General features: G+C 47.2%; 13 protein-coding genes, 2 long non-coding RNA genes and 6 other non-coding genes across 30 annotated transcripts; 6 read left to right on the forward strand and 15 right to left on the reverse strand.

Annotated features, from left to right (window-relative positions):
- The first annotated feature begins 19,627 nt into the window (after positions 1 to 19,627).
- Positions 19,628 to 21,125, forward strand: LOC100831781. Its single transcript, XM_003578052.3, has one exon. It carries the CDS (start codon positions 19,987 to 19,989, stop codon positions 20,815 to 20,817), a length of 831 nt encoding a protein of 276 aa, XP_003578100.1. The 5' UTR covers positions 19,628 to 19,986; the 3' UTR covers positions 20,818 to 21,125.
- Positions 21,126 to 29,996: 8,871 nt separating this feature from the next.
- Positions 29,997 to 32,762, reverse strand: LOC100832083 (transcription factor bHLH30). Its single transcript, XM_003578053.4, has 2 exons — positions 32,352 to 32,762; positions 29,997 to 30,969 (listed from the first exon to the last, which is right to left on the reverse strand). The coding sequence occupies exons 1-2, from the start codon at positions 32,760 to 32,762 to the stop codon at positions 30,391 to 30,393; spliced, it is 990 nt and encodes a 329-aa protein (XP_003578101.1). The 3' UTR covers positions 29,997 to 30,390.
- Positions 32,763 to 39,830: 7,068 nt separating this feature from the next.
- On the reverse strand, positions 39,831 to 41,865 carry LOC100832381 (NAD(P)H-quinone oxidoreductase subunit L, chloroplastic). The gene is made up of 5 exons (XM_003578054.4): positions 41,657 to 41,865; positions 41,465 to 41,539; positions 41,230 to 41,340; positions 41,017 to 41,111; positions 39,831 to 40,143 (listed from the first exon to the last, which is right to left on the reverse strand). Exons 1-5 carry the CDS (start codon positions 41,801 to 41,803, stop codon positions 39,996 to 39,998), a joined length of 576 nt encoding a protein of 191 aa, XP_003578102.1. The 5' UTR covers positions 41,804 to 41,865; the 3' UTR covers positions 39,831 to 39,995.
- A 2,916-nt stretch (positions 41,866 to 44,781) lies between these two features.
- LOC100832699 lies at positions 44,782 to 46,896 on the forward strand. Of its 3 annotated transcripts, none has more exons than XM_024463238.1 (7): positions 44,782 to 45,154; positions 45,286 to 45,554; positions 45,634 to 45,689; positions 45,765 to 45,861; positions 45,943 to 46,081; positions 46,165 to 46,278; positions 46,412 to 46,896. In XM_024463238.1, the coding sequence occupies exons 2-7, from the start codon at positions 45,364 to 45,366 to the stop codon at positions 46,601 to 46,603; spliced, it is 789 nt and encodes a 262-aa protein (XP_024319006.1). In that variant the 5' UTR covers positions 44,782 to 45,154; positions 45,286 to 45,363; the 3' UTR covers positions 46,604 to 46,896. The 3 variants fall into 3 exon arrangements, with proteins under 3 accessions (XP_024319006.1, XP_014758326.1, XP_014758327.1); XM_014902840.2 differs by having other exon boundaries at positions 45,780 to 45,861; XM_014902841.2 differs by having other exon boundaries at positions 44,783 to 45,154; positions 45,783 to 45,861; positions 46,412 to 46,861.
- On the reverse strand, positions 46,326 to 48,443 carry LOC100822471 (pentatricopeptide repeat-containing protein At5g56310). Of its 4 annotated transcripts, none has more exons than XM_003576470.4 (2): positions 47,269 to 48,443; positions 46,326 to 46,685 (listed from the first exon to the last, which is right to left on the reverse strand). In XM_003576470.4, the coding sequence occupies exon 1, from the start codon at positions 48,418 to 48,420 to the stop codon at positions 47,377 to 47,379; it is 1,044 nt and encodes a 347-aa protein (XP_003576518.2). In that variant the 5' UTR covers positions 48,421 to 48,443; the 3' UTR covers positions 46,326 to 46,685; positions 47,269 to 47,376. The 4 variants fall into 4 exon arrangements, with proteins under 4 accessions (XP_003576518.2, XP_024319005.1, XP_014758323.2 ...); XM_024463237.1 differs by having other exon boundaries at positions 46,550 to 46,688; XM_014902837.2 differs by having other exon boundaries at positions 46,550 to 46,685; positions 47,189 to 48,443.
- A 490-nt stretch (positions 48,444 to 48,933) lies between these two features.
- Positions 48,934 to 51,678, forward strand: LOC100822783 (pentatricopeptide repeat-containing protein At5g61400). The gene has a single exon (XM_003576471.4). The coding sequence runs from the start codon at positions 49,180 to 49,182 to the stop codon at positions 51,115 to 51,117; it is 1,938 nt and encodes a 645-aa protein (XP_003576519.2). The 5' UTR covers positions 48,934 to 49,179; the 3' UTR covers positions 51,118 to 51,678.
- Positions 51,679 to 51,833: 155 nt separating this feature from the next.
- LOC100823096 (fructose-bisphosphate aldolase-lysine N-methyltransferase, chloroplastic) lies at positions 51,834 to 54,282 on the reverse strand. The gene is made up of 6 exons (XM_003576472.4): positions 53,692 to 54,282; positions 53,488 to 53,516; positions 53,155 to 53,366; positions 52,807 to 52,929; positions 52,263 to 52,667; positions 51,834 to 52,173 (listed from the first exon to the last, which is right to left on the reverse strand). The coding sequence occupies exons 1-6, from the start codon at positions 54,186 to 54,188 to the stop codon at positions 51,961 to 51,963; spliced, it is 1,479 nt and encodes a 492-aa protein (XP_003576520.1). The 5' UTR covers positions 54,189 to 54,282; the 3' UTR covers positions 51,834 to 51,960.
- Positions 54,283 to 55,661: 1,379 nt separating this feature from the next.
- On the reverse strand, positions 55,662 to 58,359 carry LOC100833005 (peptidyl-prolyl cis-trans isomerase NIMA-interacting 4). Its single transcript, XM_003578056.4, has 4 exons — positions 58,025 to 58,359; positions 57,666 to 57,775; positions 56,224 to 56,366; positions 55,662 to 55,967 (listed from the first exon to the last, which is right to left on the reverse strand). Exons 1-4 carry the CDS (start codon positions 58,173 to 58,175, stop codon positions 55,925 to 55,927), a joined length of 447 nt encoding a protein of 148 aa, XP_003578104.1. The 5' UTR covers positions 58,176 to 58,359; the 3' UTR covers positions 55,662 to 55,924.
- A 79-nt stretch (positions 58,360 to 58,438) lies between these two features.
- On the reverse strand, positions 58,439 to 58,512 carry TRNAI-AAU. Its single transcript has one exon. It is a non-coding gene; the product is annotated as a tRNA-Ile (tRNA).
- Positions 58,513 to 58,875: 363 nt separating this feature from the next.
- Positions 58,876 to 58,967, reverse strand: MIR169L (microRNA MIR169l). The gene has a single exon (NR_127110.1). It is a non-coding gene; the product is annotated as a microRNA MIR169l (primary transcript).
- Positions 58,968 to 62,906: 3,939 nt separating this feature from the next.
- LOC112269064 lies at positions 62,907 to 62,980 on the reverse strand. The gene has a single exon (XR_002960651.1). It is a non-coding gene; the product is annotated as a small nucleolar RNA Z267 (small nucleolar RNA).
- Positions 62,981 to 63,078: 98 nt separating this feature from the next.
- On the reverse strand, positions 63,079 to 63,158 carry LOC112269077. The gene has a single exon (XR_002960664.1). It is a non-coding gene; the product is annotated as a small nucleolar RNA snoR122 (small nucleolar RNA).
- Positions 63,159 to 63,274: 116 nt separating this feature from the next.
- On the reverse strand, positions 63,275 to 63,364 carry LOC112269067. Its single transcript, XR_002960654.1, has one exon. It is a non-coding gene; the product is annotated as a small nucleolar RNA R44/J54/Z268 family (small nucleolar RNA).
- A 151-nt stretch (positions 63,365 to 63,515) lies between these two features.
- LOC112269068 lies at positions 63,516 to 63,604 on the reverse strand. Its single transcript, XR_002960655.1, has one exon. It is a non-coding gene; the product is annotated as a small nucleolar RNA R44/J54/Z268 family (small nucleolar RNA).
- A 2,228-nt stretch (positions 63,605 to 65,832) lies between these two features.
- On the forward strand, positions 65,833 to 67,142 carry LOC100833322 (chlorophyll a-b binding protein 1B-20, chloroplastic). The gene is made up of 3 exons (XM_003578057.4): positions 65,833 to 66,108; positions 66,203 to 66,618; positions 66,708 to 67,142. The coding sequence occupies exons 1-3, from the start codon at positions 65,918 to 65,920 to the stop codon at positions 66,839 to 66,841; spliced, it is 741 nt and encodes a 246-aa protein (XP_003578105.1). The 5' UTR covers positions 65,833 to 65,917; the 3' UTR covers positions 66,842 to 67,142.
- A 72-nt stretch (positions 67,143 to 67,214) lies between these two features.
- LOC100833628 (O-fucosyltransferase 31) lies at positions 67,215 to 70,958 on the reverse strand. The gene is made up of 10 exons (XM_003578058.4): positions 70,767 to 70,958; positions 69,813 to 69,875; positions 69,627 to 69,708; positions 69,465 to 69,535; positions 69,289 to 69,377; positions 68,995 to 69,198; positions 68,463 to 68,721; positions 68,138 to 68,365; positions 67,862 to 68,059; positions 67,215 to 67,779 (listed from the first exon to the last, which is right to left on the reverse strand). The coding sequence occupies exons 1-10, from the start codon at positions 70,899 to 70,901 to the stop codon at positions 67,570 to 67,572; spliced, it is 1,539 nt and encodes a 512-aa protein (XP_003578106.1). The 5' UTR covers positions 70,902 to 70,958; the 3' UTR covers positions 67,215 to 67,569.
- Positions 70,959 to 74,796: 3,838 nt separating this feature from the next.
- Positions 74,797 to 77,371, forward strand: LOC106866588. Of its 2 annotated transcripts, XR_002960298.1 has the most exons (4): positions 74,797 to 75,195; positions 75,312 to 75,850; positions 76,121 to 76,462; positions 76,574 to 77,371. It is a non-coding gene; the product is annotated as an uncharacterized LOC106866588 (long non-coding RNA). The 2 variants fall into 2 exon arrangements; XR_001407397.2 differs by having other exon boundaries at positions 74,802 to 75,850.
- A 489-nt stretch (positions 77,372 to 77,860) lies between these two features.
- Positions 77,861 to 92,101, reverse strand: LOC100823405 (MADS-box transcription factor 51-like). Of its 3 annotated transcripts, none has more exons than XR_002960297.1 (5): positions 83,851 to 84,805; positions 79,796 to 79,877; positions 79,382 to 79,431; positions 79,203 to 79,299; positions 77,861 to 78,226 (listed from the first exon to the last, which is right to left on the reverse strand). XR_002960297.1 is itself a non-coding variant. In XM_024454946.1 (5 exons), exons 1-5 carry the CDS (start codon positions 86,004 to 86,006, stop codon positions 78,146 to 78,148), a joined length of 450 nt encoding a protein of 149 aa, XP_024310714.1. In that variant the 5' UTR covers positions 86,007 to 86,890; the 3' UTR covers positions 77,861 to 78,145. The 3 variants fall into 3 exon arrangements, 2 of the variants coding, with proteins under 2 accessions (XP_024310714.1, XP_024310715.1); XM_024454946.1 differs by lacking the exon at positions 83,851 to 84,805 and adding an exon at positions 85,867 to 86,890; XM_024454947.1 differs by lacking the exons at positions 77,861 to 78,226; positions 83,851 to 84,805 and adding exons at positions 85,867 to 87,637; positions 91,874 to 92,101 and having other exon boundaries at positions 79,043 to 79,299.
- Positions 92,102 to 100,651: 8,550 nt separating this feature from the next.
- Positions 100,652 to 103,232, reverse strand: LOC100823705. Of its 2 annotated transcripts, none has more exons than XR_732561.3 (3): positions 102,453 to 103,232; positions 102,316 to 102,362; positions 100,652 to 102,235 (listed from the first exon to the last, which is right to left on the reverse strand). It is a non-coding gene; the product is annotated as an uncharacterized LOC100823705 (long non-coding RNA). The 2 variants fall into 2 exon arrangements; XR_732559.3 differs by having other exon boundaries at positions 102,793 to 103,215.
- Positions 103,233 to 103,986: 754 nt separating this feature from the next.
- LOC100824015 (probable calcium-binding protein CML45) lies at positions 103,987 to 104,889 on the reverse strand. The gene has a single exon (XM_003576474.4). It carries the CDS (start codon positions 104,751 to 104,753, stop codon positions 104,199 to 104,201), a length of 555 nt encoding a protein of 184 aa, XP_003576522.3. The 5' UTR covers positions 104,754 to 104,889; the 3' UTR covers positions 103,987 to 104,198.
- Positions 104,890 to 108,373: 3,484 nt separating this feature from the next.
- Positions 108,374 to 110,205, forward strand: LOC100823658 (vacuolar-processing enzyme). The gene is made up of 2 exons (XM_014903292.2): positions 108,374 to 108,665; positions 108,772 to 110,205. Exons 1-2 carry the CDS (start codon positions 108,507 to 108,509, stop codon positions 110,014 to 110,016), a joined length of 1,404 nt encoding a protein of 467 aa, XP_014758778.1. The 5' UTR covers positions 108,374 to 108,506; the 3' UTR covers positions 110,017 to 110,205.
- The last annotated feature ends 5,638 nt before the right edge of the window (positions 110,206 to 115,843 follow it).

Below are 115,843 nucleotides of genomic sequence, written 5' to 3' on the forward strand. Positions count from 1 at the left end.
TATACCGTTGTTTTGGTACGCACTCTTACGGTATTGAATCTTGGTGTAGTACGTATACCCAATCATTGCGTACGACTGGTATGTCACGACATTGCGGTCGGGAAGCCGTGACAACTTCTGGACAATCTTCTCATCTTCATTTGCCACAGCCCTCGGATATCAAAGATCCTTGAGCCACATGGCGAATGCAGAATTGTGTTTTTGCTGCATCCAATCATCATTCCTGTTAGGGTTGAGGTTTCAAAGTTCTTTGATGTGCATGTCGATGAACGGCTCGACCTCTGGCGTGAGTTGCAGCACCATTGTGTGTGCTCTTATAAAGTCGTCCATTCTTTGGCGGGCATGCACATCAAGATCCTTCCGGCCAAGCCCACCTTCACCTTCTAGCTTCCCCTTATGTCGTGATTTGGGGACCCCTATGGGTTTGCGGTCCGCCAACCAACCAATGCAGAACTCAACGCACTCTTCTGCATGATAGCCTTCCACGATGCTTCCTTCGGGATGCCCTCTGTTATGAACATATCGCTTCAGCACCCCGTTGTATCGTTCGGGCCCAAATATGTTGTGCAGGAACGATGGCCATAACAACAAGATCTCATCGGCGACGTGGACCATCAGATGGACCATAATGTCGAAGAACGTTGGGGGAAAGAACATCTCACATTTGCACAATATCTGTATCATTGCGTCCCTTAGTTGCAGGCAACAGTCCACCGTGATGGACTTCTGGCCGATCGTGTCGAAGAAGTCACAAAGCTTCATGATCGTCTCTCTCACCCATGACTCCATGCAGCCTCTTATTGCAACCGGAAGTAGCTGCGTGAGAATCACGTGGCAGTCATTAGACTTCATGCCAACCAGCTTGTGGCTCTTCAAGTCAACGAGTTTCTTGATGCCATGGAGACACTCGCGCATTCTATGTAGCTCGGCTTTGCTCAGACCGTAACACGCAGGATTGCATCGCGTATATATCGTGCGTTCACCATTTGTCAAAACACGGGTCTCCGGCACCGGGGATGCCGAACACCCCCTTTTTGGTTCGGTGGAGGGCGAGGCGATTGCTCCAGCGATCGCCGGCGTGACGAAAGACACGAAGTGTCGACGCGTGAATTTACCCAGGTTCGGGCCACCCGGAGGTGTAACACCCTACGTCCTGCTTGGAGTTGTATTCACGAATATGTGTGCGTTTTACAGGGTGCCCCAGGGGGTTCCCGGGGAGCTACTTGCTCTCCTTAGAGAGTTTGCTGCCTACCGGAGTGATACTCCTCGCTAATACGGGCTATGATTCTTACTAGGACTAGAACAGAACCGAACCCTTTGACAGGTGGCATTGGTCCTCCTTTTATAGACAAGGGGATACCACAGGTGCCGATGCACGCAGCACGATACGTCTCCCATACGCGTGTCATCGCCACAGGAAGTACACTACGGTTGATCCACGCTGGGCGCCATGCAGCGCCCAGGCCACTATACACGGTAGAAAAAATGTAATGTAGGGTAGACGCCCTAGCCTTGCTGAGCAAGACTAGCCCTGCCGATGTGACTCCTGTCGGTGCATTAAATGCACAGCGTCCGCTGTCTCGTCCTGTCTTCACTGTTCTGCGGGCCCCGCCTGCATGCCCGAGCGCGGGTTGCTGGAGAGCCCCTTCCTGGCTAGCGCACCCGGCCAGTTGTCGGGGAGGCGTTCCTTCCACTTCCCGGGACCAAAGTTCCCGGGCGCTTCTTCTGTTTCGGCCCTTGGCTTTGTCTTCACCAAGGACCGTCTCCTTAGGGCAGGCTTCCCGGGCCTATCGTTCCCGGGAGGCCAACTTGGCGGGGCTTTGTCACTGGCGACCCACCCGTCCCGTATAAGTGGGACCCCGTGGGCCACTGGTACGACAGTAGCTCTCGGTAGCCTTGAGGCCCTCGGTAAGTGCTATCCTTGGTCGGTTGACGGGCTACTCCCTATCCGATGCGTGGGTCCCGAGGGGAGTCCCCTGGCACCCGGCCTTGTGGGCCGCATTACAGTTCCACCCTTCCGAGCGAAACGATCGGGCGCACGATTTTGTGCCTTATCCCCCATAATCAGCAGAGGGTTAATGCCACATCGCGCACCCCCATCTTAATTCCCGATTCTTTAGGCCACTTTATTGCCGATCGTGGGTGTGTCCATTGCAGCCCGCCAACCTCGATAAATACCCGAGGCTGGCAGCGGGCACTCCCCATTGCTTCCTACTTCCGCCATTGCCCCAATAGCTCTCCACGCCCCAACTCCAGCCAAATCACTCCCCAACTCCCGCCGATGTCTTCCAAGGGCCAAAACAGACCCAAGGGGAGCACCAGCAAAGGAGAGAAGCGCGAGAAGGCCAGCAAAAAGGAGTTGTCGGATCGAGCTCGGAAGGATGAAGAAATGCGGGCGAAGTTCGCCTTCTCCCCTGCAGCAGCGTTCGCATCCGGCATGGATGTACACTGGGCCGGGCGACCGAACCCGGCTGCAGCGCACAGAGTCTTGCGGGAAGAGGTGCAGCGCACAGAGTCTAGGTGAAGGGCATCACCGGCGAGGACGAAGCCTTCCGGTTGCCGCTGCTCGGAGCGCACCCGCTCCACGCCGGGATCCGAACCCGGGAGCCCGGGATCTCCCACTCTGCGATGATTGGGGGATCGTGGAGGACCCCTCGACACCGCCCTCCCCCTCGCAGCCAAGGACCCACCAGGGCCAGGAGCTGGCTGCCGATTCAGGGAAGGGGGCCAGGACCAGGGCTCCACCAGGCCGGAGGACTCGGACTCCGACGACTCCTCGCTGGGCGTCGGAGGAGACTACGACGACGATGACGGCGGCGGCGCTCCCCCGGAAGCCAGCGGGGTCGCGTCGGAGGAGGATGACGACGAAGACGACGTCGCTCTGGTGAGGCGGTCTGCGGCGGAGCGGGCGAGCAGGAAGGAAGCCAGCCCGCAGCCTCAGGAGCCTCACGCCGATGCGGGGACTAGGGGCTCCGATGCAGCGGTGCGGCTGTAGTAGCCGCCCCGGCTACCCCGGCGGCTCCACCAGTTCCCCGCGTACGAAGCGGCCCCCTGACAAGGAGCATCCTGGCAGACAGGGTGCTCAAGCTCAACCCGCCGGGGTGAGTTTGACGTTGCTCTAAACACTCTGGATTTTACGAATTTCACATATTTTGTTAGCTTACTTTTACCTTTCCTAGGTCTTCGAGGAAGAGGGGACAGGCCAGCACGTCGCCGGCAGCCCCGACCAAGAAGCCCCGCCTGGCATCGAGCGGCAGTGACCAAGACGCCGCTGATGCGGCTGTTGTTGCGGCGGCAGCTGCTGCTGGGGACACAAGGGTCCCCGATTCGAGCTCGCAGGGCACCGGCCCTGCGGCAGGTACGTGCAAGCTTCAATATTTCTTTTACTTACCCGCGCCATCTCCTCGACTGACGCAAGTGCTCTTCATGCAGTTGCTAGGGACGCTCCGGCTGCGCCAGCGCCCACCAAGGTGCGGGTAATCGACCTTACAGGCAACGTCGACAATGATGCTCCGGAGGAGGTTGCCTCCGCCGGAGTCCTTCAACAATATGCCCCGGCGCCTGCCGGGGACGCGACTGCTGCAGTAGGCGGCGCCACGCAGACGGCACCACCTGCGGCAAGCGACATGGGGCAGCCTCCGCCAGCCGAAGCAAGCAGCGGCGCCCTAGACAAGCCCCCGAGCCCCCAGCTCGCCCTCTGCATGGGCAAGCAACAGCGAGGCTCGGCCAAGTCGGAGGCGTTTCGTCGAACCCCGACGCGGCCTCGGGATCGCAAACGGTTGCGGCGGGGACCTCCTCCTCCGCCGGAGCCGCCTTCAGCCTAGGAGCAGGGGAGCTCGCCGGGCAATCATGGGGTCAGATCACTTTCAACCCCAGCGTGTTCCAACAGGGGCACCAAGTGATCAACAACATCCATCGGCAACAGCGGATGTTCGTCGATTTCTTCAACGACGCGCAGCAGCACCATGCCCGCGTGGTGGCGGAATTGGGCGCTGCGTGACGAGAGGCGGAAGGGTAGCGCACCGAGCAGCAACGGCTGCGGGGGGGACTTCAGCAGGCGCAGCAGGCTAGGACGGCGCCCGCCGTGCAAGGGGTGCCGGAGGCTGAGGTCCTCTGGCAACTGTGAGACCTCCAGCAAGAGCACCAGCGGGAGCTCGAGCTGGTGAAGGCCACGCACGCCAAGAGCGAGGAGGAGCACCAGGCGGCTCTGGACTCGTTCCAGGGGCGTCTCCGGGAGAAGACGGACTTAAATGTCCAACTGCTCCTTGGAGATCCAATGCCTTCGCCGCGAGGTCGGAGAGCTGGAGACGGCGGCTGCAACAGCAGCCGAAGCCTCGGCGCGTCGGGAGAAGGAGCTGCAGGACCATGCTCGCTCCCGGGAGCGTGAGCTTGCGGGGCAGCTCAATGCCGCCCAGGATGCCAGCTTGTCCCTTCAGGGCGAGCTTGACATGGCGCGGCAGGAACTCTGGCTCGTCGACGAGGACAACACCAAGAAGGCCTCCGAGATCTGCAGGCTGAAGTCTGAGTGCCGCGAGCACAAGCTGCAGGCCCAGGAGGCTCGCAGCGCGTGCACCGAGCGGGCCCGCAGGACGGGGAAGGTAGCTAGGCTTAAGAAGCTGGCGAACTCGGCAGTGAAGGCACTGCAGGGATTCGACATCCCGGTGACCTCCTTCGACGGGGCGAACATGGGCAGCTTCACCTCCTTCTTCGCAGACTTTGTTGGCCGGCTGAATGGCCTGCAGAACTGCGTCACGGCCTTCTGGGACCGGCAGGTCGGCCTTGCAGCCGAGTAGGTCGCCAGGCAAATCCTTACCCGGGTCCACTCTGCCCACCCCGACTTCCCGTTCGAGTTGGTCTTCGACGCCTGGTCGGACGAGGAAGAGGCCAAGACCCACCTGGAGGCGGTGCAGGGCGTGGTCGATGAGGTGGTGGCGCGGATGCAGGGCAAGCTCGATGAAGCCGAAGCTGTTGGTGAGGAGGCCGCCAGAGAAGCCCCCGGCGTCGAGGAAGCACCTGACGCCAGCGTAGCCGCCCCGGGAGCACCTCCTGCATGATTATCTGTTCGTTTTTTTGTTTTTATTTTCCTACAAGTGGCGCAAGGCGCCTTAGAACTTTTTTGTGTTAGCCTTTTCTTGTCATTCCGAATGCTATTTGTGAACTCGTTTTCTCAAGCTTTATTATATCAATGCTATTTTACTTGCTTTTTCGCCTAAGACTAGCTTGCCGGGGAGAGGTTCTATCCTTCCCGTGTTTTAACCTTGCGTATCCGGGGACTCGCCAACTACATGCTTGGCCAGACTAGGGACCCGGGACGGACCCGCGGTGCCAACCTAGGACCAAACAGCAGCGGCTAGTCACTCCGCCTGTGGGTTAACTACCCCAGCGCGCACGCCTCCGGGACGGACCGTCGAGCCACGTGTGGGGGGCTTCCTCCCCCCGCAAGCGTCCTTCCTACACTCCGGCTACACGGGGACTGAGCTTACCTTGGCAAACCAGTGTTATTGAAGGAAGAACCAAGGACTTAAAACAAAGTACTTAGCTTTCCGTTCTCTTTGTTCTTGGAACACCTCGTTGAGAGCCGTGGCAAGGACGCGGTGGCAGTGCACCCTCCAGCGACACACGCGGAGCCGCGGAGGCATGCACCACCACCGCGTCTTCGCAATGCCTCTCACTCCTTGCATCACCATTTCTGGTGTCCTTCCATAAGAGATGTCGCAGGGCCGCGATGGTGAGAACACCCTCAGTGACAAGCGCAGAGGGATGCACCACCATCGCCTCTCTGCGACATCTCTTGCTTTCTTGCCCGTTGATAGTGTTGCACTTGCCCCAGTCTTTAAATAGCCGAAGAGCTGCCCTTGCCTCCACACGCGCGGGACCACCAGTTGATGCGTGGAGGCACTAGCCTGTCTCAGTTTACTGCACCAAGCCTCGAAGTAATTGCCATATGTGTACAACTTACTCGCAAGACGACGACACCCGTGACCGCCCCACGAGCGTCACAGTGTGCCTTCGTGCCATCTTTACCCTGCATGTTAGATTCTTGCAGTGCCCAAGGTGTATAGCAAAAAAATTCGAAATACACGAAAAACTGCACAAACTGGATAACCTCCTGCCTCCCAGCCCCCGGGCACAGAAGAGTAGACCTCAGACTTGGGTCTGAGCATTCTCATACTTCCATGGTGCCTTACCGACACGTAGCACATTGCGGACGGGTCCGGCAACTGCTAGGCCTCGTTCCGGGGGTTTCCGGCAACGAGCTTGGTTTTCGGGGTTCCGGCAGCCCTCTGCTCATAGCCAAGGATGAGGAGGCAACTCTGTACACCTAGAGAAGGAGACAGAAGCACACTTTAACAGAAAAACACAATATTCATTGAAACAACACTTGTCTTTATTCAACTTTGTGCTAGCGGATTACAATCAAGCCTTGCCCGACTACACTAGCTTAAAGAGGCTCACTGCCGCAGCGTCACCCGTGGGTAAGGCGCCATCGTTTCACGGGTAGAACTTGCGCAGGTGCTCAATGTTCCAGCTATTGTGCACCGGCAAGCCTTCTTCGGTTTCCAGCCAGACAGCCCCCGGTCTAGTCACCTGCACTACCCAGAAAGGCCTTCCCAGATTGGAGTCAACATGTTCCCGGGCTTCGTTCCTTGTATCCGGCGCATGTTCCCGGCCTTCGTTCCTTGTATCCGGCGCAGGACGAGGTCTCCAACTTTGAGCCCCCGGGGATGGACTCTCCTGTCGTGATAACGACAGAGTCCCTGCTGGTAGCCTGCGGTTCGCACGGCAGCCCGGCATCGAATCTCCTCGATGAAGGTAAGGTCATCAATCCTCTGTGCGTGTTGGCTCTTGTAGCCGTACGCACGTACCCGAGGTGAGCCATGCTTGAGCTCGAGGGGCGGCACAGCTTCTGCCCCGTAGACGAGGGCAAACGGAGTTTGGCCCGTCGCCCGACTTGGTGTGGTCCGCAGCGACCATAGCACAGGCTGGAGTTCTTCAAACCAGTGTTTCCCGTGGCCCTTGAGCTTGTCAAAGGTTCTCATCTTGAGCCCCCGCAGCACCTCTGCGTTGGCTCGCTCCACTTGCCCGTTGTTCCTCAGATGAGCAACAGAGGCAAAGTGAATCTTAGTGCCCATGTCCTCGCAGTAAGCTTGGAACACCGCACTAGTGAACTGTGTGCCATTATCGGTGATGATGCCGTTAGGCACACCAAACCGGCACACAATGCCTTTGAAAAATTTGATGGCCGCCTGCGCCGTGACGGCTCGGACAGATTCCACCTCGATCCACTTCGAGAACTTGTCGATGGCCACGAGCAAGTACTCGTAACCGCCAACTGCTCTCGGCAACTTGCCGATGATGTCCAGCCCCCAGACCGCGAACGGCCACGACGACGGGATGACTTGCAGGGCTTGCGCTGGCTCGTTGCACTTCTTGGCATGAAACTGACTTGCTTCACAGGTCTTGACTAATTGCTCGGCGTCGGCTAATGCTGTTGACCAGTAGAAGCCGTGCCGGAATGCTTTTCCAGCTAGCGCCCTAGAGGCCACATGGTGCGAGCATGTGCCTCGATGTATATCCTCTAGCAACGTGTGTCCTTCTTCCTGGGGCACGCAGAGGAGCATAACTCCGTTAGGACGCCTCCGGTAGAGTTCACCGTCCACCAAGGCGTACTTTTTGGCTTGCCGAGCTACTCGCTCCGCAGCATCGTCTTTCTCCGGGAGGGTCCCGTCCCTGAGGTAGCGAATAATATCCGGCCCCCAGGGTGGCGGTTCGCGACCCGTGCATGCCACAAGCTTGGTGGCGTGGTGCCCCACAGCTGCGGGGTCTCCTTGAGTTGCCGGAGGGGCTTCCCCGGCAACCGTCTTGGGATGGACTGAGGGCTTTGACTGCCTTTGTACGAACACCCCAGGAGGCACCTTGTTGTGTTCCGCTGCCCACTTGGACAGTTCATCCGCAACAAAATTGTCCTTGCGCTTCACGTGCTCAAACCGAAGTCCCTTGAACTTGGACTCCAGTTTTCGCACTTCCTCCATGTACGCTGCCATTTGGGTGCAGTCGTAGTCCTTGTTTACCTGGTTGATCACGAGTTGGGAGTCCCCGCGAACAACCAGGAGTTTAATGTCGAGGGCGATCGCCGCGCGCAGCCTGGCCAGCAATCCCTCGTACTCTGCTGTGTTGTTGGTGGAGTTGGCGAAGTCGAGCTGTATTACGAACTTGAGCTAATCTCCAGTGGGCGACTCGATCACCACTCCAGCACCGGCGCCGTCGAAGTACATGACCCAGTACCCTTCGTCCAATCTGCCGGGATGTCCACTCCGCGACAAAGTCGGCGAGAGCGGCGCTCTTGATGATTTTGGTGTTTGCGAAATGCAGCCTGAACTCCGCTAGCTCCATTCTCCACTCGGCCACCCTTCCGGTGGCTTCACGGTTGACGAGGGCCCGCTCTAAGCAGAACCCCGACACCACCGTGATACTGTGCGCCTGAAAGTAATGGCGCAACTTCCTTGAGGCGAGCAGGATCTCAACCAGAAGCTTCTGGACCTGCGAGTATTGTACCTGGGCATCGTGCAACACCGTGCTGACGAAGTACACGGGATGCTGCACTAGCCGCTTGCGGGGGGCAACCTGTGTGGGATGTCCCTCGGGCCCAGGGGCAGAGGTGGTAGCCGGGGGTTCCTCCGGCTCGCCAGGAGCCCCCGGCCCTTCTGTCACTGCCCCCGGACCTTGTTCTTCCCTCTCGGCAACGAGCACAGAGCTCACTACCTGGTCCGTTGCTGCCAATTATAGCAGCAACGGCTTGCCCGGCCTGGGGGCAACAACTACTGGCGGCGATATTAGGTACTGCTTCAAGTCCTGGAACGCCGCTTCCGCCTCAGGGGTCCAATTGATTGGCCCCTTCTTCTTCATCACCTTGAAGAGAGGCAGGGCTCACTCGTCCAGCCTTGAGATGAAACGCCCAAGCGCCGCAATGCATCCGTTGAGTCGCTGGACGTCTCTAACCTTGCGTGGTGCCTCCATCTTCTCGATCGCCTCGATCTTCTGTGGGTTGGCTTCGATTCCCCGGTGAGACACCAGGAAGCCCAGCAAGTGCCCCGAGTCCACGCCGAACGTGCACTTCTCAGGGTTAAGCTTGAGCTTGATCCTGCGGAGGTTGTTGAACTTCTCCTACAGGTCGCCGACGAGTGAGTCCCTACGCCGTGACTTGACGACGATATGGTCCATGTAGGCCTCGATATTCCGGCCTAGCTGGGCCCCAGACACTCGCGCAAGGCGCGCTGAAATGTCGAGCCCGCGTTCTTCAGCCCGAAAGGCATGCACGTATAACAGTAGCAGCCAACCAGGGTGATAAACGTTGTTTTCTCCTCATCTTCGACCGCCATCTTAATCTGATGGTAGCCGGAGAAGGCATCCAGAAAGCACAAGGACTCACAACCTGGTGTAGAATCTACTATTTGATCGATTCGGGGTACAGGGAAGGAGTCCTTAGGACATGCACGATTGAGATCAGTGAAATCTACACACATGCGCAATTTATTTCTAGCTTTAGGGACTACAACAGGATTTGCTAAGAAAGTAGGGTACAACACTTCCCTGATTGCCCCGGCGTTCTTGAGCTTCTCCACTTCCTGCTGGATGAAGTCCTTGTGTTCCTGTGCTTGCCGGCGAACCTTCTGCTTGACGGGCCGCGCGTCTGGCCGCACCGCCAGCCGATGCTCGATCACCACCCTGGGGACTCCGGGAAAATCTGACGGCTCCTAAGCGAACACGTCAGAGTTCTCTCGGAGGAAGACGACGAGGGCGTGGAGGAAGACGGCGCATTCCTATTTGTCGCCGAGGCTCGGACCGATGGAGACGGTGCGTGCTCGTTGCCGTTACGCAGGGGCACCTTCTTGACTTTGGTGCCCTCCTCCTTCAGCTTCACGCCCTTGCTAACACGCGGGCTGGAGCTGGAGCTGCCCCCGGTGTCCTGTTCGGGAGCGGCTCGTGCCTTCTTCTGTGCGGGTTGTTCACCCGCAAGTGGATCCTCGTTCCCGGCAACGTCGTAGACGTCGGGATCCGCCACTGCGGAGGCCTTCACGACCTTGCCCACGCACCAAGCAGCGTCCTTCAGGTCGCACTTCATGGAGAGTACGCCGTATGTTCACGGCATCGCCATCACGCCGTAGGTGCAATGGGTTGCCACCATGAACTTGATCAGCGCCGGCCGACCAATAATCCCGTTGTACGGCAACGGGGCGTGAGCTACATCGAAAACGATGTGCTCAGTCCAAAATGCCTCCCGGGACCCGAAGGTCACCGGGAGCGTAATTCGCCCCATGGGCTGCATCACTCCGGGGTTGATTCCCCGGAACGGGTCGGTGGGCTTCATCTGCTCCAGGGGCAGCTGAAGCTTCTCCACCAGCTTGGCTGACAGGAGGTTGAGACTCGCCCCGTTGTCCACCAGTACCTTGGTCACCGTCACGTTGTTTATGATTGGCGACACCACGACGGGGAGTACCCCTGATCCCAAGGGAAGAATCGGGTGATAGTCTGAGTTGAAGGTGATCGGCATATGCGACCACCTCAACGGTTGCTGCGCCTCCATGCTAGGGAGGAGGGCGCAGACCTCACGCGTAAGCCGCTTCACAGCAGCATGAGACGTGAGAGCGTACGCTCTCTCGTGGATGCAGGCGACGTCGCGGGGCTCCTGGAAGCCGGGCTCGTCGGCAGCGTCGCTGCAGTCATCCTTGCGCTGCTCGGCGTGAGGCTTGTCGCGTCCCCGAGGAGGCCGGTCCTTGCCGCCACGGGCTTGACCGCAACCCCTTGCGGGTTCTCCCTTGTCATCGCCGGCTGTGCCTCAGCCCGCTCCGTTGCGGGGGTTGTTCGGGCAGTCTCGGGAGAGGTACCCGATGTCCCCGCAGTTGAAGGAAGCCCCGGCAACGCGGTGTTCCTCGTGGCGCTGCTCGTGCTTCTCCTTGATGGTCTGGAGAGTGCGGCAGTCCTGCGTGTCGTGGGAGGCGTTGGTGTGGATGGGGCAGCGTGCGGCCACCGCCGGCTTGCTACCCGATGCTCCCGCCGACGCCGCCTTCTTGGTGGGCCTCTGGGGAGCCCCTGGTTCCGGCAAGCACTTGCCTCCCGCCGCGTTTCCGGGAGCCCTTCTTCCCAGAGCCCTCAGGTGGGTTTGCCGCCGCCATGGCGGCAAGCTCAGGCGCTAAGCGCCCTTCCTCGGCCATCGCGCACTTGTGCGCAAGAGTGTAGAGATCCCTTGTGGTCCGGATCCGGTGCGTGTTTAGCTTCTCACGCATCTTCGGGTCACGGATGTTAATGGCGTACGTGTTGATGATGGCGGCCGCTTCCGCCTCTGGGATGGAGTAGGAGAGGTTGGAGAACCTGTTGGTGAAGTCCCGCAACGTCTCCACCGGTTTCTGCAGTACCGTGTGCAGTTCCGCCATGGTTCCCGGGCGCTTGTAGCCGTCCTGGAACGCGTTCACAAACTGCTCGCGTAGGTCAGCCCAGGAGGCAATGGACCCGGCGGGCAGGTTGAGCAACCAAGTCCTCGCTGATCCTTTGAGGACTATCGGGAACCAGTTGGCCCTGACCTTATCGTCGGCACTGATAGCGTGCATGCCCAATGTGTAGGTCAGGAGGAAGTCCTTGGGATTCACGATCCCGTCGTATGTCCCGAGCGTTGGCACTCGGAATTTGCGGGGCCATGTCACCCGGCGCAGCACGCGAGTGAACGCGGCGCAGCCGTCATCGGCGCCCATGGGAGCGTCTTCCTGCTCCTCTGGATGCTGGCGCTCTGCCTCGCGCCAACGCCAGCGCTGCAAGCGCTGGCGGAGATCTTCCTGCTAACGGGCATTCAGGACGCCTCACGCGTCACCTGGCGTGACGGTCGGTGACGAGTCCGAGTATCCCTCGGGATCCTCGTCTCCTTGTCCTCCCGATGGGGAAGGGTTCTCTCCATGCCCCGAGACGCGGGGCGTGTCTCCGTGTCCGGGGTTCTGTCCCCGGCTGAACCGGCCGGGCCGGCCTGACCTTGCGGCTGTTGGGTAGCGAGCGCGAGGTGCGCGTCCAACTCCGCACTCCACACTTCATGCGCTGGCGTGCCTTGCGGTGGCTTGTAGCGCACCATGACACTCGCAGCAATGATGGCTTCCGCCGGGGTTTGGGCAGGAGGCTGCCGGTTCTCTGACCGACTGCCCTCGCCCAGTCGCCCGGTGCCCTCGGATGTGAGGGCCGAGACTCCGTTGGCGTTCCACGCGACGCGTTGTGGTCGTGGCGCAGCTGTCGCTGCGCGTCCTCAGCCCGCGAGTGGGCTCGTTGGCTGGCGCGTGCGACGCTGAGGTCGCTCGCACGGCTGGCTCTGGCGCTAGGCGCCGCAGGCCCCCTCGGTCGGTTGTCCGTCAACGGCCGAGGAGGTGGGGGTGGCAGCTGCGGTTGCTGCTGCTGCCATGGAGGGGACCCCTGGTCCCCTTGAACTTGCAACGCATGTGCGGCGTCGTGGGATCGAGTGCGCGTGGCGAGGGTGTCGCGCAAGTCGACCCGGGGCTCGTCTGCCTTCTTAGGCGGCATGGCGAGCTAGCCGTGGAAGATGTCGCTGATGAAGAAGCCGACGGTGAAGACGATGACACCGGCGGTCAGCTGAAGCTCTCTGCACGCCCCCCCTACCTGGCGTGCCAGATGTCGGAGCACGGGTCTCCGGCACTGGGGATGCGGAATACCCCTTTTTGGTTCAGTGGAGGGCGAGGCGATTGCTCCGGCGATCGCCGGCGTGACGAAAGACACGAAGTGTCGACGCGTGAATTTACCCAGGTTCGGGCCATCCGGAGGTGTAACAGCCAACGTCCTGCTTGGAGTTGTATTCACGAATATGTGTGCATTTTACAAGGTGCCCCGGGGGGTTCCCGGGGAGCTACTTGCTCTCCTTAGAGAGTTTGCTGCCTACCGGAGTGATACTCCTCGCTACTACCGGCTATGACTCTTACTGGGACTAGAACAGAACCGACCCTTTGACCGGTGGCATTGGTCCTCCTTTTATAGACAAGGGGATACCACAGGTGCCGATGCATGCAGCGCAACACGTCTCCCATACGCGTGTCATCGCCACAGGAAGTACACTACAGTTGATCCACGCTGGGCGCCATGCAACGCCCAGGCCACTGTACACGGTAGAAAAAATGTAATGTAGGGTAGACGCCCTAGCCGTGCTGAGCAAGACTAGCCCTGCCGATGTGACTCCTGTCGGTGCATTAAATGCACTGCGTCCGCTGTCTCGTCCTGTCTTCACTGTTCTGCAGGCCCGCCTGCATGCCCGAGCGCGGGTTGCTGGGGAGCCCCTTCCTAGCTAGCGCACCCGGCCAGTTGCCGGGGAGGCGTTCCTTCCACTTCTCGGGACCAAAGTTCCCGGGCGCTTCTTCCGTTTCGGCCCTTGGCTTTGTCTTCACCTAGGACCGTCTCCTTAGGGCAGGCTTCCCGGGCCTATCGCTCCCGGGAGGCCAACTTGGCGGGGCTTTGTCACTGGCGACCCACGCGTCCCGTATCAGTGGGATCCCGTGGGCCCCTGGTACGACACCATTCTTGTTTTCCTGCGGTGCCTCTTCCTCTATCGGCCACAGCTTCTCCCTTATCCCCATCCACTGCAGGTCCTTCCGTGCCTTTGGTCCATCTTTTGACTTGTCCGCGTGGTGCATCATCAAGCCCAATAGGCTGTCGCACACGTTCTTCTCGACATGCATAACGTCTATGGTGTGATGGCTCTGTAAGAACCTCCAGTAAGGCAGGTCCCAGAACACGGACCTCCTCTTGTACGTAAGGCCGCCATCTGGACCAGTAGTCGGCTGTGCATTCCCAACCACGACTTTGAGGTCCCTGACAATTTCGTATACTTCGTGTCCAGTCAGTTCCCTCGGTTTGTGCGGCCTCTCTGCCCTCCCGTTGAAGTTTTTCTTATCATCCCTCCATAGGTCCTTCATCTCCAGCCACTTACGGTGTCCCAAGTACACAATCTTTTTTGATTCTGGCAGGAAAAACCCTTCTGTCTTGTCCCTGCACTTTGTACACGCTTTGTACCCATGTGTTGACTGGCACGATGAGTTCCCGTTCGCCGGGTAGTCATGCACACATGTCAGGAGAGCTGCTCGAAGGGTGAACTCCTCCTTCTTATGAGCGTCCCAAACCTTTCGACCCTTCTCCCAAAGCTCCTTGAGTTCATCCTTCAGCAGCTCCAGATACACGTTCAGATCAGCTCCAGGCTGCTTAGGGCCATGTATGAGCATTGATAGGTGGATGTACTTCCTCTTCATGACAAGCCACAGGGGGGGGGGGGGGTTGTATATGAACAGGATCACCGGCAATGTGCTGTGTTTGCTGCTCAAGTTTCCGAACGGATTGATCCTGTCCGTACTCATCCCGAACCTGATGTTCCTGGGCTCTGCGCCGAACTCGGGAAATTCGTCATCCAGAGTCATCCATTGAGCCGCATCTGCAGGGTGTCTGAGGACTCCATCATCGTTGCGGTACACGCCCTCGGGATCGATATCCGCCTGTGTCGCGTCGTGTTAGACAAACCACCCGACCTCCTTCTTATTCTGGAACCAACGCTCCAGCCTGGTGCCACACGGGAGATACCAGACCGTCTTTGCCGCCGGACCACGCTTCACTTCTTCCTCCTCGCCGCCATCAGGATTGGGGTCTTTCTTCCTGTATCGGGATTGGGGTCTTTCTTTGTAGTCGCCCTTATATATGATGCAGTCCAGCGGACAAGCATGGTATCTGATGACCTCTAACCCGAGGGGGCATGTAACTTTCTTCGGCTCTTAGGCAACTTGTTGCCCGGAGGAAGTACCGTACGTAGGTAACTCAGAATCTCCGTGAATCCCGAGTTCACGATGTTGTATTTTGCCTTTATACGCAAAAGCTCGAGCGTTACTTCTAGCACACTGTTATCCACGCCGGCATTTTCATATAACGGTGTCTCGGCATCCTCCCTCGGCTTCTCGAACTTACGGGACACCCACACATCCTCGGGGTCATCCAACTGATTCTGCAGATGCTGATCGTCTAGCATTTCAACCATTCTACCGGTTGGAACGTCCTGTACTGGATCCTCGCCACGGTGCTTCTTCACCAGGCTGGTCGTCAGATTCCATGTTTTCCATCTCAATGCCGTCATCGACTTCAATGCCATCCTCCCCGTGAGAAGTCCACCTTGAATAACCAGACACAAATCCCCACATGAGCAAGTGCATCTCGACATCTTCTGGCTCGTACAGCTTGCTGTTCCGACATCTCACACAGGGACAACACATCTTATCACCCCCTTTCCTATGCATATCTTCCACGCCGGCATCGATATAAGTCTTCAGCCGCTCTATCCACTCAACACGTAACCTGTCCTCGTACATCCAAACACGTCCCATCGAGCTACAACACAATTTTTTTTTAAAAATAAACGAATCAGCTTGATCGACAAAAATGGAAAATTTCGGCATGACCTTTGCTAAAAAAAAATAGCATTTTGCACTACAAAATTCAATGCCTGCATCAAAACAAATTACCCCCACCCACATCAGCACGACGGCCGGTATCACATCACATAAGAAATAAACGGCACGAAGGCCGGTGTCAACACACATTTAATATGCTTGAACATGCACGTACACCGGTCCCGAGGTTAAGCTTAACCCTAGGGCTAACCCCCAGGGGCTAAGCTCCCCCATAAGCAGCAGTGGCCATGGACTCCAGAGAGAGAGCTAGAGAGAGAGAGCTGCAGAGAGAGAGCTAGAGAGAGAGCGCTCATGGGAGCAAATTAAAGCCATAGAGAGGGCAATCCGGGGGGGAGGGCAGAGCCATGCTGCGGGGGAGCCACTGATAGAGCAGGGGAAGATCGGGGGAGCCGCTATAGAGAGATTGGGGCCGAATTTCCCGCCGGCAGCCACGGTGCCATTAATGGAGATTTTTCCAAACTGGAGAAGAATAGGAGGAGGAAGAAGGGAGAGGAAGAGGGAGGAGAAGGGGGAAGAGCTACCTGCCGGCCGTCGCCATCAATTTTGGCAGGGCTTCGCCGGCGCGAGTGAGGAGAGAGCCGCAGCTGGTCCAGACAGACGCGCGAGCTCGACCAGCTGCGGCCTCGCACATTAGTTATATATAGGAAAGGCACCAATGGCGGTGTATGGCTAAACAGCCACTGGTGACTTCCAGTAGCCGGCGAAAAAATAAACCGCCACTGGAGGGTCAGTACTGGCGGGTTAAAGGAGGCCCGCCACTAGTGCTCTCCCGCCACTTTCCCCGCTTTAGTTCCACCTCGCTAGTTTACATAAGTTCCGACCAGTATAAAAAGAATTCCGCCGCCCCACTTACCAGTGGTTACTACTCAGTGCTCAGTGCATTCCCCGTTCCGGTTGAGTACTAAACTAATGATCAGGCGGTGCTTAAGCGGTTCAGGGAAGGTCACTGAGACTGAGTAGTACCATCATGTATCGGGTGGTCTACCAGTGGCGGTTCTTTTTTACGGCCGCCACTGGTGGTTGTTAGGGTTTCCATGGTCATTTCCAGTGGCGGTGACTTATTTCGGGACAATATTCACCGCCACTGGTGGTGCTCGTGGATGCCTCGAGAGGCCTCCAGTGGCGGTGTGTTTTTTTGTCCGTTTTAACCGCCACTGGAGGGGATCACGGATGGGGTTTTCTATACTAGTGCTCGCTTTAAAAGTTAGACTAAATATCAGCCCTCTCCCACTAAAAATAGAACAATCCAGACAGATTCTGAAATTTTATACTTCCCATGAGTTTGTCGCGGAGAAAATCATGAATGAATATGTAACAGTAATACTATGTCTAGCAGACTAGTCCACGACGTGGCTCTGCTCCTGCTTGACTGCTTGTGCGTATTTATATCCAGGCCACGATAGAGCAGTAATTTAATGTGGGCTTTTCTGGGTTTTGAATCGTGGACATTTAAAGTGGCAGCATACATGCACGTACAAGAGGCCGGCCGGAAGCAGAAGACGGTGACTGCAGCGATGGATGGAGAGGACGCCGATCTCGAGAGGGCAAACCTAGGAGGAAAAAACAAATGCGCATCTATTCAACCAAAGCCTGGGCACCGCTGGAGGGACGATTAACACGAGTGAGATTCTCCAGGGGCAGGCCCCGGCCGGCCGTCAAATGACGACCCAGGGTACGGGCCATGTCGATCGCCCTGACGGCCGGAGAGAACACGACAGCATAGGGTACTCGGCAGGCATGCATGCATGCATGCATGCATGCGGCTAGATATGAATCGCATGCAGTGCAATGTGTGCGCGCGCGCGCGGCTCCAAGTGGGGCCCACACCGCGGTATGCATGCAGCAGGAGAGCGGCGGCGGCGGCGGCGGGCTCGCCGGCCGGCCGGTCTAGTTAGCCAGCTCCCTGCAGGAATGACAGACGAGGCGGTTGCTTTCGAAGGGGCCATTGACTATATGTACGGGGGGATATAAAATCCTAGCTCATCTTTTGGATCTACGTCGAGCTAGTGTGTGTTCCTAATTAATTTTGTTTCTAATCATGAGTATGTCGGCTTGGAGGATAAGGATAAATAAGACCCACATGACGTCCCTCCATTGCTCCCTCCGCTCAATCCCCTCCCGGAGACGGCAATTCAATACTACAGATATCAGAACGGAAATTGTCATTCGATTCTGAAACTTGATTTGCTTCCTACGGGCAACGGCCAATTTCACCTATACTACAAAACAAAGGAATTGGTACTCAAGCTCAATTCAATACAAATGCTGATTTGGTATAGTCCAATTCAATTTTAATCCCTCCAATACCTACATCCAAACGGAGATCACCGGAGCCTTACGTTTACCCAGTTCTGCCAGTCTCTCTACTGTCGTTTTTCCGTGGTTTTTTCCTTCCAAACCAGTACTTGAGTCCACACAACCTAGGACAATCAGGATTTAAACTCTAACTTTTTATGTCAGTAACAGTAACTCCATTTTTCAAGCCTTGAAGGTGTGCCATGCGACACCCATCAGCACCAAGAAGGTGGTGAATTTTGCTAAAAAAAACAAGGGTGTGACCGGATTTTGTACCGTGTGTGATGAGTTTTTACTAGGATTCGCCGAGTTTGGGCGCGAAAGCTCTCGATAGGGGGAGGAGGGCTACCCATGTGGCACACAGCTTCACCGGTGCCACGTGACACTCGGGAAAGCCCCGCCATAAGGCTTCGGTTGTTCCCAGAATGCATGCACAGTTGCTACCGCGTGGTGGCTTTGCCGAGTGCAGCATTCGGCAAAGTCTGATGCATGTTGTTTCCTTTGTTTTCATTCATCCCTGCAATTGAAAACATTTATAATATAGATATGCTGCATTTGATTATTCATATATCCTGCATCACAAGATCATCACAAATGTCGTGACAAAATACATCGTAAGATTGACTGCAGAATGTCCGCGTATGATGTGTTCCTTCGGAATCACAAGTGCATTTAAGGTGTCGGTGACCACTTGTACATCCATCCACCATCGCTGGCATCCGTGATACAAACATATTAAATGAATGTCAAAGTGGGAATTAGTTCAAAAATAATGACATACAAGTAAAAACAGCTAGAATTGAAGCAAAATGAGTTGCTTGGCTCAGAAATGCCACATCATTTTTTTCCCCAAAGACTCAATTTTTCTGCCATGTAACATTTTTAGACAAAAGGCTCATTTGGTTCAGAAATGGTGCCGTAAAAGCAAAAACAAGCCGTTTGGCTTTAGAAGTGCTACCATGGCATCATTTCTCAACCCGAAGGCTCACTTTTGCTGCCATGGCACCATTTTTGAGCCAAAAGGCTCGTTTGGCACAAAAATGGGGCCACACTGACTTGTTTGGCTAAAAAATGGTATTTAATGCAGTTATAGCAGGGGAGACATAACAGTAATAAGTTTTCAAAGCAACCGGGTGACAACAGGATCGAAGTTAAGGCAACCTAACTGGAGTCGCTGCAGAGACGAACCAAGAGGGTTGCCCCAAATCTATACAAATCACATACGAGTGACGTATTGTATCGATGCTATTATTTCATCCCTCAGCAAATTTGATTTCATAGTAATAATTATTCACAACAATAAAATCAAATGACAAGTATAATATGCATCCATTACCATGCATTAAAAAGTGTATATATAACACGCATTCATCCACATGACAAACAAATAAAAAATCGGCACATTTCATGTATTTTTCATCCTACGCATGCATCTGGAACAGAAGCAATATCGCGGTCTCTGTATATGTATTTAGAGGCCTGCATGCCCACGTGTCCCTACAGTAGATAACTGTAGCCCTCGATCTATCGACCGCAATAATGTATTCATCATTCCCTCGCTAACTGTCCTTACGGCGCACACCAACACCAGACGGCTAACGTAGATAGAGCTGCAGAGAGTTCGAGCTACGCTGCGTGGTAGCTCAGGCCGCTGCGCGTACTACGCAGCGCAGTAGTGACGTATAACAGTTGATGGGCCACAGCGTCAGAAAGCCCTCTGTAACCTAACGCGCAGCAAAAACAAATTAATAAAACGCCCGCGTACGTACACATCACGCTCGGGAGGCCACACCCTATATATGCTAGCTCCACTAATACCTAGCTTAGCTATAGCTATAGCTTAGCTCACACTCCCATCTTTCAGCTTCCTGTACCACTATATCCCCTTTCTCCATCTCCAGCTCCCAGCCAAACTTTTCCTCCTTCCTTTCTCCTGCCTTTTCTTCCCATCGTCTCGTTGAGCTTGCTCGATGCACACATGTGCATCTCAATGGGAGTCAGCTGAGCTCATGCCAGCAACATCGTACCTAGTCACACTTCCAATATAGTCTCGTGTGAAGAGGAAGAAGAGATCGAGCAGGGGCACGGAGGAGATCGATCAGTAACTGCAGTACTAGGAGAGGAGTAGATCTTGATATCAAGATAGTACTACTTATACACTGCAAGGCCTCCCGGCCGGCAGCAGCAGCAAACTACTACGCCAATGTTGCCTTACCCTAACCCCCACCGCTTCTGGATCTCCCAAGAAGCCCCCACGCAGCAGGCGCCAAACCCTACCTTCGCCATGCCGCCCACCCATGCCCATCTGGATCAGAATCAGAATCACATTCAGCACTACGACCACTTCTTCCCCGGCCACGGCCAGCACTTCAATTCTGAGACACTGGAGGCAGTGCTCCGGCCGCGTCCGACCGTGGTGCCTCCGGCGACCGGGTCAACGCTGGAGCCTGCTGCACATAACGCCGGTGGCGGGGTGGCCGCTATCGGCCATGGCAGGCCGCGGAAGAGGCCGTTCAGGACGGACAGGCACAGCAAGATCCGGACGGCGCAGGGCGTGCGCGACCGCCGGATGCGCCTGTCCCTGGACGTGGCGCGCGACTTCTTCGCGCTGCAGGACCAGCTGGGCTTTGACAAGGCCAGCAAGACCGTGGACTGGCTGCTCACTCAGTCCAAGCCGGCCATCGAGCGCCTCTCTGCCGAGTCTTCCTCCTCCCGGCGGCTCAACGTCGTCCGTGCCGGGGAAAATCAGGGCAAGGAGACGGAGGCTGCAGCCGGGTCAGGGAAGGGGGCATTGGATGTACTGGAGAAGGCGATGAGGGCCAGATCAGGTGGAGGGACGTCGCTGCCCATGGAGCACACTAGTTGCGAGATGCTGAACGGCTGCGGCCGCCTCGTGTCGGCGCTGCCGATGAGTACCGGGGAGTACTACTACGACCTCGGCGAGTTGATGTTGAGCAACAATGGAGGAGGAGAAGGCGACGACGACGGCGAGTACGAGGAAGATGGTGATTTCTTGGACGGTATGCAATACTAGCTAGTTTGTAGTTCTATAGTTCCAGCTTTGTTGCGTGTGGTTTTTCTCTAGTACTCTACTACATTTAGCAACTTAATTATTAGGTCTTGATTTGCCGAGCACTTCTCAGTTCTCACTCGTCTTTGTTTATTTCATGTGTACGGATCTAGTAATATACTATTCCCTGCAAAAACAAATTACTACTAGCACTACTAATTTGCAAAATTGATGGTTAGTTTGATTCTGTAATTTATGCTTTGCTCTTGAGATTCTGACTGGCTATGTAAGATTTGGCTTTCTTTCATGCCTAAGGAGTAAGCTTTTCTTGAGGTGGTCGTGTATACCATGGAGAGAGAAGAGATTTTGGCTTGTATTGAGTGCATATATACTCATGAGATGACAGTATGTAGATCGGTGGCGAAGATATTTCAGGTAAAGAAAAAAATCCAGGTAATTAAAGAGAAATTAACACCCCCTCCACCAACCTGGCAGACCAAGTTCAGCAGAGATGTAGCTAGTCAGCAGTTTATGATCTCCTTTTGTGTCACCTAATAAGGATTAATTGTTTACGTACAAGAAAAAAAAGTTTCATCTAAATAGCTAGCTCTGTGCCTATTTAGGATGTACCTAGATGACATGCATGTAGTATGAATTAGTTCAACTCCACCAAGTATACATGGTTATCTGCAACTCACTTCCTGAAGCAATCATTTGCAAAGTACACCTCTTGATTTGGATGGTTGCATGGAGCCTCCAAAACAGGACAAAAAGATACACTAAAAAATTAACTGGAGAATGTCGGTAAATAATTAAAGTTAGAGAACATAAAGAAGTTAGAGACCATACTTAATTTAGAACTTACTCCCTCTGATTCTAAATTATTATCGTTGTTTTAGTGCAAATTTGAACTAAAACAACAACAACAATTTAGAATCGGGGAGTATAATTTATGAATTTTGCAGTGGTGTTGGGGATTCAGTTTCGTTGATTAACCTCACAATTATGTATCCAAAAGTAACCATATATACTTAAGTGAACTAGAATATGTTGCGGCATCAGGAAATAGTAGTATTAAATTTATATAGTCAACACCCCAGGTCCAAACTAAGAAAACTAATTATCATAATCCAGTAATTACTTTTGCCGATTTCAGAATGGTGTTTTCTTTTTTTTTTGACGAAAAGAATGCTGTTTTCTAAAATGAATATGGGTGAACCTGATTGAAATTCAGAAAATTCTAATTCTAAGCTGTTTCTTCCAGTTATATGGAAAGTAAGGTGTTTCGGGCTGATTTACATATAGGGTTAACATGGCCATGTTAAAAGCTCCAGCTTTCCAATTTGTTTGCCTAACAATATTGCAGTTTTTATTCCACATGGATCGATATTCCGGTTCACAATTTCTGGTGGTGATATTGCTCTTTTGGATTCTTGAACACACTACTTGCTTTTGTTTGGGGAGTAAATGCCTCAGTGTTTGAACAACTTTTGTAATTGTTAAAATCCAAATATAATGAGACACGAATACAACATTTTAAACATTAGTAAGTCCTATTAAGTTAGTTAATGGCACCTATAATTAGCCAAATAACACATGTGTTTCGAGTTTTCACATATCAAATTAAATTTAAGGATATCTTAGATAAATTAATTGTATTCATCTCAAGGTATCAGTTATTGTGCAGCTAAATTTTGCAAGTCCGTTTAACCTCTAGATAATGGAACTCACTCTTTTAGCTAAGAGAAGAACAACCTCACTACCTCTTCATCATATCAACCAAGCAAATTCTATCTAGAATCCTTTTTATACGTGGAGCTAAATCTGTTGGTTGCTTAAAATTTATTATACTAATATTCCTACTTCACCTCACTGTTAATTAGTCCCATCGTCTATTGTGTTTTCTTGACAAATTATGTGTATAAAATTGTGAAACATATAATTAAGTTACTGAGTCCTTGATATATATAGTTATATATAAATCTAGGTCTCTGTGGGCTACCAGCATGAAATGTATTTCTACAATCACCGAAAACCGAACCCCTCATAGTGGTGTGCAGTATATGTGTTTTTCTTAATGGGAAGTGCTTATATGCTTTCTGAAACTTTTTAGCACAACTTTTATAGCAAATGAGGTTGTGATTAATTAATTAGCTAAAAAGCATATATGCAAGTATATAATGAGAACATATATGAAATTTTTATTTCTTCATAGTGGCCAGTTGGACACCTAGGTTTTTGCTATGTACCGATTTACGTACACATAAAAGCTGTATATGAACAAATTATTATAAATATATATATGTACAGAAATGAGATACTTTTATGGAGGTCAGTTACTTGAGACATTTTTCTATTATTATTGGATTATATTCAAAATGTGAAATATAACACATGTGCAAATATAATGGTACAAATGTTGGGGTCTCCCACGTGTGTCGAACCATTTTTCTTAATCACGTAGTGATTTTTGGCATGTTCGATTACTTTCCATATACTAACTAGAGAAACTAGTTTTTTTAGAAAATGATATATTAGGGAAAGCCATCCACAAAAATATATATATTAGAGGAATCCGCTTTCTGAAAGCGTGTCTCTCTTTTCCTCTATCCTGCTATAGTAAAGTTTCATGATGGCTTTACTTATTAATTCGATTCAGAAAAGTAGTAACAATCTCTTAGAATAGCAAGCCTGTAAATATTTTTCTAGTTAGAAGGTTTTTATCTCATTCCCATGCAGGCTGACAGCGCACATTGTTAATTGAATATGTATCCTATCAAAAAAATTGAAATCTATATCTTCTTACGTTCCAAATTACATGACGTCACATAAAGTGCAGTCAAACTTCTATATCCCTGAGCACTAGCTAATTTATAAATAACTATTTGCAGTTATAGATAAATCTGTAATATTAAATTTGTGTTCATAAAAGTTTCAGAATATTACGTTCTTATAACTATTTGCTTACATAATTACTTATAAAAGGTTGATTCTCAATGCGGAGACTGAGATATAAAATGTCATAAATTTCGAACTAGAGTACAACTCTAAGCTGTTTGCAATTAAGTGCCCCCATCGGACACTCCGCAAAGAGGGGACACATGGCAGTTCAATCTCTGTCGAGTGTCTTGGGCACTAGGCAAATTAACATGATGTCTCCATCTTCTCGCCGTCGGTACATTACTTTGTTCAGTTGTTGTGTGCTAGTGGAATTGCATCCGGCATTTGGCAAAATACATCTTTGTTGAGTATCCATGGAAAAATACTCAGCAAATCCTTCTTTACTGACCGGGTGCTCGCCGATCGAGTGCCCTTGTCGTGTTGCATCTGGAAAACTGTGTGACGAGTGTGATTTTTCCTTTACCGAATGTCGGTGGCACTCGGTAAAAAAAGGTGGATCGGGTCGTAGTGAGCATATTTCAATAAGAATTGCTTGAAAAGTAAAGTAATCATCTTATATATAGAACTTAGTTTTATATACTCGCTCCTTTTTTCATGCACAAAGGGAGCATAAATATACACAAAGCTTAGGCTAAAGTAGCATACTCTAATGAAGACCTCTGCCTGCTGCATGCAGTATGTGCCGATGTGCGTGCACACGCGGTACATATGTTAGCACCAAATTAAAGAACACATATAGCCTTTCAAAAAAAAAAACCATAAGTATGTAGCATGCATAGGCCACTAGGCACACATCATACTGCACACGTACTACTTGTTCCTACAAACTTACAATACGAGATTAGGATCACAGCTAGCAGCAGGCAGCAGTAGTATAGCCTTTCTTGATTTGACTACAAATATATACGCTGCGGCCAAAGTTTAATTCTACGTGCATGCGATGTTCTGAGATCGATGTGTCCGTGTCACTGCGACACTGATCAGACCGAAGCAATATGCGTATGGGCTTTGGCCTAGGCCTCGCGGCCGATCGACTGTTCCGGCACGCCGTCGCATTCGTTCGTGTGTGTTTCTCTTGCAATAACCTATTAATTCATTCGTGGGGACGAGAAGAGTCGACGGACGGACGTGCGTGAGGAAAGCCAGGTCTCCCGCCGATGGACAGCCGGTCGTGGCATGCGGAAGCGGAGATGATCTGCGCCGCGTCGTATCGTATCGTCTCAGCTAGCGGCGCCGGCCCTATATAACAGCTGCGGCCTGCAGCCGTGGGGGAGCGAGCAAACCGTAGCTAAAATAGCACGACGTGCGTAGGCCTGGCAGCCGGCAATATCGTACGTGCTTTAATTTGGGCTCGTCGACACAGCTATCCATATCAATAATCAATTTATCTCCGCTACGTACATTCTTGTCCGTGCGTAGACACGGTAAAAAGGAACTTCTTTGATCTCCACTCGTTCACGGGTGTGCGTCAGCATTTGATCTGTGCGTTTCGAGAGAATGTCCAGAAAGTTCTAAAAAAAAGTGAGTTCGTAGCATAAAAAAAAATCAAATCCAAATTTAATATGCACGTAGAGAAAAAAAAAGGAAAAATAAAGACACGAATAGTACTCAATTAAGGTCTGAAATTTTATCTACTCTCTCCGTTCCATATTAAGTGTCGAAATATTACATGTATCTAGACATATTTTAATATATAAATACATTCATTTTTAGGCAAATTTGAGTCACTTAATATGGGACGAAGGGGGTATGTTTTTGTCTTTTTTGACACTATTCATAATAGGATTTGTCTTTTTTGCTTATGTATATGTACAATGAATTTGGATTTGAAAATTTGTAGGATTGCAAACACATATTTTGTCAAGTCATCAATTGTTTTAGAAAAAAAACTACTGTGCGTAGGTAGCACCATAGCATCCAAAAGGGTGGTAGCATATGCATGCATGGTATCTTCTCGCTTCAAGCACGCACTGCTTTCTTCTAGTTCTTTTAACCTGAAGTATGTGCTTAGTTTTTTTTTTCCACTTCTCCCGACCATTCGATATTTCAGCCATACGCACTTCACAAATTTTAGAACTACATTGAAGCTTTAGTAGTAGTTTGCATGTTAGTTTGGTATGAAGCCAAAATAATTAAATTGTAAATGGAACATTGGATATTCCCCAAAAAACAATCGATTATTAGAAACAAGTTTCGCTAGAAATATTACCAAAAAAGTTTACCTGAACCACAACAAAACAAAAAAAATTCTAGTCGAAACCAAATTAAAATATAAGAGATGTAAACGAGATATGCCGAGTTTTACTAGGCAAGGTTTTGTTTGCTGGGATGAACCATGTTAACAGATAAAGTAGACAAGAGACCGTCTGGTGAAGACTAGCAATGTAATTGTATGATATGTTGTTGATCGAGGACATGGACACATCTGCATATGCAATAATGCAAACTACTCCATAGCTTTAACTGGCTGTTATTTTATTATGCATGGCATTAGCAACTCCTAGTCAAACTGAAAAATCATTGCATTAGCAATTATACATGTGCGCTGCTGTGTGACTTCACTTTAATTCAGTCGATCTTGCGTTTCCAGCCGCGCACGTACGTCTTGACAAGCCGCAACCGCAACCCTGCACCTGTAACAACAGCGCAAGCACAACGACCAACGCCTGAACGCCAGATGCCCCAGCGATAGATGTCGATGCATCATGCATGTTGCGAACTTCAGTTGTTGTTTTTTAGAATAGTTGCGAACTTCAGTTTGTTTGTTTTTTTAGAGGTAACTTCAGTTTGTTAGGGCAAAGCAAATGCATGTTGCCAACTTACGGTAGGCCAAGCGCCCCAGGCCGAAACTGAAGGCACCAGGCCGGCCTCTCAGCATTACTTCCCGAAAGCGGCCCAAATCTGCGTTTGATTGTTGACGAAAAGGCCGAATGGGGGGGTCAGAGAAACATCGTGGAAGAAATCCACGAGACAAGCCAAGCCACCGAATCTGGTACTTTATTTCTTGAGCGAAGAAAAACGTTGCTTCGGTCGGCCGGATAAAAGAAAAAGAGAAGGATCGAGCACTATGGCCGCAATTTGGTGGGCCGAAGCGCGAGGGCGTTTGTTTGGGGCCAGCCACCACGGGGAATCAAAGGCCCACCAGTGCCGGGCTGCACCGAATTGAAAATCGCGCACCGTGGAAACCGGACGCGGCTTTACGGGGCCGACCGACCGACCGATATTCCAATGCGCGACCGTGCGTCCGTGTCGCCATCGCTGTCGGGGCAGCACAACATTCTCCAAAGGACGGGCCCGGCGAATTTGCCATGGATCCTCTGACGTGAGAACATCTTGACTTGTAAGCAAGCCGCCGATCGGTAAAAGACTGTCAAAATAAAAGTACTACTCCGTGGATGAGTGGAAGAATCAAGATGAATCTGATATGCCAGTGTGCTACTACGGCGGTCGTTTTCTGCGGAGATGCCACGTAACTGTACTGGCAGTGGCAGTGTGGCACCGTGGACCGTGGTGCACGATGGACGTCTCCCTCTCGATTGAAGTACAACCACCCCCAATGTCCTTGTTTTCTTTCGAACACGTACTCGAATATTTATTTAGCCGGACGTTTCCATCGTGGATCTATCGGTCCAATGCATCCCTTCTTTTTGACCATTACTTTTCGCTCGAAAAGCAGTAACAATATTAATCGCAAGTCCGCGATTGAGGTAGAGCTAGCTAGTTTTCAAAAAAGAGGTAGAGCTAGCTAGCTGAGGAAGCAGCGTGATCTGTGGAACGTGGGTGCGTACGTAGTGTAGAGTGGTGCCGCCCCGCCGTGGCCCTCGTCGCTTCGAGCCGCCGGCCGGGCTGCATGCATCCTGTCGGGGGGCGACCTTGTTTTGTCCTTCCGCTGCTAGGTTTGTCCCTAGTTCTCATTCCCCACATGACTAAATTAATCCGGGCGTCGAAAGAACATCAGAAAATTTCATGGTTCATCTTTCGCAATATTCAGCCTAGTTTCTACAGATGCAGAAGGCTCTTTAAGAAGGAATTAAATTTTGTCTTTGGTAGATCTAGGAGAAAGAAATATGCTCACTTTGAGACTTGGATTTCAACCTTTAGATAATTTTCTTTATTTTGGGTGCTGCGCCGCTTGGTACAGAACTTTATTTTCCAATGTATGGCAATATAGGTTTTTAACGAACGGTCGTGTGCCCCGCCTGCTAGTACTAAGTTGTCCACTGACGGGCAACCCTGATTGATATTACACCTCCCGGGCCGGAACTTCTTGTTTCAGAGGGGAATCTATGAGTACACTTCAACAATTCGTATAGGATATCCATACACAAAAATTCACAATGTTCGCACATTTTATTCATAATCAAGATCGATCAACTTATTGTACATGCATTTTTTTTATTTCGAGAAGTCCCGTCGGTGGACGATATTTCTGGTAACTGGCGGTGTCCATCACTCCATCGATGGAAATGATCTCTCGAGACTTTCAGTGGAGTCCGTCAATAGACGGCTTTCTAGCGACATGGGCGTGTCAAATCGCCCGTTAATGGAGTCGCACCTCCACTGATGGATTGGGACACCCGTTAGTGACCAATAGTTACGACAGCCGAGCGAACCCTTCAGTAAAATGGATTTTTAAGGTAGTGTGGAACATGCTAGCCCGACCCATTTCACCAAGCAAACAGTATCTGCAAGGTCACTAATGATAGGGAGTACTTGGCAAGGAGTGCCTACAATATCCAGTTTCAAGACAGAATACCTTTATCGCCTGCAAAGCTTATCTAGTCTACTAGGATCCCCTAAAGTTGAAGGTGGGGTTATGGGTTAATTTCTTCCATAATCTGGTTTGTTATCTACATTGATGCCACCGGCGTACTTGTCGTGCACATATTTGCCTGATGCTCTCTGTCTGTCCAACTTTGGGTTGCGGTTGTACAACACTACCAACTTTGGCACACGATAGCATCGGACCGGCACACTACTTCACTTCTATTGTGGTGAGATAATTGCATTGGCCACTTCTATTCAAAGGAATCTAAGGAGAGATGGTGTGCCTTAACCATGTTGATTTGATGGACTATCTGGTTAAAGCGAAACAGGCAGGTCTTTAGCAACTCGAGTCTACCTCTTGCTGGTCTGGTTCACATTTTAGTCGACAATATTGTACCCTCAAAGTTGGTAATCTCAAACTTTGTTGTGCTGAAAATCGCAAACCTAACCTTAATCTCCCTAATTGTAACTACTATGTCGTCGTTAACCTTAAGGATTTCCTATTTGTAACCCTAAACATTGATTCATTTAACGAAAGCAACATTGCTGCATTTCGTCAACAAAAGTAAAACAAGGTGATCGAGATGTAGCATTCAAAACAAAGAAGGTGATCCAGATGTTTTTGAAGAAGATACTGGTTGTGCCTTCCATTGGGCCACCCCCAGCGCTCGTCCCTTAGCGCTAGAACCTAGAATAAAAGCTGACATGGCGTAGTATTAAATGAAAAAAAAAGAGAGATCGGTTCTTCCACCGAAGTCGATCCTTAGCGTGTACACCAACGCAGGCATTAACTTCAATCGATCCCGTGCGGCCGTGCGATGATTTTTCTCTGCTCTCTTTCTCCTCCGATGCAAACCCGCCACACCTTGCCAGCCTCGCCGCCGGTCTCCTTCGCGCGGTAGCGGCCCCTCCCACTGCTGCACCAGTCCCGGCCGCCCTCTTACCAGTCCGTCTCTTTCCGTTGTCCATCAAACTCGACGTCCCTGCTCCTCGACGCCTCCTGTGCATCTCCACTGTCGCCGACAATTCATCACCACTTGCATCGAGCAGCGAGCTTCTCTCCTCCGCCCGCTGTGCCCGTCTCGCTGTACACACTGCTCAACCTGCAGGAGGCAGCTAGCTCCAAGCAGCTCGGGGCTCGCCAGTAAAAACACCAAAGCTGCTGGCCACCATGAACGCACTTTGCAGTTCTTAATCTCTCAAAATTTGTGCTCCATATCCATAGGGAATCATCTCCAAATCATCCGCTCCCTCACCCTCCCAGCATCAAAACAAATTCATTTTTGCCATTCACAAATTCTAGGACCGTCCATGCGTGCCATCGGTGAGGCCAGTTTGTTCAGATCTGAGAGAGTAAGAGGATCAGAAGGAGCAGGGGAAGTTGGGAGAGACAGGTGCATGGGAGTGGAGGAGGATCGATGCATAGAAAATCCTGAGAATAATTTATTGTAGGGACGGCCAGAAGAAACGATGCATTGCGGATTACTCTATCGTAGTTGACGTGGCAGCTATGAGACGATTTGGAAGAAACGAGCGCTGGGAATGGCCTTATACCCAGATGCATGCTCTGGTTGTGCCTTCCATTATACCCGGAGATAGTACTCCCAATCTCCCATGCATATTATCACCGTTCCATATGAAAGAAAGAGCTTTCATCCCTATTCCCCAGGCATAAACAGTGGCCTACCATGCATGCATATATGCACCACATGTGCCGAAGGGGGCGCCTAAAACTCTCCTCCTGCAACCTCCCAGTTTACCCCCGTGCATGATGCACACCATTATACCCAATGAACACAACCCCAAAGCTCGCAAATAACTATAGTAAAACTTTAGCTACGCTAATTGCTAATCAAGTTGCATATGGATTGCATGCGATGCGAGCACTCTTCTCCAATTTCAGCTAATGGCGGCCGTCGCATGGCATGACTAGACTGAGCACTGCTCTCGGGCCCCGTAGGTGATCATGCGCTGCCTCTTGATCATGCTCCCGCCGCCGCCGCCGCCGGACGACGACGTGTTGTCGTTGCTGCAAGCCGCCCTGCGGTCCATGACGCCGCGCAGCGCCTCCTGGACCGACGCGATGCACTCGTGCCTCCTGTGAGACGCGGCGCACTCGCGGTCGTCGTCCTCGTCGTCTTCTCCGTCGTCCTCCTGCTGCCGGTCTCCCTCGTCCGCGGTGATGAGGAGCACGCTCCGGACGCGCCCGCCGAGCGTGGTGATCTCCGCCCGGCGCGCGCGCAGCCGGAGCGCGGCCAGCGCCCGGACGATGTCCGGGATGAGGTCCGGCCTGTCCTCGCAGCACAGCGACGCCCGCACCACGAGCCGCCCGTCCCCGTCCTGCGCCGCGTCCACGCCCAGCTCGTCGGCCTCCGTCGGCAGCATCGTCGCCGGCCCACCGGCATCGTCTTCGACGGCAGCAGGCGGCGCCGCCGTCATCGCCGATGTCTGCCGCTTCAGCTCCTTCACGTGCTCAAGCACCTCCGCCAGCAGCGACGCCTTGTCCGTCTGCACGTACCAAACACATGCATGCGATTACAACCTTTTGATCCATTTCCTATAGGTTTCGATCACTAGAAATATACAGAGACCAGAGCATATATCGGTCACGCTGGTAATTGATTGGCATGATGATCAAGCCGGTGTGAGCGTGGAGAAAAAAGCTGGCAAGAATTGCGGTTGCTCGCGCGGCGCAGCTTTTCGCTGCATTCTCATGTCTTTTTGAGCCTTTATCTTAACTATAGGTGCATGGGTGTAGGTGTGCGTACTGATGTGACTGGTGTCTTACTCTTACAGGAGAGTGTATGAATATTTCTGACACGATATCTTTATTTAATTTTTCCTGTTCTCCGAGCAGAAGCAGCGGTTTCCCCTTCGTATGAAAGACCTGTACCCCGGCGGCCCGGTCTCTCCCGTCTTGTCACGGGTACGGGAGCAGATACGGGCGTGCGTGGGTGCGTCCTGCCTCGTTGCCACTAATGCCGACGATCACTCCATACCTAATTAATTCTACCCTCACATGTATCATTGCTTCCAGAAATTTCAATTCAATCTCTGAGATGAAATATGAATACTACTAGTAGCTCAATGTGATGCATTAATGCTATTAAGTTGCATTTCGTTTGTTAAGAACAAAAAAAGATTAATTCTAGTTAGGTAGTTTTAGCTAGATCTATAGAAGCCAGTTACTAATTCGAAGCTAGGACGGATGATGCAAACTGAAACTTTTAAGCAAAAGGTATGTTTTGTTGCTACTACCATGCAAGTGCAGCTGATCCAATCTACATTTTTTGTGAAATACCGATCGAACCAATGGAAGTTTTAATTTGTTTATGTAGGTTGTCGTGGATCGTTGATCCCAGAACTAGTCAGCATAACACGCCGTGGTTCCTGCATCACTGCGACCTTGCAATGTGATCACCGTATAGACAGTGCGCAAGATCGATCCGCGCGACTGTTCCATCATGGATCTTGCACTTCTTGCCGATATAGGTGGGCGCTAAATTAGCTAGTACCATCACCGTACACATATAAACAAATCAAAACGTTAAGTGCAACAGCGAGATAGAAGATCCAACGGCAAGGGCAAGACTCGCCGAGAACTCGAGATGAGATTAGAGGTCACGAAAATGAATTGCACGTACGTGCGCGTGGAAGATTTGTGGACGTATTTTCCAGTTAGCAGATCAAGAGAATCGAGAAGCTAAACCATAGAAATAAATAGCGCACGGAAGCCTTGACGTGACAATACGACAGTTTGACACGAAATCGTTCCTAATTATGTATTAATTTCTTCATTATGTAACGGATAATTTTAGATCCAGCGTCAATTGTTTGCACTCTAGGGCGCAATAGCGGCCGCTATTGCGAACGGAGGATGCCTAATTTACCTTGGTGGTGTTGGGGAGAAGGCTGCGCAGCCTGGCGAGGTGTGCGTTGATCCGCTGCCTGCGCCGGCGCTCGGCCTCGCTGTGGCTCCGCGACGCCGCCAGCGCCTTGGCCTCCATCATCTCCCCCGCGCTGTTCATCCGCCCCAGCTCCGCCTGCAGCGTCCCCAGCAGCCCCGACACCGCCGCCGCCTTGCCGCTGCTCCGGCCGGCCTCCCCTGCCGCCCGCTGCTGCTGTTGCTGCTGCGCGGCCACAGCCGCCGCGCCGAACCCGAACCCGAACACCCCACCTTGCCCGCCGGCGCCGAGCACGTCGCACGTCCCGTAGCCGCCGCCCCCCGCCGGCTCGGCGAACCACGGGGGCAGCAGCCGCGCCGCCTCGTGGTGGCTCCCGTGCACGCCTCCCTCCCACATGGCTGCCGGCTGACGATCGACGCTAGTTCTTGACCTTGGTGGTGCCTTTGTGTGGTGGTGGGTGGAGGCTTGGCTTCGCTTCGACACGGCCGCTGCTTTCTTTCCGGAGCCAGTAGCTAGTTACGGAAGCTCTCTCGGTCAAAGGGGGGGGGGGGGGGAAGCGTCGCCTTTATAAGCCCGCTGCTAGCTACTCGATCGTGGCCGCGGCGGCTTTTTATCGCGCCCTTTTGGCTCCGCTGCACGGCAGGGCAGTGGTCGAGACGAGAGAGAGAGAGGGGGGGGCTCTCGTCTCGTGTACAGCGCGCTGTGCATGCTTCGCTGGTAGCATGTGGGCCATGCCTTTTCTGTCTCTGTAAAAGAATTCTTTTGGTTCGTGTCTGGTGCTACTGTATGTGTATGTACACATGCATGTGCCCCGCGCTGGGGCTAGCTAGTGAATGGGGTTATACTCGTGAGTGAGAGTCATCATTCTCAAAGATAAAACGATCGATGGTCTCTAATACTAGCATGCTTCAGGCCTACGGTTTGGTTGGTGTCATGTTGCATTTTCATTGTTCGTTTGGCCGTATGAATGAGTGACAGTAATTATTAGACATGTTTTATTATATATATGGAACTTGTTAAAAGTTTGGCTACTCTCTCCTGGTACTTGGCCATTACCAAGAGAAAATAATGTACTCTCTCACTCCGGAAACTCACTTATTTCTGGACAGAGTGAGCATTAATTTCATCGTTCTTCTTCTTATTTCCCATCCACATCATCAGGAAGCCTACATTAAAGTGTTTTTCATGATAGATTTGGCACAAGGGCCAAGAATGTGATAAGAGAAGCGAGAAAAAAAACTGTTAGGTTCGTTGCATAGGAAACAAAAAAAAATTCCTACGAGAAGTGCGGAAGAAAACCCAAGAATATATATACTAGATGTATGTAACGAGAGGGATCATGAACACCATACCCTCGTAGACCACTAAGCGTTACGATCACGAGATCGTTGTTGGTGTAGTGGAACTTTCAATGAGATCAATCTCAGTGCCGAACGGACAGCACCTCCTTGGTATCCACACGTTCAGCTTCACGTTGTCTCCTCCTTCCTCGATCCAGCAAGCGAGAGGGAGAGGTAGACGAGATCCCGGCAGCACGACGGCGTGGTGACTATGGTGAATATTCTCACGGGCAGGGCTACGCCGTGCGCGTGAGAAGAGGAGGAGAGGCGGGCTCAGGGGAGAGAGATCCAACTGAAAGCTTGGGGTGTCTCTCTCCCTTGCCCCCCCTTCTATTTATATAGGGGTAGAGGAGGCGTGGCCGGCCAGGACTATCCCGTGGCCAGGACTCTCCGGCGGCCAGGACTCTCATGCGGCCAGGACTCTCCCGCGGCCAGAACAGAACTCTCCTCCTGGCCGCATGGGCCCTGTGGGCTAGCCCCTCGGCCCATTAAGGCCAGGGTGCTCCCTCACAGGCCCATTTAGCCCAGGGATAGGTGGGCCTCAAGGTGGAACCCTCCGGATCCCTCCGGAACCTTCTAGAAGCTTCCTGGTCAAAACCGGGAAATATTCCAAACTTTCCAGAACCCTGAAAACAACTTTCCATATATAAATCTTTATCTCCGGAACATTCCGGAGCTCCTCGTTGCGTCTAGGATCCAATCCAAGACTCCGAATCATAATTCGATATCATCATCATTTATCTCATCTAACCTAAGCAACATGAAACGTTAAGTGTGTGACCCTACGGGTTCGAGAACATGTGGACATGATCAAATATCAATAACCAATAGCGGGACCTGGATGTCCATAATAGTTCCCACATATTCCACGAAGATCTCATCGGTTGAACCACTATGTCGAGGATTCAATTAATCCAGTATCCAATTCTCTTTGTCTCGCGATATATTACTTGCCCGAGATTTGATCGTCGGTATCGCCATACCTAGTTTAATCTCGTTACCGGCAAGTTCTCTTTACTCGTTCCGTAATATAATACTCCCGCAACTAAACACATTAGTCGCATGCTTGCAAGCTCATTAGGATGTTATATTACCGAGAGGGCCCAGAGATATCTCTCCGTCACAAGGAGTGACAAATACCAGTCTTGATCCATACAACCCAACAAGCACCTTCTGGGATACCTGAAAAACACCTTTATGATCACCCAGTTACGAGATGACGGTTGATGCCCACAAAGTATTCTTCCGGTACTAGGGAGTGGCATGACCTCATGGTCTAAAGAAATAATACTTGACATAATAAAACATAAGCAACTTAAACTTAAGTGACACGATCAAAAGCTATGTTTAGGTTTGGGTCTGTCCATCACATCATTCTCCTAATGATATGATCTCGTTATTAAATGACAACACATGTCTATGGTTAGGAAACCTTAACCATCTTTAATCAACGAGCTAATCTAGTAGAGGCGTATTAGGGACACGGTATTTGTTTATTTATCCACACATGTATTTGAGTTTCCAATCAATACAATTATAGCATGGGCAATAAACATTTATCAAGAACAATGAAATATGATAATAACAAATTTATTATTGCCTCTAGGGCATATTTCCAACAAAAACAAATATGTCTTGTGGGCCCATGTAGGTTAAGTTGGGAGAAAATTTCACACGAAGGATTGAGAAGAGAGAAAAATGAGCAGGAGATAGAAGAGCTACTCCTTACGTAAAATAACCTTTGTTGTGGATGCCCTGATAATTTCTTTAAGGCCATTAAGGAATCACGACTTCAAAATAAGTACTTTTAGTGGGTTTTCATTTCTATTAATTTGTACTATATTTTACGCAGTGCTAAAGTGACTTGGATTTACCTAGATATGTATCTACAGGCGTTTTGGTGTATAGATACGTGAGAATATAGACAAATCCGAGTCAACTATTTTCGCACACCGGGAATAGTTTACAAATAGTGTGTGGCTATATATAAGGTATCCGATTTTTGAACGAAAGGTTTATATCTCAATCGATGCATTAGAGCCGTTGGATTGAAAATCTATATGCTGTCTCCACTCACCCTTTTTCCACATATTGTTGTTAGATTAAGATCCAATGGCCAAGCATGTAGTCACTAAAATCAGGCAACTTCTCGATAGCAAAAGTGTGTGGCTATTTCTCGGTTGCCTGATTTTTAAAGAAAAAACGTCGAATCTCAGTTGACATCAGAGCTGTTGGATTAACATATGAGCGTCATCTCCACTCTTTCCTCTCCCATGCATGTGGTATTGTGGGACTAAAATCTGCCGGCCAAACACGCCAACTGATCTCTAATTAAAAAAAGACGACTTCTCAGTAGCAAAAACCGTTACAAATAAGTCTATTATCCTTTTTAGAATTAGACGCAAGGCCAGGTTGCCAGCAAAATTATGATGATTTTTTCGAATAAAAGTTACGATGTTCATGGGTGGAACATCAATAGAGAATAGAGTGGAATCATAATTTTGCCCGTGGCCATCCTTGAATCTAACGGTTCTTCTCAGAATCGTCTACGTTTTCAAGGAAAAGCGAGGCGCACACATTTTGAAGCACGTCATTATTCTTAAACCCCGAAATCAAATGGAAGTTGGAGCAGGCCAGGAAGCAGGGTCTGTCCTGCGTGACTTGACAATTCAGGAGCACAGTTGGAAACCTACGCACTACTTGGGCGCGGACACAGCATCGGCGGCGGCAGGCCAACCACGGTGGACCCGCCCGCGCCGAGTGTAAAGCCGACCAACGCTGCGGGGGCAGTCCATAGAAAAAAGGCCCGGTGCGGCCGCGCCAGGGAACAGCAGGATAGCGCGCCCCCGCGCCATGCCCCCCTCTCGTTTGGCCCAGACTCGTCCTCATTGACATCACGTAAAGGCAAAACGAAGCCCCAACCCGACCCGGCCAACGGAGCAGACCTAGGACGGGCTACGGCTGCCTTGCTGCCAATATAGGCTTGAGAGCGAGACGATCGAACCGACGGACGGGGAACGGAAAGGCGCACCTGGGCGCGAGCCACGTTCTGTCCCTCGATCCTCCTCCTGCCTGCGTGCCGTGCCGCGTGAGCCGAGCAGGAGGCGGCGCGTGATTGTGTCCGGGCCTTTGGCGTGCGTGGTGTGTTGGCCGGGCTGTGTGCCGCGCCCCGGCTTTTTGGCAGGGCTGCGTGCGCTCCCGCGGTTGATTTCCTTGCCAGCAGCTTTTTCTCGTGCCGCGCCCCGCCCGGCCCAGCCCGAGGCGCGACCGAATGATTTCGTGGCCACCGGCCCCGTGCCAGAGGAATATTGCCCTTGCCTGCTGCTACTTCGTCCCAGAAGAGTGAGCTTCTCTCGGCCCCGGACGACCGGGTTTTGGCTTGGGTTGATCGATCGCCTCGCCTCGCCTCGCCCAGGTGGATGGAAAGAGTGCTCGCGGGAGTTGGCCGGCCGGGGAGAAAGTTGGATGCCTCGTCGTGTTGGTCTTTTTCACGCTCTTTCTCACCCCGCTTATTCCTTTTTGTCCGAGCTCGTATATATCTGTGCTGCTGGGGTGCATCATTGCGTCTGCATGTGCATTTGGGGCACGTCAGGTAGAAAGTTCCCGTTCAACAGGTTTTAGCCAGACGACGGATCCATTTATTTATTTTTCTAGATCCGCCACTAGAAAAGCATGCGCCGTGTACTCCATCCATTTCGCCCTAAACTGCATCAAGTGCAAAGCGATAGATTTTTATTAGTTTACACCCGCTAATGCAGGAAGAGGAGTTCACTTTTTTTTGTCCGTGGACAGGGAAGTGTGAGTGAGATGGACGGAAGTGAATTGGAAATGACGATGACGCCACCGAGATTTTTTTCTCTCTTCGTTCTGTCGACCATCGAACTGAGCGGGTCCCGCGTGCACTTGATATCATCACCACGCCATTATGACGTGAGTACCACACGCCCTTTTCTTGCTCCTCTGCCCCGGAACAAAATTTCCTAGAAAGCGTCCCCTCCTTTTCTCGCCCACAAAAGGAAGAAACATGGAAAATTATACACGTAGGGTGTACCTCTGGGTAGCCTTTGTTTTCTTCTTTTTCCTCTCTTTTAGAAGATTTACTTGAGCCGTGCACCAGCTATCTACGCAGCCTCATGTGCTGCAATCATAATACCGACAAGTCCCATCATTGCATCCATCGGGGCAGGGAATTGCTAATTTTTGTGAGGTATTGTAATCTTCTATGCATTTCCTATGATAGAAAATACACTATCTAAAATTAATTAGCCACATTCTCCATGCACAATACTAGTACTCCGTACAAGATTATTGTACAGGAAACTAATATTCACTTCATAGGATTTGATCCAAGAAGTTTTATTATGCTTTTATGTTTCACCAATAGTTTATCAATTTCTAAAGAATTTTATTACGTGGAAATCACAAAAAACATGTTGCTTCATAAATGCCCAAATTAGGGTTTAAAAAGTTTCCCCCCTTAGTTTTAGTTCTTAGACAATTTCATAATGTATAAGTAATATAATGACATGTTTAATGATTCTTAGCGACATATTAATCGTCGTATACTAGGACACGGGGTGAGTACTTGTTATGGCGACACTTTCTTGTATGCCAAGGTCAGGGTACGTGATATGAAACACATCATCACACGTGTGGAGGGTATGGTGATCTATGGGTATACCCCGACACATCATCAAATGGAGCTACATTACATATATTATACTAATATGCTTAGGATCCGTTTGGAACAAAGGAATTCCACAGGAATTTCATAGGAAATGAATTCTATTGGAAAACTTTCCATGGTGCCATTTGGATTGTAGGATTGACACTGAGAATTTCTATAGGAATGTTTCATTTCATTAATGTTTTGGAGGATTCAAACCATTTGTCTTAATCTCATGTTTTCACTTCCTTTGAGAAGTCCAATGTAACATTTTTTTCCGAGAATGGAAGCTTTTATTGATCTCAAGCTATATCGAGCGATTCAACCATTAAGAGTATCATACCCCCTGCCTCTGCGCCGAAATGCACATAGTCAAACAAAGTACGGAAATGAAATCAATTATTACAATGAAAGAGAATTAACATCTCTAAGCATTCTCAATCCGCAGGCTAGACCGCTATCCATTGAGGGTACAAATGTCTCTGACCACTTGCTCCAACTTGTTGCACGCCATCAAACTCGCTCGAGGAGAATAGACCAAGTACGAAGCCAATGAGTTCATGAATACAAGACTTGCATTGGAGATGTTAAGTTCTTTCTATTAAAACAATATCATTTCTGCAAAGCAAAATTGTCCAACATAAAGCAGCAGCCCCAACGATGAGAAACGACCTTAATATTTTTTAACCCCTCGTAACCAGGACCCAAATAAATGGGGAACATCATGAGGGGAAAAAGATTGGATGCTATTTGGACCATTGACCACACAAAACGAGAAACACGACATCGAAAAAAAGGGTGCACAATAGTCTCATCTTTATGACTGAAAACAAACTTTGAAATGCCCTTCCAATTCTGCTTAAACTGACTCCCCGCCGCAAGAACCAAATGAAAAAGTTTATCTAAAGAGGAACCTTTAGTTTTCACAACCCCTCGTTGACGTTCGGGGCATCAGAATGCACCTTTTAAAAATGGGGGTGCGGGGGGGGGGGGGGGGGGGGGTTTCACTTCCTCGGCCCCTGCACCAACTAGCATGCACACAGCTATTAAGCATGAGTACCAGGATTCTAGTATTGGTTAAACACCAAACTTGTTCGACAACCTGGTCCTCAAGAAGTAGGAATTCGCATCATGAAGATTTGAATCCAAGTGTTGAGTTTGTACATCCACTCTCCCAACCAATTGAGCTAGGATCGCTCCTTGAAAAAACTTTATTATAAAATCCCAGTCCAACTCAACATGTGCTTTTATCTCTTCTCTAGTCCTCTTCTCTCTCTTTGAAAAAACTTTCCTACAAAATCCTTGTGTTTCGGAATCCTGTAGGAATCCATGGAACATGGCATCTAATTCCTGCAATTTTGTTGTTATTTTTTTTTTCATATAGTGTGTTCCAAACGGGGCCTTACATGTCTGTAGACAGTATACCTGATCCACATGTGAAGGGGCCAAGCACAAGGATTTGGCCTTCAGAAAATGCTTAGGACATAATATTTTCATTGGAAATGCCCTTTAATCCCAACTCCAAGTAGATTGTGTGACATTTTGTGTTACAGAACCCTGCACATATATATCTGCACGCAACGAAATGTGGTCGTGATCCATCTGTATATTCTACACATAGTACTAGAAGTACTTCTTTCTGAAGGAGTCAATTTGCGGGTATCTGTCCTTGAACAGCGGTGTGCCTTCCTTCGGTTTGGACCAAGGGTACTTCATGGTCGGATCCCTTGGGAACTTCCTGAAGTTGACGAACGGTGCCCACAGCATCAACCTACAAAACCAGGCATATGCTCATATAGATGTGTATATATTCACCGATGGATGGAAGTTGAATTCAGTTCATACTAGAGAGTACGTAGAAGACTACGTGTTTACTGCAGGTAACTTTACGAAGAGTTATCCTCGGTAACTTTGTACTGTTGATTCTTCGGTAAAAAAAAACAGTACTGTGCGATAGCGTCCACTTAATTTAGATGATACAGAGTGGTGCAAAGAATAAGCAGACGACTAAACAAATTATGGCACCACTGAATTCTGGATGCGATTGCCTTAATTGACCAAAGTACTCCATATCAATATCATAGTTTTAAATAGCAAGTTATGCTTCTTAGCGGCGGCATTTTCCAACTGCTAAGAAAGGTATAGCGGCGCTAAGATTTAGCATTTTTCTCGGAATAAGAAAATTTTCATGAAAATTAGACATCATATATTCATATCATCTAAAAAATATGACCAGAAATTGAATGACACAAATTTTTATTGAATAACCATGATGATTGTAGCAATAACAGGATTGTATAAGTGCATATTACATAACTAGGTGCAACTTTCAAATTCAAATCAAGAAATTTTGGGGCTTAGCGGGAGAAATAGCGCTTTTTTTATGCCCAATTTAACGTTTTAGCGCATTTTAGCGAGCTATTAGCGACATTTTCTATTTAGCGCTAAAAGTGCATAACTTTAGCGGGAGTGATCCAAATCTGCTATAGCAAAGTTATAGCGTCGAGATAGCACGCTATTTAAAACCACGATCAATACTACACTACTCAATTGCGCATCTCGAACTTGTCATCACTCATCACTAATATTCGATCTTCCTTTGTAAGCAGTATGTAGCTGCTGACAGGCAAGACAGGCAACTCACCCGGGGAAGAAGAGGTAGGTGAACATAAACTGCAGGTACATCTCGACAAACTTGCGCTTGAACCACCTCTGCCTCATCCAGTTCATGATAATCGGCTGCAAGCACACCACCGGAACACAAAGTTAACCATCGATCCGGCCTCCAAATCGGTTTAGCTTCCAATCACTTGAAACCTGCAGTCCTGGACAATCAACTAAGCTAGCGCTCACGTACGGGAGCAATGAAGAGGTACACGAAGGCGATCGCCGCCACCGGCGGCAGAATCCCCAGGATGTCGAGGTCCTCCTCCCCGCTCACCGTCGCCAGAGCAGCCGGGGCCTCCACCTGCGCACACAAGCACGGACGCGAACAGAAACGAATTCGCCGCAGAGCGTCCATGCATGTGAGCCTCGGATGGATTCAGGATTAACCGAAGTCAAGATTCAGAGCTAATTTAAAGTGTCCATACCGCTGCCCAGACGGCGCCGCACTGCAACACGGATGCCAGCTTCCGCAGCTGCGAGCTCTGCGCGGTAGGGGCAGGCTGCGCGCGCGTGCAAGACCCCCAATCAAGGAGGAAACAACAAGGATCAGATATGTCAAAACTCGCAAACACGGATCTGTCGAGTATGTGAAGCTGGGGTTGTTAAATAATTGAGACCTTGTCATGGAGGAGGCAGAGGAGCCTGGACTTGGAGATCGCGGGGCGGCGAAGCGACGAAGGAGCGAAAGGTGCTTGCCGTTTGGGTTGGAGCACAGGCGACGAGGAGGCAGGGGCGACGAGGCGCCATGAGGCGGTGGTGTCCATTGGTGGCAGTCGACGGCTTTCGGGGCGGCAGGTGGCCCTGGCGCCTTATCTGGATAGGCGGCGGTTTGGGAGGCCATGCATCCGTGTTCTGGCAGGGAATGGTTTGGCCTAGATGGGTCGTTCGATGGGGATCCAGCGGCTGGAATTCGCTGATCTGGCTCTAGCTCTTTCTTTTAGAACGCCCGAGGCTTTTATTCCATCGATGATATCAAATCTGACTGAACACGCTCAAACCAGAGATATTAGCAAAATAAACGTGAGAAGTATCAAACGCGAGAGCGGCGCGAGCACAACAATGTGATGCCCGATTAGCAGCTCTCCTAGAAAACATAATCTAAAACCCTGGAAAGAGTAGACCCAAGACTTCATCTTCCTGATAATCTGTCCACACAGGGACCTATCATCCACCCTAATGTCCAAGGTGTTCACAACCACCTGACAATCCATCTCCAATACTTTATCACGCCTCTTGCTGGGCAAAGGACATGGCATCACGGCATGCAAGCAACTCAACCACCGCCAGCTCCGCAAGATGATCATACCTTCGACATTCTGCAGCCTTGAACACGCCTGTCTCATCTCGGGAACCTATACCCGAACAAGCGACACCACACTGTTGATCGACAATTAACAGCATCGGTGTTCAACTTGGATCATTTCTGCAACTCGTGCTGAACCACCGGCATAGCACCACACGATGGGATCTCGTGCTTATACTCATGGGGTAGTGAAATACCAGCCTATGAAATCCATGGAGTTGGTAGCAGAGCTGATTAATATGCTCCAGCTCATTCGTGTGGTCAAAATAAATGAATAAAGCAAATCTAGGACTAATTTGAAGCCAAGCTAGCGACATTAAATGGACAGGTTTTGCTATATAGAAGTTGTCTCAGTTTTAGTTAGAGGTAAGTTGATTTATCGGCCATTAGCCATTAGATATGATCTATGCTTTAAGATTCGAGACAAACGATGGAAAGAGAAGATTGAAATGCCTTTTAGAAAGAGAAGATTGAAATGACATTCAGATATTAATCCAACAATTTTGATACGTCGACTGGGATTTATGTCTTTTTCCTTAAAAATGAGGCATGTGAGATAAGGCACACCCTGCGGTTTTGTTATTGAGAAATCACCTGTTTTTTAGTTAGAGATCAATCGAGATGCTTGACCGTCAGATCTTAATCGAACGGTAGCACGTAGGAGTGAGAAGAGTGGAGATGAGATCCAGATCTCTAATCTAACGGTTCTAATGAGCAGCTGAGATTTAAGATTTTTTTTAAAAATCAGGCAACTGAGATATAACCACACTCAAAGGAAACACATGACTGCTTAAAAAGGGATGTATAGCTTTCTTAATTGTTTGAGCAAGCTTATAACAAAAATTATCAACATATACAATTTACACCAATAATATGTAAATATATTTCACAATGGATCTAATAATCTAATTTGACACCATAAATATTGTTATTTTTTTTATAACATTAGTCAAATTTTAGAAATTTTGGTAGTCAGCAAAAGTGATACGACATACGTTTTTTTAAAAGAAAGTAGTTGCTGGCTGATGGGGAGGGGGGGGGGGGTCTTCTTTGTACAAAAGCAAATTTTAAGTCAAACATCTAAATTACAAACCTATTTAAACCGGGTCTTAACAACATTTTGATATGGAGTACTTTGGTAGGCATCGTAGGCTGGGGTTGAAATGTTGGTCATTTGTGTAGGATTCTTTTTTTTTTGCGGGTAATTTGTGTAGGATTCAACTGCATGCATGACATTGCAGTCACACATACTACATATGAATTAAACAATAATAAGGACTTTAGCTTATTTATTAGCAATGAGTAAGGATCCAGACCTCTCAAGAATTTCCTAACCAAAACTGATACCATGCGACAAAGTCGCTCATGTCAAGTGAACACAGCCTGACGGATCGATCTTTTACAGAGCGGGGAAAAGAAGGAAACATCTTTTGCCAACTTGCTGTGTGAATACTCAGGCGTGGAGGCCATGTCAGAGGCTGCTGCTGCCGCCTGCCGGTGGCGCTACAATTACCGATGGGAAGCGCTGCCGGCCATGATCCGAGCCTGATTGACAGCTCCAGGCGGCCGGTCCGCAGGTGCGGCGTGCTTCAAGGGCAGGAACACTGGACTACTGGAGCAGCAGAACAGTCAATCAAGCTGTCCCATTTCAGCAGGTGATTTCCGTACTTCGTTTCGATCCTGTTTACTTTTCCCTTCGTCGAGCTGCAACATGCCCATTTTCAGCAGGTGATTTGAGTGGGCCGGCCCATTGGACATAAATCCATGTAGAACCTGCGAAACTTATGCAAAACACAATCTTTTATGTACGGCATAAACGACAGATTTGAATAGCACTTGAATATTTGCATGTCTGGATTTTTTTATGTATTTGTCTTTAGTGGCGGAGATTTTGCATTAGTCTACCAATTTAGGGAGTTCATTTTAAATTTTAATTGCTTAAACTATCCTAGATATCACCAGTAATCTTTAAAATTGCAAAAAGACCCAAATGAAGCTCTGCCACTGCACATGGTTACAAAATCCCAATCCTAAGAAATTCCTTTAAATATGAACCCATGATATCAATTTTGTGACTTGTGCAACTATGACCATTGGACTGATTATTAGTTGAAGTTTGAAAATAGGGAGTCAAAATACACGCCACGTAAAGAAACGGAGAGGAGAGGTCAGTTACTTGGTTGAAGCGTGTCTTCCCCTCGCAGGCTTGGTTGAAGCGTGTCATTCACCAAAAATTGCTTCGACAAAACACGGGTCTCGGCTCGTACCAATTCCAGTCTTGTGGGGAAGTGGAACGCTTGGGTGCGCCTGTGTGGTTTGTATGTAACAGCAGGTATTCCACGCCTCCACCAACCAGAAGAGGGCCGTGGTCGCAAGACGTTCGGCAGCAGTAGTACTACAATTCCAGCCTTTGGTTTACGTCTTAATCACCCGGTTGGCGCTACTCAAATCCACGCTTTTGCATGAATCGCCCCCCGTGTGAGCTGCGACGATGCCGCTCCCTGGGCGAGAGGATATTCGCACCGAGCGCACGAGAGCTCTCCCGGCAGAGGGAAGATCCGTTTGGAATCGGCATCCTCCGCTCTCAAGTTCCACTGGCCCCTTGGCGTCTCTCGCAGACCCGCACCAGGATTCCAACACATTCCCATCGTCCTCTCGGGCACGCACGAATGCCTATTTATTCCCTTGCCGTTGCCGGCCGGCGCCCCAGCCACCTTCCGTCCACCAGAGAAGAGGAAGGAGATCCGCACCGCTGTGCCCCGGAAACTGATTCCTGCAATTTATACGTAGCCAGTCGTCTTATCTAGCTAAGGTGCGGTTCCCTAAATTCTTACTCAGTTAGCTTCTTTGAAAAACGAATTTGAAGAAGCGAAGAACTGATCAATGGGAGCGGCTAAGTTAGGACTACCTTTCAAGTTTATGTTTCTATCTGCACATCTGCAGCCTTGAGTGCTACGAGCACGACTCAGGAGTATAAATCTGTTCTGGTAGCTGCAAGTTTGCAAAGAACAATCAGGAGAAATGGGAGTCCAGAGTGCCAGAAAACCTCCGGGCATCTTGGACGACCTCTACGGAGTACAGCTTGGACATAGAACGCCACAGATACAGCGCAACGATGAAGGTGTCAGGACCAGCTTTGGTGATTCCTCAACTTGTGAAGAACCAAATGGCCGTAGAACAGCCACAAAACAACAACAAAGGTTGCTGATACGGTGAGCTATCATTGGCAGCAATGCATTTGATACCGAAGCTCAGGGTGATGCCATCTGACACTTGTGTTTGTAACTCCAGACGACTGTGGCAGCAAAGGCCCTCATGCTTGAAGCCCATCCACTGCAGTATTACATGTATGGCTGCTTCCATTCCATCTATCCAAAAACCAGTACCACGATATCTATCTGTCAAGTGAAGCTTCTTAGCAGACACGTTTATTTCAGCAGGCGACAAGCATGGCGGCGAAACTATTGCAAATGTCGTGACCTCTCTACCCTTCATTGTTCTTGGGCTGCAGACTCCAAGGCAAGACAAGACACCTGAGAAAAGATGTTTCTTTGTCTTGTTTTTTCTGATTTTGAATTTAATAAGAGACCAGTGTTGCAGGAAGAACTTGAAAACTGCCATCTATGCCAACTCACTGGTTGGGGTAGGAATAGCTTCAGGCCTGTATCATTCTTCCAAAGGAGAAGTAAGAAAATTCCTGCGATGGGCAGACTATACCATGATTGCCACCACTACATTGGTAAGTCGTATTCTCATTGAGCAGTTGTTAAATCATCAGAACTGGCAGCTCATGGTAAACATACATACATGTTTTCTGTGCAGTGTTTATCCAGGGCAGTTAGGAATGAGAACCCAGGACTACTAATGGCGGCATCAACATTGCTCCTGCCATTTCAGCCTTTGATGGTTTCAGCTCTCCACACTGGAATGATGGAGGCAAGTATTGAAAGGACCTGGCAGATAGTTCTGTCTAAAACTAACCATTTCAATAACCAAAATACTGGCTTGCTGGATAAATCTTTGTTCAAAGAAGAACTGTTGGTAAAACCTAACCATTCCCACATGACAGGTTTCTTTTGCAAAGAGAGCATCAGTTGAACCAGAGCTCAGAATGGTACATAACCTGCACAAGATGTCATCTGTATTGGGAGGCGCACTCTTCATTGCTGACGACTACTTCCCTGAGACACCATATATCCATGCTGCATGGCACCTTGCTGCTGCGATTGGCATTGGCACATGCAATAAGCTTCTTAGGTGACATTGGGAGCGACCGTGCTGGTACCAACAAATAGTTGATTTCAATTTACACTGAAGAAGGAATTAATTCAGCCAATATCAACCTGCTGACATAAAGAACAGTATATATGAGAACAATGGAGCATTTTCAAAATAATACCAGAAAACTTTTTTTGTATCTCAAAGAATATTTAGCAAGGACAATGAGATGAACTAGGTTAGGTTGTGAATGTAATGCTATGATTTTGCACTGGTGTTTCATGATTATCAAAAAACTCAACCAGAAGGCACTAGCACCTGTGGCATTTTTATTTAGAACAACCATGAGGCACCACGGGGAAGCCAGACCTTAAACCTGGGTGGCTGAGTGATCACAGAAGCCGCTAGCCAACCAAGCACAAGCAACTGTCACGACAATACCAGGTTGGGCTATCGCAATATATTTTGTGACAGAAAGAATCAGATGAGCTTAGAGGTTTAAACGTAAAACAACTCATTATTAGAACTACAATTTACTAAGCTATGCATGTTTCTAACAGTGTTACCCGGTGAGCACTGTTAATTTCTGGAACAATTCAGGTCAAGTTAAAATGTATGACAGACTTACCTGGAAAATAGCAAAAACAGAAGCCGGTGCATAATTCCACTCTTTATGCAGAAGTCAAAGAAAGTGTGTTGCAGACTAACCCTTTTGTCTTCTCTAGATACTAAAAACATCGACTCCAAAACCTCATGGTAGCAAAATTGTAATCCTCCTCCAAGTTTGAATGCAAAGCACCAATACTTTGGTTGAGCTCATGCTTCCAACATCCTTGCCTGGTTTGGATTCACCCAGCTTCCTCCAGCAGGCTTCCCGGAATTCATTGCAGCCACTCTTTCCCTCACCATCTGAGCCTGCTCCCACTGTCCAACGGCAGCATACATGTTCGACAACAGCACAAGGTGCCCAACTGCTCGGTTTGGCTGTAGCTCAATCAATCTATCAACCACTTTGGCTGAGAGCTCAAGATTGCCCTCCCTCTTGCATCCACTCAGCAGTGCACCCCACACGGCCTCATTAGACTGCAACGGCATTGTCTCCGCGAGCTCGAGTGCTTCATACAATCGTCTACTGCGGCAGAGCATGTCAACCATGCATCCATAGTGATGTATCTCTGGGGTAATCCCATAAAGTCTTTCCATGCTCTCGAAGTATCTCCATGCAAAGTCAACCTTACCTGAATGGCTGCACGCCCATAGCACTGCGAGCAGCGTTGCACCATCAGGACGTTCCTCCATTCTGCGAAATAATTCCAGTGCCTCCTCTGCACGCCCATGGATCGCAAGCCCTGAGATCATTGTAGTCCATGAGACGGTACTCCGTCTTGGCATCCGAAGAAACATGCAGTGTGCGTCCTCCACAGCCCCGCACCTCACATACATATGGATGAGTGCATTGTCCAGCAACACTATCCGCTGGTCCTGCCCATCTTGGTCCACACGCGCATGTACCCATCGCCCGAGCTGCAGGTCTCCCAGCTCTGCACATGCTGTCAGCAAGGCAACCATCGTCACCGCGTCATCCTTGACCCTTGCCTTCCTCATCCTCCAAAACAGATCAACGGCCTCTGCTGCCCTCCCAGCATTCGCGCACCCAGCTATCACTGTCGTCCAGGCCACGGCATCCCTTCCAGGCATCTCGCCAAAGAAATGCAGAGCCGCATCCACCTCACCGCACCGCACATATGCAGAAAGCATGCAATTCCACGCTGCCACAGTCCTCTCCGGCATTTCGTCGAACACCTTCCCGGCATCTCCGAGCTGCCCGGCCGTAGCGTACATATCAAGGAGACTGGTCATGACGTGCGAGCTGGATTGCGCTAATCCGGTAGCAAGCGCGCTCGCGTGGAGGGCGGGGCCGTGGGGAAGCGCTCCAGCGCCCGCGTCGGCGAGAGCGGCGAGGAGCGTGGAGAAGGAGAAGGCGTTGGGGCGGAACCCATGGCGGCCAACGAGGCGGGAGAAGAGGTAGAGGAGCTGCCGAGGCGGGGCCCGGGACGCGGCAGCGGCGCGGAGGAGGAGGTTCGCGAGTGTGGGAGGATGCAGATGGTGCGGGCAGGAGGGGGATGATGCGGAGAGGAAGAGGGACTCGGCGCGGGGGAGGTCGGCGGCGGCAGCGGCGAGGGAGAGGAGCTTGGCGACGAGGAAGCGCTTGCGGTGGAAGCCGTTGAGGAGGAGCTGCGCGTGGAGCTGGTCGAGCGCGCGGCGTGCGGCGCCGGAGGAGGAAGAGGAGGTGGCGCCCTGGGGGAGGTCACGGCGGCGACGAACGTGCTGCGCGAGGAGGTAGAGGCGCTGCTGCAGCGCGCGGGAGTAGGGGATGTGCGGGGGCAGGTTGGGAGGGAGGGCAGGACGACGAGGAGGGAAATTGCTAGGCATGGTTGGTTACCTCGCGTGATCTGCTTCTGGTTTGGTGTGGGTGTTTCGCTGCGCGGGAATTGTTGCAGATCGCAGCTGCTCAGTGCTCAACTCAGGTGCAAGTCCCCGCGTGCGCCTTGGCACGTGATGTCCCGGTGAGTAGAATTCCCAGAGGAAAACCTTGCGGTGCTCGGCTCCCATAGTCCCATGGTAGCAAACCCATACTACTGTCTACTCAAAGCGTACAGATTTGCCGCCTCCAGCCTCCCCAATGCCAACCCCATGCCGCTCTCGCCACCCCTCCGCCTCCTCCTCCTCTCCTCCCGCCGCCGGGCCCTCGCTCCGCACCACCGGCGCCTATCCGCCGCTGCGGCTGCCACCCCGGCTCCCTCAAGCGACCGCGCCGCCCACCTTGCCGCCGCCGTCCACGGCTCAGCCGCGGCCAAGGACTTCCCGCACGCCATCCGTTTGACGAAATCCCTCGTCCAGGCGTCCTTCCCCAGCGCGCGCCCTGGCGGCGCCGTCTTCGCGGCGCTCTCCTCCACTTCCAGCTCACCGGCTCCGGCCCTCGGAGTGCTCGTCATTGCTCTCTCTCAGATGGGACTCCACGATGACGCTCTGTCTGTCTTCTGCCGCCTGCCAACGCTGCCGGCATTGCCGGCCTGCAACGCGATCCTCGATGGGCTTGTCAAAGCCCGCAGGTTCGACCGTGTCTGGAAGCTGTTTGATGAAATGCTAAGCCGGGGAATGGTGCCAAGCCTGGTGACGTACAACACCCTCGTCAATGCATGCCGGCATGAGGGTGACATGACGAAGGCTTGGGAGGTCTGGAACCAAATGGTGGCGAGACGAATTGATCCAAATGTTGTCACATACTCAACAATGATATGTGTACTTTGTGAGGAGGGCTGCGTCATCGAGGCTGAACGGCTGTTCATTATGATGAAGGAAACAGGGGTGCAGCCTAACCTTTACACATACAATGCACTGATGAGCAGCCACTGCAAAAGGGATGGTGTCAACCGGACACTCACGTTGTATCAGGAATTGCTGAAGAGTGGTCTTGTTCCAAATGCTGTGATCATTACGACACTAATTGGTGGTTTCTTCCTGGCGAATAGAATAAGCGACGTGAAAAATGCTTTCCTTGAAATGCACAGGTATGGAATTGCTCCAACTGTGCCTGTATACAACAGTTTGATTGACGGAGCTTTCAGGTCTGGTTATGCACAAGAAGCACTAACAGTTTATCAGGATATGACTCGCGTAGGGTTGTGCCCAGATGAGTTCACCTGCAGCATAATTGTAAGAGGCCTTTGTTGTGGAGGTCAAGTGCAAGTAGCAACCAGGTTTCTTGAATTAATGCAGCAATCTGGTATTAACCTCAATGCTGCTGCGTACAACGCACTAATTGACGAGCACTGCAAGGATGGGAATCTGGCGGAGGCCCTGGCAACATGCACAAGAATGAATGAGGTTGGAATTGAGCCCAATGTGGTGACATACTCCTCCTTGATAGATGGGCATTCGAAGAAACGGAAGATGGAAATAGCAATGGGTATATACATGGAGATGGTGGCCAAAGGGGTTGAACCTAATGTGCTGACATACACGGCAATGATTCATGGCCATGCCAAGTTTGGTGACTTAGATGCTGCTTTTAGGTTACATAAGGAGATGGCAGAGAAAGGCATTTCTTCCAATGCAATCACCGTGTCAGTTCTTGTTGATGGTCTGTGCAGAGAGAGTAGGGTCCAAGATGCAGTCATGTTCATAATGAAGTATGCAGGACAGAAGAAGCCTGGTGACATTAATTCCTTTTGTTCAAATTATACTACTGAGGAAGACTGTTCAATCCTAAACAGTGTGACATATATGACCTTGATATACGGTTTATATATAGATGGCCAATACCATGAAGCTGGCAAGTTCTTCTCTTGCATGAGAGAATCTGATATGGTACCTGATAGCTTCACTTACTCACTACTGATTCGAGGACAGTGCATGCTTGGCTATGTGTTGAATGCCATGATGCTCTACGCTGATATGGTTAAGATCGGTGTTAAACCCAGAAGATATGCCACAGTCTGCCCTGAGATTTGGTCAATGGAACTACCAAATGATTTCAAGTCTGTTGAAATGTAAGTGTTAGCTCATCTAACTAGATTCAAGACTTCAGATCAGTTCAACACAAGCCCAGTTCACAGAGTGTGAACCACAGTGGTTTGTCAGCCATCACAATGATTCTGCTACATCTGGGACAACACTGAAGGCTCAACATCTGAGAGGTCTTTGCATACAAGTTTCAAAGAATGAATAATAGATAAAATCAACTTGTTTCTCAAGGAAAATGAAGGCTGGTCCAATTTGACATTAATTGGCATCATTTCGGACCATCGCTCTGTAAAATGCTGGTTAACAGGAGATGCAGAAAATTATTGTGATGAACAGAGCTTAAGAGTAGAAGCCGAGCTGTAGTGACAAAACTGCAACCTGCATGCCAAACCATTTCAGTGCTGGTTGATACTGAAACCAATGTGCATATTCTCTGAGGTAGCTAATGTCGGGGAAGGGATGTTGATGCAAGTATGCAGCGCATGCTGCACTAGGAGTATAATGGATGATATGATCCATATCACCTTAGACATAAATATTGTACAGTTTTGCTTCTGATAGTTAAATCTGTTGCCACGTGCGATATGTGAAGAAGTTCAGATTTTCATTTTTTGTATTAGTGGGATCATTAATCCGGTTATGCAACTGATAGAATTATGATTGAGGGTCTTATGTTTCAAAATTTGAGTGCTCATGATTTGATTTATTTTTCTACATTTTTAGGGAAATCTGTAGTAGAGGCACCATGAATATTTATTTTAATACATTATTATTGGTCATGGCACAAAAGTTGTTTTTAACCTTGTTGACTCTGTGAATCCATCTTTTTCCATTATTGTGCTATTGCAAAATGATGTGTTACAAAAACTGTCTCTAGGATTCCCAGAAGATAATGTCACCATTGTCACCAAGAAATCCAAGATCCTTGAGCCTCCTTTCCTGGTAGTACTCAAGGTCATCCAATTCTTGCTCCCTCTCCTTGAAAATGTCATTAATTTGCTGTAGTACTTTCTTTTCACCAGCCCTCACTTCAACTGCAATTTGATGTCTTGATTGCAAATCTTCTCTTTTTAATAGTTCTTCATCCTAAATATTTACGCATGTTTTATAAGAGTTATTAGGAGGTAACCAAAGAATAAATGAAACGAGTAACATTCTTTGTTTAGTAGGCTGACCTCTTCTATCGTGGTGTGATAGGCAGTAAGGGCAGATTTGCAAGCAGTTTGGATGACTTGGCATATTGATTCCTCGTTGTCACGACTCACAGGAAGTTCAAGGAATCCCCAAACTTTATTTCTAAAGAGAGCTTCCAAGAGAAATGCATCAGTTCCCCCAAGACAAAGTAATCTCAGGTAAGTGATCATTTGAGGAGGAAGAGATTCGCCGAGGACAACATCAAAGTATGCTGTCTCCCCCATTCCATTTAACTCTGCAATGTCAAGCTTGTCTCCATAGAATGGATCAGATTCAGATATCTCCAGTGTCAGAGTATACGAGTCCCTTGTCGAGTTTGTCTCGGTGAACCCATAGTCAAGTGCCAATTCAGCATTACTCTTGTCCAGGTCATACTGAACATATACCTGTCAAAGCATCATTCCATTATAAGTAGCACCAGTCTAGCTTACTCACTTGAGATCATTAAAATTGTTGGTTGAAAGGCCACATCAATTATAAATTTCGAGGGCATTTATTTAACAAAATAATGAAATTCTTGTGTACCTGTTCTCCAGATTTAACTTCCATTGGTGTTCGCAAAGAGAACACAACGTCCCTACCCAAGAAGCCTTTTCCTTGGATCTCCCAACAGGATTGTTTTGAGGTAATATCAGCACTGTGATTTATCTGATTTGGCAAAGTACCAAAATGATTTTAACAGAATATATTCCGAAACTTCCAGGTGTATGGTGCATTACTCTCTAACCTAACGAAACCTTTTTGAGTAGTGTACATGTCAACTTAATCACAAGAATCACAAGAACGTCCATTACAACAATAGGAATTGGCTTGGAGCTATTTGGAGTAGCAATATAAGATCATGTTGGTGTGTTTTGTGTTTGGAGATCTTACCAGATCAGCAAACGGTATGAGAGCGAGCTTATCTCCGCGGAGCTCTGGAAAAACCCTTGATCTTAGTATTCCAAATGCCCATAGGAAATCATCAAATGTTATGGTATCAGGGAAAAGGTCCTTATTCGGGCCTATGATCTTAGCTTCAACATTATCGAATTCGCTCTGAACATACTCTTTCACACCCATTGTTGTGCTCAGTAATTGTGTTCCTGCAGGCAAGGGACACGAGCATATATACAAAGTTACTAAGACAGTAACTGCACGAATACACAAAAAAAAGGTTTGAAGTTCTAAAGAACAAAAGTATTGATTTTTGTATTGCACGCTCACCTTGTATCTCCAAGAGCTCTTCTTCTGACCTGCACTGGAGGCACGAAGCAACCACTCATCAGAACGCGTGAAACGAGGTAGTAAGCACCAGACTACCAATGCCAGATTTGATCATTTTTCTTTGCACTTTGATGTTTGAAATATATTCCTAATATATTTTTGTTATTTCATCAAACACATCGAGAGCGATCAGCGTCACCTCACCAGAAGATGGTGGAGTCGGTCTGGCGCGGGAGGATGGCGAGGTAGGGCGCCCACAGCGAGTCCCCTCCGCGCGCAGCCTCCCGTAGGATGAGCAGCGAGACGGAGACCCACGGGCGGAGGTCCCCTCCGCTTCGGCAGGCGCGGCCGATGTCGGAGGCAGCGACGGCGTCGGCGTCCATCCAGAGCTTCTTGGGCACCTCGGCGACGACCTCGCCGCGGGGTAGGTTCCGCGCCGCCACGAGCCCGAGGCCCTCAGGCACGACTGTCGGAGACGCCGCACCCGTGTCCGCCCCCTGAGAAGAGATCCAGCGCCGGAAGTTCTGCAACGCGGCGTCCGAAGGGGTGGACACCGCCGCCGCCGTTCCCGTGGTTGCAGCCGTCGCGCGGGGGAGCAGGTGGAGAAGGGGTCTCGGCCTTCTGGACAGGCGGAGCAGAGGAGGAGGTCCGTGGCCGGACAGCAGTTGGGGCGGGAGGACGAGGTGGTGGAGAGTTGCCATGGCGCGGTGGGGCGCCGGGAGGAGACGGGCTCCGGGGCGATGGATGAGGGGAGGCGGTACCGCTGTAGTTTGGATTGGGAAACGACGACCGTTAGTTTTGTTATACTTGTATAAATGGCGGGAGTGGATATGGTTAGTAAGGCTCATCTTGTGACGGTTGCTGAACTTATTAATCTTCATTCATATTCTTGATTTCAATTTGTTTCCTCAAAACAACCAATCCTGGAAATCACAGAAGGATAAAATAGCATTTTGTCTATTTCCCGATCTTCCGCTTTAAGGCTCATCAACAAAATTTGTTTCCAATGCCAAATTTGTTCCGATCTTGCATAACTTCTATTTTGGTTGTAATCGTATGTGCACATGCACTTACACAACATCGCACATGCACTTACACAACATCTACAGAGACTGGAGTTGCGGAGTGTCTTGAGATTGACGGAGTCATCAATAATGTTTAGTTGTTGATGAATACATCGTACACCACTAAAAGAACTGTATCCGAGTTAACATTTAATTTTGTTTCCAATGCAAGAAAGATCTGCTTCCGTAGATTAGATAGCTGTCTTCAAATGCATCTCAAATCTGTGTAGATCCAACATAAAACGGTGCTGAATATAACCGTTTAAGGTTAAGGTAAACTAGGGAAAGCTCGATTTGTAAAGCTAGATAAGAAGATATTTTTCCATTTTGTGCACCTAAGGACATGCATGTACTCCCGACGTTTCAAAATGTTGTACGTATACCATTTTATTGACTGACGGACTTTTTAAACTTTGACCAAATATATAACAAAAAAATATCGACATCCACGCAGTGCCAAATGAGTATCATTACATTTAGTGTGAAAAATATTTTCATCGTATCTTCGTTTGAAACTATAAGTTGCTACCTTTTGCTATAAGTTTGGTCAAACTCAGAAAGTTTGACAATTAAGAAAAGTTATACACCATGCATTTTGGAATAGGGGGGATATGAATTTTAAAAACTGAGAGTTCATGTTTTCAGAAACAGCAAATTCCATACAAGTCCTGCGTGCAGATATCACGATACTTGCGTATTTGCAAATTTCATGATTTCTTTAATTTACACTAGAAAGACAAACATCCGTTAACAGCTCTATGTGATCTTTTTTGCATGAAACCTGTTTTTCTCTTATTCAAAGCGCCCAGGTGAAATTTGAGACTTTCTGAAGATCAGGTGAGCCCACGTCACATTTCAAAAAGAGTTTTCAATAGACTCAAACGCATATACAAAATAGCAAAATGACTAAGTTTTTTTCAATAATGAAAATGCACGAGAATTTGAAGTTCAAATTTGGTAATAGCAAACTATCGAGTTGTCTTGTTAAAATTGGAAACAGCTTTCCTAGTTTTTCGATATTGAGCATGTTTTATCGCCAACATGTCAATTCCAGTAAGTGCCTCCTGCATAAGGACCATTCAACCATGGTAAATGGAGAAGAGCATCCGCTGAGATGATGGCATCTAAACACATGTTAAATCTCAGCTTATCCCAAACGGATATGTTATATTGGGAACCACAGCCTCACAGGTTAATTACAGCAAGCACAATTTTGGACAACTCTTTTGGGACAGCATGAAAGGAAGCTAAACACAAAATACACATGCCTACATGCACTTATTGAGTCAACAGAGAAGACAAGGGCATTTGCATCCTGCCATCCCATATTAGCCTGAGGTGCTTGCGTTCCAAACCTGGATGATACTTTCAGATCAGTTCTTCCTCCCTTCACACAGGATGAAGTGGTACCCGTGCCTACATAACCATCACACATTATGTAAGTATCAGGAAAAGATGAGGCGGAAGATCAAGGATCCAAAGGAGCAAGAAGCTCAAGGTAATGCGCAGATCAGAACTCATGTCAGATTTTGTATTAAAAAATAAGTGGTAGTCCAAAGGATCATTACAGTAATGCACAGGTCAGGACTCATGTCATAGAATAGGCACTACATCCATGATCGCTAAGTAAAGCATGGAACAGAATGAGTAATGATAGTGATAATACACATACGTAGACTTGAATGGTGCACTAGTAGCTCCGACAGGTGTGTTAAATGCAACATCCTGGAAAGGGCCAGCCATTTTGCCACGCGGGAACCATCCAAGATCTCCACCCTTCTTTCCTGATGGACATTCAGAGTATTCTTGGGCTATCTGCAGTACAAAAACAGCAGTTATGTATGTCAAACAAAATATTATTACTCGTGTTTAATAGTGTGTGAAATGTGCCTACACTCTACAGACAACACGTTAAAGGACTGCCCTGTACACAACAAGAACATTAATTCTGGAATTAAAGGTATAATTAGTACACAGATAGTTTTCCATTTGATGTCCTATACTATGCATCAGCGGAAGTGCCTCACGTATGATGGATATTCTTACAATTTTGTTACGATAGGAGTGAATCAAGTGAGAAGTGATGCTCACCATCAGAGTGCTTTTATACCAAGTTGATACTGTGTCGAGAAAACATTTCTGTTGCTTGAGAAAAATAGAAACGAAAAATTAAATGATTATACTGTTTTCTCCAGAGAACAGCTTCATCCTGCCCAAGTAGATGTCTCCAAGATATCCTGGCATGATCCTATGTTTACTCAAGAATGCAGGCTAATTACTAGCCTGGAATTAGTTTTGCCACAAAGCAGTATTGGGTCATAGACCAGTTTTAGGGTATGTTTGGTTCATGCCCAACATTGCCCAACCAAATCTTGGCAAAATTTGGTTTGCCAATTTTTTGGTCAACAATTCTTGAGCCCACACTTGGCTAAAGATTTGGCAAAAATCTGTGAGAGAGATGGCTAGATTCCCATTGGCAACCAAATTTTTGGCAACAAAGCAAACAAGCACCAAATTTTAGTGGGCTGCCAATATTTTGGCAGGGCTAGATTTGGCTCAAAACCAAAGAGCCCCTTAGTACCATGTGTAGCCAACAGCCATTTTCCTATCAGTACTTTTTTCCACATGATAGGCCAATCTTTGCTTGTGTACAATATTAAGATGCAATGCCACTTCCCATAAACACTATGAAATATGAATTAAGGCAGTCAAGGGATACAAATCCAGCAGAGTTGCTAAACTGAGCATACATCAAACCTTGAAGTACCATGATTGGAGGAATTAGAACGGAAATAGAACCATACAGGGAAAGAAAAGTATGCAACGTAATTTGAGGATTGTGTTATCTAACTGTGGCAGAAGACCATAGCTAATATTCACTCAATTGTGAAAAGTAAACATCAGGAGGGGGCGAATGTTAAATCAGGGCCTAAGCCATGTCTCACTAACAAAACAGGAAACTGTGTACAGAATGCAAATTGGAGATGGTGAATTCCACTAATAATCTAAGTTTCAGTAAACTCCTGATTAATCTCAAGCATTTTTCCTATGAGCATACCACACCGGTTTCAAAGCTGAGCTGGATACATCAGGCTTTATGAATCTGCCGTTTACCTTGGCAAATTCAGCAGGAGGGACCTTGTCCCCGTTGTCCAACCAGCCATCCTGCAGTTTCTTGTACGCCTCATTGATCTTCCCCTGCTTCTCGCACAATATGTGCCTAGCTGCAATGACAGAAAAACAATACCAAAGGACACGGTTTGAACAAGAATACCCAAATCAAGCAAGCCTTCAACACAAGCATCTAATCTGAACTTCACAATCCTGCTAAATTCTAAACCCAAGCATAATGGACGAATCCAGCCACTTGCGACTGGGGATGCTGCCCCTCACACAGAATCCTAAAATCTCACCCGAATCTCGCCGATTTCATTCCGATCTTACCACAAACGGCGAGTAAGGACCCGTTATACCTTTGACGTAGGTGCAGGTGCCGAGGTCGTCGCCTCCCTTGCCGCCCTTCCCCTTGCCCTTGCCTCCCTTGCCGCCTCCGGCATCATCGGAAGAGCTGGCCGCCTGCTTGCCCTTCCCCTTGGCCTCCTTCGCCTTCCCGTCCTTCCCCATCTGCGTTCGCCAAGCGGGCGAGAGACGAGAGGGGATTGGGTTCGGAGAAGCAAAAACCCTAGCAAGTCTCTGATGATTGGCTCGAGATCGCTGAGATGAGAAATTGATGAGACGGCGACGACCAGGATATTTCGACGAGGAAGGCTGTCGCAACGCAGACGGCCTTCTGCGCCAGCCCAGTGGGCTAATTTTTTAAAATTTGTATATCTAGGACTGAAATTTGAAGAACAAAAAAGAATGGTTTGCGATATATAGCAAAAAAGTGGCCCATACAGGTCTCGAACCTGTGACCTTCGCGTTATTAGCACGACGCTCTAACCAGCTGAGCTAATAGGCCTTGTTAACGGAATGACTACGTAAACTTTTATTATTCTTCTCACGGAAGACATCTCGCGGATTTGACTGAACCCTTGAGAAAAAGAAAATGTTGTGCACCGTAACCTGTAACAGCCTTTCATTTGTAACGCATTCACGCGCGCATAATATACTTGATTAATGAGTGTAAAAATTCAGAGCTATGTCAACCACCAATTAATCGAGCAAAACAATCTTTCCATCTTCCTACTCTGGCATTATCTTCCCTGTTTATGCCACTCCTTTCAAGTTTCAACCAAATTACTTACCTAGAATCTCCAAGATGCACGCCCGTGCCATGTCGATCTGAGACATCTTTGCTCCAGCATGAGAAAAGGAGGCAAAGACGTAGCCACAAATGACTTGCCGGCTCAATCGCGCGATCTCCGGCTGAGTACCATCGACAAACGCCGGCCGGCAATTCATCCTTGGCTACATGTACACTGCAGCTAGCTAACCTCCTCCCCACATGCAAGAGCTAAAAGATGAGAGGCCGTCACTACACACTTGAGAGCACTGGCAGGAAGAAGGGCCGTTGCAACTAGCCATTGCTCATAGCGGCCGGGAAACCGTAAACGGCCGTCACGATGGGTGCAGTGTGTTTGATGGATCGCGGAAGGGCAGCATGACCATCGCCTGCTGTGTGCTTCTTCTAGCGGCCGGGGGAGCGCTCCATTGAGTTGATCACACACGATGACACGACCATGCAGGAGCAGGAGAATGGGGTCACCTCGTACGTGTAGGACTGTAGGAGCACGCAGCTCCCCATCACCTACGTGCTACGGCCCAACACGGCTACACTTTGTTTTTGTTCACCACGCGACAGTTTTCCGTCCGATTGTGTCTGTGTGCACAGCACTCCGTCTTGAAGTTTGCAGGCTTAATTTACGGGGAGATGCGTACTAACGATGCAGCGACCAGTCGTTCTACAGTACTAGTCCTACTGTTCGGCAGTATGCTTGGCAACTAATCAAAGTACAGAGAGTCAAATCAAAAAGCCGAAGCAGGGGCGCCATTGCCCAGTCATCAGTGCTCCGTGCTCACGACCTGAAAGAACCCATCTCTCTAGCCGCTAGGCTGCACTGCGCCCAAGCGCTCCAACTGCATGCAAGCACTGCTGAGGCGCAGTCACGCGGTACGCTATTGGAGTGATGAGTACTGGGGGAGCAGACGGGTCAACGCGAACTAGCTTTGAATCTCATGTGCTGCTCCCCTCCAACAAAAGATGTCTCAAGTTTAACTAAATTTGAATGTATCTATACACTAAGTCATGCTAGATACATCCAAATTTTGACAAACGTGAGACATCTTTTGTTGCACGGAGTGATACATAATGTTTGCTTGCTTCTGCTGTGTGTCTTGTTCATCTTATTTCAACTCTCTCTTACATATTTTAGGAGACGGATTTATGTGATTTATTTCGCCCAACGCCGAATGGAAGTGTAAATTGAAGCATTTGCAAATGGATTTCAACAACAACGTTGTCTTGTTGGATTTGGATCATTTCAAAAGCAAAAATATGCGCACCGATTTTCTTCCTTAAGCCCACAGCCTTATCATCTTGTCTTTTCGTTTCTTTGGAAGCCACCGTTCCTTTGACTTCACAATGTCATCAATTTTCTTCCTCAAGCCCATGGCCTCGGCTTGTTCATCCCCTTCTGTTTCTTCCGTCCACCGGGCTCCCTTTTGTTTCTTACTCACTCTATCTCTCTATGGGCTAACCATGAACCTCTTTCACCGCCGCTATAACGGGAGAGGAAGGTGTGTTGTGCTCTCCTCATGTCAAGTGGCTTGCCCCTATTCATCTCATTTTCATAGCCATCGGTCATCATCCTCGCCCATCCTTTAGAGTTTGAGATCACAAAATAGTCATATTATGCTAGAACACCTAATAATAAAACTATGGTTGTATTTTAGTCCATTTTGGTTAACATGTAGCAGGATGAGATGTTCTAGCATAATATGACTATTTTGATATTGGACTAAAATACAACCATATTTATGGAGTAGAGAGTACTCGCGTTCCTTTTATTGCGATATTGGAGGGACAAGACCCTCACAACTCTAAGGGCATCTTCAATGGCAAGCCGTTACTAATTTTCATCTCTCTCATCTTTCTTTTGTTTATTCTTTTCTTTTTTCTAATGACCCACATGTCATTCTCTTTTCATTCTTGGTACCATGCACAAGCTGTTACTTCTGCAAGTAACTCGTACTAACTTTTTCTTTTCATCTCTCCGCCACGTAGGACTAGTACCTGCTTAGTATCTCCTGTTGGAGATGTCCTAAGGGAGTAGAGAGCCTTGCTTCTTTGTGGTTGGCTCCCCCAAAAAAGTAAAAATTTCATGGAAGAAAATTAAATTTGTTGCCCAATTTATTTTCATAATTTTTCAACATATATTATAGTTTAAATTTTTTAGCATGAAACTCAGACAAAGTACATGTGTTTTTACCCTATTTCTCTTCCGTTGTTTGACATAGGACATGTGTCAATGTTCTATTCGTCAAGAAACTCACAAGACAAAGTTAAAACTTTACAATTTCTGACTAGCACACTTGTCTAAGTTGTATTAGGGCATGGTATTATATTGACAACACACAATTACACAAAAGAAACACTTCTCCCTCCGCTGCAGCATTCCGTTTGAACACAGGAATATAAAACATAAGAATAGGAAAAAACAGAGAAATAGGAAATGAATCCAAGTGAAAAACAGAGGAAAGTTTTGTAATAACCCGTTTGGAATGCAGGAAAGAAAAAAACACAGAAATTCATGATGGGGAAGATAACTTGGTTTTTAGTAGATAAATACATCAAATCTTTTAACGCAAAATTTTACACAGAATTTTTCTAAAACCATATGTACATGTTCTTGGCCACATCATTTTACTTATCTCCAGATAATATGCAGCACAAAAAATGAGAGGCCGATTAGGTACTCTTGATTTTGCTGCAGTGAAGAGTGCTAATTGCAACGATAGCATCGGTCCTACGGAAAGATGGAGAAACAAGAGGCTGGAGTGGATTTTTTTTTTCTTTCCTGTGTTTACTCGTGAAAGTGGCATTGAAGGAATCTTCCCCGCACATTTCGTATACAAAGGACTGATTCCGATAGGAAATGAAATTCCTTGGAAGCAAACGGGGCCTTAGATGCATGCAAAGTTTGTTAGTCTTCTTTGCATCCAAATTAGGAAGTCATGACGAAGTTTTTCCAAAGAACCATCATTAACCATGACAGAACAACAATGACAGAAACCAAATAACCATCCTATGGCTACCCTAAAAGATACTCCGGCCGATCCATATTAGTTTTCAAAATATTACATGTTTTTAGGCATAAATATATCGATACTTGTACAAACTTGAAACAATTAATATGGATCAATGGAGTACTGTGCATGCAAGAAACCCAGGACAGTGTCAATGCTTAAATAAAGAAATTTCAAAGGGTTCGAAAGGCTGCCTATCAGAGTAACTATGACAATAGAGCCTCATGTGGAAATTAATCCATAGCTTCTTCATAATATCATCACATAGAGCAGCCGTTCAATAAGAATTTTGAAGAAAACATCGGTTCACTAAAAGATTGTTAAACACGACATCTAATTCAGTGACACTTAATTGGGTGCAGATGATAAATAGGAAATGAACCAACAAATCGCCTGCCAGAGTAACTATGACAAATGCTTCAATTTGGACATAAATCTGACTGTAGAATTTCTTTCATCACGTGGGAGTCGGACAAACTTAAGATTCAGAATGAACCCAAATGCCTGACAAAATACATCAAACAAAACAGGGTATCTCAAAGACTGAAAAATGAGGTCTCAGAATACAGAGCGAATTCACCGTCGAAGCAACTGAACGTCGTTACGGGCCATGTTTGTAAAACAAAAGGTGTTTTCACTTAATTTCTACGCTCCATAGTTCCTAGTCATGGTCGCATCAAAAATAGGCCAACTCGTGGCTAAGTTTTCCCAACGAATCATCAGTAGGTACCACACTGGAATTCGGAGAATAATCGGTAGACTCCCACGTGATGATCTATTAAAGTCCTTGCTGTGCTCGTTGCTGCGGCGTGGCGTCGTTTTTCGGGAATCGCCCATTAGATTATCGTTATAGCTTTCCCCAGTTACGTTCGTCGTTCCTCCCTGGATTGATTTGTAGTTTGCAATTTGGTTGCAGTTACCAACGACGAGTGATGTCAAATACTCCAGCTTATCACCGGCTTGTTGTTCCAGAACCAAGCGCAATGCTCCCCGACAAACGCATCATGACTGACGATTAGGCAAGATTCAGATCTAAAACAAAAGTGGCGTTCGCACAGTTTCGAGATCAGCGATTAATCCTCACAACTTTAATAGTGGATTGGATGTAAAATGCCTCAGATTGTAGGTTTATTTCATAGCGAAAAGCTGCAAAGTATATTTAACACCATCATAGGCAATTTTTTACCAATCCACTTATCAAACAATTTAGTTAGAAAAGCCAGATGCGACAGAAATCAAACGACCACGGCGAACCAGTACGTCAGGTAAGTCAAATAGCTGCCTCAGTGGTAGTGACAATATTTGCTTGATCGTCATGGAACAATCCGATAATACGTGCATTTTTATGCATCATCGGCAGCCAATCGAATCCCAGGGCCTCCACAAATTGAGAATAATGCGAATGCAATATCGACCCGAAAAATAAACCAACAAGGAAACAAACAAATCAATTTGGCTTGAGAAATACTCCGTAGAAAACATCAGAGAGATTCCCATTATAGACGTGGTCTATCATTCCCATGTAATGGTTCTGATGTCCCTGTCTTGCTGTCATCACCTGCTTCCATGGATTCCCATCCAAACTTAAGAGAAACGTGAGGAAGAAGCACAATTCCGATTCGATCTAGTAGCATGGACAAAAACATGGATCACACAAAAAAGAGGAGAGAAACAAGTAGCGAAGGCAAAAACAAATCAAATTGGCTCGGGAAATCAAAAACATCAGAGAGATTCCCATTATAGACGTAGTCTGTCATTACCCCGGAGGGTTCTGATGTCCCTGTCTTGCTATCATCATTTGCTTCAGTAGATCCCGATTCAAGATCCAAAGTTACTTGGAAAAAAACGAAGAAACGGGAGAACAAACAAAAGAAAAGGAGAAAAAGAGGAAGAAACGGGGGAGAAAGAGGAGCGAGATGAAGAACAGGGGCGGCGGCTGGGAGGCAAAGCGGCGGCCGGTGGGGGAGCGATGCTTCTGGAGATACATGGCGTGAGTATATATAGCAGCCGTGGATCATCTAGGGTTTTAGGATGTGGGCCTACTGGGCTGTATCTTGAGGGTGCCACCTTATACACTAGAATGGGCCTCGCTATTAATCGTTACGACACGGTTCTGCGCCCCAAAACAAAAACAAAACTGGGGTCGGTTCTTCTTCGGCGACACTCTTTCTTGCTTTCCACTAGCGTAATCTTTGGAGGGGAAATCACGCCTCGTTGCATTCTGCACGATTACTTTGGGCATCGCCGGACGGGGTAGTTTAGCTTTTGGGCTACAATTGCTAGGATAGAATTTGCTCCTCCTCTTTGAGGAGAGATATTCATGGGCTTCGAGTTGTCACATCTAGCAATACATAGCCATGCTACTCAAAGTTAAGAGTTAAGATAGTTTGGATTCTGAATTCCACGTACGGAGTAATATAGAAGAGTGGCAAATTGTCTAAAGATGCCATGTACTTGAATTGAACTAAAATCGCGACGATAATTTAAGAACGGAGGGGGTATTTGTCTTGACCTTGACCAATATATATCGTGTGGCATAAGATGCATGTATATATGTGTACACAAATGCAGATATGGTCTTTATCCGCACTTGGTGTTGGCACGTCATGCTAGGGTCGTCTAGCCTGCTACCGATCAATGTCTGAGTTAGATATGGTAACACAAAGTGGAGTGAATCTAAAGTATCGCATGTTTAAGAGGCTGGAAGTAGGAACCCGGTTCCGAATCATAGTGTTTCTACGGTCCTAGCAGTGGCCGGGATAGGACTTTTGTTCAAGGTGGGGCACCTATGCATAATTTCTTCTCTATATAACAGTGAATTTATCAAAACAACAATAAGAGATGGCCAATTGCTTAGTGTGGGGCATGTCCCACCCGGGGGGCATGTCCTACACGGCCACCCAGCTAGCGACGCCCCTGAGTCCGGGTGGCCCTCGAGCAAAAAGCCATAATGCGATTGTCTATATAAACACGAGAGGTTGTCAAATTAGGACTAATCGATCGACTCAAACACACAACGCCCATGCCCTAGCCGCCAACACTCTCACGCCCAAGGCGGATCGGAACTAGCATTTCTACTCGTGCCATTCTGCCTCTTGTACGTGGATACCTTGGAGGAATTAGGGTTGGTGTCAATATCCTAAGGTTGCCACATCTCAAATTGGACAAGTTTCGCTAAATTGGTCACATGTTTGGTTCATGAGTGACATGTGAGACTCAGGTTGCATGTATCACAAGTGTGGCTCATGCAACCTAACCTAGATCTCAAAGACCACATGTCACTCACTTAAAAAAGTGTGGCAAAGTGGGTGCCAATTTTGATCGACTCACCTTGGATATGCATGGTAAAAAAGTGTGACAAAGCATACCAACCAAACATGCAACCTCATCGACATGCTACGTCGATTCTACTTTTGCAACGGGTCTACGCGTATAGTGGTAACCCGGTGATGCGGAACAACGGTACTTTCTACTTGACTTGACTTTTTTCTTTTTTCTTTTTTTTTAGGAATACATCACTTGACTTTGGTGCACTGTTCTATGTTTCATGCCTTTTGCGATGTGCTGTACCCAAACTGAGTGCTATGGCGGCAGTTGTTAAGTCCTTGCCATCTTTGCACTGTAAAGTTCAATTTTTGTCCCATGCTAGTAGTAAAACAGGGGTTGTACCCTCTTTTTCTAAAAAAGAAAGCTTGGATGAGATTATCCATTTCACCACCCAGTCACTAAAACCCTGGACATACCATTAGACGAGGTGAACGGAAATTCAGACAACAATCCTGTTCTTACATGTACCCAAGTTGAAAGCTGAAGCTAGCACGCGTCGCAGGACCACCCAGTCCACCACCATGGCAGGCACTATGCACATCTGTAATCGATCATCCGACGTGGCTGAACGTACACCGCCCTGGCCAATGACAACCTTCCTTTTGATTCCACAAAATCCATCATCATCCAGATAACGCAGGATACTCTCCCCTGTCTCCCACTGGTCCCTCTATCCGAGCGCAGCTCAATACAAAACCAACCGCACCGGAGAAGAAGCAGAGGAGCCGAGCCACACACACAAACGTACACTGCCGTGTTCTCTGATCCAAACTGCGAAGGAGAAGCAGGAGATGTCGTCGGGCAGCGCCCGCGCTCCCGTGGCCGCTCTCCGGCCGTCGGCATCGTCGCCGAGCCCTCGGTTCCTCGGCGACTCCGGCCGCCAGCTCGGGCTCGCCAAGTCGCTGGCACGGCGCGACGTGGCCGTCCAGGCCAAAGGGCAGTGGCTCCCCGGCCTCGCCTCCCCCGCCTACCTCGACGGCAGGTCAGCACACATAGAAAGCTAGAGCAACACTACACTACACGTTGATATTCTGTCGGATCATCTGATATGTAGTGTTAAATCCGAATTTGTTTAGCTTGGCGGGCGACAACGGGTTCGACCCGCTGGCGCTGGCGGAGGACCCGGCGGACCTGCGGTGGTTCGTGCAGGCGGAGCTGGTGAACGGGCGGTGGGCGATGCTGGGGGTGGCCGGGATGCTGATCCCGGAGCTGCTCACCAAGGCGGGGCTCCTCAGCGCGCCCGAGTGGTACGACGCAGGCAAGGAGACCTACTTCGCCTCCTCCTCCACGCTCTTCGTCGTCGAGTTCATCCTCTTCCACTACGTCGAGATCCGCCGGTGGCAGGACATCAAGAACCCAGGGTCCGTCAACCAGGACCCCATCTTCAAGAGCTACAGCCTCCCCGACCACGACTGCGGATACCCCGGCAGCGTCTTCAACCCGCTCAACTTCGCCCCCACCCTCGAGAACAAGGAGAAGGAGCTCGCCAACGGTACGTCTTCTTTTAACCCTCGATATCTTTTTGATCGGACGGCCACTACTTGTTTGCTGAAAACATGATTGTTTGATGCTTTTTTGCAGGGAGATTGGCGATGCTGGCGTTCCTGGGGTTCCTGGTGCAGCACAACGTGACTGGCAAGGGGCCGTTCGAGAACCTGATGCAGCACCTGGCTGACCCATGGCACAACACCATCATCCAGACCTTCTCCGGTTAGGTTGCGTAATCCGTTCGGTAGATTTCCCGGCCCGAGGATGTGAATTTCAGGTGGCTTGGATTGATCTTTTGGAGAGCGAATTCTATTGGTTCTTCGAACAAATGGTTGTACAGTGTGGAGGATTGGGCGAGCCTTGCACGGTTAGGTGGACAGTGCAGAACCTTGTAATCTTAAAATTCTGGTGATGAAACTTTGTTCTCGTGGGATTCACCAGTAGCTTCCAACTGAAGCTGCATGTACTTGTAACATCACTCCTGAGTGTTCCTTTTCCCAACATGGCAAAGATAGTTTTAAGCACTAATCTCGAATTTGATGCATCATACTACAAGAGTAGAACTGCAGACAATTAAACAGATCTTGTTCTGGAACAGTGGAAACTCAAATGTGCTTATCAAAATTTTCAAGCAAGAAGTCCTGTTACTTACATCTGCACATATTGCGCTACAAAAAGAAAAGAAAAGTGAAGAACAAAGAAGATACAGTATGCCAAGTCACAAATATATAACGTCAGTCACGAAACTACAACTTCCATATCAAACCTGGAGCAGGATTGGATTCTACTAGAAGGGCTAAATGATCCGAGCAAAACATCAACTATCTGTTTCACAAAGGAATTTTCCTACTTTGCAGCTACCAATTTTTCTGAACGTTGTTGTAAGATTAGCTGTTGGCCGGGCTCCTTCAGTTTGTGTATCGTTGAATCCAGTCTTGACGTGAAAGCTACAAATCTACCCTTGGCACATACAATCCGGGGCAGGGTAAGTATAGATTGACTGCTTTGGCTTCCTCAGCCTGATTTGTCCGTATCTGCCTTTGTGACCTGCCTGTACAGCCTGCTGAAATTCTGACCACTCGTTGCTCTTGTTAACAAAGATATGGCCAAGCAATGCCATGTTTGGCTTTATAGTCTTCATATTGTTATAGGCCCGTTGAGCCATCTAAATCAACCAATTCTTCTAGTCAGGACCACTAAAGAAAAATGAGTAATCTATATCGCATACAGAAGCCAACGGAACTTACCACTGCATTATGCATATTCCCAGGAGATGCAGAGATGAAAATATCACTATGGATGCTGATATAGTAGTCAAGAGCTGCTAGCACAGAAGCCTTCCCTTGAACATTAGCAAGTTCCTCTTCAGATGCAAGGCTCCTCTTGTCCACCATCAGCGGGAAAAGTTTGCGCAAGCTAGAGATCCTAGCTTCGCCACCATATACCTTAATAGGTGATGTACCATTTATGTTAGACCTTCCTGATTGCCACCAAGAATGACTAAGCACACATAAGAGTCAAACCTTGTGAGAAGCAAGATAAAGCCGAGTACTATTGTCAAAGCCCAGGGCTGCCATCAACAGCCCAGTCTCTTCTGGAGTCAATGGGCACCGCCCCGTGTTCCGGAGCTCCTCATCACTTAACTGTGAGTTTAACACCCTCCCTTGCCAGATAACTTGTCTGTACTTAGCCAGAGCTAATTTTTCAGCTCTACCGCCGCCAAATTCACAAGCAGAATGTGCAGCCATATCCTGAGAAAGGTATGTCAGCTGGAGATGTTTCACAGTAGCAATTAACTTCCGCTCCTGTAAAGAGCCTAATTTTTGATACAGAAGTTCTTCCATTTACCTTATCAAATCGGAGATGCAAAACTGCATATTTTCCAGCCTGGTATGTGTTCTCTTCCACAACTTGTCGAGCAAATTCACTGGAATGACCATGTACTGGAGACCTCAAGCGCTTCACAAGAGTCTCCCCGAGTGATGTGATGTGAGGAAGAAAAACCAGAGCTTGAAAGTTAACTTTACAGCGCAAACGTTGAATATCCGCAGGCAAATCATCAAATGCGAGACGGTGAGTAAAAGGGGCAATGGCAGCAATCCCATAGCTGGCAAGGAAACCACGGATAAATAAGATTTTCAGCAAAGTATTCACCTCAGGAAGTAACCATGTAACGACAATGATGAGATGCCATGTTAATACAATAGAGCTACCTCGGTGGTTGTCAACCAGAGCTACACATGACCAGGCATTTCTTAGAAGTATTACTCATTATGAAATATGTCAAAATCCTACCACTTAAAGGCCATTACAAATTTCCAATCCATACTCACAGTGGTCGGGAAAGACAGTTATACGACACACAAAGAAAATCACAAACCTTTGCAGGATAGGACTGACATTCTCAAGATACCAACTAGCTGAGGCATGAAGAGGTGCAGTTTTTATTCTTGTAGCACGGATGCCTGTGCCATAGTATTCTCTTGTGCTCCACAGGTATTCTTTAGGCGGAATTTTGATAATTGAAACCTCGTCTTTTAGGGTGTTGATAAAGTGATCGACGTCAAAAATTTCTTCAAATGAGCTGTGGCACAGAACAAACAACTTAAACTATTTACTTCCAATTCAACAGGGACGATTAAAAACAAGATCGTAGTCCAAAACTCCAAAGCACCTTGTGTCCTTCCAAACAGGGTTTATGTCAAGATGTGGGATCACAAGAGTAGCATTGAGAATCTTAGCAACCGCAACTGCATCACAGATCTAGAGAACAAAAAGAAAGAGCACGATAATCAAAAGCATCAATTATCTGAAGATGTCAAAAGCATAATTACATAAGCTGTGTTTTACCCCCATTCTTTGTTGGTTCAGCCCACCATCAAGAAATACTTGGATGTACCTACTGGGTTCCAACGGTAACCCTAACATTTATAAAAGGGAATGCTCAGGGAACCGATTTGAATCATAGCAGGTGGCACATAATTGGCTAACCATGTCATTTCAGTAGGTTACCATGAGCAGTTGATGGTTTTAAGCATGGTTTCCACCCCTGAAATGGCAAGGATGTCCACAGATTTTTCTTGTGGTCGTCTAGCTGCACAGAAAGTAAGTTGGTTATAGCCTTCAGCATAACCCTTCTTCTCCGCAAAAAAAGAAGCATAACCCTTCTAGGTTTTCATCAGAGTTGTGAATACTCACAATTGTCCACCGCAAAGCTTCATTCAAAAGAAACTCATGCATTGGCTTAGGTGCATTCCACTCCTGCAAAAGAAACACTTGGATGTTAGGGGCACATACTTAACAGTAAGAAGAAGACATGATTGTAAAACAATTCACTAGAAATCTACTTGAGTGGCAGTCTTTGTCCTTGATAAACCAAGTAATACAATAGAGGCTCTATCAATTACTGTCATATTAGCAGGACGGTTCCACTTGGACCTCCATCACGGATAGCCCAGGCTCGAGTGGTGGCACATCGCCACACCTTGAGTGATTTTTTACAAAAATTTACACTGCAAAAATAGCATTTCAAGTACTTCGACGCCATACCCAGGCTCCGAGAAGTTCCTGGGCTCGCCACTGCTTATTAGTCAGACAATACCCTAAACTGCCACAAAATACATACTCCCTCCGTCCCGAATTAACTGATGTGGATTTGTGTACGAATACAAATCCACATCAGTTAATTCGGGACGGAGGGAGTACCATATCCACATGAAGTTCCCAAATAAACCTGGATATATACAGGAATGATGCTATTGACAAAAAGGAATTCAGGTCATTAGGTAGCTTACTAGCTTACACACTTTTGCTTAATTCTCAGGACAGTTCAACAGGTATGAAAGTATGAAACTATACTTTATTTCCCGAGGGTCTATGAAACTATACTTCATGAAAAGGAGAGAGAGAAAATCATGAATTAACCAGCAAGCATTTCACCCTCCACACATGTTCCTCCCCAAAAGCACCAATCCGTCTAATTTAAATCCAACTTTTGCGCATGAGCGCATCCAAACCATCGGACTCCGCAAAGCAGTAGACTAGCAACGAGATTCCTATGAAGTAGCTAGAAATGCCAAAGTAGCTTGCGAATACCACGGCTCAAATCGAACCGCCTGAGGAGGAGGGACAGGGCGACTATATGGGACGCACCGAGAATAGGGAAGGGAAGGCGCGGCCGAGCGGAGAGAACAGCCCGGGGAAAATAGCCGGGAGGAGCACGACAGCCGCTGCTGCAGCCAGCGTCGGGTGCCTCGCCGGAGGCGGCGAAGGCGACGGTCTCCGCATCTCCCCCGTCTCAGGTGCGGAGACCAGGTGGAAGGAAGCCTAGAAGGCCGCATCAACGGACTGACTAGAGGCCGGTTTACGAGGTGGAAGTTGGGCCGTCATTTCTTTTGGCCCATTCATTCGACATTTCGACTCATCCGTTATCCCTTGGAAGAACCGCACGGGATTCTGAAAAAAAAAGGAGAAAAACTGCACGGAAGAGACAGATGCGGAGGGGCAGGAGCTGCAAATTTTTGACCCGCAGGGTATCCATTGACCATTTTTGGTTCAAACAAATTTGTCACTTTAAAATTTATGTCATTTTAAAATTTTAGTTCATTTATTTGAACTAAAGAATGTCAAAAGGTATCCTGAGGTTCAAAAATTTGCAGCTCTAGGAGGGGGGCATAGTGTTTTAGTAATTTTTTGAAAGGTTTTGTGTGCTTTGGCGACCATGTCTTGATCGTGGAGGTGGCAGCGCATGGATCGAAGATCTTCTGGCTCCATCCCGTTCTCGATTGATTGTAACGGTATACTTCAAGAAGCTTGTGGATCTCATGGCTCCTAATTTCGTGGGTTGTTATAGTCCATGATTTTTGTTTTTCGGCTGAGTTTCACATACTAGCGCTACGGATACACACATTTTTAGGCTATTTTAGCCAGTAAAAAAAACATTGTTATTTCTGTTTTCATGACTCTAGTCCCAGTTTTTTTTTGGTTTAGGACCGAATTTACGATATGATGACCCCCATACACATTTTAGGCCCGTTTATGGTAGATTGAAATAAATCACCATCTTCGCCGTTTTTGTAGTCTGTAGCACGCATTTTTTGAAATTTATTTTTGACGCTTTGTCGATAATGTGACCTCGATACACGTTTTTTGGTCTTTTTTGTCCCGATGAAAAACAGCACCGTCCTGAGCGTTTTAATGGGCTACATAACTCATGTTTTGTGGGTTTGGGTTCATGACCGGCTTTACGATTTTGCAACCCCCCGTATACCTTTTCAGGCAGATTTCCTCGGTTCGAGAATCACGTTTCTTGCCTTTTTCATGGACTATAGTCCAAGGTTTACGACCGAGCTTTTCATGATATTACTTGGACTTGGGGCGTCACATTTGGCCCATGAAAGGGTAGCACCGGCTTTTAGGTGAGGGCCATCTTTAACCGTGAGGGTGTAATTTAAGAAATACCCACATTTTTTGGCCCGTTTAAATGAGAAATCCTCTTGTTCTCCAGAAATAGAAAAGAAGAGAATTATTTGGTTGTAACATCATAATCTGTCGGCGGGGGAAATCTTCCGTGGGAAATGCTAAGATTCTCGTGCGTTTATGAAGTCCGGACCATAACAAGAGTCAATAGTATTCTCTCTCATGTCACATGTATATTTATATTTGCGAGATAACAAGAAGAATGTTCAAATAGCTGGTTGGCGCATAAGCCGTGTTTGATGTCCTATCCTAATCGTGTCACTAATGGCCGCATTCGACCACAACTCCCCCCTCCATCAAATGGATAATCCTAGATCATGATATGGATTACTGATGCCTCTGCATGTCCCTTTCCTACTGCTCCTCCTCCTTGCCAGGGTCTTGCCACCGGCGGCGGCCTTGGCACCTCAACCCCCTCCTCCTCACCTGGACCAGATCAAAGAGTACTGACAGCGGAAGGCGGCACCGTGGTTTACCAAGGTGCTTGTCTCAACCACGTCGCTCCTCGTGGTATTCTTACTCCACCTTTGCATCGCACAACCATCAATCCTTGTCGAAGTGACCATGAGCATTGTGCGCCATCACACACAAACACACACGCACGCATGCACGCACGCATCCCCACAACACAATAGGCGCCCTAGTTCTCCCTGACGTGGTGTGTTCCTATGCCGCCCCAATTTGCATCACCGCCATTTGACGTTCACGTGCGAGCAACTCCGTGCCGCTAACCTCTAGTTTGATCTCTCGCAAGCTGAGTGTTCGGGACAGTTCTCTTGTATTTTAAATTCCCCTAGGATTCAACGTGCCAGGACATTTAAATTCAACATTTTTTCTATTTCCATGTTTTTGAAATCTTAAAAATCAAAGACGCTCCTAGAGCAACTCCAGCCACCCCCCTAAAAGCCCCCTTAACGGGTTTGGGGCGCGCCGGCGCGAAAATTTCGACCCAACCTGCCTCTCCAATTTGTTTTTTTAGCCGGCACAGCCAAAAGGTTAGCCGGCGTCCTCAGACCGAACCTAGCCCACGAGGGAAGGGGGGGGGGGTGAGCGGGGGCGCCGGCACAACACGTTATTGCGGCGGGCCACGATGTCAGTGACCAATTAATCGCCTCACCGGTTTCTCACCGTCCCCTCCTCGGCTCCCAAGTGAATTTTAATGGCGGTAGCCTGCCGGTTGACACACGGCCGTGCCCCCGCCCATTATCGCAGCGTTCTCACGCCCGCCGGTTCGCATTCCGACGCTATAACAAGGGGCGATCACTGGCGGTACTCGGCATTCCACTCGCCGCTTCCTCCCTCCCGCCCTCTATCGCCTAAACCCTAAACCCTTCGACGCCACCTCCGACGCCAGGGCTTCCGGCGATGAGACCTGGCGCCGTGCGGCACTTACGCTCAAGGAGGCCGAGGCCCTCAACGAGCACGAGTACCCGGCGCCGCCCGACTGCCGGCTGTGGCGCATTGGACATTGAGCATCGGCGGCATCCCGACACCGCCGGTGCCCACTGGCCGTGCCCGGACAGCCACTATCAGCGCCTACTGGTGGCACGGGCTGACGGCGGAGGAGCGCCAGGACCCGACGTGGAACTGTGCCACCGGGGCGAACTAGGCGCAACTGTTCGCGGACCGCCACACCGTCAACATCGCTCGGTACGAGGGCCAAGGCGAGTGCCCTCCACCAGGCCGGTTCAACATCGACGGCCGGCGCTCCGTGGCGATGGTGCTCGCCCACATCGCCGCCGGCGATAACTCGCAACTCGAGACTCCACCGCCGGCATCATCGGTACGGGGCCGATCCAACCCACTCCGGCTCCGGCTCATCCCGCAGCGCCTCCTCTCCGGCGCTGCGCATCAAGGACGAGCCGGGTTTTTCCTCCCGCCTCGCGGCCATCTCCGCCTTGTCCGACCAAAGCCGAAGCCGGCTTACGAGCGCTTGACGCTCGAATGGCGCTAGGACGGCGTCCCCGAGGAGTTCACGGGGCTGCCAGCGCGAGGCCGAGGAGGCAAAACACCTCGGCCTCGTCAAAACGGATGCCGAGGCCGAGGCATGGAACGCCAAAGAGGCGGCCGAGAAGAAGGCGGGGAAGAGGCCGAAGCTGGAGGTGAAGGTGGAGCCGATCATCTTTGACTCCGACGATGCCACCTCGTCGACTTCAGCGACTAGCGCGGCCGTTTTTATTTTATTTTAGAATTATGTAATAAAAACTTTATGTTTAATTAAATCTCGTCAAGTTTAATTAAATTTCACCTATTTCATTTAAATTTCATCAAATTTAGTTACATTTTGCCCATTTTCAATTTTTGAGAGAGTTGGTATTGGAGGCCCCGCTTGATCACAGCGAAATCCTAATTTTTTTTTTCGCTTGTGCCCCCGAAACGGGTGCGCCGGACGTCAAACGAGAGCACGGGTGAAGATGCTCTTCGTTCCAGCTAGTTAGTCTTTTGACTTGTCAGATCAAGCAAGGCGAGGATTTGGTACGAAATGTGAAAGCCTCCGTTGTCCTCTGGCGCTGGCCAAGAGGCGCCCTCTCCCCAAGGGGCAAGGCTGCGGCGGCGGCCAACGCACAGTGCGGTTCCTTGTCGTACACGACCTGACGCCTCACTCGATCTGCTTTAACTTTCCGTCCAGAGAGGCAGAGAGCGTCGGTCGGATTAATATCTTACTCCTACGTACGTCCGTCGTTTTGTGGTGAAAAGATGTCAGTGGTGATCGGAGTACATGCCTAATCCGGATGACGCGGTACATAGCTGGGACGCCCGGCCTGACTTCGCCTGGCAGCTCCACGCGCGGCCGCGTGATGACTTGACTCGGGGCTCGTGGGACAAGGATCCATCGAGAGAGCCAAGACGTTTCGACCCAGGAGAGCCACCACCATGCCAAAAAAGCTCTGTACTGTAGCTTCTTACACGGAGACCCACCGGAGACAACGTGTCCTCTCCCACCAGACGATGCATAATGATGACATTGTCTCAATAAAGGCGGAGCGCCAAGTCTTACCGGAAAAGAAATGAAAGATGAGAGATAGTGTCTTCGATCGAGAGAGAGAGAGTGTGTGTCTTCGTTCGGCTTGTCCTCGGCCATGCATGCAGGTCTCAGAAGCAGGTGCGTACATGCTTGTTGCCATTGCCTTTACCTTGCTCACCAGCTTTTTTCTCGTTCTCGATGTGAGAAACACATCCGACAAATTTGGTCTGTTTTTTTCATCTCATTAATTGGAGGGAGATCGATCTTGTGATATGTGAGCGTCTGCGCATCGCTGCCACCCTCGATTTCACATGAACTATAGCTAGCGTATACCGTTGCTTGCTTGACGATCCCTCCCAAGCAAGCTGCAGTACGCGAGAAACAGCGGAGGTTCGACGCGGCGGGCCAATGGCGCAAAGACCCGTCATCGTCTGTGCACCGGTCAAAGACCCGTCATTGTGTGTGCACCGGTAGGTGGTTCGTAAGGGCATCTCCAGGTAGTAGTTCTCCGTGGAGGAAAGAGAGAGCTAAAAAAAATAGAGAAGGCATGGGCTGAAAACCGTGTCCGCCCAGAACAGTGCCGACGTGGGGAACCCAGTAGCTAGGCTGGGATTCCTATATAAAATTGCAGAGCTAGCCAGCACCGAGTAACGACAAGAAAAGGCAAATAAGTTGGGGGCCGGCCAAATGGCAATCGAAGACGCGCGCCTCCATCCTGTTCGTCCCCGGCCGGGCGCGCGGTGCGGAGATTCGTGGGCTCCTCTCTCTTCCTCCAGGCGTCGCTGGCTCACTGGTAATGCGATGATTTTTTCCTTGTGTTACAAACAGTTTCTTCTCTCTTTGCCTTCTTCTTTTTCACGTCTCGCTCTTGCTTCCGTTTCTGTTTGCTCCGCGTCCTTTTCTTCTTTGTCCGGTTCATCCATGTCTTGGCCGGCCGGCGCGCCCCCATGGTTCAAGAACTCGCTGGCCTAGATGTATGCCGCGCGCGCGGCCTAATCGTAACAGAATTAAATAAAGGTGGCTGGAGGACATGCTTACCGATCGATCGATTTGGCTAATACAGGTCTGGTAAAAGAGAGAGGGCGTGTGGACGGAGGCCGGGCGATGGGCTCGGAGAGCAATGGCGTGCTCCGTGCTGCATGGGGGTATCTAAGCTTGCATATGTGGGTGCGCGCGCCGTCGCCGGTGGTCTTTAATTGGCGGACCAAGCGGCACAGGTTGGTGCGATGACCGCGCTCTGGCATCAGAATGATGCCGACGTCGGCATCGGGCTCCCGCGGCCCGCGCCGGCCACGCGCTCTAGCTCGCGCGAGCACGCACCGCTAACACACGGACGTTCGCATTGTGTTGTGAGCGCGTGCCCGGCCATTCGCCGGCGGTACTTGCTGCCGGCAGCCGCATGCAGGTCAGTTGTGCTCACTGCCTCCTTCCTGCTGTTCCTTACAGGAGTTTGCTAATTTTTGAGGTAATCTGACCCACCATTTTTTCTTGGTGATGTCCCGGGGGAAATCTTAAGGAATACTACTGGCCAAGGGTTCGTGACGATCCAGGCGTCATGGGCTCAGAGGTAGGATTTTCTCAATCTGCCGAGTTTGTTTGACTACGAACTTAACTAATCCTAAATTCTTGACTCAAATTTGCTCAAATATGAATGTATCTATTCTTAAAAATTCTTAAAAAACGTCTAGATACATGTAATATTTCGACAACAATTTAGGATCAGAAGGAGTAGTTCACTTGATGCCTGGGTTCTGGCTTTCCTTTTTATCTTTTACTTGTGCCATATTCTGACTTCCACGGTGCCCCCAAAATACAGTCGGAAGAATGCTATCTGAATGCATTTCAAACCGGGCTGCTATCTGAATGTAATAAGAAAAGAAGATACCTGACGAACTAAACTGGGTTCAAGCTTTATGTTTTACTTATATGCTACAATCTGACTTCCATGATGTAGCAGCAGTAATAGGCTTGTGAAACACCCCCAAAATACGGTCTGAAGAATGCTATCTGAATGTAGTAAAAGAAGAGGATACCGGACGAACTGAACTTTGTTACCCCTTTCACATGGATCCTGTTAGCCACTGGTATATGCTTTTATGAATGACTAAATAAGCTGCGATACATGGTGTCTTGATTTGACAACCTATATATCCCTGCGTACTTAACTAGTTATTATAGTCTGGGTTCAAGTTTAGGTTGACTTGAGCTATAATCTGACTTCCATGATGTAGCAGTAGCAAAGGGCTTGTAAAACACCATCAGAATACAGTCTGAACAATGCTGTGTGATTTAAGGAAAGAAGATACCTGACAAACTCAACTTTGTAAACCCATGGGTCTGGAGACTCACTAGTATAGGCTCTATGAATGACTAAATAAGCTGCCATACATGACATCTTCACACTTGGGAAGAAATCAACAGGCATAGTCTCCGGTCAAAAAAACAAAAAATCAACAGGCATAATACAAAGCCTGCCAAATCCGTAAACAGCAAGGAAAATAACCATATCCCAGCATCCAGCGAGGCTATGATTATTGATACGCAAATACTCCCTCCGATCCATGATAAGTGTCGCTGATTTAGTACAAAATTGTACTAAAGTTGTACTGAATCAACGACAGTTGTTATGGATCGGAGGAAGTACTATGAAATCACAAACCTGGTAATAAAGAGTTCATAGCTGACATCTCTATGTCAAACCTGGTAACTTCGAGTTCACACTGACATTTCAAGTTTGGGAAACATTTTCGTTCAGTTGCATATACGGAGTATATCACAAGAGATGAGCATGGACACAGGCAGATAACATGAAACGACAGTTCCTCCAGGAACAAGCATACATAGATAGATTAGCAGAGCAGCACACAGAGTCATAGGTAAAACATGTCTCCGTTAGCACGGTGCACGGACATGTGACACCCTTACGTTTTCATTGAGGTTGCACCTCCTCCCTTACATCTTATAAGCAGCGGCCTACACTATCTCCTTCCCAATAATAGAGGATTAGGGGGGAGTGTATGTGTGGCAGAGCGAATTGGTTTTAATCATGTGCCGAATGCTTGCACAGGACATGTCACCTGAGCTCTTCTTAAGTGTTTCCTCCCTCTCCAGTAGGTCCATTGGAGTTCTCACCGGTTGCACTCCTGTTGCTATTTTGTTTCGCCAAAGTCTGCACCCCGAAAAAGCAGAAACCATAATTAACATGAAATTTTGTCTTAATAGTGCTATGGAATAAGCAACACAATTCTCAGACAAAGGGCAATGGAGTACACTTGCCACAAACATTCAAAGTAACATCTGAAAAAGCTTAATTCTGATGTAGCCAGTCTAGCCAGATGATATGCTATATCTGCTATCTTGTCATCACAGGACAGTTCTCGCAAGGCTTTGTTGGAAGGTCCACCATTTTCAGCACTGTGGTTAGGTTTCTCGATGCATATGCTTGTCTTCTATACATATACAAACTTTTGGTCTATGCTGAATTTATAAAATATATTACTCCCTCTGTCCCATAATTCTTGTCGCTGTTTTAGTTCAAATTTGTACTAAAACACGACAAGAATATGGGACGGAGAGAGTAACATTTAACTCATCGTGAATTATTCTGAAACTATCAAAGCAGCCACATGCATAGAGAACTGACTGACCCATTGAGTTCATTCTTGTTGACTTTATCATAGATGTAGTAACAGACATACATACATTCAGGCTCATTGTCTCAAGATGGGTATTCTGTTGAATGATTTTCCTCAGTCAGCTTAAGACTAGGTAGTCAAATGAAAAACGCATATCAGTGGGTAATAGCAACATCTGCTCAGGAGGAGGAAAGGCAAACTTTTCGCTAACGAGCAGGAATTAATTATGTCTAGTTGAGCGTCCAGTTTGAGACAGCTAAAAACTAAGATAATTCTAAGGCTGTGACATGCTAACTTAGTTACCCCAAATCCCTAAATATTTTAGTCGTTTATTCAAGGAACAACAATACAGCCATTTATTCAAGGAACAGGAACTTAGCTTAAACAGGCGAAAAGATGGCAGAAAAACTACAGCCATTTATTCAAGGAACAACAATACAACTTGACTCAGAAGCTGGATTTTCATCCATATGAAGTACACTACAAGTGACAACGGAGCCACTAAAGTACCTTCTTAGATTCTGTGATTCTCAAAGCATCTGTCAGTAGTTTCTCCAGTTTCTCTAGATTACTGGCATCTGCCTCATCAGTATTATTGTGAAGAGACCTGTGGATTTGTACAATAACCAGCTTAGGATTGTACACAGGAAATGACACTGTAAGACATTGTAAAAAGTTGCAAGGGCTACCAGGCAGTAATCTCCCTAAGCCTTGACTGTATATCTGAAGGATCTTCATTCTGGTTCAGAACCAAAGTATCTTATCAATGAGATATACGAATATAGTTGAAATCACCCAATATTGCCATCTTGGATACAAAATGGGCAATAACTACCTAGTCTTAGAAAAAATGATGGTTTGGTCAGATAAATTGGTAGCTACTTTAAGAATTTTAGCAGCATTGCTTCCATTTAGCTGCATTGGCTACAGATACTTGATTTTCTTTTTACAGAAAGAATAGTTGATTACAAACACTACACCATGCATAGTGAGTTTTCGTGGCAATGCAGGATTGCAACAAGATCAAAACTTGTCAGCTACAGGTTCCATAACTACACAGGCTGTAAGGGATGCACTGAGAAAAGTATTCTTGATTGTTTTACATTGCTGGTACTTGCGCCTCCTCGATATTTGTTCCTTACAGCTCCTGCAAATTGCTGATAACGGTCATATGTGCCTTCGATGCTGAAAATAAAATGAAATGGACATTAGCTTAAATTAACATTTCGAAAATTCTGAATTTCAAGTTCAATACTTTGTTGCGGCAGTTTCCAAAAAATTCTTAATAATAGGGAAAATTAAACAGTAGCTCATATTTTTTCTCCAGTAATTTGTTGAAGACCTGTATAAATGTTCAAAATATTATCTATGTATGCACGAAGAACATCTACTCTGTTTTATCACACTGTCTTTTTCTCTTTCTGAAACTGGCTGCTTTGGGCAACTATTATTATATAAAAAAAAACCCAAAGTAAAAAGTTTGTATTAGACTTGACATATCAATAACCATTTTCCTTAGCCTACTTATGTTGCCTTCCACTTATGCTAGTGGACTTGAAAATGACACCGCGCTGTCAAGAAAAAAATGCTTTCAAAATAAAACACAAAGATTATCTTGTCCCTTTTTAGCAGGATAAAGATTCTAGGTTGGAAAGTGATATTTTGAATTCGTAACTATGGAAACTAAGATACTTTTTATGTTGTTCCCTGCAAAAGAACCTCCATAGGAGGTAGATCGAAATATTTCTTAGTAGGAAAACCCACCTATAATATGGATAAGGATATTAGAAACATAGCCAAGAGGGAGAAATGATTTATCAAAAGGAATAGATTTCTCTATAAAGCCTTGTTAAGTACAAGTAGAAATGAATATTTAAATATTTCAAAACAAGCTTTTCAAAGAAGTGTTTGTTTAAGTTTTCTTAAATGTGTTGATATATTGGAAGCACCATCATAGATTAGTGGAGGGGTTGTTGGACCTGTGCTCCAGAATTTGAATAAACTGAATCTCGAGATGATAACAATTTTAGAGAGCATATACAGATAGATATCTTACCATGATACCAGTTTTCTAGAGCATGGAAACACAAGCCTAATGGTATAGCTTTCTACAAGCATATAACTTTTCGTATTGTTAAGATTTAGTCCACAAATTTTGTTATTTTTAGCCTTGTGAGCATGGTAACACACTTTCTTGGCAGGGCATCGATTATGTCAACCGGAAATATAATGCAAGAGATAGTGTATCCCATAAAATCAAGCCAAATTTCTGATACTTGCAAGCTAGCTAGCCCGTAAATCAATAAATGGGTTATATATGGACAAGTAGGCAAAATCTCCATTATATAGGCAGAGTTGTTCATATGCCCCACTTTACTTTGCACTTTGTGCAAGGTAGGAAAAACAACATTGCAAGTTCAGTTTTGTTAGTACTTTAGACTTCAATTGGATTTTCTTTATTAGGATCCTTGTGTTTTTCCTATTACTGTGAACTAAACACCAAATCTATAAATTCCTGCATTTATAATCTAATGTTTCGCACATTCATTCCTCCCCTATTTCCATCTTTTAAGGGTCCCTCAATGTTTTCCTTTACACTACTCAAGGTAAACATCATATATGGAGGAAGAAATACTTTTCAATGAGCATCTTATTATAAGATATTGTCTTGAGATAATATCAAAACCATTTTAAGTTTGATTCTTAAATTCGTATAAAAGTGATTTTTGGTTTATTTCATTTCTCCTAGTGTGGACTAAGGAAGAATGACTTTTAATATGGCTTCTGAATCTTATTATCTAATAATTAACGTGTATTGATGACAATATTTCATACTAGAGGCAACAACATAACATCTCAACAATTTTGGGTAGATTCTTCAATTTGCATTTCCGGTTTTGGTGGTTTGAAAGATTAGCACGCCAGTTCTCGAAAGGAGTTCGCAAAGCAACATAATATGTTGTTGTGGGATCAATAAATAACCCCAAAAATGCATGAGAGTGTTAATTTCCTTGGTAAAATAAATACCCTCGCAAGGATTCAAAAGCCTTCATGAAGAAGCCCTATCCCAAAGACGCTGGGGCCCTCCTCAAACAGAAGCCCCTCCTAGGGGAGGGCCCCGACAGCTCTTTCCCTTGTCAAAACATGGTACCTGCCTTTGTGTCCGAGCCTTTGTTTGCAAGAAGTCGTGTCTCAAGAGATTCGAAGCCATCTCTTAGATCTTGGTTCAAAGGGAATTCAAGTCCGAGCTTAAGGTCACCTAGTAGCTAGGAGCCTACAAACACTAGCTGTCAGTGTCCACTATGGACTCCATTGCCCATTCATTCCTATCCTATTCCTATGTTCTTCTAGTTCTAGGTTTTCAAAATCCTAGGAATTGAAGAGTCCCCCAATGTTTTTCTTTGGACTACTCAAGGTAAACGTCATATATGGAGCACAAAATACTTGCGAACGAGCATCTTATTATAAGATATTACGTTGAGATCATATCATAACCATTCTAAGTTTGATTTCTTGGTCCATTTTGGTTTATTTTGTTTCTCCTATCGTGGACTGAGAAAAATAAAGGCATTTAATATGGCTAGTGAATATTATTATCTAATAAGTAAACTTTATTTATGATAATATTTCATATAGAGGCTACAACATAGCATCTCAATAATTTTGCTTAGATTCTTCAAATTCCATTTGAGGTTTTGGTGGTTCCAAAGATTGGCACGCCAGTTTTAGAAAAGAGTTTGCAAAGCAACATAATATGTTATTGTGGGATCAATATTTACCCCCAAAATGCATGAGTGTAGTGCCAATTCCCTTGGTAAAATGAAGTCCTCTCACAGGGACTCAACAGGCCTTCTTCATGGAGAAGCCCTCTCCTAAAGACTCTGAGGCCCTCCTTAAAGGGAGGCCCCAATTAGGGCCCCAACAACTCATTGTCTTGTCAAAACAAGGTGCCCAACTTTGTGGAGCCTTATTTTGCAAGAAGCCTTGTCTCATGAGACCTGAAGCCTTCTAAGATCTCGATTCAAGGGGAAATCAAGTTTAAGCCTAAGGTCAGGAAGTAGCTAGGAGCCTACATACACTACCTGTCCACTATGGACTCCATTACCCATTTTTTCCTATCCTATTCCTATGTTCTTCTAGTTCTAGGTTTTCAAAATCCTAGGAATCGATGAGTCCCTCATTGTTTTTCTTTGGACTACTCAAGGTAAACGTCATATATGGAGCACGAAATACTTGCAACTGAGCATCTTATTATAAATATTATCTTGAGATCATATCAAACCATTCTAAGTTTGATTTCTCGAATTCGTATAGAAATCATTTTTGGTTTATTTTGCTTTTTCTTCAAGGAGAAGCCCTTTCCCAAGGTCTATGAGGCCTTCCTCAAAGAGAAGCCCCTCCCAGGGCTCTCGAAACTGTTGCCATGTCAAAACATGGTGCCCGCCTTTTGTGGCCTGGCCTTCTTTCGTAAGAAGCCTTGTCTCAGGGGATCTGAAGCCTTCTCTTAGATCCTCAGTCAACGGGGATCTGAAGCCTTCTCTTAGATCCTCATTCAACGGGAAATCATGTCCAAGCCTTAGGTCAGATAGTCGCTAGGAGCATGGAATACACTACTCATCCACTATTGACTCGATCTGCCCAAGTTACCTCAAACGGTCCACGATGTTGGTAGGAAGATGCCTTTGTAGGAGTTGGTCAACAGAACTAACCTTGAGAGGATGTATAAATATACTTCTTTCAATCCATAATAAGTGTCATTGATTTAGTACAACTTTGTACTAAAGTTGCACTAAATCAACGACACTCATTATGTATTATAGATGGTGGGTGCATGTAGAACAACATGTCCAGTCAGGTCAACGTAGGGTTGGGGGGGGGGGGACAAGAACAATCGATAGGAAAAGATCCAATGATAACTTTTAGGCAACATTGGCTTTTGATTATCTAAGCCACCAAGACCATATGGCAAGAGTTGATGAACCTTTAGAAGTAGTTACAACTGGAACTGGTACATATGACCACTCAACCCTTGTAGTAGAAAAAAAATCACGCTAGGTGATTAATACCATTATAACATCCATGAACAAATCAGAGCATTGCGACAAGCATAAGACGCATGTGGAGGAAAAGTGTGGGCAGAAGGGATTAGCGTACTTACAATGTGGTGGTGTCCTCACTCTGCCCGGGTTTCTAGGAAAGCCCTCACACAGATCTTCAAATTTTAGCGTATAATGGTAATGCCCAATCAAAATTAGACCCACTACAGTATGCATGGCATCATCAACACATCATTGTCTATTCGGGGTGATGCCTCACAATCGAGAGTTTGCATGTCACTTGGATTATGTTGCTTGAGTGGATATTAAGTCATGTGTCGACTGATAAGTCAAATGACCTTAGACTTGTTGCCAGCCATGTATAGAAGAATCATAAAGTCGGTCATCTCCACTTGGGTATGCTGGACCACCTACGAGTCATTTCCAAGAGAGTACAATGAAATATAACCCATGGGGGAATAAAAGAAGGAACGCTCCTTGCCAAAGTATTAGGACTCCAATCTAAAAGAATCCTACTATCAAGTGTTCGGTAAGCCTTTCACCGATCTCGTAAAGGGCCTAGTCCTTGCTCCTTAGATTGGCGGAGGACTAGGGAGGCATACCTTGTCATGCATCTCATTGAAGCAAAAAGACCCAAGGACAAATGGACGAGATATATGATGACCACAAGCACTGTCATCATTGCAAAGAAGGGAGCCTATCTATTTTATCGGTCAGGAGTCTCTCTTACAATTATTATAGGAACCACTCTTGATTCAAGTCCTCAAGAACTTGAACATGAGTTCCTATTTATTATAGGTCAGGAGTCTCTTACAATTTTTCTTCAAGGATGATGGGCACGTTGCAAGCTAGAGGAAGTCATTTTCTTTGATAAATTGATAAATACAATAGAGGCACCTTTGATATCGAAGGCTTCCACCCACAACTTGTATTTCACTGCAACATTATGGATATAGAAGCACTTGCACAAGTTTGTCATGGCTCAAGGGTGCTAGTTGATGTACTACTTCGCCGTGGTCTTCCATCGTATGCCTTCTAGAACATCTTAGGGCACCATTGACATGGTACTACCTCAACTTCTGTCGCCTAAACGATGATAGCCGCTCTAAGTAGCTAGCCTTGGGGGGTGGCTTTGGGTAGCGCAGGTTGAGAGCCTCATTCAACCAGATAATTTTCCCCACCAACTGAGAACAACCACACACCACCACCCATAGAATCAAGGAAGGGCTATCAGTTTGTCAATCCATGCTATGTCCGAACCTTGTTAAACAACGGGCTCCACGCCTCGTGGTGTCTTTCGATCAATTTCTTCAATCACTTCGATCTTGCTCTGATGGATCTTCACACGCCTCCATTGTAAGCAACATATATCAAGCATTATGCCCTTGGAACCTTGATTTCTTAGGAGGTGTCGGCAGAACCTTACGAGCATTGCGACCATACTCCCTCTGGAACCTTGATTTCTTAGAAGGTCCCGAAGGAACCGAAAGGATTAGGATAGCTAACCAGGGCATAGGAGGTTCTATGCTTCGTCATTGTGGCCAACTTATTGATAGCTTGAGGTTATGTTGCGAGCCTAAATAATCATCACCACACTAGAAATGATCTTTTGTCCAAACAACTTATGTCGCTTCAAGGTACCACAAAAGATCACCACACCGGCTAGTAGCATAGGAAGGATGATACAAAAAGGAAACAAAGGGCACTAACGGTACTAGTAGCTCTCCATTACCTTTCCTCATGCAAGAGAAAGGTTTTCATTGCAATTTCCCTGGTCTCTTGCATGGTCTTCCACAAATACAAGACACGGGACTACTAAACCTCGAAGTTGACACTAAAGTGAAATAATTGAAGACTCCTAGGCTTACTACAGTGGGACGGAAGCATCATCACCGTCATGATCATGCTATCAACGGTGAGGTTTGAGGTAAAATTTAGGAGGGTGACATGGTAGAAAAATTGTGGGTAGTAGTTAAATGGTTTGAGAAGGTCCAGCATCATGAGGCTACACATCTGTCGATGTTCAAAATTGAGGTGGTTCCACATAATGTGGAATGTCACAACTCTGCAAAGGATTGCCATGAAGCTAAAACAGAGCCTTGACTATTCTTGCGTACCTCTTATTCGATATCCTGACTCCAATATATATGCGACGTCTCCAAAGCCAATGCATGTTTCTGTCATTTAGTCTATGAAGTGAAGGAGGGCAGGGTGGCCCTGGGTACTCTTGCATACAATCCAATCCCGACAAGTACATGCACTATGAGTACACTCCTCCGATGGTTGTCTCACCCATGCCAACCCATGAAGATACCCGAGATCTACAGTGAAGTCTCCCATGGACAAAACCACTCGAGAACAATGCGATGTGGCTGGGAGGTTCTTTTAAGCTCGGTGAGTGACCAGGATAATTGCTCGAAGGACCACGCTTCGACAAAGGGATGATTCTGAGTGGAAGGATACAACCAATGAAAGCAAACAAGGCAAATGGACAAGGACATGCAACTCTGCAAAGGATTACCATGAAAGCAAACAAGACAAGGGATGATTCTGAGTGGAGGTTCTTTTAAGCTCCGTAAGGATGTACCACATCTTACATGAACAAAAAAGCAAAAATATGGTACATCCTTACGAAATTGGTCCCACAAGGCAAATTAGAAGGGAAGAGCGAAGTATTGATTCCTCAAACAAAAAAAGACTCCCCAAGTCTTATGCAAAAAACAAAAGACCATAGGGGCTAGCAACAAGTCATGGCCGAGGACATGCAACCAATCATTATGGACTTTCCTAACCATTGTCACCTCAAACTTGATGTGAAGTTGCAGTGAACTCCAATACTATGCGTTTATTGTAGCATGCATGTGTTTCTACCGCATGTTGTATGATGGTCTACATCTACACGATTCTATAAATACCTCGTAGCACTGTGGATGGTTGGTACATATAAGAGGAACACCGCCAAACAAAATATACATCTTTGAAACCATAAATTATGTAGCAGGGTGATAGGAACGTTAGAATTTTCAACAGTTCTGGGTGCAAGCTAAATGCTATGGAATATAGATGATCTTACGATAAAGTAAATCATGACTGAACATAAAGTAAACAAGGAGGCTAGAGAAATGACCTTACATAGACTTAATAAAGTTGGGATGGAAATCTTGGTATCTTACTCAAAACATGTTACAATATTACTAAATTTGAAGATAAGATGCCATTAAAAAGCCTTAAGTGAAAATATTGTGTAAATGCAGACACTTCTACTTTTAATACAATATATTGTATGGTGAACAACCAAACAATCCTAATAATAGATTCTACGAACTAATTTTAATTATGTATAATGAACATACAAGGATTATTTACACATCTAAATCAACTTCTAGAAATCCAATTCCACCTTATTTTCTTTATACATGTTTTTGTAAAGTAACATATGCATTGATACAACATGATGTGTTTACTATCAAGTCTAGTTCCTCTAAACAATACATATAATATACTTTATGAATATTAATAAAACTATAAATCTTGTGCATTACCAAGTCAATATAAGAGAAAGAAAGAAAGGTGAAACTAATGTTGTTAACCATATCGGGATAACCTAAATCTGTTCGAAGTATATCTCTCAGAGTAGACCAGAGTTTAGCAACAGTGCCAACTATAATTTTTTTGTAAAGTAACATATGAAATGGTAAACAAATTTACAAAAAAAAACATAGGAATAATTCATATAAAATAAAAAAATCATATAAATAATAGTTTTAATGAGACACAATAATTTGTATACGTCATCACAGGCACCATCTCCACCATTTAAAAAACATCCAGTAAAATCCTTTCGTTGCATCAATTCCGATTTCATAATGTTTACCGAAGTTGAATTACCTGTGAATATTTTAACCATGTTAGCTCAAGAATTGAAAAGTAGCTCCAACAATCAAATTGTGAAAAATGGAATCAAACCACCCTATGCAAATGCTAACCATATCGATCAACAAACTTGGATTTGAATACTATGACAAAGTAATATCGTAACGTTTTTTAATACAATCATAAATACAAGAATATAAAGAGTAAGAAGTCAACACACTAGGAACTAAAATAAATTTACTTTTAGCATGGTAATATTTAAGTAGTTCGACTTCCTCTTATACTAACAAGTACCATGAAAAATCATGTTGGCAGAGTCGCCCCAACCTTGAAAAGGATTTATTATTTACTAATGATAGATCTAGAGTATCGAGCTTGGTAGGCCTGCCCACTTCCTTGTGATCAATCAGGTCATTACATAAATGTTGTATTTAACATTGTTGTCTTCATATATAATTACAAAATCTGATATTTGCTTGTGCTTGTATGTACGTCACAAATATATATGCATATCACATTATTGCAACTTCTTAAATAAGACATTCTCTGTATCTAGTTTGAATGTGATTTTGAACAACACTAGTCACTAGTAATTGTTTTATTTGCATTCATAAATACGAAACATCGGGAGACAAATAGTTATGAATTTAAATATATTTGTGCACAACATTATTTTGCAAGTATAGTTTTGTAACACTTAAGTTCAACAAATACTTCAAACTGTAGTGAAGTATTTCGATAACCAAGCGTATGGATTTTTTTAAAATTATTTTCAACCCTTGTATGTACAAGGAAATTATATTATTCCCTCCGTCCGACAAAGGATGTCTCAACTTTGACTAAATTTGAATGCATCTATACACTAAGTCATGTCCAGATACATCTAAATTTTGACAAACTTGAGACATCTTTTGTTGGACGAAGGGAGTACAAACTTCACAAAATTTGGATATAGTCAAGAAATCCTTTAAAGTTAAGACATTCGATAGATCTGGGATACATATTGCTTTTATGCAAATTTTCATCCAAATTAACTTGACCTTCTGATATCCATTCCACAATTTTGAATTAATATTTAGACCTCATCCTTTTATATCCACTCATTACAAACATAACAATGCTTGGATTCAAAAAACATAAACTTGGTCTATTTTAAAACACACACATTTTGTTTATTGGAGATGTTGTGTTCAGATATCATTACTTTATTGTCACTTCAAATTTGAGCACTTCGCAAATTCTCAATTAGTTGTCTCAATGTATTTCGAAATATTTCTAAGAATTGTAAGTGTGGGATTCTTGGTTAACGATCTATCATCCATCAACTTCTAAATTTAAAATAGTTGGTTTTGAACCTGCATATATATACTTGGAATATTTCTAAGAACTAGGAGTGCTTCAAAAAGCAATATAGAAACATGTTTGATGTTTGGCATCTCTAATATGAATTACCCAAACATGTTTGATGTTTTCAATCTCAACCATACAATCGGCATTTAAACTATTTTTGAAATCAATTATTTTAATGTCCCTACAAGAAAATACAATTAAAATTAAATTCTAAGCCAAAGCTATATTTTTTAATCATTTCAAGTAGTTGGTTTTGAACCTGCATTTATATACTGGACAAAGTAATCAAATTTGTCATGACCACATAGACATTCTTGCTAAGATACATGGGTGTTTTCAACATTTAACGCGGGTGTTGCATAGTAAGGTACATAGATGTAGATAAATAGGATTAGCTTCTATCTCCTACACTTGATTTAGATAAAAAAATTTATCAAACATTGGATTTTAAATGTCCCAAAATTATCTTTTTTTAAGATTTATTTTTCTCAAGGAGTTTGCCCTTGCTAAGCACACTTGGTTTCTAGCCAAGATATGTATTTGTATGATCAACCATATGTTATAATATAAATGTGTTTCAAATATCGCAAAATAGATGTCATAGGGACTACATTGAAATATAAACCTTAACGATAGCAAGTGTGCCAAAAGGTTATGCATTCGTTCAAGAAAAGATCCATTGTGATGTTTCATTTTTGACTAGTGAGTGTTTGTAAAACAAGAGACCTAGAGACATAACGATAAGGAGTTAATGACAATGTGCCACAATTTGTCATTTATTTCCACATCACCACAATTTGATTAATTACAAATGGAGAACCCAAATTGTGATATTTGAAACCTTTGACAACATAATTGACTGGTTGGGCCCCCTGATTAGTTGTGTGGCAAAAAAAGGAGACTGTTGATCTCCACATAACCAGCTAACGGCCATTACCAACAACTATACTTATAGTCTTTACATGCAAGCTCATTCACTTGATTATTCTTCCTAAGGTAAGTCATTCACCTTGTTCTTCCGGCATAGGATCCGGCACAGCCGCCTCAGAAACTCCCGACGCAACATCCGCTGCCCCGGAGATGAACATCGCGAGACGAAGGCCCCGCCGCCACCATATGCCGCACGGGCACCACCGGCAGCGGCAAGGGAGGAGACGTTGAGGGGAGGAGCTGGGAGCTCCGGCTATGGAGGCACTGCCCGTGGAGACTTTTTCTCGAGTTCTCTTTGGCTTGCTCTATTCACACTCCTTATTGTTTGTTGTGGTCCTCTTTATATATGTTTTTCCTCCCTCCACCCCGCTGCTTAGTCTATTGTACCACATCATAAGTAAAATAGATTTCTCGTTATTTAAATACCTCCACCGTTTTGGTTTATAAGGCTCCTATTGGCACACTTTGGCCAACAATTATTCAAATTATATTTAGTATATGTATATAAAAGTTATACCATTAGAAGAGTTTTTCAATACGAATCCAACAATATATCTTTTGCGCCGCAATAATCTCATATTAGCAATTTATTTTTTGGTCAAAGTTTGCCATCAAATTCCACGTGGGCTTTATAAACCCAAACGGAGGGAGTACTTGCTTTGTGGACTTCACCGTCTCACATGAATCTCTAGCTTTACCTGTGACGGATTAAAATATTTTAGTACCAGTTGCCTAAGTAACTGCTTGTCAGGAGTCCCTGCCAAACCTCACAGCAACTTTTTGACCACTTGCGTTTCTTCAGACACAACTGGGGAGGAGTATTAGGCCACTCACAATGTTTGTCTCTCAGCACGTCATCTTAGGCATTTTGCTGACATGGCACTTTCTTAACGATGAAACCGTCTCTTATGCTAGCGACCGTCTATTCACGCAAACCAACACAAAATCATTAACTCTTTTTCACAAAACTATTAAATAACTGCTACTTTAGATACCGTCTTAAGAGACAATGCATTGGGGGTATGGTTCCTTAGCATTTATTGTGTGGTAAAAGACAGCTGCATTGGGATTGCCTTAAGGACATATTCAACAACGGGTACTACACGGGTACGAATAATATATTAGCCAATGTGAAGAAGGAATGAGTATCACAAGTAAGTAGTACAAGTAACCACTACTACGGGTACCAAAAAAATAGAGAATATGACATGTCGATCCATCGAAAAAGAAAATATATAAGACAATAAAAAACATATTAAAACAAGAAGAATTTTTTTAAACATTTGCACTAAAACCACGACAAATATTTAGAAACGGAGTTAGTATCAACCACCAGAGATGTCCTAATTTAAATGCACACATCGTTCTCTGCTCGGAACTTGAATTGAAGCTGCGACAGTAGACACTTGTGCACGGTATGCAACCTTTTCTGATTCTGCTTCAGATTAGGGAACCGTCAAATCAATATCCTATCCCACTCTGAAGGGGATGACAAAAAGACATGAACTTATAATCATCATGGGGCTACGCGCCCCACGCACAGGCGCGCGCTCTCAAGACAAGAGCGACGTCTCCTAAAAGTCGATACAGTGCGGAATAGTACCAGAAAGAACAAGCAGTCCGCGGATCCGCGCCATTAGATAGCCGGAGCGCGCTGCGCGGAACCACGACGAAGCCCCGAGGAAGTAAAACAGCACCCAAACCAAGCTCATCTCAGGCAAGGCGACGGTACTGGACTGGTACTAGCAGTGTGCTGTGTGCGGGGCTAGGTGGCATGCCGTATGCCTGTGGGGGATTGTTTCGAGCAGGTGGCGTGCGCGCGCAGAGCAGCCGAGTGCAACCATTGCGAGAAGACACGGGCGGAACCGGATTTAAACATTGGGATCGAAGCAAATCGATCCTAACCTGCTGGGAGTATATGCAGAAGAGTAATTCGAGGAAATTAACTAGGATTAAAGGGTGGAGACGCACCTTGAGGAGGCGTACTCGTAGAGCTTGCCGGCGGGGGAGAAGACGAGCAGCGCGACCTCGGCGTCGCAGAGGATCGCGAGCTCGAAGGCCTTCTTGAAGAGCCCCGCGCGGCGCTTGGAGAAGCGCACCTACCGCGCCGCACCATCACGGGCACCCCGAACCTCCTCCTCCGTGCAACCTCCTCGTGTCTCTCTTCCTCTCGTGTGTGGTAAGCCAGGGCAGGGGAGTGACGCGGGGGGGGGGGGGGGGGGGGGGGGGGCGGGGACGGGGGACGGGGGCTCGCTGACGCGACCGCGGGGTCCCTCCATTGACGAGCTGGGCTGGCTCCCAAGCTTTTTGCTTCGCGCACGCAACTATTGAACTAGAGCACACAGGTAACTGGTTTGTTTATGCTCCCTGCTATAAAAAAAAGTTTGTTTATGCTCCTCAATGTGATATGCTGATAAGCATGAATGGGATCCCGTTTGAATTATTTGTTGCTATACTGAAGTAAATTTAAATTTATTTATTTATTCAGGGGTAGCGACTTGTATCCCTACATGCTGAGAGTATTTCGGAGAGCGTGTCACTCAAATACTCAACACAAGTATTCGAATCACAAAATTTGTTCTGATTGTGCCTGGTTCTAAAATTATCCATACAATGTAGCGAGTAGTCTCCGTGAATGGTGCAACATAGACTAAGGGGTTGTTTAGTTGCCACCTTGGGCTCCATGCCTGAGAAAATCTGTTGCCTCGCAGGCACATGAAGGTTTGACAATTTTTCCCCTGGCCAGGCATGCATGTGTATGTTTGCTAGCCCAAGACAAAAGTGAGCACGTGGCTGCTTTTCTCTCTAATTAAAGTGAAATAAATGCTCAGGTAGATGCTGCCACAGCCCAGCCGCTCAAATCTGGAAGCCTGAGCCAGGCTAAGCAAACCGGCAGCGTGTCAGTCTAGGTTAAGGATGTTGTCTTCATGTCACGAACCAAACAACTTTTAGTCATAACCCAGGACCTTCGGGCCAGGTACCATGTGTTCAGGAACCAAACAAAACAGTCCTTATACCACTACCCTCATGGCACATATACATTTACATGCGTATTTATTTTCCTGTACATGTTAAGATAGTGCAAAGCCTTGGTCCTCGATGATTGGATAAATCAGGCATTGGTATCTTTATGCATAGGATTGGAAAACAAAAGTATTATGTTTTTGTGAAGGCTTCCTCATTTGCAGATTCAGCACTTGAAGCGGAGGCTCAAGCTCTGTAGCTAGCAGCACAGATTGGAACAGTCATGGAAGTACATCAACCTAATTTCTTAACTGATAGCAATGTTCTTGCTAAAGTTATGGTAAAGAAAGACCCAATCAAGCATCCAGGACATTGGTCTATAAGACCAAATCTACACCGGATTTTCTCCTATATTCAAAACTTGGATGCAAGAGTTATCAAAATTAGAAGAGAAAACAACAAGATAGCTCACAGGCAAGCACAGGATGCTTACAAGCTTCATAATGTTCAAGCTTACTTTTATAGTTGTGCAGGGTTAGCACATAATCCATCATCTTGCCTCGTAAAACTGTTATCAACTCTTTAAATGTGCAGGTTTGCACATTGTTGTCCGTGACATAAAATCTCCTTTTGTCAAAAAAAAAATAGATGATTGGGATAAAGTTAGGATTGGTCGGCGACGTGCCTACGTTAGCTGCATCAAGCTACAACATCAAAATGAGGGATTAGCATGTGCTTGTTCTTGGGGATTGCTTGTCTGTTCTACTGCCACGTAGCCGTGTGCATACAGAGCGGTCGGGCTCAATAGATTATGCCAACCAAAGATATAAGAGATGATTGAAGTGGAGATGAGACATGCTGGGTGTATGGCCAAACTAAAGTGTGTTCCTTGGATCATTTTGTTGTGCTGTCTTGTTGCAATTGGCTTTAGGTACAAAAAATCGTGGGCTTTGTGAGAATGCAATTGTTCACTTAAGAATTAAGATATGTGGTTTACCTGTAAAGTCGCTTAGGTGATTTCTGTGACATGCATGAGCGACGGGTCTCATTGTCGCCCGCTTCCCTACCTCACCTGATGACTATTGGAATAAATAGAACCTCACATAACATGAGCAATATCCGAAATACATAAGAAACGTGTTATGCTATTTAATTTTAACATTGGGGCAACTCGAAGGCAATGAAATTACAAGGCAGATTCTTCGGTACCCAAAACTCCGTAAGGAGAAAACGGAGTATTTGGAGAGGACATTTTAAACTTTTCACATTATTAAAAAAAGTAAAAAAAGATCAGAGTTCGTTCGTCTCTCCCTGTTCCCCGATTCCAGCCTGCCGCCGCCTACCTCGCCGCGTGCGCCGCCGCTGGTAACGCCCTCCTGGAGCGCCGGGGCTGCCGCCTTCCCTGCGCGTGCCGCCGCTTTCCGCCGCCACCACAGTCCTCGCCTTTCCCTGCCAAATCAAAAATACAAATCTTCTCTTACACTCACAGCAGAAATTGGGAACAGAGTTACCTTAGCAGAAGAAAAATTCAGTCGTAGCTGTAATGTGAATAGAGATGGAGAGGAGCCAGCGGGAGAGCATGGCGTGTGGGTACCTGGAGACCCTACTGGTTGAGGCGCTTGACGTGACGCCGCGACGGCGATGCGGTTCCCTTTGGGTCGTGCAGGCGGACGGAGCCCTTGTAGACGTCGCCGAATTCGCCCTCATCGAGCTTCTGTGCGCACCTGAAGTCGTTGGTTGCTGCCCGGATCTCGTCGTACTGCAACACCCAAAGTTGTTCATGGCTGCGCTCCTCGTATAGCTTGCTCCGTTGCGACACAGTGGACGACCCCACCGCTCGTTGTCGACGTGCTCAGCGGCCGCACTGCCCTTGAGTCGTCCGACCGGCTTGTGCTCTTGGTCGAAGCCGTCGTGGCCGGGCCTGACGAGCCCCGCCTTCCGCCCTTGGAAGTCCGCAAGGAAGGGGTGGCACCAGAAGCGGTCTGCGGCGTGCACAAGGAAGGGGCAGGACCAGAGGCGGCGGTAGAGGGAGCTCAGGAGGTGGTCTGCGGCGGCGGCAACCGGTCGTGCGACAGCTCGAGCACATCGACGGGGAGGGGGTTGAGATTTTGAGAAAGCTGTCGGCAATTTTTTTCCGATGTCGTTAGATTACGTTTTTGCCCTTGCTTCTGAATACACCGTCCTAACACTCCACACCTCTCACTTGGAGTATTAAGCAGTATCAACAAATCTGAACCCTTAGATATAAAAAACGGACGACCCAATTTAATTCCGATGTACTGATGTACTGTAGAAGAGCTCAATTACAAACATAAAGAAGCACATTATCGCTATCTTCCTCAAAGATGAAGTTGTGTTTATTCCTTGTTAGTTGCCTTGGTGTGTACTCTTTTGGTGGTGAACGAACGGTGTGCACTTAACGAAGATAGTAAAGATTTATATGTAAATCTCACTCAAGCAGAGAGAGATAGAGACTGATCTTGATCTGGCCTTGGGAGAGCACGCGCCTGGAGTTGGGACAAGGCAGGTAAACGTAGAAATTTTCCAGATTAGGAATGTGAGGAGCGGTGATGAGTTGGACGAGTTGAGATTCCACGTGTTGCTTCAAGGTCGACGCAGCAGCTTGTGTGGACAGGGAGGGCTCAGCCATCACGCTGGGCCAGCGAAAATATCTTGGTTTGGCGCGGGCCCCCCCTCCGAGAATGGTTAAAGGCTGTGCGGACAGGAATGCCCCGAAGGGAAAGGCCGTAAGGGCCAATGGATCGAAATCTGGAGCGTATCTCAACCGTACAGGCGCGACGTGTATCGATCTTCACTCGGGAAGAGGAAGAAAAAGAAAATACGCGAGACATCGGATCTATACTCTGTAAAAAGTTGAAATCCACTAGAAGCGCAGTTAATTTAGCAAGCTGCACATGCAATCTATCTCGTCAGCATTCATCCTTATTTCCATGTTCCGTCCGTCCGTTCACGTGTCGCAGCTTGGTTTTTGTTTTGTCGTCTCCGACATGCGCATCGCCTGGGCCTTTGCAGCCCACCAGAAAGGGGAAAACAGCCCAGACTCCACCGATGTGGCCTGTACAGGAGAAAAAATCCCGATCGATTTGGCCGACTGTGCTCCCGTTTCGCCTGCTACTCCCGTGCTGCTGTTTCCCCTGCGACTGTGCCGTTGTTTGCTTCGTCTTCTCCATTAATTAATCTCCATAATGGCGTAGTCCTGTCCTCTTTCACATAACCAAACGATTGGCGTATCCTCTTCCTCTCTCACCAGGATCTTCACCTATGCAGCGGCTTCATTTTCTCACCATTACACCATCTTCCTCCCATTCCATACCACCACGTCGATCTATTATTCTCCTATTGAACATCTGCTTTCACCAATTAGCACCCAAGATCGTGGCATGTTCTGGCCGCTAACTAGAGGAGGCGACCTTAGCTGTGTCTAAGGATCCATGAAAGTTGCGGAGCATGCCGTTGGCGCTACTCCCTCTCTCCTTAGTCCTTTCCCTGTTCACTCACAGTCCAACAAATAGAGATGAAACAAAGGAGGCATGCAGAGACTGATGTAAGGTGTATCAACCAAAACTGGTCACTTGAAATTACCTTTCTGTGTTGGTTTTGTGCATACTTTTTCCTTGGTACAGAACTTCAAGTATTATTGATACATAATTTTGCATGATTTCCACTTGCAGCGACTGCTATAGTTTGATATCCATGTTATAGGTCCATCCGTGAGATGCTCGGTAGAATGAGTCTACCTAGCAGGTAAGGAGATATAGAAGGATTAATATTCTTAATGTTTAAAGTAGGTTTGCTCACTGGATCCCACTACATATTATTCACTAATCAATTGCCTTGGTTGTGCATAGAAAATCTGATGCACTTTTGTAGTATATGATGATCTCGCATTTGTCTTTCAGAGTCCAAGTACAGACATCAATGCAATCTGTCTGTTTGTACCAGCAAATCTGAAGAATTCATGTCCATATAATATCACTGAATACTATATCAGGTGTCTGCTCATATAATGGTATTTTCCATTCTCTGAAATGCCTAATGCATCTGATATTGATGTTCTCTGCATTAAAGAGATTTGTTTTCCCGGTGCAAGGTCTAACCGATTTTTTATTGCATATGTTTCCTTTTTATTAACAAGTTAGCTGGACGCTTTTTGATCGAAGTTCTCAGTTCAATAACATTTGCATGCGTCATCTCCCCTGACATACCATGTTGTTTGTATTCTGTAGACTTAATAATCTATAAGGCTCAAATTTACAGCGTGTTTGCACATCAATGAACTGGACAGATCAGGAGAAGATGGGTATTATGCTTGCAAGCTATTGCCAACAACATATGTAAACTTTCTTATTTTTCTTCAATCTCCTAGCAAATGTTTGATTTCGGAGTAAAACCACAGACATTTATCTGCTCCCAGTTCTCCTTGAAAGATGTTCAATTGCATGAATTTTTAAATTGTTCAGTTGGAAGCCATCCATTTGTAGTTTTTCCCGAAGTATCCAATTCAAAGCGATGGATACAAATAACACGTTTTTCTCCATTAGCTGCTTTGTATAAACATTTCAGGTTGTCCACCTTTGGTTCATTGGTTGACGCTGAACCACTTCTGTTCAACACCTTCAGTGTATTCATATTTGAATATTCAGAACATGTAATGATCACTTAGACTTATTTATCTTCTCTGTTTAGGTTATTATAACATAAGTACTAAGTTAGTACAAATTTTGTACTAATTAAGTTGGCGACACTTTTTATGTATCGGAGGGAGTATTAATTATTTACCATGTCATCCCGCAAAAAATATATATTTAGTGTGTTAATTGCAAACAAATAGCAAACAACATATTATGCTTATATATATGGATTGCCCTGTTAAATACTTCAATGAAAGTCATCATCAGACCAACTTGATTAACAAAAATAACTCTTTCATTGCTCTTTACTAATTTATCACATATATCTCGGAGTTGTTACTTTTCATTGCCTTTCGTAGGGTGCAGTAGTTTCAACAAGTTTATATAGATTATAGTGCAAACCGATTCTGCGAGTTTGTGTTCTCACTACCATGTATTACTAACTTTTTCTTACCAAATGTTAAGTTTTCTCATTTTTCTAGAAGCTTATCAGTTATTATAGCCAGTTCTATCAGACTATTTCAAATGTCATTTGATTGATAATTTCATTAGTTCATTGTAGGCTCTGATCCATTTTTATTGTTCTTTAGTTTTTTGCATCATGTTTCAGGTTTCATGGGACATGCTGATATGAAAATATAAGTTGAATTTGTTTTGGTCCATATAGAACAATAGTTCACACGCTTTATTCCGTAATGTCACCAAAATCTAGGTAAACCCCTTTTCGCGATGTGTAACAAAGAGCAAAACAGTATATATGGAGTATATCTTTTTCTCATTGTAAGCGGCAGAAATTTAGAGATGTTCCCTGATTTAAAGTGCATAAAGTATTCAGTTTTCCTCTCAGCAATCAAAATTTATGATATATAATATTGTCATTTTTCTAATCCTTACATGAGAGTTATGGAGTAAAACAAGAGTTTCCGCAGCAACGCGCGTGGTATCATCTAGTTATCCAGAATATTGACGGCATGTCGCGGCGGTTCAACGCAAATATACGAGTAAAATGCGTTTGTGTTAAAAAAAATTAGAACGATAAAACATAGCTGGACTGAACATCCTTTTAGAAGAGAGTTCAAACGGCTTCGCGTATGCTCTCTTTAAATCAACAGTAAAAAGTTAAAGTAATCCATACGTGCAAAAAATTACACTTATAGTTCGTTTGGAATCCCTAGGTTCAGTTCATTTGCTAAAAATGAAATGAACCCAAATTTATGGCAAATGAAATGAACTCAAATTTTTTTATTGTATTCTATTTGATTGAATTTGAATTTTAGATTCAAAAATCATGTTTGTTTGACATATGAGTTTGTAGAATGAGACACAATTCCATTGAAATGATGACATTCAAAAAGAAATGTGTTAGTTATAGTGTGATTTCATGAAAGTTCATAATCATGCTCTGTTTGGCAGCACTCCTGCTCCGAACTCAGCGGATCGGACGTAGCCGCACTGAACAGGAAAAAGGAATCTGAGGATCGTGAAACCGGGAGCAAAGCAGTTGTTAGTTCATTTTTGTGGAGAGAGGAAATCAGCCTCCTCGAACAGCGAAAGGCTGAGTTTGGTGATATTACCCGTCGATTGCCGTTACAAAGGTCGAATCGTTATTTTTTATATCTGTCCCCGTGCGCTGCTCTATTCCCAACCTCACCTTGCTTTCTCCGGTGGCGTAGCCTCCTGAAGCCTGCAACTCTCCCCGCCACCAAGCAACGCTCCGCCGCCGCTACTCAAGTCTGAGGCGAGCCCAAGTTTGGCCTGAGCACTTGGCTAGAGACCCTCTCGAAACCTCTTCTAATATAGGAACGAGTCGCACCTGAAGAGTCAACCGAGTATACGACAACCTCCGCTATAAGGCCGTCGTATACCCAATGCTTTACACATTATACCATCAGGCATAGGTACCCCCTAGGGCTATAAGATTTCCTAATTTTGTTCGGCCATTTATTTTCTACTCCTCTCGTTCTAAAATATAAGATGTCCTAATTTTGTTCTAAGTCAAACTTCAAGTTTGTAGAACAATTTATGAACATCTACAACTCTAAAGTAGTTTTTATCGAATCCATCATAATATATATCTTCATAGTATATTAATTTGATGTCGCAGATATTAATATATCTTTTCATAATCTTGATCAAAATTAAAGAACTTTGATTTAGAACAAAGTTAAAACATTCTATATTTTAAAACGCACGGAATATTTGACATTACTTTCTTTTGTATCATATTATGTTATTCCTCTCGGTGCTGATTATTTTTTTTATCTCGCTCCTCTTTGTTCTTTGTTACTAATAGTGAGTTTGCACGTGCAACGCACGTTCTCACAATACGTGACAACTTGAATTGTTGTACCTCTTTTTATACGACGACTTGTCTTTCTACAAATTTTTTTGTCTATCTTATTTTTAATCCAAAATGCTAAAGTTGGGCCTCCAAAAATGCCCACATTTTCTTCATAAAATCATCGAATCTGAATCATCATGACCTTTAAGAAAAAACATGCACCTTTGAAGTTGAATCAATCTCATTCTGATGAGGGGAGGGTATCGACTACCCCTACTATTTCACCAACTCCATATATTCTGAAGTTTGGATCTTTTTGCGTTGAAGTTTCGACTAAGGAAGAGGTGAAGCCCAATTTTAGAACACCACTAGTTTTGAAGTTTGGTTCGGTTTAGGATTTGAGTTGTTCGAGTCTTTTATTTTCTTAAAGTCTGAAGTGTTTTACTTTGTTTTTGTTTGATGGTTTTTGGGCTTGTCCAAAACCACTTTGAGTCAGCCTTTGGGCCGTAGTTGTGGCATGGGCCCTGGCCAACCCGATTAGGATTAGAGTCACCCTATAAAGGATTTTTGGTAGCCGTCGTTGTAGGTAAGTTGAATTTTCGAGATTAAGAATAGACCAGAAAAGTCCCACTATTTGTGGGCACGTATCGTCGTGTTTGTTTGCTGATCTTGAAGATCTGATGTTATGCCCTGCGGTGGAGTTGATTCTAATCAGCTCCAACGTGAGAAATTGAAGGGATTTGATCTGGATTACTTCAGATTGATTTTGCTCGGTTGCTGATCTGCTTGTTCGTTGATCGCTGTGAAAGATTGGGCCTAAAACCCTTTTGGATCACGTTGATCCCTATCACATTCGAACATAAACAATATTCAAAATCATCAAATTTGAACCAACATGGATACGTGATTAAGGTTTACAACTGAATTTCCAAGAAGAAATGACATACCCTGAACCCAAACCCTGAGTTACGCTCCGCTCGCTCCGCTCAAATTACGATTGTGCTTTAGTAGGACCACATTTTAAAAGTAAGTAGTCTGCCCTGGTTGACTCGGGATGGGAAACAACAACAAGCATTTCGAATTCCCATGCCACCATTACCAATAACACATCCTAACCATTTATGTCAGTACCAGAAACAAACACCAACGTCATCCATTGCTTAACTCATCCATATTCCTGCAAAGAAATATGCCAATGTGAGCCAGAAACATTTTATACCAACTCTAAACACCAAAAGTGTAGTACTGGGGTGGAGAACAGTGGCAAGGATGCCCGCCAGAACTCGCGGTTAGCTTGGATGATCAGTTAACGTGGTCTGAGATCCTGCGGAATAGTAGCTAGCTAAATCGTTAATAAGAAACATGTATCCTGGCAAAGAACGAAGAAGCAAGAAACAACGTTGATCAATGGCACCAACATATCAAATTGGAGGAATCATAACCTAAATATTCCATAGAGAAAATCATTGCTTCCTCTAGAGACACACAGTGATTATGCAGATCTGCTAATATTAAATTATTGTAGATAAAAAGATATCTGCACTCAATATAGCAAGTATCCCCTGAAACTGAATTAGGACCAGCTCAACATGTTTTCCTTTTTCTCTCTTTTGTTTGTCAAGTTTTCAGACAGGTTTCCAGAATATCATCTTGCAGATGCTGGCCACGTATATTTATATTTTCATAATAGACCATGTTTTCCATGATTACGGCCTACGTCACCAGCAGTGGCATGCAGGTGCAGCAAGAGAAACTAAACTGTATATCAAAATACACAAGGTTATATGACCTCCAGATACACGCTTGTAAAAGAAACCAAAATCTATTGAACCATATAAAGCCATGTATTCCTATTTATATTAGCAAGGACAACGCTGTACACACAGCCAAAAACACATACGCAAGAACCAGACGAACTATAAAAGAAGAGTGGAATTCTGTACCTACGGTTCCAAAGGAGAGCAGAAAATACTGAATTTCAGTTGTACCACTTTCAGTGAAGTTGGGACTTCGGAGAGCATACGCCAGAGACCTGAGATATTTTCATTGTCTTCCAGAAAACACAAAAGCATTGTGTCTCAGTTGTATTGAAAAGGTTTACAGACCTGAGATTTAGAACCAGGTAGTCTTGCATTTCATCCTTCAGACTTCAGAGAGCCCTTGATATGGTCATCTTGTGTCAGGAAGATGCTGGCATGAACAAAGTATGGAATACAGAGTACTATTGTCTTGTGAAATCAGTTCACTACCCCTACAGTAACGGGGCAGCTCTGATGGGATTCCACAACCTGGCAATGCTCATGATACTCATAAGTGGGAGGCATGGATAGGGAGAGGAAAGAGTACGTAGTCGATCCTCTGGTTCATTGCTTAGAATTTCCTCGAGAGAGTTTCTATGCCATGAATGAGCTACCGATTACCATTAATGGGGTCAAGCTGCATGAGGCAAATTAACCAAATCATAATGATGAAAACAGCAATGACTGTTCATATGTATCAGAAATTCAAAATCATACCCGCTAGCAGTTTGTGCAGCAAGGTTGGCTCCTCTAGCAATAAGAAGCTGCATTTTACAGTGTTTGGTTAGCAGATTTCAAGCAAATCAGCCAAACATTTAAATGACAAAAAATGCCTTCAAGCTAGCAGCACATACTTGACAACGGACAGCATTTTCACCACAAGTTCCATCTAGTCTAGGTCCATAAATTCAATAAGCACAGATCACTTGAGTTATCCATAAGAGAAACAAAAAATTATTGCTAATTGGCTACAGCTCTATAGTGGTATCCAAGAAATCTACTGTCTCCCGTCACAATAAACACATGTATCTAATTTGTGAACACACTAACATACTGTTTCTCATCTACTTCGTTGACAGTGATGCTAGAAACGATTGATCTCCGGGAAGAAATTGCAATTGGAGGAGGGCAAAGGAGAAAATCGTAAAAGCAGGCGATTGAATTCTCTCAGAAACAATAGATAGTAGTCCGTACTTGCATGCAAACGAATCAGGTCTTTGCCTGAATACCCGATGGGCGTCGAGGCAGGGCTGTCTCTGACGGACGGCGGCGGGATAGGGCTGCCGACAGCTCGGGCAGGATGTGGATGCGTGGCGGAGTTGGTGGCGGCAGCGGCGGGCTGCGGTGGCTTTCGCGACGGCGGCGACAGCGGGCTGTGCAGCGCGACGGGGCTGCGATGGCGGTACTTGCGGCGGCGAGGCAGTGCGGGGATAAGACGGCGCGTGGGCCGTGCCAGGGACGCGACGGCCGTGACGCGGGCCGGGCGCAGACCGGGATCGTGATGGCCGTGACAGCGGCGACGCGAGGTAGCGGGGAGGGGAGTAGGCGGCGGCCGCAGGGGAAGGGAAGGAGGAGGGGGGTGGGGGCGGGCGAGGCGGGCTGTGCGGCGGGACAGAGTCGGGCCGCGGGGGGAGGAGGCGGCGGCGGCGGCTGCAGGGGAAGGGAAGGAGGAGGCGGCGGGCGTTCGAGACTGGCTCGGTGAGGAGAAAAGAAATAAAAAGAACGGTTCGGGGCTGAAAAGATTCTCCTGGGACGAAATTTCAGCCTCAACAGGAATCACTAAACGCGCACACGGCTAGCAAATAATCTGTGTTTAGTGAGTCTGATTGTGGAACTATTAGTACTTTGTGTGCGTTTAGTGGGGTGGCCGTTAGAAAAAACATGTTGATGACTTTATAAATAGTAAAGATAGAGATAGAGATAGAGATAGAGATAGAGGGTAGATCCTGATTCAATGGTAGAAGGTTCGATTATCGCCAAAAGGCAATAAGAGCGGTCAAAAAAAGAACTTACATCTCCAATAAGATGGCGCCGCAGAGATAAAAAAAAAAGAATGCACGTGACGAAGAGAAAGGAGATTATTATTTCAATTTTAGATCCATGTTTGAATTCTTCCCTCGTTTGTTCCAATTCGATCGATGGACATAGTGTGATTCATCGATGAATGTTTCGTTGTTACCCATTTGTGTGCTAGTCAGAGTATACAATTGACATTATCAACACGGAGAACGTGATGCGAAGTGTGAACCAAGTACGTGGTAGAAGCATGACACATACCGTAGCGAAACTCGAAGGTTGTATAAACGGAGTACATGAAGGTTGAACATGACAGCGGAGGCCGCACGAATAGAAACTGGGGACTGACATTTGACATGCATGGATCGGATCATCGGAGTAATGTTTCAACCGAGTCTATATATTATGCTCAACGATTTATAATTCCATACAGTTTAGTGTATGAAGAATCGAATTGAATATACACGGGGTTGTAATTGTATGCATCATTCGGCTCCATCCGGGCCAAGAAAAAAAGAGAACGAACGAACGAACGAACGAACGAACAAAACAAAGAATCCGACCAAGTCAATCCGGCCACTGCTTCACGAGCTGCTGCTCCTCTCCATGAAGGCGAGGAACTCCTGGAAGTCGATCCGGCCGTCCTTGTCCTCATCGTAAGCGTCGATCATGCGCTGGCATTCCGCTTCGGCGACGCCGGCGGTGAACCCGAGCGCCCCGAGAAGGCTCCCGAGCTCGCGGGCGTCGATGAACCCGTCGCCGTTGCTGTCAAAGACCCGGAACGCCGCCGCGGCCTCCTCCACGGTCGCTTCCTCCTCCTCGAACAGCGCGGCCGCCTCCTCGTACCCGACTGACGTGGCGCTGCCGCTCGCGCCCATCACGCCGAGAACCACGTCCAGGTCGACCTCCGGGGCTCCTCCTCTTGCCGCCGCCGGCGTCGGCTCCGGGGCCGTCGTGGGAGCCTCGGTCGAGCGGTGGTTGGTGGATGATGACGATGATGAAGAGGAGGAGGAGGACTTGATGATGGCGGAGAGCCAGACGAGGATGACGTTGATGGAGAGGGTCACCACGGCCTGCGCCACGGAAAGGTTGAAGTAGGACGTGCCCGGCGCCGAGGAAGATGTCATCTCCATGTCCATGGTTCGATCGATCTGCTTGTTCTGCTTCTTGGGTTCTTCCCCTCTGCTTTTAATTCTTACTGTGCCTTGATGCGTTCTCTTGCTTTGCCTCTGCGACTTGGTACGTCTTGGATGGATGCTCTGTTTCCGGGTGCGAAGGGATCGCATATATAGCATCGCGAAAGGCGCGGTTGGAAGGGAACCGGCGGCAGAAGAATGCGGGGGGCGGGAGGGTTCCTGGAAGGAAGGAAGGAGGGAGGCGTCGTGGAAACGCGGGACCGACCGATGGAGAGGAGGTCGCGGAGTTGTGGGAAAGCGACGGAATAGTCGTGCCAGCCCTTGGTTGTTTCGCAGCCAGGTTTCGTGGGAGCTTCGCGACGTGGAAACATAGGCGGGTCGACGTCACCCCACCGGGGACTTGACCGTCTCGGTTGGGGCTTTTGGCGTTGGAATTCCACGCAGCCTCTTCTCCTTTTTCTTGAGAAACCACGCAGGACGCAGCCTCTTCTCCTTTACCAAGTCGCTTTCTTCTCGTCTGGTGCGACTGCTCGCCTGCTCTTCTTCACGGCACGCTTTCTGTCTTGCGTTGTTGTTGTCGGATTCCTCCTGGTTGAACTTTGATTTGATTTGATTTGGTTTTGATTGGTACGGTGGTGGACTGGTCGACTGTGAACGGGCGCGCGTGACGGAAGGTTGGTGAATTAGCGTTTGACCGGATTTCGTGGTGAACAAGGCGAAACGAAGCAGGGGCAGATTTTTTTGGCTGAGACGAATGCCTGATCGTCCGCTAGATAGAGATGCTACAGCGTCTTCAATACAGTCGAGACTCTTTCTTTTTTTTCCTTGCGACCACATGACCGGATTCCATTGTTGAAATATAATGGAACAGACTTTGTATCTTGGTCTTGGAGCGTGCCTCGGAACCGTAGGCAAAGTAGGGGTGGTTACGGCGCGATCGCCGCCAGACATGGTCACCGATAACCCAAGCGGCTCCGATGCCAATTGTTAGAGCAGGAGAATGAGCAGGAACAGGCCTGCCAACTGAATAAAAGGACAACGGAAAAGTACTCCATCCGATCGGTATTACTTGTCTCAAATTTGCCTAAATACAGATTTATCTATGTGTAAAAAATGTCTAAATACATGTAATATTTCGACAACTAATTCCGGCCGAAGGAAATAGTAAATTCAGTCACCACTGCAAGTGTTGGTGTGTGCGTTCCTCCTGCTCTATTGGGACCCCTAAAGGATCGTAGGGCAACACATGATGACATGATCAAAACACTCTCTGTTGCGAGTTTTCCATAAAGTCCAGAAGAAAGCTGCAAGACATATCTTAGCAGCTCCTAACTGTATCCCGAGAACTGGCTAATCCACCCCCCAGTTGATCCATGGATCTGGGAGCAGGGCCAACTCCAAAGGCAATATGAACAACATTCCACATAAAACAGGCCAAAGGATAGGTGACAAAACGATGATCCAGCTTTTCATCCCCTGCACAGAACATGCATTGGGTCTCCCCAGCCCATCCCATCCTACTCAACCTATCCTTGGTAAGAATTCTACCCCACATCACAAGCCAGAGGAAAAATTTAATTTTCGCAGGCAATTTCATCTTCCACAGCTTCTTATAAGCTTCTTTTGGCTTCCATGTCCGTAAAGAGCAGTACGTGCTCTTAACAGAGAAACCTTTCTCCCCTACCATCCATTTAACATTATCAGACAGTGTAGTGGCAGAGATGATGCTTAGCAACTCTTGCCAAGCAAGACCCAGCTCCCCCCACAAAGATCTTCTAAACAGGAGACACTGTCCATTGGATTGTACAACTTTTTCAACAGTAATTCCCTTACTGAAAGTTAAATTGTACAATCTAGGGAATCTATTAGCTAAAATGGTATCGCCTACCCACAGGTCCTCCCAGAATCTGGTCTGCTTACCAGGTCCTTTTGAAATAAGTGACGCGTCATTTATTTTGGGACGGAAGGAGTAGTATACTACAAAGACACATATCTGGACAGATTTAGTAAAACTGATTTAGATTTATAAATGTTGATAGAATTTTTTATATATTTGATTTGACTTTGGACAAAACTGAACATCTTATTTTTAGGACGTATAGATTTTTATATTGAAAAATAAAGAAGTCAAATCTCCTTTTTTTTTGAGAATCTACAAATCTCCTAATTAAGAATTCAGACTGAAGACACGTAGAACACACGGGCATCATAAGGGCCAGGTTGACTGAGGCAAAGGAAAGCAAATTACCACAGTGAGGCAATGAGTCACACGCATTCAAGGTTGAGGTTCTGAAGATGTACCGAGGCAAGCTGCTTCGGCCCATTGCTGTTTTTCTTTTGACAGGAGGTCCATGGTTGTGTTGTCTAAACCTAGACGTCGTATGTTTTGTTGCTGCCTGGTGGAGTTTTTTTTCCCCTTCGTTTTATAAGGAAAACGGCCCGGTGGAGAACTTTGTTTTCTGAGATGGCAGAGAACTTTTTTGAGGGAGGCCCGGTGGAGAACTGGTGCGCAACAGCGCGATAGGGTCTGGACTCTGGAGACTTGGAGTGGCAAAAGCGGCTGCAGGGCCAACTCATGGGCCGGGGTTAACTCGAAAATCCCGTGACAAATGGTAGGCGACTTGGCTATGCTGCTGCTCTTCTCAAAAAAAGAAGAAAAAGAAAGAAAGAAAGGCTGCTGCTGCTATTGTTGTCAACGGTGGAGTATCGCAGTTTAATTAAGTGTGATTCGGTTCGATGCGTATCAGCTGTCTGCTTTTGATTGAAGCCTGAGCTTCCTGAGATGGATGGATGGATGGGGGCGCTGAGACACAATTGATTCAGTCCTTGGCGTTAGCATGCAGCATCAATCAAGGCAAGACATGTTCGATCTTGACAATAGAGAAAGGATAATAAAACTTCAGGTACCTACACTACAGCACGTATCGACGTGCGTACCGGAGCTGATTAATCATCATGATATCATTTGTTGCGTCCAAGCATACACAAATGTTGTTTTTCCGTCACGGCACTGTCAATAATGAAGAGGAGATAGATTGCACGCCAGGCAACAACAACGTACGTACGCTACGTGCCAAACATCAAATGCTCACCACTATCTCTAGTAAAAACAAAATATCTAATTAAAAAGGGATCATCATCAGTAACCCCTGTTGCCGAGTCTAACCAAATATGTCAAAAACTTTGGGGTCATGAACAACCAGGTTGGATCTTTTAACGTGATCAGCATCGTTGTTTGGGTCCCTATATAGAGAGATTCGATCATGATACCGAGGTCAGGAGATTGAAGTCAAGACAGTTACAACTAATCTGGACTTTCCATGAAAATAGAACGGAGAGTTTGATTTGGATCATCGTTGGAAATCGTGCATATTGCCGATCTTTATCAATAACTAATTTTGCTTTAAGACATGTAATCCTTTTTAAGGGGAGTGTATGGAAGCAAAGCTTAGATGGTTGCTGGCACAGTGGCATCCATCACATCGCCTCGACTTGATTCTTCTTTTTCCGCTGCTGTATCAATCTCTCGACCAGAAGCAAGGCGTATCAATTGGTGCTGCTCAATTAATTAATTATTTTACTCATCGATCATATTAGTACAAACTACTCCACACCATTAGCTAGCTTGTCCAAGAAAAAGAAACACCACTGTCAAAGATGAATATAAAGAGGCAGGATCTTCTTCTGAATCTCTATCCGGCCGGCCTGACTTTTGGCCCCAGAGCAAGAGACAAAAGCAAGCACATCTAAGCTAGTATGGCTCGCCTCTCCTGCTTCCTCCTCCTCCTGCAGGCGCAGCTCTTCTTGCTGGTCGCCGGCGAGTTCCTCCGCCTGCCGTCCGAGCAGGATGTTGCCGGGACGAGGTGGGCCGTCCTAATCGCCGGCTCCAACGACTACTACAACTATCGTCACCAGGCAAAGCACCACCCAAACATTCTTCTAGCTAAGTCGAATTAACTACTCATTTCCTTATAGATCCTAGCTAACTGCTTGACCCATGCACTTGGGTACGTACGTGCAGGCGGACGTGTGCCACGCGTACCAGATCATGAAGAAGGGCGGGCTGAAAGACGAGAACATCATCGTGTTCATGTACGACGACATCGCCAACAACCCGGACAACCCGAGACCCGGCGTGATCATCAACCACCCCACCGGCGGCGACGTCTACGCGGGGGTCCCGAAGGACTACACGGGCAAAGACGTCAACGCGAACAACTTCCTGGCTGCCCTGCTCGGCGACAAGTCCAAGCTCACCGGCAGCGGCAGCGGCAAGGTGGTGAGCAGCGGGCCCAACGACCACATCTTCGTCTACTACGCCGACCACGGCGGGCCAGGGGTGCTCGGCATGCCGGAAGACGAGTCCTACCTCTACGCCAACGACCTGGTGCGGGCTCTGGAGAAGAAGCACGCGGGCGGGGCCGGGTACAAGAGCCTGGTGTTCTACCTGGAGGCGTGCGAGTCGGGGAGCATATTCGAGGGCCTCCTTCCGGGGAACATCAGCGTGTACGCGACCACGGCATCCAACGCCGAGGAGAGCAGCTGGGGAACATACTGCCCCGGCGACGTCGACGGCGCGCCGCCGGCGGAGTTCGACACCTGCCTCGGGGACCTCTACAGCGTGGCCTGGATGGAGGACAGCGACGCGCATAACCTGAAAGCCGAGTCCCTGAAGCAGCAGTACGACCGTGTCAGGGACCGGACCTCGGCGCACGAGACGTACAATCTCGGCTCCCACGTCATGCAGTACGGCGACCTGGGAATCAACGCGCAGAGCCTCGACATCTTCATCGGCTCCAACCCTGCCAACGACAAGAGCAATTCCTCAGTATCGTCCTTGTTAAGGAATGCCCGTGCCGGCGTGGTGCACCAGCGGGACGCCGACTTGCTCCACTTCTGGCACAAGTATAAGAGGTCGGCTGAGGGATCGGCTAGGAAACACGAGGCGCGGAGGCGCCTGGTGGAAATGATGGCTCGGCGGGCTCGCGTGGACGGCAGCGTGGAGCTCCTCGGTGGCCTTCTGTTCGGTTCGGAGGAAGGCGCCAAGGTGATGAACGCCGTGCGGCCGGCCGGGCAGGCTCTGGTTGACGACTGGGACTGCCTCAAGGATGTGGTGAGGAGGTTCGAGGCGCGGTGCGGGCCGCTGACGCAGTACGGGATGAAGCACATGCGGGCGCTCGCCAACGTCTGCAACGCCGGCGTCGGCGTGGAGGCCGTGGACAGGGCCGCGTCTCAGGCCTGCGCCGTGCATCCTTCCGTGTTCTGATTTGCTCTGAATGATCGGTGTATCCTGTCAGTGCGATTGATTGCTGCCACTTAAATTGTGGTGATCGGTATTCGGCATGTGCATTCCATGCATCGTCGATTTATATAGTCGTGGATCACTGTAAAAGTGTAAGTACTGAATAAAACAGTGTATTTGAAGCTAATTATTGGGGGGAAATCTGTTTATGAATGCACTAAATCTCAGAGACCCTGAAAAGAGAGGGCAAGCAAGTATCTGTTCATTTCGAATGGAACTTTACTCTAAGACGAAAGAGAATCGGAATCCACCCATACACAAGACAAACTTTTGGTTTGGTGGCCGGCAAAGGTAGGAATCGCTAATTACTTTGTATACTTCCCTACCTGCTGATGCACCTTGCTGCTTTCAAATGTGGGCTACAGGTTAATTAGCTGCCTTGTCCTGTGGTGTTGAACTGGACGTCCCACCAAACATATATACTCCGTACTACATAAACATAATGGGCTCCACTTTTTCCAGTCAGTGTTCTCTGACTAAAATTCCCCTAGCTTGCATTTGCTTTTCCTCTGTTCTGGGGATGACGAGGATCCATAGTTACTTGCTAACATCATCTCTCTTGAAATTAATACAGTTGCTAAGGGAAGTTGATTCATCACCATTGATACGACTAGTACACTTGAATCGGCCACATTAGCAAGAGCGATTGGCGACATTGATACGACTTGTACACTTGAATCAGCCACATTAGCAAGAGCGATTGGCGACTTGGTGGTCGAGCTTGCCCACAACTCCAAAGAAAGATAGGAAGAATCGGGACACTGCAATTATTCTTGTGTGCTGGTGTATTTTTTTTTTTTTATAAACACACCAGAAACGCAAAAGCTCACAACCCGCACGTACACTCGCTCCTATGAACGAACACGCGCACATCCTATCTCTATGAGCACCTCCGAAAGACTGAACCGTCAGATTTGAGAGACTGACGAAGTTACCGCAGGCGCTTCGTGACGTGGTTATGACTAGCCACGTACTCGACTCGAGCATACCCGGTACAACCCAGCTGGGCCCCCACAAGGAAGCCTATTACGATTTCATGAGTCTACATGCCAAATCCTACGACTCAAGACAATGAAGATTAATTAGAGTATATTTTCTCATTGTAACCGACTTGGACTTAACCTTAAACCTGAATTCCTGCATATATATAAAGGACCATGAGGGGAGCCAAGGAGACACCCCCAACTTAGATACAAGTCGCCTAGACGCACTCATCGACTCTGTGCATCTAGACTCTGCGGCACCCCATTCTAATCGACTCAGCAATACAGCTCCGACAAGCAGGACGTATGGGTATTACCTCATTGAGGGCCCTAAATCTGGGTAAATCGTGTACCCCGTGTCCTTGTTAGCCGACAAGTTCGCCAACACACACTCGAAATCTTTGCTTGATACAAGTCCATCAATATGGACATTGTCAAAATCACATCTTCGTCATTGGCACCGTCTGTGGGAAAGACGTGTGTTGGGTCGCGATCTCAACGGTTTTAGATCCAGAAAAACCATCATCGACTTAGGCGGAGTCGAAGATCCTCGAGTCCTCTACCGCTCGCCTCCAAGCCAACCCTGCAATCCTCGACAAGCTTGATGACCGCCTGGATCTCATATTCGGCGAGTTCCACGTCCGATCCGGTATCCTTCGACTACCGTGTCCGACTGTCCCGACTCCGGAAGAGTTGCTTCTCCTTTCTCCCTCAGAGAAAGACCCGCCGACAGGCTCGACGGGGCCACTCAAGGAAGCAGAGCAAGTCTCCTCTAGGACCTGCTCTGATTCTAAAGCCAATCCGTCCTCGCGTGCGAACAGCCCCGTCCCTAGCGACGCTGGCGACCGCTTGGAACAAGGAAGTTGCCATGACGACCTCACCTTGTCGGGTTCACCCTACGAAACAGAACAGGTTTCCCTTGGAACCTACTCCGATTCTGAGAGCAATCCACCCTAGTCTGCAGAAAGCCCCGTCCCAGGCGATGCCGGCAACTGCTCAAAGCGGTAAGGCTGCCATAGCAGCAGCAATCTTGCGACCAAGTGCGCCATCGCTCAAGTCTTCATGACAAATCCCGTCACCCTGAAGCCGACTCCTCCGGCTACGAGTGCATCCGCAAATCCACCGGCTGGATATTCAGCGGCAGAGAAGGCTCGAGTCCAGGCAGCTCTTGAGTTGGGAGTCCTCATGAAGGATCCCACCACCGCTGAATTGCAATTGTATGCCAATTCTCTTGCCAGGGCTCAACGCGACCTGAACAAAGAGAAAGAGGATTTCGTCAAGAAGCAAAAGGTTGAAGCTGAGAGGTTGAAGAAACTGGATGAAGATATCCAGGCACACAAAAGAACTCGCTCGGGATCACTCAGCGATTCTGATGGGGCCACCCCTCCTAGAGCTCTCCGCAGACGAAACGTCTCGCGTCGTGACGACACGACCCGAAACCTGGCTCCGAGCTTCATGTCGGTTGATGGCCACGGCTATATGATACCAGAAATCCCGGAGTCTGTCTTGATTGCAGCCAATACCTACCTACAAACAATCCCGCCACCCGACAGTGATCCGCGCCCACGGCTTCACAAACAGATTCTGGAAGGATTGAATAGGTCAGGGGCTTCTTGTATCAGCCAAGATTTCAACAACTGAAGCCGCCGTGGGACATGACTCCATCCCGCCGTGAAGGAGAAATCCAGCACGACCTCAACCCGCCTCCTCGAGGCTGCAGGGAGCGCGACTCGCACCCAAGGGAAACACTAGGGTCCCCCCGGGTCGCAAACCACGACCGGCGAGACAGGTATCGCGACCGCTCGCCGGACTCTGATCACGAGGCCGAGACATGCAGAGCCCCTTGCTTCAGCCTTCGCATCCGCCAAGCTAGGATGCCCAGAAATTTCACCCCGCCGACTGATCTAGGCAAGTATGACGGCTCTCAAGAGCCCAAAACTTGGTTGGAAGACTACCTCACCAGGATTCGCTGCCAAGGTGGTTCTCATACTACCGCCATGCAGTGCTTGCAGTTGCAACTCAGAGGCCCTGCACGCACGTGGCTAACCGGTTTACCACGAGACGACATTTACTCGTGGGATGAGCTCGTCCAAGGTTTCACCCGCAACTTCAGGTCCACGTACAAACGACCCGTCTCCCATGAGCAACTCCAAGCTTGCATTCAAAAAGAGGGAGAGTCCATCCGTTCGAACATCCAGCGCTGAACCAACACCAAACATGCTTCTGAGAAAATCTCCGATGAAAGCGCCATAGACGCCTTCAAACGAGGACTCTGACGAGTCGAACTCAAGGAAGAATTGGGTCGTGTCCGGCCCGCAACCATCAACTACCTGATGGAAATCGCCAGTCGTTGGGCCGACGCTGAAGACTCAATTCGCAATGAACGCCACCAATCTCCAGAAGAAGAGGGCGATCGTGGTCACGATCGAAGGAGAAAGCGCAAAAACCGAGCATTCGAAGAATCACACCCACCTGACTTCATTGCAGCCGCCTCCGTCAAAGTTTGGCTCTCAAGAGAACGGGAATCGCGGTGGAGGTTTTCGAGGTGGTGACAAGCGCAAGCAACAATGGCAGAGAAAAGGGAACCAACCCACCCTCTCTCAACAACTAGCTTCCCCTTGCCCATTTCACGTCTACAGGGATGAACAAGGAAACATCATGCCAAGTCACCTTCTAGTCGAGTGCCGGCGTTTCAAGGAACTACAGGCTGAGTTTGCCAGGACACAACAGTCGGCAGCCAGTGCTGGCTTCTCACAGCTACCTGGGTCTCACCCGTACCCTAACGAAGGAGTCAATGCGCCTTTGCCGCCTCCCATACCAGGAGCTCTAGCCATTGGTGCTCCTCCTCCTCCGCGCCCAGCCAGTTTTGCCGGCGCAGTGCACCCAGTGGCACTTGCACCGCCACCAGAAGCGCCGACAAGGGTCGCCAATTCATATCGGACTCCGGTCGAACACATCTGCATGATTCATGAAGGGAAACCCACCAATCGGGTCCAGAAGTCAATAACTCGGCAGGTCCATATGGCCGTGAGGTCAACTCCCTCTTCAACGGAGTACCTTGACTGGTCTGAAGTGCTTGACGCACAGATCGGGGGCTACATGTTAAACAAAGTGTTCATCGATGGCGGAAGTGGGCTAAACATTATCTACGCCGACACCCTATGAAAGATGAATCGCTCAACAACAAAGCTAGCCCCCACAAAGACAACCTTCCACGGGATTATCTCAGGAAAAGCAGCCACCCCATTGGACAAAGTTAACCTAGACGTGGTGTTCGGCACACCCGATAACTTCAGACGTGAAAGACTCGACTTCGAAGTGGTTGACTGGCCATCCCAGTACCACGTGGTCTTGAGTCGCGTCACGCTAGCATGCTTTATGGCAGTCCCGCATTACCCTTATCTTAAGCTCAAAATGCCTGGACCCAACGGCGTGATAACTATCTCTGGAAGCTTCCTGCGGTCCGACCACTGCGACCGTGATTTCCATAAAATTTCTGAGTCACTCACCGCGCAGGACCAGGCTGGCCAGGCCTACTTCTTAACAGACGACGACCAAAATTCCGTCCTTAAGAAAAGAGCCATTGAGGCCACAAGCGGTATAGACTCAAAGACAGAGGAAGCGCATGCCTCTTCATCAAAGAAGACCAACGCTGACTTAGCCAGCAGCCTTATCAAGTAAGGAACACTGGCTCGCTGGGCTTCCCCAATCGCAACAACGGGAGCCCCTCTAGCAGGCGCACTAAAACAACGAGCACACCAAGACGGCTTCGCAGCCCATGCAGTGTAACTCAAAAGATGCCTGCCGAAGAGTGAGTCAGTTCAAGCACATACCTGTGAGCTCATCCACACCTCGACATGGCCGTTCAGCCAACTCGACTGCGGGATATGAGAACGAAGAACCTCCCCCTCAGACTCCAATTCAGAGCAGGGGACACATGAAGCAAGGCGCGGACCGCCACGCAATCACGCCGCCACCGCGCGAAGCTTTTTGCTTTTTTTTTAGTTTTTCGTCTTTTTTCCTTTTTTCTCCGCATTTTTAAGTACCTTCTTGTACCATCGGTACGTAATAAAAAGTATTTATGCTCCTCTACTCAGAGTCCTTTTCCTTTGCTTTCCCTGATGCGGTCGCATCAAACTCAAAGCTGAGAGATCGACCCCAAACTTGTCATTGGACGCACCCGACACTCGGGGGCTGCGTCCGATCGACCCTGAACTTGTCATTGGACGGACCCGACACTCGGGGGCTGCGTCCCATCGACCCTAAAACTTGTCATTGGACGCACCCGACACTCGGGGGCTGCGTCCAATCGACCCTAAAACTTGTCATTGGACGCACCCGACACTAGGGAGCTGCGTCCAATCGACCCTAAGCTTGTCATTGCACGCACCCGACACTCGGAGGCTGCGTCCAATCGACCCTAACTTGTCATTGGACGCACCCGACACTCGAGGGCTGCGTCCAATCGACCCTAAGCTTCTCATTGGATGCACCCGACATTCACGGGTTGTCGCGTAACAAACATTAGCAAAAATCGTTCAACGATTAGAAATTTCCAAGTATGCAAAATTGGGATCACGCTGTTTCTCATACAAGATCAAAGAAGTTACAGAACAAACAGGTGCGACTCTTTCAAAGATGCTAGCAGCTTCCAGTTACAAAGGATTTCAAAGTATTTGGGTCTCCACATGACTGCAAACCAGTCATGCATAGACCCGGGGGCTACTCCCACCGGGAGCGCTGGTCGCGCACCCGGTAAAAATACTAGCAAGGCAACTACGCCTATATCTTTAACGGATATCGAAGAC

This window comes from Brachypodium distachyon, chromosome 4 (assembly GCF_000005505.3).
Source record: "Brachypodium distachyon strain Bd21 chromosome 4, Brachypodium_distachyon_v3.0, whole genome shotgun sequence".
NCBI classification, from domain to species: Eukaryota; Viridiplantae; Streptophyta; class Magnoliopsida; order Poales; family Poaceae; genus Brachypodium; species Brachypodium distachyon.

Bases quoted from the DNA above. Each gene is read 5' to 3' on its own strand.
- LOC100831781 (XM_003578052.3), top strand. From the start codon at position 19,987: ATGTTGCCTTACCCTAACCCCCACCGCTTCTGGATCTCCCAAGAAGCC.
- LOC100832083 (XM_003578053.4), bottom strand. From the start codon at position 32,762: ATGTGGGAGGGAGGCGTGCACGGGAGCCACCACGAGGCGGCGCGGCTG. The intron at 30,970-32,351 runs GTAAATTAGGCA...TGGTACGTGCAG, and splicing joins TTCTCCCCAACACCACCAAG to ACGGACAAGGCGTCGCTGCT.
- LOC100832381 (XM_003578054.4), bottom strand. From the start codon at position 41,803: ATGGACACCACCGCCTCATGGCGCCTCGTCGCCCCTGCCTCCTCGTCG. The intron at 41,540-41,656 runs GTCTCAATTATT...ACGCGCGCGCAG, and splicing joins TCTGCCTCCTCCATGACAAG to CCTGCCCCTACCGCGCAGAG. The intron at 40,144-41,016 runs GTGAGTTGCCTG...CTGGTTTTGTAG, and splicing joins ACCTACCTCTTCTTCCCCGG to GTTGATGCTGTGGGCACCGT.
- LOC100832699 (XM_024463238.1), top strand. From the start codon at position 45,364: ATGGGAGTCCAGAGTGCCAGAAAACCTCCGGGCATCTTGGACGACCTC. The intron at 45,555-45,633 runs GTGAGCTATCAT...TTGTAACTCCAG, and splicing joins CAACAAAGGTTGCTGATACG to ACGACTGTGGCAGCAAAGGC. The intron at 46,279-46,411 runs GCAAGTATTGAA...CCCACATGACAG, and splicing joins TCCACACTGGAATGATGGAG to GTTTCTTTTGCAAAGAGAGC.
- LOC100822471 (XM_003576470.4), bottom strand. From the start codon at position 48,420: ATGACCAGTCTCCTTGATATGTACGCTACGGCCGGGCAGCTCGGAGAT.
- LOC100822783 (XM_003576471.4), top strand. From the start codon at position 49,180: ATGGTAGCAAACCCATACTACTGTCTACTCAAAGCGTACAGATTTGCC.
- LOC100823096 (XM_003576472.4), bottom strand. From the start codon at position 54,188: ATGGCAACTCTCCACCACCTCGTCCTCCCGCCCCAACTGCTGTCCGGC. The intron at 53,517-53,691 runs GTGAGGTGACGC...CCTCCAGTGCAG, and splicing joins ACCGACTCCACCATCTTCTG to GTCAGAAGAAGAGCTCTTGG. The intron at 52,668-52,806 runs GTACACAAGAAT...ATGCTTTGACAG, and splicing joins AAGTTAAATCTGGAGAACAG to GTATATGTTCAGTATGACCT.
- LOC100833005 (XM_003578056.4), bottom strand. From the start codon at position 58,175: ATGGGGAAGGACGGGAAGGCGAAGGAGGCCAAGGGGAAGGGCAAGCAG. The intron at 57,776-58,024 runs GTATAACGGGTC...CTGTCATTGCAG, and splicing joins CACCTGCACCTACGTCAAAG to CTAGGCACATATTGTGCGAG. The intron at 56,367-57,665 runs GTAAACGGCAGA...TTTGTACTGCAG, and splicing joins CTCCTGCTGAATTTGCCAAG to ATAGCCCAAGAATACTCTGA.
- LOC100833322 (XM_003578057.4), top strand. From the start codon at position 65,918: ATGTCGTCGGGCAGCGCCCGCGCTCCCGTGGCCGCTCTCCGGCCGTCG. The intron at 66,109-66,202 runs GTCAGCACACAT...GAATTTGTTTAG, and splicing joins CCCGCCTACCTCGACGGCAG to CTTGGCGGGCGACAACGGGT. The intron at 66,619-66,707 runs GTACGTCTTCTT...GCTTTTTTGCAG, and splicing joins GGAGAAGGAGCTCGCCAACG to GGAGATTGGCGATGCTGGCG.
- LOC100833628 (XM_003578058.4), bottom strand. From the start codon at position 70,901: ATGCGGAGACCGTCGCCTTCGCCGCCTCCGGCGAGGCACCCGACGCTG. The intron at 69,199-69,288 runs GTGCTTTGGAGT...TCTGTGCCACAG, and splicing joins CCTGTTTGGAAGGACACAAG to CTCATTTGAAGAAATTTTTG. The intron at 68,060-68,137 runs GTTTGACTCTTA...TCACCTATTAAG, and splicing joins TTTATCTTGCTTCTCACAAG to GTATATGGTGGCGAAGCTAG.
- LOC100823405 (XM_024454946.1), bottom strand. From the start codon at position 86,006: ATGTACTTGTCGGGATTGGATTGTATGCAAGAGTACCCAGGGCCACCC. The intron at 79,300-79,381 runs GTAGCCCTTGCA...ACAAATCCACAG, and splicing joins CTTAGGGAGATTACTGCCTG to GTCTCTTCACAATAATACTG. The intron at 78,227-79,202 runs GTACTTTAGTGG...TTCGGGGTGCAG, and splicing joins GAATCACAGAATCTAAGAAG to ACTTTGGCGAAACAAAATAG.
- LOC100824015 (XM_003576474.4), bottom strand. From the start codon at position 104,753: ATGGACATGGAGATGACATCTTCCTCGGCGCCGGGCACGTCCTACTTC.
- LOC100823658 (XM_014903292.2), top strand. From the start codon at position 108,507: ATGGCTCGCCTCTCCTGCTTCCTCCTCCTCCTGCAGGCGCAGCTCTTC. The intron at 108,666-108,771 runs GCAAAGCACCAC...ACGTACGTGCAG, and splicing joins ACTACAACTATCGTCACCAG to GCGGACGTGTGCCACGCGTA.